A 118,347-nucleotide genomic window follows, 5' to 3' on the forward strand; every position below is an offset into this window, starting at 1 on the left:
GACAGACTAACACAACTACCCATCTTGATCTTATTATGTTCATGTACTGGTATATATTTATTTAGTACATTAAAAAATCCCACCTTTCCTCCAAGGAACTGAGAGCAGTGTACATTGCCTCCCCTACATTTTACCCTTACAATAATCTGGTGAGGTAAGTTAGGTTGAGAGAGACTGCTGGCTCCATGTCTCTTTTTCATAAAATACACAGGGTGTCGCTGGAAACTAATCTCAGCTATACATTTAATATCTATTTATTTTATTTGTTTATATTCTGCCCTCCCCACATCAGCAGGCTCAGGGTGGATCACAACCAAGTTTAAAAACATATTTCATCATATATACAATTTAAAATCATAAAACATCCCAATACATAGATTAAAATACATGTAAACATATTCACACACACATATATGTGTGTGTATGTATGTATGTAAACACAGCTGCACATAATCCAGACGACCCCGTTTAGCCAACTCCAGAGTATTTTTCCAGGGATGTATGAGAGATGGAGGTGTCACTAGTAGGGAGGGCATATACTGTGCTCCCCTGGCTAGAGGGCACTGCCCGGCATCAACCGTATGCCTGGCGGAACAGCTCTGTCTTACAGGCCCAGCAAAATGCTAATAAATCTCGCCGGGCCCTGGTCTCATTGGCCAGAGTGTTCCACCAGGCTGGGGCCAGGACTGAAAAAGCCCTGGCCCTGGTCAATGCCAGGCGGGCCTCCCTAGGGCCAGGAATCTTTAATAGATGCTTATCGCTAGAGCAAAGAGTCCTCTGGGGTTCATATGGGGAGAGTCGGTCTCGCAGATACGCCGGTCCCAGTCCATATAGGGCTTTATAGGTTAGTACCAAAACCTTGAACCTGATTCGGTACTCCACCGGCAACCAGTGCAGCTGACGCAATACCGGCATTATATGCGCACGCATCGGCTTTCCGGTGATGACCCATGCTGCTGCATTCTGTACCAGTTGTAACCGCTGGATCAGGTTCAGGGGAAGCCCAGCATAGAGTGCGTTACAGTTGTCCAGCCTAGAGGTGACCATTGCTTGGACCCCTGTAGTCAAGTCGCGGGACGAGAGATAAGGGGCAAGCTGCCTGGTCTGTTGAAGATAACAGAAAGAAGACCTGGCAGTTGCAGTGACCTGATCCTCCATTGTCAAGGAGGAATCCAGGATCACCCCCAGGCTCCTAACTCTCGGAGCTACTTTAAGCGCCGTCCCATCGAGTGTAGGAAGCCAGGGTCCCGAGGCTACATTTTCACGGCTCAAGTGCAGGATCTCCATCTTCACAGGGTTCAGTTTCAGCTGACTTTGCCTCAACCATCCAGCCACAGCTTCAAAAGCATGCTACAGGACAACCGGAGCTGATCCAGGCCGTCCATCCAACAACAGATACAGCTGGGTGTCATCAGGATATTGGTGACACCCAGGCCCGAAGCTTCACACCAACTGGGTGAGGGGGCACATATAGATATTAAATAATAATGGGGAGAGCATTGCTCTCTGCAGCACACTGCATACCAGTGGCCTACGGGATGATAACTTCCCCAATGCCACCCTCTGTCCCCGATTTTGGAGAATGGAGACTAGCCACTGTAACGCTGTTCCCTGAATTCCCACATTGGCGAGGCGGTGGGTCAAGAGGTCATAATTGACCATATCGAACGCTGCTGAGAGATCTAATAAAATCAACAGCGCCGATCCGCCTCAATCCAGATGTCTGTGGAGATCATCTGTGAGGGCGACTAGCAATGTCTCCACCCCATGTCCTGGGCGAAAGCCGGACAAGAAGGGATCTAGGGCCGAGGTCGCCTTCAGAAAATTCTGCAATTGTTTCTCTGCCGCCCGCTCAATCACCTTACCCAGAAACGGGAGGTTCAAGACCGGGCAGTAACTGAGCGGGTTAGCAGGGTCTAGTGATGGTTTCTTCAGAAGGGGCCGCACCACAGCCTCCTTTAATGCTCTTGGAAAAACTCCAGAGCTCAAAGACAAGTTTACAATCGCCTCCAAGGAACCCCGTAATCCGTCGACACTGGCTTTTACCAGCCATGACGGACACAGGTCCAGGAGGCATGTGGTAGGCCTCACCACCTGCAGAATCCTGTTCTCCTCCTCCTCAGAAAGAAGGCTGAAATGATCAAATATCTGCCCCGAAGACAGCCAAGGGGCCTCTAGTGCACGTACTGTATCAATTGTGGCTGGTAGGTCGTGGCAGAGAGACAGGATTTTATCAGCAAAAAAACTCACAAAAGCCTCACAGCTTATTTCTGAATTCAAATTTTCCCGGTCTCCACCTGAATGGGAGACCAATGAACGTACCACATTTAAACAATTTGCTAGCTGATGCAATGGAAGCTGCATAATATTCCTTCACAGCTTTCACTGCCATCTCATAGGATTTCATAAGCAATCTATAAGATGTTCTTGTTCTTTGCTTTGTTCTACAGAACAAAGCAAACTACACCAGGATTTCACCTAATGTCCTGAAGAAGCTTCTTTCCATATATGTGTGTGTGTGTGTGTGTGTGTGTGTGTGTATCATGTTGTTTATAGTCTGCCTTTCTTACTAAGACTTGAGGTAGATTACACAGCGGGAGATATAGTTACTGTGTTTTATACGGCTATATTCATGTTACTAGTATGTATTTAGTACATTTTTTAAAAGTATGTGTGTGTATAGAGAAAGAGAGAAAGAAACATACATTCTGAAGAAGAGTTCTGGAGAATTCAAAAGCTCACACAATGTTATGTATAATTAGCTAATAAAAAGTATGTGTATTGTGTCCTGGTTTTGGCTCAGTCACCCAGATTTGAACTTAAGGCTCTCAGATAGGGATGCCTGTATTAGTGGAGAGTGCCCTCAAGTCACAGCTGACTTATGGCGACCCCTGATGGGGTTGGGAAGAGACTTAACAGAGATAGTGTCCCACTGCCTGCCTCTGCAACCCTGGTCTCCAATGGAGGTCTCTCATCCAATTACTAACCAAGGCCGACCCTGCTTAACTTCTGAGATCTGACCAGATTAGGCTCCTCTGGGCTATCCAGGTTAGGGTGGGGTTATCATTATTGTAAACAGAAGGCCAGTGGTGGCACTTTAGGAGACTAAACATTTATTCCAAAATGAGCTCCCTTCTTCAGTTAATGATGCAGAGGAGTTAGCCGTGTTAGTCTGTGGTAGCAAAATCAAAAAGAGTCCAGTAGCACCTTTAAGACTAACCAATTTTATTGTAGCATAAGCTTTCGAGAATCAAGTTCTCTTCGTCAGATGCATGATAGAGACATTTTTGACCAGTCTCTGTATCATGCATCTGACGAAGAGAACTTGAATCTCGAAAGCTTATACTACAATAAAATTGGTTAGTCTTAAAGGTGCTACTGGACTCTTTTTGATTTTTCTTATTCAGTTAACTTCACTGAACTCTTCACAACTAGAATAAACGTCGTTCTTCTCTGAGGCGCCACTGGACGGGCTCTCTGTTTCGTTCCGACCGGAGTCCATTCCAGCGCTCTAGCCACTTCACCGTATTTTCTCCTACAGCTTTATTGCACTTGTTATATAGTTTTATTATATTTGAGTGTTTATTTTAAAAAAATGTACTCTTGTCATCTCGGGCTTGTTCTGCTCGCGTTGTGTCTATATCATTAAAAAAAATAGGTATAATCCTTAATTTCGGCGCACGGCTTCGTGACGCCTCAGTTTCAATTTCGCGCCCTCCCCGCCAACCCGCCTCATTTCGCTCCTTCAGCCCCCCGCCGCTCAGCAGCCCTGGCGCATGCGCAGAGCTCCTCTCCTTCGCCCCCTCCCTCGCGCGCGCTCCCTCTCGCGCTCCTCCGCCCCCTCCCCCACCGCCCGCCCCTTCGCCTGTCAGGATGAGGCGGCCCAGGGCCGGCGGAGGCGTCGGCTGAGGCTCCGGCTCCGCGTTCCCCGCTCCGGCGTCTGACGTAGCGGACCCGGCCTCGGCGTGACGGGGACCAGCCGGCTCGGCCATGGCCCAGTCCGGGGCTGCCGCCGCGGCACCCGAATCTGCAGACGGTGAGGAGGGAGGAGGACGAGGCCTCGCGGCGCGGGGGTGGGAGGGGACGCGGATGGGGAGGGAGAGTCGGCCCGAGAGGAGGGGACTCCCTCTGCGCTCCCCAGCCCCGCCCTCCTCGTCTCTTCCGAGCCCCCCCCCCCCCGCCCACTGCAATGGTCTCTTCTCCTCCCCACCCATCCCCGCAGTTTCAACCCCAGGACCACACAGCAGTGGGCCCCCACTCCAGTGCTTTGCACCCCTCCCTTTCCCCAGCTTGCTTCCCCCCCTCCAAGCAGCCCCCTCCTTATATTTACCTGTTTAAAATGTTTATTCTGCTTTCTCTTCATGTAAACACATGGGGTGGGGCTTTCCCTATCACAGACTCCCCCCCCCCAATATGTCTAATATTTTACTTTCCTCGGTTCATGGCTCCCCCCTCTTTTTTAAAGCCCTATCTGAAGAAGGGACCTCTGATTCTCGAAAGCTTGCACCCTGAAGATCCTCTAAGGCTCCGCTGGACTCTAATCCTCCTGTTCGACTGCAGACCAACACGGCTACCCACCTAAAACTCCTCAAGTAGCTTCACTCCCTTCCCTCTGGCACATTCTAGTATCTATTTGGATCAATGAATTCTCTTCTTTCTTTTCAGTGCCCCCCCCTTAAAATCATACTCTTCCCTACTTTTGCCTTCCTCTTTCACCCCATTCTGTTTCTCCCACTTTCCTCCCTTAATATTTTATTTACCTCATTTATAACCTGCCCTCCTCACTGAGACTCAAGGTGGATTACAACATTTCTTCCCAGCTTTTACCTCTGTCTCTTTCAACCGCTCTTGTAGCTTCTCCTCCCCTCTACAGAACTCCAGTTTTTAGTCTCCCCCCCTACTGTTTTTCTTCTTTCCATTCCTGTAGCTTCCCCTTTCTTTAAGCAGATTGATCCCTCCATGTAAGGACCTTTCCCTGCCTCGACAGCCTCCTCCATCTTAACATTGCACTCTTCTTTGCTTTTGCCCCCTTGCTTTCAACTCCCTTCTAGCTGCTCTTTCTTCTTCTATCATAGTCGTTTCCCCAGCAACCCTTGGAATTAGGTTTTTCCCTGATTGCTTTCAGCCTCCCACCTCAATAACTTTACTCCCTCCATTCACACTTCCCTTCCTGTTTCCAGGTCCTACTTACAATCTTTCCCATCGTTCTCCACAGTCTTAGCCCTCAACTCAGTATACTTTTTCTTAGTTTATCTGTGTCACTCTCGTTCAAACCCTGCCCTCTCTTGTAGTCCCCCCCCCCCGCCATTCCACAGTGCTCACTATAGGCATTGTATCTGATCCAGGTATTTCTCCCTTCACCACCGCAATCCCCCCCCATTACTTTTTTCCCATTCTTAATCTACTTTACTAACTGCTTTCAAAGTGAGAGAGGTCCATCTCTTCTCTTAGTTCCTCTCCTGCAGTGGCCACTCCCCCCTTAGAGCTAAAACACAGGAGATAAATTACACAAGGACGCTCAAGTGAAGGGAGACCCAGTGTTAGCTGGGAAGCCAAGTTCTAAAAGACAGATTGAAAGGCTTTGTCAATTTCCCCTCTCTCCACCAAGGTTGCTCCTCAGAGGGTTTGTTTATTTCATCTTTGCCTCCCAGAAGGGGAGGTGAAACTGACAGAGCCTCAAGGGAGGTGAAGATGAAATAAACCCTCTGAAGAGCAATTTCAGTGTCTCTGGAGAGGGGAAATTGACAAAGCCTTCCAATCTGTCTTTTAGAACTTGGCTTCCCAGTTAACATTGCGTCTCCCTTCACTAGAGTGTCCTTGTGTAATTCGTCTGGTGTGGTTTAGCTCTTATAGGTGAAGGGATCTCTTCTGATAGCCAATCATATTGTACAGTTTTCACTCTGCTCCTTCTCTATTAATCCTACTTCAGTACTATTTTCTTCCTTACTTAAGAACCCCTCCGATCCATGTAGTCTCTTGTAGGCCTTTCTTACCCTAGTAGGTTCTCCTCTTTAATAATCTGCTCTCTGCACTCCCAAATTCTTCCCTGTTCATGAGGCCCCCTTCCAATACATTTATTTCCTGTTTTCCCTGATCCATTTTGTTTCTTATTTATACCTTTCTCCAGTGCATTGCCCTTTCCATTGCCCTTTCCAATTGTTTCTCCCAGCCACCTGGTTCCACTTCTCCTTTTCATTCTTGATAGACAGCCCAGCCCACTATTCTATTCTATTCTATTCTATTCTATTCTATTCTATTCTATTCTATTCTATTCTATTCTATTCTTCACACACACCATATCTGGTTATTATTCCCAATCACAAAAGTTTTTTCTTTTACATGGCCCCCAATCTTATCTCAATAGCCTAACTTTCAATAGCACCCCAATAGCAAAATTCCCTATCTCAGTAATTTCCTCCCTTTTGCATCTCTTTCAGAACAAACTTGGTGGTTCTGCCCTTTCCCTTCCCCAATATAATCTTTCTGAATAGTTCTCCTTAGACTTCCCCAAATCTTCACTCTGTCCCATACTCTGTGCCCACAAAATCCTTCCCAGTATCGTCATGGAACAGGTTTTATTTGCCTGCAGGTGCATAGCACCTTATGGATTTGCAACGTATTGCTTATGGTTTATTTCTTTCCTTGGCTCAAAAGGACCCCTCAAAAAGGCATGTACCCTTTCCTCTTTGCAACCATACACTTGTGTACAGCCCAATGGGATGATAGAATAATCTCCCAATGAACCACTGGGAGCCTCTGAGGGATGGGAGATGTTGTGTTGCTTGGTCTCTTTAGTGATATTTCAGGCTCCCTCTCTGAATTTTAGCTTTCTTTCAAAAAAGCAAAAATAATCAAATTGTTAGTCCTTTTTGCTTACAAAGGTATAAATGAAAATCTGCAGGTAGTATTCTATCTATTTCACTAGAAATCAGTATGCTCCTGCCTTCCAGTTTCCTGGCCAGTGCATGCAAAGTCAAGCAGGTATTTGTTTTTAAATTTTATAAAACTAGATAATTTCAAACATTCTGGTACCTATATTTAGATTCCAGCTATTCTGTGTTGATTATTCCTGCTCCCACCCCCAGTGTACCCTCACTACAACATTTCTAGCTGTGGAACCCCCTTACTGCACTGACTATCTTCCAGCCTTTGTCCTTTTGCTTTACAGCCTGGTGGAAAAGGACTTCCTCCTACCCATGAGAAGTTTCTGACAAACTTTCATCCTTCTGTCCCTGCTCTCCCTTGTTTTAAATGGAAATAACAATGAGCCACTTGAAAAGACTATGTGAGGAAGGACAAGAGAGGCTATACAGAGCATGCTCTGTATAGCGTCCCCAAACTGGATCGTTGTTGTGGTATATTTGGTATGCCCTTGCGACACTCATGGATCGGAATAATCTTTTCACTGTAGCAGCTGAACTAGATTTTTTTTCTTTTAAAAGCAAATCAGTGTTTCCTGCATTATTAAAATATGCCCCTTAATCCTGTAAGACCATCAGCTCACTTTCCTTGTAGTATTCCACAAGGCATAACACTCCTCCCATATGAGATTGGTGACTGTCTCCTAGAGCTCCGTGAAATGTGCAGTAATCCCTCTGATCCTTGAGATTCTAAAGCAACATGCATAGAGACCTCAAAATGATGCAAAAGGCCCTGTTATCACTGTGGAGCAGAGACATACCCTTACAGGTCCAAGTGCCTGAGGAAACAGATCATGTTTTTATATTTTTATTATGCATGCCTGATTATCTTCAAGCTCCCGTTGGCTTAAATAAAATATCAATAGTACCTTTGAATATCATTAGATCTGGGATGGATATTCATGTTACCATGTTGCAACATAAGCAACAAAGAGTCCTGTGGTATTTTGAAGACTATCAAACTCAGTGTAGTCTTAAGTTTTCATTAGCCAAAGCCTTCCTGTTTCATCAGATGCATGAAATTGTCACTTAAGTAGACAGATACATGTATTCTAAGCCTATTTACACCAGTAGACTTAGAGGGGTGTAACTCTGCTTAAGATTGCACTGCTAAACCGTTAAAGCCAACATTAAATCTTTGCTTCAAAATGTATCCATCTTTCACCCCACGTCCATATAATCCTGTTGCTTTAGCTCTGAATCTGTGGCTATGTAGAATGGAGCACCTGTACTGAACAGACTAGTAGTCTGTCTCATCCAGCATCCTGTTTCACATTGACCAGCCAGCTGCCTCTGGAAGGTCTACAAGCAGGGCATGGTGAACAGTGCTTCCACCTGTTGTTGATTCTCCCCTCCAGCAGTGGTATTCACGAGGATTACCGCCTCTGGAGATTTAGGCATTTTGGTTAATAGTCCTTGATGGACCAATCCTGTGTGAATTTGTTTGGGTCCCTTTCAAAGCCAAGTAAGTTGATGGCCACCGCTACATCCTGTGGCAATGAATTCTGGATGCCAGTTGCTATCCGAGTTTACTTTTGTCTGTGCTGAATCGACTGCATTAATTTCATTTGGTGTCTCCACATCCAAACATTATGAGCGATGGAGAAAAAGTACACCCTTTCTGCTTCTTTCATCCCATGCATAATTGTATAAATGGCTATCCTGCCTCCCACCATCTTTTCTCTAAACTAAAAAAGCATCAGATTTCTTAGCCTGTCTTCATAGGGAAAGTGTTCTGAACCCTTTGATCATTCTGCACCTTTTCCAGTGCTGCAACATCCTTTTTGACATACAGTGACCATAGATCTATGCAGTGTCATTATAATACTGGCTTTTTGTTTGCAGCATCCATAGCATAGAATTTGTCTTTTTCACCACTGCCATGCACTGAGTGGATTTTTCAATTATCTGTCCACCACGATCCCCAGATTTCTCATCCATCACTAGTTCAGACCCTTTCAGTTTATATTTAGTTAATATCCTTTTCCCATTTGTACATCATTTTATAAATGCGCATACCCATTATTCAAGCAGAATGAGCATCCTCAGTTACTTTCTTCTATGGTTTCCAAACACTGTAGTTTTAAATATCCTTGCGTTCTCTGCAGCTGCACTTTATCCCTTATTTTTTAAAGTTATGGTTGACTTGTGTGTCTCTGGAGAAATCACTGGAGCCATCCTGTAAACAGAACCTACTTGGAGTTAAAAAGAGGGCTATTTCCCTGCAAAGAGTGAGACTTTAATGCTCAGGCCTACATGTGAGTAGAAAGGAAGACAGCCAGCCAGTGTATGGATTCATGTAACTGCCATGTGGTAGTGGGACGTTCATTTTGTCAAATGAAAGGACAGTTATTTAAGCTGGGTGTGACCATTGAATTGGAATGTGCTAATTCAGTGAGATTAATGTCAGTGGGGATTTGTGTGTAGGAGATGTTTGGTATTTTTGTAAATCACATTTTTGTTGTTGTCACAGGCCCTAACAAAACCACAGATGAATGTTATGTTTAATTTATGTTTTTTTTTTAAAAAAAACAACCTTGTATCCTACTTTATCACCCATATTGGGCTTTTGAAGTGGCTTACAATAAACAGCACAAAACCATTCCAAACATGCAATGCAGTTAAATTCGTGCATGCTGTGCGAAACAGTAATATTCAGGAGAACCTTGTTATAATGGAATCAGAACTGTATTAAGATGGAATAGTCCAGAAGAACATCTTCATATGGGAATGGGTCTGTATCCACTGCAGTGGTTATTGTTGATTATCTATTATTGTAGGTATCATCTGGTTATTACTCAATTCTTACACTTTGTAATCCCACATTCTGCGTTGTTCACACATTACCTTTGCCTTAGGCAGTTTGCTGTTCTTGTTTGCATTGTCTTTTAATTTTGCATCCTTGTTGCATTCTTCATTGCAAGCCTTGTGCTATAAGGTTACGTTTTTTCTTTTTCTTTACTCTGTAGTTCGTCTCGAGTCTTAGTGAGAAAGTTGGCTATAAATAAGACAAATAAATACATAAAAATAGAAATAGGGTCAAAGCTCCGTGAAACAGCTCTGAAAAAAGCTGGGGGTGAATTTACCAGATAGATTTGTTCCCCCCCCCCTCAAAGGTAGGGAGTTATACTCTAGGTATACCTTCTCCAGTGAAATAACAGAGCAGAATCTCATCTGCAGATCATAGGACATGATAGTGAAACATATACAGTAAAGCATTTTTTAAGATATATCTTCGACTGAGGCTGTTCATTTAAAGGTCAATACCAGCCCTTTCAGTTAAGTACAGAAACAGCAGCAACCGTTGCATCTCCGTACAATAGATGTTATATGCTGCTCCTGGCTAAAACTGGTCATGAATCTAGCTGTCACAAAGTGGATATTCTTCAAAAGCAGTTCTACGGAACAGTGCTTTGCAGTAATCTGAACTAGGAGTTACCATGGCACATAGTACAGGGGCCAGGACTCTAGAACGGAGTGCATGAGGCTCACAATACAAAGCTGGAAATAGGCACCTCTTACCACTGTTGCCCCCCAAGAATCAAGTAGCAACATAGGGTCAAAAGCTTAGAGTTATGTTACTGGTGATACCAATCATGCCATAGTATACGGATTGAACAGATTCTTAAGGAATCTGCTGAGGAGAGAGGGCTAGATGGCACTCCAGCCAGGGGATGCCCAGACCTTGCTGTTATCTCATTTAGATGTACTAGTTCAAGATATAGTATGTCTTTGAAGAATGCAGAAACTGCTGTCTTGATCTAGGAATATTTACTTGGCTAGTGAACATACTGATTGTGCTAATTTGAGAGGCCTAATGTCAGAGGAATTTACTCAAGTGGTTGAATGTGTGTGCATTAGGAATGATCCTATGGAAAGAAGTACTTTTTGTCCAGTACATTTAATTACAATGCAGCCATGATGTTAATAGTCTTATCATATATGCGAATTAATACTGTAACGTGAATATTTAAAATTTCTCACCTGAACCTAATTAGGCATGTTGAACTGAAAGCCTTTATTGCTCAGATTCAAAACCAAGCAGAAATAGCTGAATTTGGAACCAAATTAGAAAATAAAATGATTTGACCGTTTGGTTTTCAGGGGTATCTGCTAAGAGGTTCGGACTGTTTACACAAAAGCAGTCTTTTATGCAGATAATCATTGTGAGCTTTACTCATACAGTCCTGCTTCGTATTCTTTAAGCTTCAGAAGTTTGGCAGGTGCTCATGTGAGATGAAGATGATGCCAAGGCTATGGAATTCCCTCCTATCAGGCATGTTTGGCTCTATCCCTCTTAGATGTGCATTGTAAAGCATGGGACAGCTGAAATGGGATTGTAAATCAACCTTCTTGCATGGCTATCAATTGATTCAGGAGCACTTTATTTCTGTTCAGCAGGAGAACAGCTGAAAGAAGGTACTTTAAATAGCATTTGTGAATTAGGCCATAATATTTAGGAAACTGGGCCGTTTCCACACTGCTTACCTTGTTCCGGAAAACAGCGAAATCTTGCGAGAAGACGCTGTTATCGCGTCTTCTCGCGCGATAACAGCATCTTCTCGTGCGATTTCGCGTGATAACAGCGTCTTCTCATGCGATTTCGTGGGAGATTTCGCTGTTTTCCGGAACAAGGTAAGCCGTGTGGAAACGGCCCTAGTTAAGATCATTCGCTTTTCTTATGGGCTTTTCATTTGGTTTAAATCTTTCCTTACCTTGTTAAACTGAATTTTAAGTTGAGTTTTATTGAGAGATGGGCTGTGGCTCAGCAGTAAAGCATGAATTTTGCATCCAGAAGTTTTCAGGTTCAGTCACCATCGTCTCCAGTTAAAAGTAGGTGATGTAGAAAAACCTTTACCTGGAGACTGTGAAGAGCTTCTGCCAGAGTTAACAGTATTGGCCTTGACAGACTAAAGGTGTCACTTCCTGTGCTTGTGTGTTATTTATGTTGTTTCTATTTATTTACATTAGTTATAGTCTACCTTTCTCACTGGGACTCAAGAGCAGATCTTGCATAGTAAATCAAGACAGTCAACAGCATGGGACATTCAGTAAATAATGCAATAGGACTGTAGAAAACTGGAACCAGCCAGAAATCTGAAAACAGAACTGAAACAAAGGAGAAGTGTTCACACAACACGTTAAATGGTACAAAAATATGTAGTAGGATCCTACTTACAACAACAGGCAGTATGAACTATATACAGCAGTGTAGACCACAGACCTGAACCCTTTACTGAAGTAACTTTGTGATTGTGAACCATTTTGATATAGTACAACCCTGTTACTTGCACAGGCTGAGATTCAAAGTGCAGGGTATAAAACAGTGAACCAATGGACAATGCAGTAGGACTAGTATTTACAGAATTAGAGAATAATGGGAACAACAAACTGTCTAAAGTAAAATATAAATATTACAAAAGGTGGATTATAAAGTATAAGGTAGCAATAAATGCGGGTGATACCTGCCATATTACAGTGGATTACAATCCTGTTCCATTATAAAGGTGGCTCCTGAGTGGTTACATTCTACAATAGTTCTGATCTCTATTTAAAAATGTCATCTTGAACATTACTCTTTTGCATATTCTGGGGAATAGCGTACCATTGAATTTGGATTTTGTTCTGCTTAACTTGGAGAAAAGCTGGAGAAGACCTGGGAGGTGTTCAAATGTGATATGATGCTGTGGGAAGCAAGGGGGAAAACCTCAGTTCTCTTCATTATAGAACCTTGGACAAATAAGCCATGTGGAAAAGGTCCACAACACAATAATAATTTTGATCAGTTATTGAATCGTGGTGGTGCTAAATGCAGTTTTCAGTATAAAGGGAAGAGCAAAGCTGTTTTTGTGTCTCCTGGCTTCCTGTATTCTTTTTAACCCTTGGAGGAATGTAGGGGGTTCAGTGCTGCATAAAGATCTTTCCTAGAGGCCTCAGGTTATAATGTTTGATAATTCTGCTTCACCAGTGTTCAGTGGAGAGAATGAACATCTTTTTCTTATTTTTGAAGTATAGTTAAAGGTGTATTATCCATTACCACCAGTGTTTGTTTCAGAATCCTTTACTGTTACTTCCCACAATATCAAATAGATGGTGGCAGCTTGGCAATGCTCCTTATTTTTATTGGAGGGGGGCATCCAAGATGTTTGTTCTCTTTGAGATGTTAATACTATGTGTAATATATGTTCATCTGTGTCAGCCGATCTCCAATAGGATCCTCCACATAATTCTAATTTTGTCATGCTTTTCATTCAACTGACCTTTTGGATATGTGTACCAATGAAGCACTTAAAAAAATTATATCATGTTCAAATATTATTTTTATTTCAGGCTTCTCTCCCCCGCACCCCCATTGCACCTTACTGGGCAATGTAGAAGCAGTGAATTTAAAGATTGCTTTGTTTACTTCTGCTCTTCATTCTAATAATAATAATAATAATAATAATAATAAATATGCTTCTCAGATTCTGATACTCACCTTCAAGCTGCTGTCGAGCTCCTTGGATGACTTTGGACTTCTATATAGGAAGGGCAGACTAAAACTTGAGAGGTAGATTTGTGAGAAGGAGTTTTCTCACCAAATTTAGGACAGTATGTTCACTGAGCAAAGAGAAGCGTAAACATTTATCTAGCATATGCTACTACAACTGTGTCATTCTCAGCACAGAGGAAGTTTCTTGTATTTTTCACATTTCCCACAAAAATAAAACCCCTAATTTGGCAGAAAAAAACAATTCAATTAGAAATTACCAGTCCACCTTTGTGTGTCTTCCAGGAAAGAGAGACACAAATGTTAAAAGTTGTCCAGCTCTGTAATACTTGAAATGAACTGTATAAAGGAAATACACAGCAAATATATAGAAACATACAGCAAAACTTCACTTTAAAATTGCTTTCATGGTTCAAGCACTTTTAAATATTTAAAAGAGAATAGCAGTGTTTTCCCTTGCCTGCTCAAAGACCTGTTCACCTACTTGTTTTCCATATTTTGCTTATTTGGGGCTATCTTCCTGATGTGGTACACAACATCATGTTACCATAAGTATCTTGTTGCCTTTACGAAAACATTTATACATGTCTTAGTAACAGAAAAGTGCTAATTTCTGCATGTTATGGCCATGTCAGTGCCATTCTTCCTTCCCGTAGTCCCTTGCAGCTGCGAACTATCCCCTCTCAGGCATTATGCAGAGAAAGTTTATGCTACTATATAGTTGGTTAGTCTTAAAGGTGCTACTGGACTCTTTTCTGTTTTGCAACTACAGGCTAACACAGCTAAGTCCTCTGGATCTCTGCCATTAGAGAGCTTTTTCAGACTTGATATATTGCTGAAGCATTAAGCTATATATGTCAGTTACTGATTTTAAGCTATAGTGATACATCAGTGGCCTCAGAGTTTTGTCTTCTGTCCCTTTACTTTGATTTATGTGTCTGTGGAAAAGTTTGGCCTTGGTTTTGCCTTAAGGGCATATCTGCACTGCAAATCAACTTACTTCTTCTTGGTATGTGTTGGGTCATTGCAATTGGTTGGATACCAAAGAAGCACAAATTTATTAGTTTGTGAATTGGGTTTCATTATGAGAATGTAGTAGGGCAGTGATGCAAAAGGAAAAACTGTGTTGTCGCCTTCTCTCCTACCGGCCATCTTTTCTGATATGTGCTTCACCTGTTGTTATGTAGTATACATGTAAGTAGTATACATGCAGAGAACGTAGAGGGGGAACAGTGAAAGGCAACCACTTTAAGCACTATATTGTATTTTCACAGTCTGTAGATTTTAAGCCTTGAGGTGAAAAAAGTAACGTGAGCTCTTGTACCATCCACCTTAGCAACACAGTGGAGATTAAATGTAGGCTTGTGTTCTTTATTTTCATATCCCCTCTCTCTCCTGGCCAGAAGGAAAAAGCTGCCAAGTATTTATAACCTGTACCTGGTTCCAGAATGTGCACTTTTTCTCTGTTTCTCCATGTCTAGCCTTCAATTCTCCACTTCCAAGACAAAATAAGATTGGCCATTTGACCTGTAAAAAGAGATTTGGTCAACTGATCAAATATTGTCAAACAGTAGGTAAAGGTAAAGGTAGTCCCCTGTGCAAGCTCTGAGTCATTATTGACCCATGGGGGGACATCGCATCACAACGTTTTCTTGGCAGACTTCTGTTACGGGGTAGTTTGCCATTGCCTTCCCCAGTCATCTACACTTTACCCCCAGGAAACTGGGTACTCATTTTACTGACCTCGGAAGGATGGAAGGCTGAGTCAACCTTGAGCTGGCTATCTGAACCCAGCTTCTGCCAGGATTGAACTCAAGTCGTGAGCAGAGCTTGGGCTGCAGTACTGCAGCTTACCACTCTGCGCCACAGGGGTCAAGGTTTTTTCAAAAGCTAAAATAATTAAAACAACAAAAACTGCACTTTGTCAACTGATTACAAATTACAAAACCAAAGTAGTTACCTGTTAATTTTAAATAATTAATTAAATATTACTTATTGTTAAGTAAGCTTTCTATATATGTCAAATATTCACCAGACACTTCTCTTTTGCTTTTGTCTTGGGATACCAGGTGCAGCCTATGCTTATAAATGTTTTTAATAAAAGGGAATTAAAATAAATTAAGTAGCAAGCTAGTCCTTCTTCTGGACTGGAGGAGCTTGGAGTTCTAGCAAGCAACCAGCAGGAAGAACTTTGTTCCACTGTTAGGGCCACCCCCCCCCCTCCAGACTCCTATACACCTACCCACCAGTATCCCTAATTCTGAGGTAATACAGCTGCCATAATCAGCAGAGCCCCCTACTGGCCGGGCAGACCTTGGTTCTCAACCTTAGTGCAATTTTCAACAGAGGAACTGTGGCAACTCCTGGTTTGCCCAGACTTGCTTCAGCAGGGAGTGCTGTGGCACTGAGATCTAGCATGGCTTCATATGACTGCCTGGAAATTGAGAGGAAAAGGTTTATAGACCCTAAGCTATTCAAGGGCAGTGGCTGATACTATGCTAGCATTTAGGAAACCTTCCACAGCAAGAATATATAATTCTTCCTGGAAAGCATATGTGAGATGGTACAGAAGGAAGCACTTGGATCGACTCAATCCAAACCTAACCCAAATCCTGACCTTCCTCCATGATAGTGTTGATCAAAACTGAAAGCAGCCACACTGCAGTGACATGGGGCAGCATTGGCAACAATCTTCCCTCATATCGACAGATTTACAGTATTTAGACACCCCCACGTAATCTGATTTTTCAAGGAAGTATCTCCACTTGGTGCCTTGGTCTCCTAGTCGAGTACCCTCCACTTGGTCCCTTGGTCTCCTAGTTGGAGACCAAGTTTTCTGGTGTTTGAACTTTTACGATGGGTACCCTTCAGATGGTTAAGTATGAAGGTTCTCTTTCTGATGTCTGTCACCTTGGCCAGAAGGATGTTGGAGCTTGGTGCATTATTGGCTGAAAAGACTATGCATCTTCCACAAACACAAGGTGGTCCTAAGAGCATATCTTCACACCAAAGGTAAATACACATTTTCTTTGTTCACAGAAGATAAGGTTTCCCTTCCTGTATGTTTGAGGGAGGAAAAAGTGACACACGCTGGACCTGTGAAGAGCCCTGAGGATCTACATCTGGCGCTTAACACATTTTCAGAAATGGATTTCCTCTTCATCTTAGTCAGTCTACTTCATAAAGGGCTGAAGATGTCTAGAGCTTCAAGAAGCTAAAACCTCAGGCAGTGCATTATTCAAGTATCCCAAGCTAGTAAAATCCAGATACCTGCAGAGATTACTGTACACTGTATCCCAATGCAGCAGTGGGTGTTCAGGCTTCAGTTGAAGTGATTGGCAAGGCAGCCATGTGGTTCTCTCTCTCTACCTTCATTAAGCATTCCAAATTGAATTCCCTTGACGCAGCAGATGCAGCCTTTGGCAAGAGGACTCTGCAAAATGTGGTTCGTGTGGAGTAATATCTCTGCTAGCCTGACAGGGGGTACAACTAATTTTTAAAGTCCCATGACAAGATGCTCTTCTCCTCAGAGTAAGAATGGAACATTGGCACTTACCACGAGGGTTCCTTCTGCTGTGAGGAAGGGAGGGCATCTTGACCCACTCCTGTCATTAACGGAAGGAATAATTCAGTTTTTCTTTTCCTCTTCTTGATAACTTACTGTTTCCAGTACAAGGTTTTCTAATGTTTTACAAGTTGAGCATTACTCAAGATGTTGCTTCAGGAGTTACCAGACCGAAGCAACAGGTGACTCCCACCCAGCAGACAGAAAGTTTGAATTTTGGTTCTTCTCCTTGATATATAATCAACCATGACAATACTGCTTCTCTCATACACTTTATATCACAGTGATTGCTGGAGCTGAATCTGAATTCAAGAAAAAATGAAAATGTCTCATTTTGAACAAGCAAGTAATGGGCAGGGATCACATCTCTGATGGTTGGTTCACCAGATTGCCACCTAAGCATCTTTTTATAGTACAGGATATGAAATAGGGAAGCTTCGTCTCCCCCCCCCTCCCCATGCATTTTATTCTTCTCATGTGTAGGCAAACAGTGTAACTTATTCATTTGTAACACATCTTTCATCCCAAAGTGGTTTACATCATTTTCCTGTCCTCCGTTTCATCCTCAAACAACCTTGTGAAGTAGATTAGACTGAGTTTGTATGACTGTCCCAAGGTGACCCAGCAAGCTTTCATGGCCAAGTAGGGATTTGAACCGGGGTCTCCTAGATTTCTAGTTCAGTGTTCTAACCACTATACCATACTGGCTCTCAATTACTACTAAGTAGTTGCATGGCAGATGTGGTGTAACATAGACATGATGCCTCCTTTCCAGTGTAGTGTAGAGGATGATCTATGTGGAAAAACAACTTGCCTGAGCCATTCTGGAAGTTGTTAAAGAAAGTGCTACAAGTTTGGAAAGCTGCTTTTGATGTGGCATCAGGGAACACTATTCAAGTCTGTCTTCTGTAAACACCAGAGTATGCTATTGGGCTTGCTACATCGGGCTGATAGAGTGGATGTACATTGAACAAACCAGTATTTTGGATTTGGATGTTGCAAAACATAGCTAAGAGAAAGCACACAGTAGGTTGGGCTTGGACCGTGTGTGATTGCCCTAACTTACAAGACTGTTACATAATGCCACTTGGAGCTCTTTGAAAGACACATAGGGTATGTTTAGTGCTGCTGTAGTCAGTCAATCTTTATTACGGTCATAGACCACACAATAATAGCATACAAGTATGTTTAGTGATAATACAATAAACTTTAAATTCAAATACACATCCTTTACATGTCAGCTTGGAAAGTTAACAGCTTGATATTAGGAGCCCAGCTATATAATGATGTTGAAGCATTGAGGGATTTCCTGTCTTTTATCTGTTGGTGATTTTGCAGCTGATAGATGTATTTTTTTAGGAATGCCAAAAATGATATTTTCGGCTTCTTCATTCCTTTACAAGGAGAAGCATTATCTCTGTTTACCCATGCCATTTTGTGCTCACTCTGTGAGTGTGATACTAGAAACAAAGACTGTTAAACTATGTTCATGTTCCTAGAACTTTAAGTTTTATGGGGCGTACTGTCATTTTAAAAAAATCCATAGCCTCTTACACATTTATACCATGCTTTTGTATATCAATAAACAGTGTGAGTTGGGCTTGCAGTGAGCAGCCCTGTTTACCCTATTCCTTGGCAAATTAATTCCTTAGTTTGAGTTGCAATAAGACAATTCCTTCTGGGCAAGCTTCTTGGAAACCAATAAAATTTGCTGAAGAACACAAGTGCTGTGGGTGGATGGGAGGTGGAGCTGCTCATATTTCACTGGAAACCTTATTCTCACTCAGTGCTCAAGACTTATACAAAAGCTGCATGTTCAGAGTTGAGACTCTTCTGAGCCAGCGAAACAAATCCTATGCAGTGAGTTGCTCAAATTAAGTACATTTGTGTAGTATAATTTTGTTTTGAAGGTTCATGGGTCCATTCCCCCCCACCCCCGGCACACACACACATAATCACAGGGACTGAAACAAAGAAGCAAGGATTGGGATTGGAAATGGGTTAATTGTAGAGGAGGTTGAGGAATGTTAGCTATTGAAAAGGGGCAGGGGAGGGTGTTGAAGACCTGGTCTCTTTTACTGACCTTCTATTGCACAATTACCATTACATTTCCAAGTAGTTGTTAGTTAAGTGCCAAAGTCTTTGTTTTTTGCAGGATGCAGACTTTTGTGTCAAATAGCAATTTTTCTGATGGTCCAAAAAACCCCATTCATACTGCAAGTATACAGAGCCTTAGCATCCAGTAGTTTAAAGAAAATCTTGTAAAGATTTCAGAACAATTCAATGTACATGCACGTTGAAGTCAATGGTTTCTTTGCACTGAATGATTTATACTTGTGAATAATCCTGCCATCTATGCTACCAGTGTTTTAATACTTCAGTGCTACAAAGAAAGGATTAATATTTCTGTTAAATTATTCCAGAAAGTGTTTCATATGAAATTTATTTGCAAAGAATTTCTGGGTTTGGAATATTAATTGATCCGGCTAAGCAAGTGTCAAGTGCTGCTTTTGAAGAAGAGGAACATAAGCAAATTGTTGGCCCCAGATGAAACATTTTCCCCAAACTTATTTTATTCATTCTCACCCTCTTATTTCATTGACAAGTAAAAATAATGCTCATAAAAGCCCCTGTCCTCGTTATTCTATTTGTTGTAGTATAGATTTCAGGTAATTACAATAATAGTTGTTTGGAGACTAGTCCTTTTAAGGAAAGCTAGTATCCTGAACATGTATTCTCCTTCTGTATAACTTGTAAATAAACTTTGCAAGGCAGTATGTTCTTTGCTTTTGTTTCTAATTAGTCTGTCTAATGACCTGGAACAGCACAATGCAGTTTGTACTGGCATGCATGAACCTAGGCCATTCTTGTACTTAAAAGTGCATTCTCTGCCTTGATGGTAGGATGGTTGAGTAGAACACAGTTTGAGTCTTCTTGATCAGTGGGTCCCATGGTATTTACTTGTAAATTCCCATCCTTAAAACTCTTTTACAATCCAAGGTAGGAACAAAGGTGGTCCACACTATTGAAATGGAAAGAAATTATCCACTAGTGTATTGATATGTTTGTAACTTTCTGCATTGTGGTTTATGATCATTTGTAACCTATAGCCTTTGGGTGAATCCTGTCATTTTACTGCCCTGTCTATATTCCCTATCAAGTCCTTGAAAATACCTAGACAGCTACATCTAGGTCTTGTGAGATAATTATAGTTTTTGCTCGCATAGAGCACAGAAGTCATGGAGTGGCTTTGAATCACCTGACTTTTCCAGAAATTCCCTTTGAATAATCTTTGAATAGACTATAGGCCAAAAAATAACGAATTGAAATTAAAATTAAACCCTGACAAGACCGAGGTGATGCTTGTTGGGAAGTCAGATATTCTGAAAGACATTGTACTCCCCACTTTCCATGGAGTTTGTTTGACCCTCGCTGATTTGGTTAAGAGCCTAGGGGTTATACTGGATCCAGCGCTACTACTAGAAAAACAAGTTAAGGCAGCTGCAAAAAATGCTTTCTACAATCTCACTCTAGCCTGGAAGATGGCTTCTTATCTTGACACAGCCGACCTGGCCCCCCGGATTCATGCTATGGTAACATTAAAACTTGACTATTGTGATGCACTATATATTGGTCTTCCATCTAAGTTAACTAGGAGGCTCTAATTGGTGCAAAATGCTGCAACTCAGCTGTTAGCAGGAGCAAGCAGGAGCATGAACATCACTCCCATCCTGCAGTCACTCCATTGGCTACCTATCAGCTACTGTGCTCAGTTCAAGATACTGGTTATTATTACATACAAAGCTCTTCATGTCCTTGGCCCGACATACCTACGGGACCGCCTCCCTCCCTATATTCCTCCATGGCAGCTTCGCTCGTCCGAACAGGGTCTCTTGCAGGTGCCAGCCTGCACATGGGCAAAATCAACTGCAGCCCGTACATGGGCCTTCTCTGTGGTGGCCCCTACCCTATGGAACAGCCTGCCTGAGGAGGTCAGGAGAGCTCCCACTCTCTTGGCTTTCCACAAACAATGCAAAACTGAATTATTCAAAAAGGCTTTTTTACTCAGATAGGAGGGCGGTATTGTAGGGAGGGGGTCTCGGATGTTTTGCCAATGAGTTGGGAACCATGGGCTCTACCATTATGTTGCTTTACATATCTGTTGCTTTGAATATGTATTCGTATGTACTGCTTGTGCTTCATGTTGTCTAATGTCAATCCTAGAATGGATTATGTTCTGTTTCAGCAATCCTTCAACCCTGTATTGGATCCTTGCTAATGCTATGTCTCTGTAAACTTGTATTCATCTGCCCTATGACATCGTTTATAGAAATGTCCTTGACACTGTATGGAAATGCCTACCCTTGTCCTCGCTACTGATTGTACTGATCTCACACTATGTAATCCACCTTGAGTCTCAGCGAGAAAGGTGGACTACAAATAAATAAATAAATAAATAAATAAATAAATAAATAAATAAATAAATAAATAAATAAATAAATAAATAAATAAATAAGCAAGTTTTCGGAAGTCTGTATGAGAAGGGAATAAGTTCTGGGGACTGGGGTAGGTAGGTTATCCTTGTTGATCTGTTGCAACAAAAATAAACAGGAGCCTTTGGCATGGTGAAGGTTAATAGATTTACTGTGGCAAGCTTGTGGGTAATTATACAACTGCCAAGCATGCTGCAACAAACCTATTAGTGTTTGAGTCTTTCAGTTGCCACAGGAAACCTTTTTGTATGAGTATGTGCATATGAACCAAGATATACATTACATTTACATTATGACCCACTTTTTGGCAATCTTTGATCTTCCTGCTGTCTTCCATTCCCTTATTTCATATCTTCCCATTCCATTATGTCCTATAAGATTGGAATTTGCTAGGTGAAGGCAAATTAATATTTCTTTTTAACACATTGCAAAATGAAGGTGGAATACAGCACAACTCCTGGCACAGCAACATGCTAGGACTGAACTGAAATAATATACTATGCAATCAATAAAGCCATACAGGATGAAAAAGATAATGGCCTTCTAATAATAAGTGGTAGCTTTTGATTATTAAATTGAAAATTAACTTATATTCCAGTTTCTCATGGTTGCAACTTGAAGATACTTTATGTACACTGACTTATGGCAACCTCTGGCGGGGTTTTCATGGCAAGAGACATTCAGAGGTGGTTTGCTATTGCCTGCCTCTGTATGGCAACCCTGCACATTCTTGGTGTCTCGTATCCAAGGTCCAGCTCTCCTTATCTTCCAAGATCTGATGAGATCTGGCTAGCCTGGGCCAATCAGGTCAGGGTGATATTTGTCTCATGGGCGCACTTTTTTATGTTTTGGTGACATAGAAATGAATTCATTTCTATTTGAAAGACAGGTGATTTAGCTAGTTGTCATTCCTAATTCGATTACCAGTATACCATTAGGAGTGGGCAGGTTTTGAGATAAAGAGGATATAGTGGGTGACATCCACTCTACTTCTTTGGTTCCCTGGAAAATGATAGTAATGCTCTGCAGGGTTGTTTGATGATTCATTGTGCTTAATCTGCTGTGTTCAATGAATAATTCATAGCGTCCTGATCTTGTGGTTTTGCTTAAGGAGAAGGAAATATACTATCTCAAGCTTTAAAAGAGGTGGTCTGGGCTCTGAAAATAACAAGTAGCTGAGTCGCTCTGCAGCTGTATGGTTGTTCCCCTCCCCAGCCTGCTGCTATTGAGGTGTCATTAAGTTTGGGGGACAGTAGTTTTCTCAAGCCAGACTATAAATCTTACTACTGTGTTTATTAATGTTGGGGAAGGAGGAGAACAAATAATTGATGGCTCAGCATGTGGATGTAAGATTGTTAACTGCTTTTAATAAGCCATAAGTTTTACTATGTGTTGTATCTTGCTTGCTGGTCTATGACCATAGTAATAAAATTTGATTTGATTTGATTTGATTTAATAAGGCTACATTTAGTGAAAGTTGCAAGAGCAATGCATTGTTTATAGGTGCTAAGAACTATCAGTGCTCATGTATCATATTAACATAGGATACTGCTCTGGGCTGCAGGGCAAGGTGCCCTGTTTGGTTGGGAGCTGCATCCGGAGAACAAGGCTCTTAATTGTGGTAGCAGTAGCATTGCTCAGCATGTTTCTTGTGGTAGGGGCATAGAAGCTTAAAAATTATTCTGAGATTGTGACTTCTGACAGGTGCATACCTTAAATTAGCTTTCATACAGTCACTGATCTCAAGGTGATTGTGCCCCCTGTTCTCTCCTGCCCTTAACAAAATGCAAAGAGTAACACTAATTTCCAAAATAACACTAATCTTACTGTGTACAAATGTATGCTGCGTGATCAACTCTTTCCTGAACACCTTTGTTCATGCAACCTACAGACCATGCAAAGTCATACCCTGCTGTAGTCCCATTCGTATTTATCTGGTATAAATGGTTTGTGCTACAGAAATAACCTTTGCAAGCATGGATGCAACCTTTTGTGATCCTAATTGTTATTGCCTTCTTTATATTTCATTATCTTCCTTCTCTTTGCCCTTTCTTAGCATCCCTGTAAACTGGTCAGCCATTGTTTCATGACATAAAGACCTATGTGAGCTTTTGTTTTACAAAAACTGCTGGAAGCCATGCTGGTCCATCAAAAAGAAAAATGCAAAAAAAAAAATACCCAGCAGTGTAATATTTTGTATTATGACATTTTTCTTTATGATTTAGAATCTTGTGAGTTCTAAGATTCCAGGACATCAAAGCTATTTGTAAAAGCATGTTTCTAATTAATGGTGGATATATTATTTACCTGCCTTAATCCAAAGTAGAATCCCATGGCAGATTACAGATCTAGTAAAAACAATGGGCACAATTCATCTCTCCTTGAATTTTATTGATTCCAATGGGAGAATTACAGGTTTAGAGAAAAACTTGAAATGCTCTGGGTTGTTGTTTTTACTTCAAGTTAGAATTAGAAATGTAAATTTTCCAGAAATTTGAAGCCATGGGGAAAAAATTGGGGGGGATCTCTGAGGAAAAACTGAAACATATGCTTTCTTTCCTTATCAAATTTAAAATTTCATTTAGTACTGTTAAAGCAGTCAAATGAATAATTTATGTTAGTATATACAGCTGTACTATTTGGCATATTTATTGAATTTAGAAGTTTACATGCCCCCATTTTCTAAGTTTTTGCCCCAAATTTTGGGAGAAATTTCTCTAGTTAGAACCTAAATAGGGGGTAGCTATGGTTCTGCAGTGGAGGAAAAAGCTTGAGCTCATTGCTAGACTTTCCTAGTCATTGAAAGAATTTAGGTTTGCATAGAATTTTTTTTTTAAGCAACAAACTGTCTTTTATTTGTATCTAGGTCATCGTAGTAATTGTTCACATCCTGGATCCACAGATAGGCTTTCAGGACATAGAAATGGTGAAGCCAGCTTGTCAGTTTGATAAGACTTATGCTTTTATGCTTATTTCTACTAGATTTCTGTACAAGTTTTTCTGCTAAAAATGGGAAGAAACACCCAGTCCTTTGGCCATGGGACACTTTGGCCATCTGTCCCACAGAAGGTGTTGAGCAGTGAACCCACAGGGTACGTTGATCCCAGCAATGTGAATGCCAACTCTTTAATCGATACACATTGAACTGATGTTGATTTCAGATGCATGAAATGAGCATGCAGTGCAAGTAAGTGAAGCCAGTGTAGAGAGAATTTTAAATGGAAGCCTGAATTCAGATAAGTAGTTTATTGGCTTCGTGGGTCCATGAACTGCTTTACATGTTAAGTTGGAAATGAAAACTTGGTGGGAGAAGTCCGTCAAGGGTTGACTAGCCATGGTGACTAAAGGGAAAACTCCATAAATAGATGCAACAAGCCTTTGAATGCCATTACTAGGAGGCCAGCATGAGGAGAAGGCCTTGACTTCTGTGTCGTCTTTATTTGGTCTGCCGGGACAACTGGTTGGCTGCTAAGTGAAATAGTATACTGGGCTAGGTGGTCTACTGGTCTTATCCAGCAGGCTCTGTTTGTGCACTTATGTTCTTAAATGGCTGTTTGAAACATCCTCTACTTATGGTACAAGGTGGCCTCGATGTCCTTGTCCTGTAAAATCTCTCCTCTTCATACCTGTCTTACCTACCTATCTTTCTGCTCTTTTGCTTTGCTGCTTGTTTCGATTTTGGATTTACTGGACAGTTGGCCGTGCGACAACCTGTGCAGTTTGCCTCCCTCCCAAAAAATTTAGTCTAGGAATGAGAATTGGAGATCACACTCACAGAATCAGTTTTAATGACTTATCTCTGACATCAGCTAGATCTGTGAAGTTTCCAAACTTCTCTGAAGGGCTTTCAGATGGATTTGCTGATTCTCTGAATTGCCTGGTTCATGAGACGCATCTGACCACTCTGAGTTCCTACTACATCTAAAAGAACATCAGTCAGAGAATAAGCTATAAAACTTCAGTTTACAGCAGTAGTTTTCAGACAGTGTTCCAGGAAGGTTTTGGTTTCCTTAACTTTTGGCCGAGAAACTTTCTGGAAATACAGGTTATGTACAATTAATAATCTTCCCCTGTAATGCTCAGCCACAGGGGAATGTGTTGGGTGCATTATTGAGTACACTTTCACTTTACACAGGTTGACAGTGGCGTCAAATGTCCTTGGTCAGTGCCTCGTGAACATGTCCCCAAATCTTTGCATGGGATTCTGTGGCAAACATGCATGGGTTCCCTTAGTGTATGTTGATAGAAAGGGCTGAAAATTTGAAAATTGCCAATTAACGGCCTTAATTGTGGTGACAGCCAGTTGGATGTATGCATGCTTTTGTTGGGTGCTTGGAGAAAGAATGATGCCCCCAATGCAGTTGTGGATTTGTGCCTCTGTGTGACAGAAGGAAATGTGTGTTCTCATGGATGACACTACCTGTGAATGTATTTTTAAAAAGTCCCTCTTCTCAGTCATAGGCTTTTCCCACTGGCTTGCTATAATGTCTTTTCCCCATCTTGATATTTGATTGTGCACTTTCATTTTTCTAGAATTGCATAAGAATGTGTGCCTCTGTTGTGAGAAGGGGTGTGTGACAGTTAAGCAAATTCATCATTTGGACCACTTCATTTGCTGTAGTGTAATGTTCCAGGCAATCGCGGGGCTGGGGGGTGGGGGAGGGGATGGATGAGTATTTTGATGCAGGAGCCAAGGAATGGAGACAATGTAAAGTAAGCAAACTATAAGCAATGCACACTTAAAATGACGAAATATTATCCAGTTAACTCAGACTTAATTTTGAGTATCCTTCTTTCTGTCCGGGTTAAATTAGATGGAGCAAAATTGATTCAGCTCTAAACTGACTGCACATACAGAGATTTAATATGGTTTCATTGCAAATCCCTACTTAATCTAGATTCCTTTTCTTGTGTATACAAGCCCTGAAGATATTTTTTCCTCTATTACCTGTTGGGAACCTGAAGGCTTAAGTTACTATATGGCTTAAAAGTCCAAAACTTTAAAAAAAAATTTGGAAAGGGCCCAGACTGTTATGAAATTTCAGCTGTAGTAACAAAGGAGGACTGATTATAGATGTATTCCTTAAATCAGCGGTGGGCAATTGTTTTGGCTCGGGGGCCACTTTGTGGGAGCGGAGGTTAGCGGAAGGCTGCACCTTTTAAAATGATTGCATTCATTAGTTAACTTTGCATTTCAGAAAAGGTATAAATTGTATCATAAAAATCAATAAATATAAATTAAATAAAATAGTGGTAGTTTTATTCAATTTATTTATTGTGCTAATTTCATTATGGTGTGATGACATCACTACTGGGAGTGAAATCATCGCACAGGCTGCAGAAGTGATTCCATGCTTGGCCCAAATTGGCCTGACATGAAGCATGGGAGCACACAGGAGCACTCCTGCGGCTTGCATGATGATGTCGCTCCTGGGAGTGACATCATTGTGCTGTGCCGGGAGCGTACCCAGGAGGCCTGTTCCTCTGCCTTCTCCCCCTACTGGTCAGGTGAATGGGGGTGGTGGTGGAGACTGGGAGCAGGATATCCCCCTCCACCAATGGGGGACTGGCAACCCTAGAGGGTGGACCCTCAGGAACAGCCTATTGGAGATATGCAGAAGGGGATTTGTGGGAAATCAGCACCACTGATTAATTTGAATATGAGGGCTGGCACTTTTTTAAAAACAAAAAGCACTGCTTTTTCATATCCTCATCCCAAGCTGTTCACAGCCTTAAAGGCAATGTTCAACATTTTGAATTGGGCCCAGAAATAAAAAGAAATGAAATTAAATGAAACTAAGCTACCATAGCTACTGTGCGAGCACAAAGCTGTTGGGCAGCTTCTTGAACAGATGGCAGCTAGGTGAAAAGATCAGAGGCTTGGTTCATGCGCGATAGTGGCTGCAAGGGCATGTTTCCCTGCTAAACATGTTTGCAGCCTTCCTGATTTTGTTCTGCTTTTTGGATTCTGTTCTTGGTTTTGAAGAGTGAGGCTGTGATTATCTGTGACTGTTGTTAGTCTACTGTTGTGATTTTTTTTTTGGCTGTGATTTTTACCTATTGTTTTGGAACTGTTTTGCTGCTCATTTATTTGAGTATTCTTGTTTGGCTGTATATTTTTAATTTTGTGAATTGAAATTATTAGCAGGGCCTCCATATTTTCAGTAAATAAGTGACTGCCATTGATTTTTAAGCCATTAGCAGGGACTATTCTCCCCTCTTCCCCAGCATATACAGACACTATTGAGAAGCATAAACTTTCATTTCTCTGAAGGTTGAGCTTCTTAATCACACTAATTGTGCACAGCTGTGAATGTTTCATGTAGATTATTTTTGTCCTGTTTATTCACAGTCATTTGCTATCAATTTACCTTATCTGTGCTAGTGATATCTAGTTTTCTATTTCTAGTCTTCTTCCATTACTAATCTCTCATCTTGTATTGCTGCTTTCTTTCAACAGCCTGTTGTTCAGTTATATTTTCAAAGATAGCATTTCTTATCTTTCCTTTGCATTTCCACCCAGTTTCTCTACTTCTGTTATCTGTGGCAGATCTTGGTGATGTTTTGCTACTTTGCTATTTTTTCCAGATTCCACCGGTAACTCACAGTGCAATCCTATAAGGACTTATACCCTTCTAAATCCATAAAGATGTGTCTGTTATGATTGCACTATAGGTCCCGTTTTAAATATCGTTAAGATTATTTTTGTCCACATTCTTGCTTCATTCTTTTTCTCATTTCTGTCCCCTCTCCTGCCCCCTGCCAGCCCAGTTCTTTGTGATTGGTGCTCTTGTCTATCCATCCATTCCCTCTCCCCTCCTTTCCATCCCTCCCCTCTTCCATCTCCCCCTCCTCTTTTTTCTTTATATTTATTATTTTTTTCTAAATCCAGCCTTGGATTGATGCAGCAATGCTTTCCAAGCATGCAGGAGGTGCAGGATCCCCTATTGCTTTAATTTCTTTCATTTGTCCATGTTTGTAGGGGTTGGAATATTGTATAGGGGGAAGAGCAGGGCCCAAATCAGCCAATCAGATAAACAGAGAGGCGACAGAGAGAGAGAAATTCTGGGACTAGCGGCCCCTCCAGCATTCCAGCGATGCATTGATTTAGCATGTGCAAAAAGAAAAAAAATCTAAAAGGCGGGCACTGTGACGCCACCAATGATGCCATTAGTGATGACAGCACCAGCGCTCTTCAATCCCAATTAATTTGAGAACAAAGTGTAATAAATAAACCAACACCACACCACCATTACAAGGAAGAGGCGCGGAAGAAATGTGGCCAAGCCGATTGCATTGGTTTCAGCTTGAGTTCTTGAAAAACGAGAATTGTCTGGTGTGCAGAAGGTGTCGCTATTCTGGAAGCTTGTTGCATGATTTCGGGTCAGTCACATACACAGCCTAACCTACCTCACAGGGTGATGGCTGTGATGAATGAAATGGAAGAGACCGGAATGATATAAGTTGCTTTGGTTCCCCACTGGGAAGAAACATGGTGTGTAATGAAGCAGAGAGAAATATATAAATGTATTCTGCTGCTTCTTGGCTGTTTGTTAAACCTTGTCATTTTCCTTATGTTTTTGTTTTCTCTTTCATTGTGTCTTCTTTATGGAGCTAATTGCTAGCTGGTTTTTGATTAATTGCGTCTCTTCCCCTGTTTCAACTATGTCTTAAGATAAGTTTGGACCACTGGTTAATGGACTGGTCAAATATCATTCAGCAGTCAACTGACAACCTGTTATTTGACTGTGGACAGATATTCCCTGAAGCCAGGAATGCTACTATGTTGGTAGCAGCATCCATTTGTGATGTCCTTTTCTGCAGAAACCTGCAGTTAGGGGCTTGCACCCCCCCACAGCCCTCCGGCAATCCTTGGGAGAGAATAGCAACACCCCAAAAGCTCCTCTGCCTGGTCATCTTTTAGAACTGCAGGCATCTCCAATCAAGAAGAATTGGCCTCCTGCCTTCATTGCTCAGTGGCTTTAAAAAAATTATTTTTGTGTAGTTGCTCTTAATTTTTTTTTTTAAAACTTGTAGAATGTATTCTGGTGTTTTGAGTTATTTAAGACAAGTGCTATTGACCTGAATTGCTCACATTTATAGAATCCTTACCTAACATTAAACAGGAATCTAGTGGTACCATAGACTAACATTTTTTTGTTCTAGCATAAACTTTTATGGACTAGAGCCCACTTTGTGAAACTCATGTCTAAAGGCCTGCTTAGGGATTAATTAAGCAGACGTTTATATATAACAATAACAACAACAACATTCAATTTATATACCGCCCTTCGGGACAACTTAACACCCACTCAGAGCAGTTTACAAAGTATGTCATTATTATCCCCACAACAAAACACCCTGTGAGGTGGGTAGGGCTGAGAGAGCTCCTAGAAGCTGTGACTGACCCAAGGTCACCCAGCTGGCTTCAAGTAGAGGGGTGAGGAATCAAACCCGGCTCTCCAGATTAGAGTCCCGCGCTCTTAACCACTACACCAAACTGGCTCTCATTATGACATTATGAGGATTTTTTAAAAAGAAGTCGCTTGGTTAAAAGAACTACGAAATGCAGATGAGATGTAATTATGTACCTTTTTAAACATGAGTTGTTACCTAACGTCGTAAAGTTAAAATTTGTTACAACTTTTTAAAAAGTTAATTTTATTGCTTTATAATAACAGTTTTTGTTTTTGTAATCAGCCAAGAGTAAAGTATTTTTCATTGTTCTAATGAAATTGCTTCTATTATTGGCAATAGTAGTTTTAGTATTTTGGTCTTTGTTTGTTAATGCAGGATCAGACTTAAGGCTATGGCCAAAAAGCGGTACCAGGAAAGGAAATATTTTATCAGTTGATATATTTTTTTTACCATTCAGAGTAAATTTGGTTTCAGGACTTGTTTAATATATCCTGTGACTTTACCAGCTTCTAGAGATTAGCCTTGTAGTAGAAAAACAGCAATGTAGGTAAATAGAGGGCAAGCTGGAAGGGAGGAAAATATATTTTCAAAGAGAGCATTGAAAAACTTGGTAGAAATTATTCGGAGAGCAAATGTAAGCGTTTTTTTAAAGTGAACATAAATTGTGTTTTCAGGTAGTGCTGGAGAACCTCAGTTACTGTAGAAGATCTGAGGGTACTTCCTTGTCTTCTACCTTTGAGCCAGACTAGACGTTACAGTGGCTACAGTTTGTTTCAGAACAGAATATAACTGTTTAAAAATTGCCACAAGGAGGTGGCATGATGTGATTTCCCCCCCCCCCCACATGTCTTTTTAAGTTGTGAGAGGCTGTTTTACCACTTGAAAAGGTATTAAGGGAGGGGGACAAGATCACATCATGCTGCTGTGCTTTGCAGCAATTTTTAAACAGCTAAATTCTACTCTAAAATGGCATCAACGGCTTAGAGCCGTGGCTTCAGTTGTATCTAGTTTGGCCCTCTGTCATGCCACTTTAGCTTCTGTTTAATTTTAATTGAGGACTGGAATCTCTTGTAAATCATTCAGTGTGGAAAAACAACTGGGGTAATGGCATGAAGTAAATATTTTTAAATGTATCATGATAATCTAATAGGTTAAAATATTGCCCCAAACATATTGAGGTCAGTGTTATGCGTCTTTCATTCTATGTTAAGTTGTTAATAAGTATCACCATTACTTAGAGGCAGTCAGTCATGCATCTTCACACATTCTTCCTTGGTAACACAGGCGTAGCTTTGTGGGTATGAGCTTTATCTGATTGGACTGTGCCCCTCTCCGAGGGCCAAAGTAGACATGATGTGATTAGGGTGAGGGTTATCTCCTCTGTGTTAAAATTAGCAGCCCCACCCACACAATTGTTACGAAGATCAGAAAACTGGTGTCAAGGAAGGAAATATAAACCATCTCCAGTTGTGCTGGGGAGGGGTTGCCAGATGCAGATGTTGTCATGCATGCATGCCTCATTTGTAGCTTCTCCCTGGCTGTTCCCATAGCTGTTTTGCTCCTACTTGGCTTCTTGACTGCGGCTGTTTTGGGGAGCATCCACATGATGTCATCCTCTATTCATCCTGCTTCTGTGTTTTCACTTGCTTTGTTGCGATTTTTTCGAAATTCAACATGGTACAATCTTCTCAAAAGGAGCGAAGTCAAAGCAGCTGTGGATGTCGTGTGCATTTTTTTGCGTGTCTGCTCACATCGGTGCCATTTTCCTTGCCTTAGACCCTATGGCTGCCCCCCTCCTACCAATAAACTGGAAGACTCTTAAAAATTGGGAGCTGCTAGATTTGCTATACTAATGTAACATTAGATCTTTGCAACAATGTACTGATTCCCAACTTTCATTTTTTTAAAAGTAAATCACTAGACCTTTTTGTTGTGGAGTTATAAGGGGGAAAATACAGACTGCATGTTTTTCCTTGTAGTACTGCAACAATAAGGCCAACAGAGAGACTGATTTCTTTTTAAAAGTGAAAACTGGAAGTAATACCTTGTTGCAGTAGATTCCTACAAAATTAAAGCAATCTAGAAATTCCCATTTTTAACAATGTCCTCTGATAGAGGGAGGAGGAAATGGTGGCTGTTGCAAGGAAGTGCAGAGAAAACTGCTATGTGGATGCTTTGTTGACTCCTATTCACAGCAGCAATGTGTGACACAGTGAATAGCCTTTGTGTGGAAGCAGGCCATTTAAAAAAAATTTATTTGTGCAAAACAGGGAAAAAATAAGCAAGCAGAAGGGAAAGAAAACCATGCTGATTACAAAAGCACTATTAGCAAATCTATAGACTTGAGAGCACTCTCTACCACCACCACACAGGTATCTATAAAATATTTCCAAATATCCAAAAATCAGTTCATATGCAGTTGCCTTGTATATGCGATACGTTCAAATGTTGTTAGTTTATAAGATCTTCAATCTAGTGATTTATAGGAAAAGAGTTTTTGCCTTTCCAATGTTGAAGTATAAGTCTTTTAGCAACTGTAAGGGCACAGAGGGTCCATTTCCATTGACCATCAGTTAGATTCCAAGAGACAGACAAGTAATTTAACAGGACATTAACATCCTCAAAAATAAATGTTTTCTAACACAAAATTAATATGATTAATAATCCTCCCAGAAGGGCTGAATGACTAAACATGTCCAAAGCATATGCTTAAGAGATGCATCTTGTGAATTACACAGTTAGACACTGTGCTTAAACCTTTAGGGAAAAGATGCTGTGGTGTCCAATATACCCTAAATATAGTTTTTTTGCTAAGTCCCAACTTAAAATCCATAGTAGCAACAAGTATATGGCTTAAAGCCTTATCCCATTGCTTTAGCAAAATTGGATGCTCCAGATCGTTATTCCACTCATCTGTAATGTTCTGAATATATTTATTAACCAACCTCAAATATTTATATACACATTTTGTAGGTTTCACTTTCTGTATTGACTCGAAAAGAATCTCCAAAAGTAGGAGAGAGCCTGAAGCACTCAAAGCTGCCGGACCATATGTGGACTCCAGCAAATGTTGTAATTGTAAATATTGCCATTCAGTAGAAGTTAGCAAGTCTTATTTAGCCTTCAGTTAGAAAAAATACAGGAACTCATCACTATTACCTATCAGTTGATCTAAAGTAAAAATTCCTTATCTGTCCAAGCCTTCCATAAGAAAGATTTCTTCCCGATTTTAAAATCTGGATTTGACCATAATGTTAGTTTAGCATGTGAGAACAGGTCAAATTGATATTGTCATGATACTGTCATGATATTATGAGCTGTACTTCTGTAGCTGCAGAGATTGTTGGAGGAACAAAATCCGTTTTAAATTAAGTAGAGCCTAATGCATTCCACTTAAAAAGTGGTTCCAAAAAAGAGGCCTCCAAGAGAGCCCAAGATGGACACTCCCCTTGAGGGGAGCAATCCCAATAATTCGTACATGCTAACAAATATGCCTGATAATAAGCTCTGAGGTCTGGAAAACCAAATCCCCCTTCATTAACTGCAAGTTGCATCCTCTTTGAAGAAATCTGAGGCAGTGATGAACCCCACATAAATTTCTGAAACAAAGTGTGAATTTTATGACTGTATCTACAAGGTATATGGAAATAGATTGCAGACAAAACATATATAATTCAAGGTACAATATTCATTTTGAGTGTATTTACTTTACCCCATAATGACCAGTTTAGGGTTGCCCATCTATTCATATCCAAGGATATATCTGAGATTAGTTCATTAAAATTCAATGAAATCAGGTTCTTAATATTCCTTGGGATCACTATTCCAAGATAAGTAGTAGCATCTGGGCACCATCGAAAATGTCCCTCAGTAATTACACTCTGTGATATATTGTCTCCTGGTGACGTTAATTCTGATTTTGCCCACTTAATTGAATAATCAGACAGATCACCAAAATGATTAATCAAACTCATTAATTCAGGAATGGAAAACTGAGGTTCTGAAATAAATAATAAAAGATCATTTACAGCGTTGAAGCAGAGGAGTTAGCCGTGTTAGTCTGTAGTAGCAAAATCAAAAAGAGTCCAGTAGCACCTTTAAGACTAACCAATTTTATTGTAGCATAAGCTTTCGAGAATCAAGTTCTCTTCATCAGATGCCTGATTGAAGCAGGCCATGTGAATTTCGTATCTTTAATCCTGTGTTTGTCATCTTTAGCTATCTTCCTTAACCAATTGAATCTTTCAACTGATCAAGGTGATGAAGAGTTAGCTCAGATACTTAAAAACATTACTCGGCCTCTCAGGCTCCTGTTTCAAGAATATGTCAGCCTCTGTTTTTGCATGTGTAATAACTTACAATGTGAACAACACCCATGTAGTTCAGAGTGTATTAGAAGAGTGTTGGGGGCATTGCAAGAAGGCTTTACATAGTGTCAGAATAGCAACTTGAATTGAGAAAATAAGCAGATTTCAGCCCAAAACTCATTAGAAGCAGATGCATGCAAAGACTGTTTCATGTGGTATAGAGACCTGTATCAACAGGCTAGGCAGGCGGAAGGCTAGAATTTATTTCTGATACTTTCCCTAGATATGTTGTCTAGGCAAGGGATCAGATCATCAAGCATCTGAAGGCTGAGTGTTAAGAAAGTAAAATGGCAAAGAGTCCAGTAGCACCTTTAAGACTAACCAACTTTACTGTAGCATAAGCTTTCGAGAACCACAGTTCTCTTCATCAGATACAACAACTGTGGTTCTCGAAAGCTTATGCTACAGTAAAGTTGGTTAGTCTTAAAGGTGCTACTGGACTCTTTGCCATTTTGCTACTACAGACTACCATGGCTAACTGCTCTGGACTTAAGAAAGCAAGTCACTCTCTTCTGCCCCTATCTCTGCTGAGTCAAATCTTGTACTGATCACCTTTTATTTTGATCTATTTACTCCTAATCTGAGGATGTAAATGAACAACCTAAGTTTCAGTCCCTGGTTCACTTAACATTTGGAAAGTATTTTTCTTAACTTGTATGAGCTTATCTGGGCAAAGGTGACAATTCTCACGTCTGCAGTAATATCTGAAATGGCTCATCAGTTGATTTTTTTTGCAATATTTTAGTACCAATATTTTGAAAATACATAAGTATACTGATGAATCCATATTTCCTGACTCTGAGAAGCCTCAAAACCCTATTTTTATATAGGGGTGCTATGTTTGTAAAGATAACAAGTTCATCAGTAACCTAAGTACATCATTGACATTGCAAATGCTTTCTTGGCATTATCAGCTTTGAACCAAAGAACTCTTTTGTTTTGTAAACATAATTATTCATCTAGCATTTTGTCTAAATGTGTGATGATGAGATCCTTTTAAAATGTTGCTGCGTTGATCTGAACTCTTGGTTCCTTGCTGTGTTCTGGATGCATTCAGGAAAAGCTTCTGTGCTATCAATTTATAAATAAACCCAGTACTCAAAAATAATCTTATTGATAATCAGCTGTGATTTAGTCCTGGAACAGTCGCTGTGTACTTTGTGGAGCTTGAAACTTTAGCATAGTAGCTATCATTGACATCTGGTCTGTCAAACAGTTTTAAGGTAAAAAGCTAGTATGTAATTGACAGTGTATTTGGCTCTGGTTTTATAAATGAGAAAAGATTCTGTCTTACCAGGAGGGATTCTTTCCAATATTACAAAGATCTTCATTGGTAGAAATTGAATGATCTGCTTGTCCCTTTCATTTAATTAATTAATTACAAATTGTATATCTTGTACTCCTAACTAAAACTCTCCAAGTAGATTGCAATATTATAAAGATATTATTTGATTTATTTATTTATTGAATTTAAAATCTTCTCCCTACAAGCAGGCTCAGAGCAGATCAAAAAGATTAAGTTACATAAAAAGAACACTGGTAAGCATAAGAATAAATCACAGTTTGTTAAAACATCCTAAGTGAAACGCACATATTGCACAGTCCCATCTCCAGTCATCCAGGTATCCAATTAAGAGTATCCAATTAAACCAATTTCATAATTAAAATGCAAACCTGCAACATATAATTCCAGCAGCAGAAGAACCAAATTAACATCACAAAAAGTGATAATCTTTCTTTAGTTTGTGCCAGATGGATCATTAAAATAAATGGTGGTTGAGATTTTAAAGGGATGGTCTTTCTTCATGCTGGATTCTTGAAGTGGGTAGGACAGGCTGGGATGAAGGAAGAGCTTTTAGGATAAAAATGTTAACATTTTAAAATTAAAATTGGGGCAGTTACAGTTTTGTATGAGAAAAACAGATCTTTAAAAACATCTCTTTTGGTGTTATGACAGGTTTTTTGTAACCCCCAAATTATTCGGTACTGAAGACTTCTTTCACTTGATTCTTAATCTGTTCACATGAATAGATCTTTCTGGTACTGATTTGCCTGCCTGAACTAAATGCAGCATTCTGAGGCTAATTTCTTTGCCTGTTCATGGCCAGAAGGTTGCTACTGCTGTAGACCTCCCTCTATTCCCTCTCCCTTTGCTTGTTACTCCCTCTTTTTAAAAAATGCTTCCCCTTGGCAAGGGAAGTGTCAGGATTTCAGTGTAGGCTAACAATGATTGTGGGGAGACCAGATGCATCTTAATCAAGTCAGATCTGCTTCTCAGAGGCTACACAGTCAGCCACTGGGAGCAAAGGCCCCTCAACCCATAGATCTTCTGCTTCAGAGATAAGGGAAGAAAATAATTTTCACATGCCATTGCTCCCTCTTTTCTCTTTCTTTCTCTTTTTCTGTTTCAGATTCCAAATGAATAATCAACACTTCTGGAATAAGGGGGTGGATAGCTGGGATGTTCAGCCAAGAGTAAGGCTTGGGGTGGGGAGTGGGATCTTGGAATGTCAGTAAGTCTGTTTCAGAGTATCCATGTGAACTGTTACGACAACTTTTTCAGAAATTGTGATGTTGCTTTAAACGTTTGTAAACATTTCAGAACTTTTAAAACCGAGGCCCTCTGAATCACAGGAATTAACAGAATTGCTATGGCTGTGTGGTTATGAATTTGCTGCTGCACTGCACTCTCAAGACCAGTGTTTACGGAGTGTCTTGCTCTGTGTCTTGTTCCAGTCTCCTGTTTCAGTCAGGTGGTGTTCCATCACAGCCCGAGGCCTGTGTCAAGCTTTGTTTACTATATGCATGGCCACTGTCATTAAATATGGAAGATTGTGTTACAGAGTATGGAATGGGAGCACAGCTGCACAAACGCAATTCCGGAAAACCTTACGCAGAAAAAAAATGCATAAGTAATTATAATTCTTGCTTAGATTTCAGATCATTCCAGGGTTTAGGGCCAGCCCCTTGTTGTTTTCATATGTATGCTGGAGATTCAGTTGGTAATACAATTACTTAGTCTTCTGAGCGTTTTAGTTTGTTTTTCTGTTTATTTTGGGGTTGACCCCTGTGTTCCCTAGTCCTTGGATCAACCCTGACACTGTTGGGATAGCTTTGAGCAAGCCAGCCTTTCTCTTAACCCATTAAGATCTTGGGTACTAATGGGACCTGCCTGCTGATCAGAGGAGAAAGCTTTGTGCATGAACAGAATGGAAATTTAGAGGCAGTTGCTTGCAACGTAATCTAGTGTGTGGTACAATATGACCTAGATGCTGTTGCACTGTAAAATCTAATCTGTTTACCTCTCTCAGCCCCCGTTCCCTATTAAGGTGACTTACCCTTAGAAGACTGTTGTGAGGATAAGCCACGTTAAAGATTGTACAGCACTCTGCACCTTTGAAGTCAAATTGGCCATTGTAGCAAAGTGGTTTCCTGGCATTTTATTTATTTCCATTTCCTGCCAATGAAATCTTTGTTCCTGAATTGCATGTGGGACATAATGTTCTGTTTTATTTCTTCTACCTGGCAACCAGTCCCCAAGGTCTTCTAAATCATTATCTTAGATGTTTGCTTCACCAGTAGTGCAAAAAAGGTGTGTGTTTGTGTGTGAATGGAAATGACACTGAATGACTTCTAGAGCAAGTTTTGAAGGAAAGCAATTTTGCAGTGTTAATGAAGTGCTCTATGTACAAGACTTAAGGTATTGATGTAGGGCATTATGGGTCTGCAACTTTCTGTAAGATGGCAGCTCATTTCCTGAGATTTATTATTTATTTAAAACATTTCTGTGTCCCCTTTCCACCCAAATAAAGCATCCCCAAGGTGATAAAGTGTCAAAACAAAACAAAAATTCACCATTAAAATAGCATTTAATGTAAAGTGTATGTAAAATAAATGAAAACGCAATAAACACTTCTGGACAGTCTTCAAGGGTAGCCCCGCATAGAGCACATTGCAGTAATTTGGCTGTTAGTGCATGCATCACTATGGCAAGACCTTTCCTGCCCAAGAAGGGCCACAGCTGGCCCACCTGTTGAAGCTTGGTGAAAGGCATGCCTGGCCACTGTTGCCACCTGTTTATCCAACAGGTGACCCTGTTGGATATTTCCTATACTGAAGCAAGAATCTTAGGGGAACGGAGGAGCCGTCATATGGAGTAGATTGTTTACCCCCCCTCCCCCCTTCTCCAGATCACAGATTGGGAGACAGAAATGCTGTGTCCTGTGTAAACCTGCTCCAGGACAATGTACAAAAATGCAGATTTGTGGGAGCACTCCATGAAAGTTGTAACTCTGAATATTTTGCCCATATTATATCACTTGGGTCACATACTACTCTGTTCTAGTGAGGGACTGGGTGGTGGTTGATTCTAAACCACTTAGAGTCCCAGAGGGCAATATTGTGTGAGTATGAATACTTGTAACAGCAGCACTTCTGGTACATCACAGGCTGAAACCTCCTTTTGATTTTTGTACATTTCAGCAGCTGATTCTCGTAGGTTACTTAAAAGCTCTTAAAACTTTAGAGAGGCAATACAATTTACTCTCTTGTGCAGATTTTCATAGACTGTTGTATCTATCACAAATAATGGTGATGTTTTGGGGGGGAAACATCCAGCTTCATTGCGTAGCCTACAAAGTCTCACAGATGGGCAGGACAGAAATTGGGAACCTCACATGACAAAAGTGGCTTTAAAATATTATGAGGGTTTGTGCTGTGAAAGGAACAATTTTGGTAGAAGCTTGGGTGGAGGGGTTTCAACCAAGGATTTGTGGTGAAGGTTTGCCAGACTGGGCTGATAATAATTAACACTTCAAAAATATTTTATGCTATGCTATGAAAACAGTTCTAATGCATAAGTGTATTGATTCAGATCCTGCAGTAAAGGGGCTGTTACTGAAAAGTAGTGGCTGCCTGTCTGCTCTCAGGGATGGGAACAAAATGCTTTTGTGGAAAGGAATAGAAAATGGACTTTTGTCCCTTAATGAAATTACTGCATAAGAAGCAGAGGCTGCTGTTTTAAGACAATAGGGCATCCTTTGAATCTTGGATTATCCAAATCCCACAATCTTCAACAATCATTATATACAACCTTGGAATTTCCAAGTTGGTTAAATTTTGAGATTTACTTATTTGTCTCTGTCATTTGGGTTTTAAAATCTGACTTGAACTTTCATGATGCGTCCTGGTGAAATACACCTCAGGATGTTGAAAACAAGAATGCCTTTCAGATAAGAAAGTACGAAGGAGGTGATTACAGATTCTAGCTTTTATGCCATGTACTCTTGTGGTGTCATGTGGTATGGCTTATGAATGTGGTCATTTAACAGTGAAGTACTTAACCATAAGCTGGAATTGGCTCTTTGGGCTTTATATCCTTCAGCTCTTCTGTAATCCCTTCATTTACTTCAGTTGCCCATTTGTGTATAAAATCAAGGCAAAACATGTCAGGAGACCGAAGCAAGTTAAAGCCTCCAGTTAGTTACAGGCTTCTGTTCCTGACTTCATATTTATTTATTTTATTTACTAAATGTATACCCTGCCATTCTCCCCATTGGTTACCTAAAGAGGCTTACATCATTCTCCTCTCCTCCATTTTATCCCTAAAACAATCCTGTGAAATAAGTTGGGCTGAATGTGTGACTGACTCACGGTAACCCATCAAACTTCCATGGTGAACTGGGAGACTCGAAACTGATTCTCCTAGGTCCTAGTTCAGAATTCTAACCATTACACCACACTGGCTCTCATATGTGGTAACATGATTGTTATTCTGAATAGGCAATGCAAGATAAATTCAGAATTGATTGCAAATACATAACTGTTTTTCCGCTACTGGTCCCTAGGAGCTTCTTTCTAGCTTTTCTTCCTGTTTCAGCTATATCTTGGGAGTTTCAACAGCTATTGATCTACACAGGCAGCAGAAGTTTGTGGGAAAGATGTGGTGACGCTCTGAGATGTAGAATGGCCTGTACCACTGCAATGTAGATTGTAGGTGGAGGAAATAACATTCTCTCTGTGTGTGTATAAAACAAAACAGTAACACCCTTTATAAAGGTGGGCAATGAGTAAGGTAAAGGTAAGCACCGAGTCATTGCTGATCGACGTGGGGGACGTCACATCATGACGTTTTCTTGGCAGACTTTTGTTACGGGGTGGTTTGCCATTGCCTTCCCCAGTCTACACTTTACCCCCAGGAAACTGGGTACTCATTTTACCGACCTCAGAAGGCTGAGTCAATCTTGAGCTGGCTACTTGAACCCGGCTTCCACCAGGATCGAACTCAGGTCGTGAGCAGAACATGGACTGTAGTACTGCAGCTTACCTCTCTGTGCCACAGGACTCCTTGCGGTATAGCAAAGAAAATCCTAGCATGCTAGCAGGGTGGATAAAAATCAATGTTTTTTTAAAAAAAATAAAAAAAACCAGATTTTTTTATTTAAATTGGATTTTTAAAATTTAAATCAGATTTTTTAAATAAAATGCTTTTTGAGGAAAATATATTATCATTCAAAGGTTATTCCATCATGAGATAAGGATTAGTTTTTAATTATGTAGCATAAGGCTGCATATGTTTAAATTTTTTGGTAAATAAGTCCCTTTAATCCATTCACAATGTCATGCTCTTCCAGAGGTTTCTGTAAGATTACTGAGCAGTTTCTCTGGCTACAAGATATTATCACAGATGCTTGGTTTTGCAGTTCTCAAGACTGTGAATTTGTGTCTGCAGAGCTCACATGCCTCTTCTTCACAGCAAAAATGTTATAAAATGAACAGAGTTGAGAAAAACCTTAATCCCATTGTTCTACAAACCTACAACCCCTTAAGTGCTAAGTTTCAAAAAGTTCAATGAATAGAAAAAGATTGTTTGGAGTGGAATAGATCTGCACAAGAAGAAACTAAGTGTGAGGAGGGAGGGGCAAGCATTAAAAATGGAAGTGAAACTGGAGATAATTCACCTCACAATAATTTCATAATTATCTATAATGTGCTTCTAATAGTATTAAAAATAAATATTTTTATATAACTGTAAAACTAATATGAACAGTTGTTGTTCTAAAAATGAAATCTTCATCTAGTTGTATATTAAGGTTATACCAGCAAGAATGAGTATTTATGTAGAAAACTATGATTTAAATCTAGACTTACTAACTAGTGATTTAAATCAAATCCACCCTGCATTCTAGTGTTTTTAACTTGCAGAGGGAGTTTTTTTGTAGAAGAGCACTGAGTGAGAAATGATACGCTTCCTCTACTGTCTGAAGAGGTATAGTGTCCCATCTTTCTGCTTCATGTGAAGACAAAGCCTGGCTGAGATGTTGGGGTGGGGATGGGGTTAAATGGAAGGCCGAGAGAGTTGATCAGGTACGAAGCTGCTGGTGCTTTTGTAGAAAAGATGGAGCACTCTGACCTTCCCCTCTGCTTAAGGAATAAGGTTCAGGATATCTCACCAACCTGTCAGATTACTCAAGATCTGTGAGTATGTGGAGAACAAATCACACAAGACTTGCATGACTTTTGCAGTTTGGGAGATGAGAAAATGTAAATCGCTTTGAGTGCACTTGTGAGAAGAAGCGGCATATAAAGTATAACTAATAAGTGACTTGTATAATTTAATAATTTGTTCAGACTCCTTTTCTTGCGAATAAAGGCAGGTAGGACTTATGTAGGACTTATTCAGGAGATGGTACCTCCTGATCTATTCATGGATACTTTATGTGGCAGGAGTATGTAACTGTGTTTCCCCTGAAAGAAAAGTAGTCTTCGAGGAAGTTGTAGGGAGTCACCAAGAATTGTCCTCCTCTCAGTTAGTTGTCATCTCTGCATTAGATAGAGGCAATGTAGGAAGAGGTAGCTATACTCCAGAAGCCCAGTGAGTAGACCTGGTTAAGTGTACTCCTCTTGAAAGAGCTGTGCTTCTAAGTTTGCACCTTTCTTCCTTAATATTTAAATAGTTCAGAAGCTAAAGTGCATTTGTAAAGTAGAAGTAACCTCACAGAGTCTAGCACAATCCAGACTGGTGGTCAGAATAGAAATGGGATGCTGCTGTAGATGCCCAAAAGGAAGGCAACAATGCATGTAAGATAATCCCCCTAAAAAAAGTAATACCCAAGTGTTTTAAAATTACTTTACATAAATGAAACTTACATGTGAACTTAAGACCACCCTTTTTGTTTTCTTGACAGGAAGAGTGGAAAACCCCTCACATCTTTTGGTAGTTTGTTGTGGTGTGTATATGGGGTAGTGTTTACTGTCCAGTATAGCACAGTGTATGATGAAGAGGACTGGTGGGATGCTAACATTTTTTTTTGTTCTTTACAAAAGGAATGTGTATTTTTAGTCCACAAAGTTCAAGCCAGAGGTCATAGGTCTTATGATTTTTTTCAGCCATTTGCTGTATGTGGCAATAGGATGAAGTGAGTAAGGAGGTTTGTGATCAGGGACTGAGGTTTGGGGGGAAAGCTGGATTTTAGCTCAGCTGGCTAAATGTGACTTTCCTGGATCAAATGAGGGAATCTTGGGTCCAGTCCCGGATCAAGACCTCCCAGATAAATCTGGGTTAATCTGGGTAAATTCAGGAATTGCAGCTTCAGCCTCTTGTCTGGCTGTTTCCTCTGGCATGCCCTGTGTTTTTTCCAAGAGGGGAGGGGAAGGAGGGAGCAGGAGGGAGGCAGAGGCAGGAGGGAGGGGGAAGTGAGGCAGGGAGAGAGGAGTGAGTGGCCAATCCATGCAAGAGCTCTTCTTGTCTGCCTGGCTTCTGTGCAATTGGGCTGAGTTGCAATAGTGTCCTTTGCTTCAGTTTGGTTTTTAATGTGGAATTCTCTGGTTTGATGTTGGTCCCCTTACTTCACTTTGGTTTGCTTCAGTTTGGTTGTGGTGGGATTGATGGTGATTCTCTGGTGTGATGTGTTGGTCCCTTTGCTTCACTTTGGTTCTGGGGGGGATTCCATTCCCTTGCTTCAGTTTGGTTCTGTTGGGCTTTCTCTGGGTTGAGCTTGCATTTGAGAGAGTGCCTTTGGCCAGTGGTAACCTTTGCCTCAGTCTGTTTTTTTCTGTTGGAGCCAGCTTTGACTTTTTTCCCACCATAGGAAACAATTGAGAATGGCTCTGAGAGGCTCTCCCAAACTCAACTGCTCAGTGGGCACTTGAGGGCACTTGAGTTTGGGAGAGGCATCAGTTTGGTTCTTTTGAGCTTTCTGTGTGTTGAGCATGCATTGGAAGTGTGTCTTGGCCAGTGGCAGCCTTGCTGCAGTGTGTTCTGTCCTGAGAGCCTCCTTGGAAATGTTTCTCCCATAGGAAACAATGGAGAGTGGTTGGGAGGATCTTCTTCAGGGGCCCATAGAATTGGACCGCGGGGTCCAATCTTCCTGAAACTTTGGGGGGGGGTATTTAGAAGACAGTCAGGAGTATGTTTCCTGCAAATACGATGTTTACTTAAAAAATTCCCTCACCTGCTCTCTGAATAGTCCCCAGATAATTTTCACTATAGGAAATAAAGGAAGGCTAAATCCAGATTCTCTGATCTGTCTTAACCAGAATACTGGATTTTTTTGTGATCCCTAAAACCCAGATCCAGATTTCCCAGATTTAGGAGGGGGGAGTTGAGCAGTGAGCCTGCTACTGTACGTGAAAACAGCAGCCCTCTCATAATGTCCCTTCCTGATGCTGCAATCCTGTGCAGAGTTACTGAAGTCTAAGCCCGTGGACTTCAGTGGACAAAGACGCGAGTACTTCTGCATAGGGTTTGTGCTGTTAGGCACACTGTTTGTGCATTTACTTCTGCGTAAGAGGTCCTAAATGTGACAGCACACACATGGGGGGAAAGGGAAGTATAAACCAGGCTGTAGTAAATTCCTGTTTCCATGATTCTGTTACAAACCAACCTACACATGTTCTTCTTCAGAGGCCCTCCTCTGTGTGCCTCTGCTACAGATGCAGAATTTCTACATTGTCGCTTGTTGCTTAGATCAAACCACCTCACACCTTTCCTGATGCCTTTTAATATTGGGCAGAAGTAAAACTCTGCAGGAGGGCATTTGAGCTCCTTAGTTAAAAGTTCTTGCTGCTGATCTTTGTCTTTCTGTTTGCTGCTTTTTGATTGGTGAGTGACTTCTTACTTTGCTGTAGCTTAATGACTTTTATTTTGTTAGGATTGTGTTTGAACTCTTGTTTTGTCAGCAAATTTAAGAGTTTACATAAACCAAAAGGAGGCGTTATAAATATTTTAAATAAATGTGCTGCTGCAGTTATGCAAGTAGTATCCAGCTAGCTTCCCCCATTAAGATTTTTCGACATAAGATAATAAATATAACAAACTCCCTGTAACCCTATTCATCCTCTTCCCAAACATAGCACATCAACAAGAACAAAGTAAGAGCTGCCTACGCTCAAGCAGCTGAAGGATGGATTGCCTCCTTCAAGGGATTGAGGAGGAGAAAATGATGGGGGGGGGAGATAAATAGGGTAATGGGAGATGAGAGGTAGTAATATGGATCCAGGTGAGCATCCAACTATCCTACTGTTCAGTCTGGTCCGTATTTTGCTTCCCCACACATTCGCAGGTGTGAGCATGGCCTGTGTGGGCTTGGTGCTCTTGAAGGAGGAAATCCACCCTTTACACTAGTCAGAGTGCTTCCAAGTAAAGCGTGTTTGCAGTGTCTGGCTTACTGATTTGGCATACCCTTAGATTCATGAGACCAACAGAGATCATACAAGGCTACGTGCCGATCACTTTCAGTCCAAGTGTCAGTCAGGGAAACTGAAGGATTGAAGTGGGTGGTCCAATCCGCAAGAACAATTGAGGCTCGATAATCCTGTACCAAATTTGGTACCTCTTTTCTTGTGATACTCATATTGCTGAGAGTGAAGCTGCCGTCTGGACAAGCTCTTGTGTTTCCTGTAGCTCTCAAAGAGCAAGAACTACTACCTTAATTGCATTTCTAAAGATACGCCACTTTTTTGACTGTCAGTGTCATGCTGCTTTTTTATCTTGCTTGCTCATTTTAGCACTCCTTCAACGAGTAGCAGAATTGGAAAAAGATAATGCTGAATTTCTACGCACAAAGCAGCAGCTTGAGCAAGAATTTAATCAAAAGAGGGCAAAATTTAAAGAGCTGTACCTGGCAAAGGAAGGTAAGCTTTAGGTTATATGGAATGATGTAAATGGAGTGTAATAGACCATGTTAATTTGATGAGAGGAAAATTTTTACCAAAAAATTGTTTCTTGCATTTTGTGTCATGAACACCTTTCAAACCTCAGGGTTCAAAATGAGTTGCTACTTGAATGTGCAATAACTTAGACCACAGTAACTTAACATGGGAGATAGTGTTCAACACTTGCGGTGTGCGTATGGGTAACAAAACTGAACACCTGCTGATGATTCTGACTTATCTAGTTACACATGCAGCTATTTTTAGCTTGGCCTTGTAATGCATGAGTTTGCAGAACACCTCAGAAAAGCAGCAATTGATGCCTGGAAACAGTGCTGTTATCTCGAAGTCTATGAGTTGGGGGTCCCATTGTGTTTGGATCTAAAACGTCATGACTGGCTGGGGAATGCTGTGATGTTTTTTGCTAACTGCATTACAGCCCTTGGGAACCCATATGAAGTACGCTTTGCTTGCAACGGAAAACTTGCTTCTAAAAGGTGTGAGACCAGACTCAGACATTGATGGCTTAATCTAAAATGCAGTCAAGTTGTATGACACATCAAGAGAGATGAAAGAATGTGCAGGCTCTGAACTGCAGCAGTGAGGAAGGCCTAGACATTAAAGTCCTGAATGGATTAGAGAGTGTTCTGCTTAAATACCTTAGATTCCTGAAGTGCTCTCTGTAATTCTCGAACCTGTCTGAATCACTACATTAATGGAGGGAATTGTTCTGATGATGACTGAAATGGATACTTTTCTCTTTTATAAAATTATTTTGTGCTTTCCCTTCTCTCAGTGTTCAGATGCTCAAGGAAGCCTTCACCATGTCACTTTCCTTAGATTAGGGCACAGTTAACTGTGCGGCAGCAGTGTGAAAGTTCTGTTTTAGAGCTAAAAGAAATTATTCTAGAAACTGAAGCATAGCTGAGGCACAAAGTGAACTTTATTACCTCTTGTGTGGTAGAAGCATAAGTGGAAGTACCTATGATTTTGTTGGTTAAGTAAAGCAGTAAATTCAGTGCAGCGATCACACTCATTGTGAGTCTCCATTGAATTGACATTGGGAGTCTACAGTACAGGCTGCCTAGAGTTCTTTTTATCGTGTTAGTCTGTAGTTACAAAATAGTAAAGAGTCCAGTAGCACCTTTAAGATTAAGCAACTTTATTGTAGCATAAGCTTTCGAGAACCACAGCTCTCTTTGTCAGATGCATCTGACGAAGAGAGCTGTGGTTTTCGAAAGCTTATGCTACAATAAAGCTGGTTAGGCTTAAAAGTGCTACTGGACTCTTTACTAGAGTTCTTTTTGAATGCATTTGACAATAGCCTGCCATACAATTAAATGGAAACACCTTGTATTTTGTTTTATTTTATTTCAGAGGATTTGAAAAAGCAAAATGCAATTTTACAGGCAGCCCAGGATGACCTGGGGCAACTGCGGACGCAGCTCATGGAAGCCCAGGCTGAAATGGAGAACATTAAAGCCGTTGCTACGGTGTCTGAAAACACAAAGCAGGAAGCTATTGATGAGGTGAAGAAGCAATGGCAGGAAGAGGTGGCTTCATTGCAGGCTATAATGAAAGGTAGGGCTGTGAAGGAAGTGGGCTAACTGCTGGAAAAAAATCGTTCTACGTTCAGTGATACCATGGTTGGTTAATATGTGGTTAGCTGCTCCTAAACCACATGCTTCATACGGCTTTTATAAGGTGGTAGGTGAATGTGGATACACTGCGTTAAGTCGGAGGGTTCGGCTTGCAAGGCACTTGAGGTGATTCTTCAGCAGATCTTTCTCTCTTTTTTCAATACCGAACTGCGTTTTACTTCAAGATTTTATTTTACCTCAGCAGTGTCCCAACACTAGTGTCAGAAGGAAGGGAATTTGGAGAAGGGGCCCAATCAGCATTTATCACCACTTTGGCACTGAGGAGCTTTCCAGAGTATTATGTAATTCTTGAGTGCTCTTTCCAGGTCAGCATTTGTATCTCTGCCTCTTAAGTGGTGAAGTGTGCCTGCAGACTTTGTGGCTTGGTTTTGAAAACTTGCTTTTCAAGTGAAGGCCGTTTGCACTTCCTTTCGTGCTAGAAGCACGATAAAGGAATTGGGGCCCACCTGCACATTTGTTTGTGATCTTTGGGACAAAGTTGTTGTGATCTCTGTTCATTCTCTCTTGGAACGGATTGTGAGAGGGGGACTGAGTTAAGCAAGAGATAGGCAAGTGATGTGAAATATGTGTACGTGGTCAAAGAAAGAAACATCCATATGAGAAATGAAGAAAGAAGCATATCTTCTGATGAAACAGTTATACAGGGGATAGCAACTTGCTGTTTTGTGAGTAGAAATATTAGATTATTACTGGCCTGTGGGAAAAGCTGATCTGTAAATGTTGTACTGTGGGCTTCCTTTTGCTTGTCACTGTGCTTAGGCATCTCTCTCAGAATTTAGTCTGGGATAGATTAAGTTGTTGTCATTTCCATGACTTTCACTATCATATGTGCCATAAGGATGGATGATTAACAATGCAGTCCTAAGCAGAGTTACTCCAGTCTAAGCCCATTTATTTCAATGGGCTTAGACTGGAGTAACTCTGTTTAGGATTGCACTGTTGGAACTTGCAGCTTGGTGGATCAAACAAAAAGGCACGCCCATTCCTATTATCTGGACAGTGTCGTTCCTTTAAAAAGTGATGAATTTGGCAGGTACTATTTTAGAGATACTCCCCCTTTACTATCGCATTCTCTTTAAAAGATGGTGTCTGCTGTGACATGGATGTACAATCAAAACAGTGAAAGTTAATGAGATGTAGTGGCCAAATGCTGGACTGAACCTGGAAGAGCCCGGTTCAAATGTTCACTTGCCATGAAACTCACCAGGATGACCTTGGGCCAGTCACGTTCTCTGAGCTAACCTACCTCACTGAATTGTTGGGAGGATAAAATGGAGGAGGGGAAAGAAGCATACATGCAGCCTTGAGCCCCTTGGAAGATAAGTAGGGTAAAAGTAAAATAAATACAATATGAAAGAAAAGTGCTCCTCCTCCCATTCATGTGCTACATCTGTTCGGATGAATCAGTTACAACTGATTCTGTTAATCCACTAAGATTTCTTTAATCACATGGTGGCCTTAGTTACACAAGTAACAGATTTGTAGAAATCTTGTACTTAAGCATTTGGAAAAATCAGAGTACAGTATACATAAAACATTCTTCAGAGGCAAAGATCATTAGTTTTTTACCTATGCCCACCAGTAGTGGCCATTATGTACGTATGTTGGAATGCAGCTGTTTTAAACTAAAACTTTGCTATGATGATTCGTTATTTGCATAGTATATTTCAGTCTATAAAATACGTTGCAGTTCTTAGTGCCCTGATCTGCTGTACTGCCTGAAGCCAACAGAATAGTGCTTTGAACTTCCCATAGTCTAACTGGAAAACCTTGATTATGTACTACTTATTCCACATATTCCACTGATTCTTGGATTCTTCACCTATGTATGGTTAAGGGCCAAACAAGACAAAATGCAAAAAGAACTTGTGACACAAGTGGCTGTATTTGTTTTTTCCCTCTTGGAGGGATAATTGGAACTTCAAAGGGGTGTTTTAGATTGCAGAAGGGACATGAGAGGGGAAAAGTTTTTAAATGCTGTCTCCTAGTGACCCGTCTCCAATCTTCCAAACAGCCATTTGGGACTACTAATACATTTTTTAAAAACAAAAAAACTGGAAATTCCTAATCCTGAATCTTTTGCATCTCCTCTGATTTGATACCTGGTAGCTTTTTAATGAGCTTGTCACATACAGAAATAATGAGAAATTAAAGACGTGATTGGCAACTTACTATTGTTATAATTAAACAGAAACTGTCCATGACTATGAACGCCAGTTTCATCACAGGCTGGAGAAAGAACGATCTCAGTGGAACCAATACCGTGAAAATGTGGAAAGAGAAATAGCAGAGCTAAGGAGAAGGCTTTCAGAAGGCCAGGAAGAGGAAAATCTCGAAAATGAAATGAAGAAGGTAGGCCAGAAACACATTCTCAGTTTTTAAAAAAACTTGTAAAACTGCAATGTTTATTTGTTTGTTTAACCTCAGATCCCATAAAAAGACACGCGGGCATTGAGAAAGCAGCAGAAATTAAAAGTAGAATTTTCAAATACTGAACTGAAAAATGAAATGAAAAAAAGTTGAGAGGACCTAAAGAAGCAAGCCAACTTAAAATCTAATCTCCCAGTCATGGAAAACATGTTCTTTGAAATGTGTATTAAGGAAGCAGTCAAACTGAGTTTACCCAGGAGCAGGATTTTGATATAGGGTCTTTGCCTGCCTGTATCCTCCTTCTGGGCTTTACTACAGGGCAGATATAAAGTGCAATTGAGTTACTCAGTTCTGCCTAATGAGAGTTTTAAAATGGCATAAGCAGGTAACTGCCCTTTCTTCAGCTACTTCCCACACTGAGATTTCCCCCCCTCTGCCTTGGCTTCCAAACTAGACTGCTTTCTTTTTTCTTTTGCAAGCTTTCACGTGACAACATGCTGCAATCAGCCCCTTTCCGGGTTTTCCCTGACCATAATATTCTTCTTTCTAAATCTTTTTTGGAAAGAATGCATCAAGGTGTGTTACCATGCCATCTAGAAGAAATGATGCATGCTTTTCGATGCTGCAAGGGTCCTACCTACATTCTTATGGTCAGCCTTCATTGGTGACATTTTCCCACTATTTTTTTCCTATGTCAAATTACAAAATACTGCTCTTCAAAGAGGGCACCTTTTCTAACTGATCCAGTGGAGTTAGCCGTGTTAGTCTGTAGTAGCAAAATCAAAAAGAGTCCAGTAGCACCTTTAAGACTAACCTACTTTACTGTAGCATAAGCTTCCAAGAATCACAGTTCTCTTCGTCAGATACAATGGTTCTTAGAGGACTTTCACATTGCCTGATTTTGTTAAGTGGAGATGCCACTGACCTGGGGACCTTCTGATGAAGAGAACTGTGATTCTTGGAAGCTTATGCTACAGTAAAGTTGGTTAGTCTTAAAGGTGCTACTGGACTCTTTTCGGTTTTTCTAACTGAGGGGGCTTAGCCACATTCTTTGTTAAGCCTCTTCTCCCCCTCCCTCCCGCCATTAGATTCTGCCCTAAACTAAAAGTAGGTTATCCATTCTCGTTGCTCCTTTATCTCATTGCTTTGTCTTTCTTGTGTGACATCATTATTCCCTCTCTTCTTTTGCCAACATATCCTGCCTGAGCTCTTTTAATGGGAAGAGCCAGGGATTGAACCTGAGATCTTCTGACTGCGGCACCCATGCTCTAGCACTGCACAGCCCCTTCTCCCTTCACACACACACACAGAGCAATGCATAAATCATTTCTGATCTGTAAATGCTTGCTTGTACAATAGGCTGCTAGGCATGAGAGCCATGCATATATGGCGTCTGTGTTCAGAGGTCATTTACCTTTTCTGACAACACGAGCAAGACACACTTCTTGAGAAATTTTGCTAGGAGTCTAGCTGAGTCATTGGTCTGGCCCAAAATGGCAGTTTTCCTGAATCTTTAGTGCCTTGTACAATGACACTAGCTGGAAACAAAGCCTCCTTATTTCACACAGGGGATGTGTAAGAGATGGTTACCCATCAACAAGAAATGATATCTGTCTAGATCAGAGGCAGCTCTCCCAGAAGGTGATATGAGGAGCCTCTCAGGTGGCTCATTTGGGTGCTCAGATTGGCAGTGGCTCTCCAAGGTCTCAGGCAGAGGTCTTTCACATCACCCTATTTCCTGATCCTTTTAACTGGAGATGACAGGAATTGAACCTGGGACCTTCTGCATACAAAGCAGATGCTCTTCCACTGAGCCACAGCTCCTCTCCAATATGAAGCTTTCTTATACTGAATGAGACATAGCTCCATCAAGGTCAGTCTTGTCTACTCAGACTGGCAGCAGTTCTCAGAGGACTTTCACATTGACTGATTTTGTTAAGTGGAGATGCCAGCAGTTGACCTGGGGACCTTCTACCTGCAAAGCAGAGGCTCTTCCACTGAGCCACAGCCCCTCATTTGTCAGATATCAGGCTAAGTGAGTTTTCACTCATGACAGCTTATACCCTGGAAAAATGTGTTGCTCTTGAAAGTGCTACTGGATGTAATCAGCTGAGAGATTCTCCTGCAAAAGCCCCATCAAAAGGACTGAGGGCTTTGCAAAAGTATGGTGCCTCCTGTTTATATCATTAGGTCTTATGCCAGAGAACTTGCTGCTAGGTAATATCCATGTTAATTAGTGGAAGGTCATAGATTTTCTGGCTAACCTGACGATGTGGATTTCCTTTGCTCATTGTGATTGGTATGCATACACATCCCTGTCAGTGCAACTTGAGTATGAGTGCTTTATGGTTTATAGAACTATTTTGTTGTGGTGTACATTTAAAAATGTATGTAAGCTGCTGATGCAAATGCTATAGTTCCTTAGCAATTGCAATATATTTTTAGCCCTGGGGCGCAGGTGCCTTGTAAAATACTTTCTTTTGAAATCTGTTACACTTAAGCCGTCATTCTAATTTTACCCAAAGTACAGCTGTAGTCAAATATGTTTAGTTTTAGTTTTGTTTTTTTGATGCAATGAGAGGCTTGTTGTTTAGGCTTCTCTCTAGATTAAAAATGATGGTATCGATTTAAGGCATTTAGGGAGCTGGAAGCAGTTTCCCAGAATACATCATCTGCTTAAAAGGCCATAAAAACTTGACTTCAAAAACTTTGTCTTTCTGTTTTTTGAAACAGTGCAGTTCAGGCTACTTGTTTGCGTTTGTGTTCTTGGCGCATCACAAATATTGATAGATGTTGGCAAATTCAAGTTGGTTGTAAAAAGTAACTAGCAAGAGATGTTATAAAGATGTTTACATGCTCTTGAATTTATCAGCTTGCTGAATGGGAACATCTCTTGTTTTCATTACATAAGTAGATGGAGTGTGGATGCCTCTCTTTCCGTTAGCTCAAGTGTGTGTGGGGGGAAACAAGTTCAATATGGACGCCCCAAAGTCCCCCCTCATTAGAGATGACAGCAATTCTCTCCCTTCCCCCAACTGCTGTTGAAGAAATGGCAAAGTGTTACTGAGCCCCTGCACTATGATCTAAACTGGAGTCCTCTACAAGCTGCTTTTTAATCTTAAAAAATACATAAGGAGATCGTCAAATCAAATCAAACGAGTTTATTGTCTATAGCCATAGGCCGTCACAATATAAGGAGATTGTCTACAAATCTCTGTCTTGTCTTGTTGTTCCCTCAATGGGGTGCTTTAGCATTAAAGCATTAGAAAGCTGGTTCCCTCCCCAACTCTGAAGTAAGTACAAGAAAGAGGGGGGAAGGTACGAAGGCTGTTGGGAAGTTCCCGCAAATCCCTTTCTTTAGGATACTAGAAGTCTGCTTTACCCTTCTCCCCTCTGTTTTCATTGTTTTCTTTAACTGATATCCTACTGTCCTCTAAATTCATGTACAATGAGCTTGCTTAGTTGTCCTTTAGCAGTCTTGTAGGTTTTTCAAACTTGACAACATGGTTTTTCTGAGGGGAGTCTCAATGCATATCTATATATCTATTTTATTTGTGGATGGTGGCCCCAGTTTGCTGTGTTGTTGATAGGTGTTCAACTAGTGTATACTGTTAAGTGGTGGTGGTTGATTAGTTTTGCCATCTTAGTGATTTCATGCTGAAAAGAGTTTTCCAAAGCTCATAGAGCACACTTGTGCTGTGGACTGCATCTTTATGTAGCTTCTTAACATTAATTCCGTAATCTCTAACTGGTTTGAGGCTGGTTTTCTGTTGCATTTCAGAACAAGATACCACTAAATCTCAGTAAAGTGTAAAGCTCAGTATAGTAAAGCTCATTTAATGTTGTTAACTTCAGGCTCAAGAAGATGCTGAGAAGCTTCGTTCAGTAGTGATGCCTATGGAGAAGGAAATTGCAACATTAAAGGAGAAACTGACACAGGCAGAAGAAAAGATAAAGGAGCTGGAGGCTTCAAAGGTAGGTGATGCAGAATTCTGTTTCATAGAAAGGATATGTATCATAATGTATCAGGGCCATTCATCTTGTTCCTGGGAATCAGTTGATCATGCATAGAGAATTTGGATTTGTTGTATGACACTCTGTCTTGAGTATCCGTCTCATTATGCCTGTGAAGCATGAATTCCATCAAAAATGTTCCTGCCAGACTTAAGAGTAAGAAAATGTATTGGAGAAACAAGTAGTATCATTTGTGTGGGGCAGATTTTCAAGCAGACTGGTGAATTTCCTTCTTTTTTTAAAGCAACAAAAGGAAGTTTTACAAATCTGACAGCTGCATTATCCTTCAGGAAGGGAGAGGCTGGTACTTTCCAGAGGTACTTTCTTTTACCTTTGATAGTCAACTGGGTGCTCTTAAATTGTAGCAATAATTTATCAAACTGATTGGGATATGAATGATAATTCCTTCCATAGAGACCCTCAGGCCAAGCCCTGAAAATCACTTATTGGTAATATTGACTCTAAAGTCTATTGTGGCCTGTTTTGACCATCTCATTATCAAACCTTCAGAGACCTGGGGACCCCTGGATTCCTTCAATATTTATCACGGATTCTTCAATGAGAAGGGTGAGCATTCCTTGGAAGACAGCTCTCTCTCCCTGTAGCATCCAGCTGCAGAAGAGTTGCTATTTCAGTTTATACAGGGCAACACTAACCAGTTCAGTACCCTAAGTGTGTGTATCCTAGAACACTTTCCTCATTCCCAGAGTCCTCTGCAATGAACCTGGAGTTATGTATATGATGTGCAGGGTTTTCCTTGGCTGATAAATTCATTACAGAAAAGGGTTCTATGAAGGACAGAAAACATTTTTTTTAAAGATCATATTATTGTCCATGTTTTGGCTGTCTGTAGTATTCTCAGAACTATTTGGGGTGTATTTGTGTTTAAGAGCTACAAGCTTTAGTTGGCCACCAGCTTGATTTTCTGCAGATATTAACTGAAATGAGGGTCCGAAGCCTCTGTCGCAGAAAGACCACTCATCAGAACAAAAAATAGGTCAGCTTGGATGCAGTTCACTAATATATGTGATATTTAATTGTTTTTGAGGGATATGGCATACAAACTTGTTTTTATTTCTTGTTTTTGCGAAATGCTAATTTTATGTAAAATGTAACTGACATTTTTGAAAACTGAAAAACTTCTTTAAAAACCTACCAAGTGGATAGTTGTGCAACTGGCATGGGGGTGGGGGAGACATTGGAGGCACAGAAAAACAATTTTGGATACAAACTTGTTTTTATTTCTTGTTTTTGCGAAATGCTAATTTTATGTAAAATGTAACTGACATTTTTGAAAACTGAAAAACTTCTTTAAAAACCTACCAAGTGGATAGTTGTGCAACTGGCATGGGGGTGGGGGAGACATTGGAGGCACAGAAAAACAATTTTGGATATTCCTGGCCCTTCCGGCACCCCTATTAAGCAGCAGCAGTGCTGTGGTATAGCCGTGTATTTATGATGTGCCCTTGGAAGAGAGCTCACAGACGGGGTGCCTCGTACCAAATAGATGCTTGTTCTGATCTCAGACTCCATTGCTACAGAGGCTGACAACAAAAACTGGCTACCAGACACAAGCCTGAGGGGTTATTTTTTTTGCCTACTGGCAAAACTCAGCCTATTAGATCCAGAGTGTAAAGCAAAACCTCCACCAAATTTCCTTGTACTAGCAAATATATTTTGGCTTACTAGCAATTTCAATCCATCCAAGCCAAGACTTTCTCAATGAGGCAAATCCAGTTGATCACTTTTGGGCAGTCAGACTTTTCTTTGCCTCTTGTCTTTGGCATGCAGCTTCATGCCAGGAGCTGGTAATTAGACTTTAGCTTATTGAAACCACATTAGCTACTTCAGTAGTTAAAGTGTTAAAACAATGGGGGGGGGAACTGTTACCTGCATTGGGGTCTTTCTTTTTTTTTAACTGCTTCTTGTTAATCACTAATGTGTAGCATCACTTTGGCCTTTGCATCTAAAAACAACTTATCTGTCTTCTAACCGTGGTATTGGGTAGGATCTTACTGTTTTCATAACGTCTCTCACTGATGGAACTGATGTCATTCCTCCTGTCTAATCTTCAAGTTGGCCCAGCTGCATAATTTTTTTTTCCGTGTTTCAGCTTTTATGGTTTGCCGTTTGACTTGTCAGTGGAGGCTTGTGGACAGTTCTTGTCTAGCAAGTAGATCTGGGCAGATAATGCAAAAGCTGCTTGCTTATCTCTGTGTATTTCTAAAGGCTTTAAGTTGCCACAGAATGCTGTGGTGGAAAGAATACCATAGTGACACTGAGTGTATGACGTAGCTGGGCAAAGCTACATAGAATTTCCTTCTGTTGAAAATCCAGCAAGCCCACCTAAGAATTTGTATGAATCATATCCTTAGCAGCTGCATGTTTTTAAGAGGCAGCAGCATGCATACTTTGTTTTCTGCAAGCTTTCTTGCTCCATCAGTCTGTCTTGCACCCTTATTCTAAAGAAGCTGCTAATTTTCAGAATCCACCTCAGAATTCCACTACCTATAGTGGGAAAAGCTGCTGATGCCATGTGTATTGTAGAAAACAGAGCCCTTGAAAATCACTTTGTGCCAATTATTATAGCTTCCCAGACCATTACAAGATGACAAGCAGCCTTGCTATATCAGATGAAGGGTCCACCGAATCTAGCATCTTACTTCTCACAGTGGCTAGCCAGATGCCGCTGGAACACCTGCAAAAGACCTAGCGTGATGTAGTGGTTAGTGTGTCTGGCTAGGTTCTGGGAGATCCAGTTTTCAGCCACTCCACCATGGAAGTTTTCTGGATAACCAGTCACACACTTTTAGCCTAATTTACCTCACAGGAATGTTGGGAGGGTAAAATGGAAGGAAAGGAGAACCGTGTAAACTGCTTTGTGTCCCCACTGGGGAGAAAGGTGAGTATAAATGAAGGAAATAAGTTGGGCATAGAAGCCAAGACCTGCCCGCCCGCCCCCCACCCCCATTGGTATTGAAAGATATTCTGACAGTGAATGTGGTCCATTTAGTCATCACGGCTAATAGCCATTGATGGATCTGTTCTCCATGGATTTCTTATATAAAAGGTTATCTTCCTTGAATTCCTTATGAAAGCCATCTATGCTATTGGCCCTCATGATGTTCTATGGCAGTAAGTACCATGGATTAATTTTATGTTATATGAAAAGTACTTGCCTTTGTCTGTCCTGAATCTGCTGCCCATCAACTTCATCGGTTACTCCCAAGTTCTAGTGTTATGGGAGAGGGAGGGAAAATTTCTTTTCTTCAACCCCACCCCCATCCATGTATAATTTTATAAACATGTCTTTTTCTTATTAGATTTTTTTCTAGAAGGCAGCATCAAGATATCTGTGGTCTCATTCTTTTTCTGAAGACTTTCAGAAACCACATGGCTTGTTTTCCCAGTATGAAAACAGTAGGATGTTTTTGCACATCAGTAAGCAAGACGATGGTAGTAGGGGAAGCAATTATTAGATCTGTTTGGGGAAAGCCTACAGAAAACACGAATAGTTTTATATAAAGTTTGAAAACTCCTGCGTCTTACATGATGACAGTCATTTCACATTTATATCACGCAGTGATATATAATACATTTCCTCATCATAATACATTTTCTCAGCAAAACAAAAGAATATTGTCCCCTGTTGCCGATAGGGTGTGGGAAGAGGATTTAAGGTAGCTTGAATGAGGATTTGAACCTGGGTCTCCCAGATCTTCTGTTAACAATTTCCCCTTTATTCTGCACAAGCGTACTGCACAAGCATAAGCCCTCTAAATCAGATGAGAGTACAGCCTTATGTAAGCTGGCTTCTAGTACTATATTCCCTCCTTAAACAGTCATAATTCTGTCGAAGGCTTTCACGGCCGGAGAACGATGGTTGTTGGGGGTTTTCCGGGCTGTATTGCCGTGGTGACCACGGCAATACAGCCCGGAAAACCCCCAACAACCAGTCATAATTCTGCTGTCACTGAAGTCATTTACCAGTGTTTTACTTTAACAGGCAAAGCACAAACTGTACAGCCTGCATTTATTTATTTATTTTTGTGTACATACAAAAATTGGCCATGGGTGTAGCTCTTGAACTGCTGCTAGTATTCTACAGCTCTGTCTCTGTAGTGTTGTAAATGGCAAAAGGGAAGAATCTCCAGATCCCCTTTAACGTGCTTTGGCTCCTGGATGTCAGCATTGATAGAGTTGGCAAGCACATTCACTTCTATGGGTTATTAGTTTTCAGCATTTGAAGATATATTATGTTGGCTTCAGTGTTAATACAGTTCTAATGGCTTGTTAACCTTTATACAAAACAACTAATGATAGGCTTTTAGCACTGAAGCTGTTGAGCTTTTGATGGCAAACATTAACGGCTTGGAAGTTATCATCTTGGGTGTGTTCATTGCTGTCAAGTCTGCCTGGAAATGTTTGTGTGCTGCACCATCGCGCCATGATTGCAGTGATTTGTGAATGAAGAGCTTTGGCTAAGATCTGTGACCAGAGTTCATCATGCTTAGAAGCGTGCTTGTGTTTGTTAAGCAGATGTGAACCTCCACCTCTGTGTGCAAGCCATCAACCTTAAAACCAAACCATCTGCATGAATTACAGTCTTTCTCTCTGTGTATGTGTTTCAGGTTAAAGAACTGAATCATTACTTGGAAGCTGAGAAATCCTGTAGGACTGATCTAGAAATGTATGTGGCTGTTTTGAACACTCAAAAGTCTGTTCTGCAGGAAGATGCAGAAAAACTGCGAAAGGAACTTCATGAAGGTATGGATTTTTCTCAGTTCTAGAAACATAAGCAGCAATAACAACACAACAATGTAGGCAGCCACATTCTTGGACTGTGTTTTATGATCCTGGTGTTTCCCAAAATGCTTCCCTCTCCTTTCTACATGATGATATCCAATATCACAAAAAGCGTTACCTGGAAACTGTCTAGAAATTTGCAGTTTCTTCCCTTGCATTTTAGAACCTCCGAATTTACATATTTATATCTCTTCTGTTACCTATTTAGAGGATTATTCATTTAGGTTACTGTAAAGACCCAAAAACTTAGGAAGGTATTCAGTGTGGAGACTTTGTGTTTTGATGGCCAAATTGATTATCTGTATTAGGTTTATTGTGTTAGACCACATTTAGTATTATGTTATTAACATTGTGCTTTGTTGAAATGTGATTGAAATGTTTTGGTTGATCCATACACTGAACTGCAGTGAATTTAGTATTAATGAACCCAATGTCAAAAGCAAAATTAATAGTGCTATACTTTTACTGTGGTGTCAGTTCTTAAGCAGTAATGACTGACCCAGCCTAACTGGAATATTACTACTTTGCAGTGAATAGATCTTAAGAGCTACTGTTGACTTCTTTCCTAATGGATGGCCTTATAAAATTACATCTGTAGCAGTTCCCTATTTCTTGACTTAATAGCATTGTTCCCATGTAATGCTCCCCATGAGAAAAGTGAAGGACCATTCCATATGCATGGCCATGGCCCTCTCTATATTGTGTTCATGTTGTTTCTTTTCTAAGGATTTTTCATGCAACCCCCAAAAGCTTGGACAATGACTGTAAAGCAGTTGCACTGTGAATTGGAGGTACCCTTGTCTAGAAGATAATATGGGCCTTCCTATCCATCTATAGACCACAGGATCTTTCCATCCCCATCCCCATCCCATTCCTGTCCTGCCTCCCTGTCCCTACTTCTCCTTTCCCTGTCCCTATCACCTTTCCTCCATTCAAATTGGTTCTTAAAATCCACAGATTTTCTGAAATCCTTAATCCTTATTCCCTACTGGAAGGCTTAAATATGTGCTGTTGAACTTAACCATTTTTGCCCTGTTCCTTTTCTTCTTCATTTGCTGTCTTCCCTCTCAGCCAGAATGTAAATGGTAATCTATTTGGAGCAAAGCTCCGTCTTTATATTGATGCCACTGCATAAAGCCCAATAAGCAGGTGAAGAATTGAATTCTTGCAAGAATATATGACGTGTAACATGACTTCCATATTTCTGCACATGTGTTCATGGGGATTATCTCCATATAAACTGCCTGTCTCTAGATATGTGGAAACAGATTCTGAGGAGCAGAGAATCTGTGTGGGCAATGGCAAACAAAAAATGCACTTAGTGTCTGGAAATAGTGTTGCATGTGGAAGAGGGGAGGAAGTAAAGTGAAATGTAACCAACCATTAAAGCTCCAGTACATTAGGATTCTGTTTTGCTCCCTGTTCAGTCTGTCATCTGCTAGAACAAGAAAGGCAGCAGCACAACCAACTGAAACACACATGGCAAAAAGCCAATGACCAGTTCTTAGAGTCTCAACGCTTGCTGATGAGGGACATGCAGCGAATGGAAATCGTGCTGACTTCAGAACAGCTTCGCCAAGTGGAAGAACTAAAGAAGAAAGATCAGGTTAGTGACTGCCGTAGGTGGGGTGGGTTCATTTAGCCAAGCTTTGTTGACTTTTATTGGAGTGCAATTGGTTGTTAAGTAAAGATGGGCACAAAACGGAACACGAACCAAAAAGAACCACGAACCAGCAGTTTGTGGAAGCTCGTTTCCATGAACTTCCGAACTGGTCTGCTGGTTCATTTGGTTCGTTTTAAATGCCCCTTTCCATGTTTAAATGGCCATTTCCCAGCTGCTTGGAGCAGCGGAGAAATGCTCATTTAAAGAGCGGGTAAGGCTTGGCTGGCCAGCTAGGAAAGCGGCACGGAAAGGGCATTTAAACCCCATGAACTATGAACCACAAACCAGTTCGCAAACTTGCACCAGTTCGTGGAAGTTTGTGGTAACAATTAACTTAGACATTCATATTTGTGAAATGTATGGTTCAGATAACATTAACAACTGCTGTAAGCAATGTCACTGGCTAACAGTCTTTCAAGATATATTTTAGAAAATGTGTTCACGTATATCATTCCGCTTACACCATGGTGAATATATTTTGCAAAACAATTGCTCCTTGCTTGTGTCTGTCGTATATCTATCAAATGGCTCTGGTCCTTGAATTGAGCTATGTCATTCCTTCTGCATTTATATGTTCTTGTTTAAATTTTAAAATGACTGACCATCTGCCTAGACCAATAGCGGCCATTGATCAGCTGACCATGACCTGAATTAGTGATGGATTGACAAGCACCTCTGCTTTTTTTGCATACATGCAAGGCACATGTATCCATGCTGGGCAAGGAGGAAGACCTGATCTGGTTGTATGATGTAGAAGGGCCCATAGGAAGTAGCAGCTGTGCATGCAGAAGTTTAAATGGCCAACTTGCCAACATGTTCCCTTAGGCCTACAGTCTCCACCCACACCAAGATAGATGGCAGTAGCTCAGCTTCTGGGTCTTCCTATTTCACATCCCTGTTGTGTGGGCAATTGAGATGAGATTTGAAAAGGACTTTGCATACAATGAGGGGGGTGGGAGAACAATGTTTCCTCAGTCCCAAAGGAGAGAGGTCCCGTTTTTACACCCCACACAGCATTCATCTATAATTTGCCCCACTTTAAAACCTCCCAAATGACTTGCTCATCTCAAAAGTGCAACCCTCCCCCCAATTTGCCTATCCATTTTAAGTTTAATTTGTAAATTACAACAAAAAAATGAAAATTCTTATTTACGACTCATTTCTAGGAAGATGAAGAGCAGCGAAGACTTCATAAAAGGAAGGAAGACAAACAGAAAGGCACCGATGATGAATCAAAAGCTGTGTGTTCCATAGCCCACGATGAATCTTTCCCACAGTTCCCTGGTGAAGAGGTACAACCAAGTGTTCATAGCACATTTCCCACATTGGAGGTGCACATTACTGATGATCGTTGAATTATTTGATTTCAATAGGTATTTTCTGCTAACAAAATAATCAGAGTCTGGTTTAGTTACATGGGTTTATTCATACAATAAACTACAATATATTGAGGAACAAAATGCCACCTGATCCCAGATTCTTCCTGGGAGCTTGACGGCTATTGAACTATGTTGGACATGTTGCATTTAATCCCCCTACCCATTGCTGTACCAAAACCGAGACCAAAGCCATGTTGTGCCAGGTATTAAAAACGTATATCTTGAGGGGCATCCTTTTCTCTAATGGAAATAGTGTCAAGGAACGCCTTTCATTCAGTGCCATCCTGAGGACCCTTTGCTGAGAGTAAGCTCCCTGGAAAAGACCCACTTAGGATTGCTCTGAGGTGGTGCCGTATTGTCATGTTGTGAATTTCTGTGTCATCAGTTGTTGTGGATGAGGGCAGACAAAGGCACAGTGCGACAAAAGATAACACGTAACCTGAGTTTGAAGTTTAGAATATCACTTAAAATAGTTTGCTGGTGTTCATGGTGATTCTTTCTTAATGTTTGGCTTTTATAAATTTAAGAGGAAAAGGAGGTGTGTCAGAAGCTTAAATAAGACCTTTTCTACATGGGTCATTTGCCCTGAGTTTGATGCCGTTGGGAAGTAGGTTTTTTCCCCTGTGTCTTCACCACACTGTGATACATTTGTGCACCTGCCAATCTTTCCCAAGTCTCCTTTGCTGGCGAAGTTTTAAGAAAGATCTCAGTAAAGCCTGAATATTTCCCCCTGTTCCTGAGGTATCTATCTTTCCTTTTTTAAAATCAGAATTCGAATATCATTATAATATTATAATACAATATGTGTATCAGATTCTCTGAATTTCCTAACTTTTTTAAAAAAAACATCTGTAGCCCCTTTAGTTGTAGAGATATGCCTTTCCTCATCTCTCTGGAACAAAAAGATCTAGAGAGGCTTTCCTTTTTTTAAAAAAAAAATGAAAGCTGAGAATTCAGGGAACTTAATACACAGATTATTACAACATTATAATGCTATTCGGTTGCTGAATATTTTTTAAAAATTGAAAAAGGCCTGGTGGTTTGGGGGGAGGGGAATGGCCGCTGCCAGAACTAGAGCAGGGAGAACTGCCTTGTGGAAGCCCCATTGCTGCTCTGTTGTATTGGCAGCTGCAGCAGCAGTAGGGAAACCGTACAAGCCTCTCCCTGTGTGGAAAACACCTATGTTTTATATGAGCAGGCGATCTGGGATGGTTTCACAAGAGATTCTGGCAAGAGATGTCTGTCCCCTTAGAAACAGACTAACAATTGCTGGTTGACAACTAAATATTCATAGTACTGTTCCAAGTCAGCCTATAATGGGAGACAGATGTTTCAGTTCTTTCACAGTGAATTCCTAATGAGCCTTTATATCACCCTGTTATCAGCAAAGCATGAGGCATCTGCTATCCAGCAGCGTTCTAAAGCCTCAGTATTATAAAAATTAAAATCTCACTTTTGATCTGGTAGTATACATACTAGGGATTAGGATTAAAGACAAATTTGAATTGTAAAGATAGTGAACTTCAGTAAGTGCCGCCTAAAGGAATAAGTTGCTGCATGTGAACAAGAGAGAGCTGGTTTCCTGAACTGTGAAGGAATGCCTACACAGTTTGACTTCATTTTCTAGCTCATCTGATTCTGCAAAAGCTGCTTGATTTTTAAATCCATGCTGGTGCTCACCTCTTAAAAAGGACCGCACTTCTAGCACTTCTTCCCAAACAAGGCGCCAGAGAACCTCTTGGGCTGATGGTCCCAAACTATTGAGGGTTTTTTATTGTACTTGTTCCAGGATTTCTTTAAAGGGGGGGGCTTGTTTTTAAACACTTGGTTAACTGTGAAGCCAATTACTTGAAGAAGTCATGACTTTATATTTGGTATTCCTATGTCAGTTTTCTGTAAAACGGAGGTCTTAGGCTTCTACTAACAAGTTTTTTTTAAAAAACCCTCTTTTGCAAACTAATTATAGAATTGAACATACATTAAAGAGTATAGCTATAGCTCAAGAGTCAAAGTATATTAGGTATCCTCAAGAATGTGTGCCCTGACCTGGATAGCCCCAGTGAACCTGATCTTGTCAGATCACAGAAGCTAAGCAGGGTTGGCCTTGGTTAGTAATAGAATGGAAGACCTCCAGTGACGACCAGAGTTGCAAAGACAGGCAATGGCAAACCACCTCTTGCCATGAAAACCCACTTGGGGGGGGGGTCACCATAAGTCAGTTATGACTTGAGGGCATTGTCCACCACCACCAAGGTGTGTAGACATTTGCTACAGGAGGCACATCCATACCCGTGATATATCCTTAGGAAATTATTATGTTCCCTAAACAGAGCAAGGGGGCTAATTTGTTTTATTTTAGAAAATTTGTCACACCTTTCTGCCATTTTACAGACATCTCACATAAAGGGACTGGCAAGATAAAATAGGAATAGATGAAATTTAAAACAAGAAAACAGACGATCACATAAAAGCGGCAAGTCGAACAGCAGCTAAAAGCAAGACTAGTTCCTAAAAGAATGACAGCAACTAATACAAAGCCAAAAAGAGGGGGTTAGAACAGGCAAAGCCCAAGGAATAGCCAAAGAGTCACAATACAAACCCCTGGGTCAAAATCAACAAATCAAAGTTATATTCAATAGTACATTCATTCATGAAAATTGTTTACAAGCATATACATTTTCATACATATCATAAATTTGAATACATCTGTACCACCATTCAACTAAATTTCAGACCATGTGAAATCTGGACAAAGAATTCATACGGTCTGAAATTTAGTTGAATGGTGGTACAGATGTATTCAAATTTATGATATGTATGAAAATGTATATGCTTGTAAACAATTTTCATGAATGAATGTACTATTGAATATAACTTTGATTTGTTGATTTTGACTCAGCAACTAATACAAGGCAACAAATAATATGGCTGAAAATGTAGCTCTAAAATTAGCAAATATTAATCCCAAAAGGGCGAGGGGGAGATGAAAAATTAAATTGGGTTAAATGATAAAACCAACAAATGCTTTTTGGAAATAAGGTTTTTAGGTACTTTTTGGAAAACTAAAAGGGGGCAAAGCAGGGTTGGCAGAGTCCTCTTACCTTTGTATCTCTCCCAATAAGTTCAATTTATTCGTGTTGGTTGAGGCTGCCAGCCAGAGGTCAAGAAGCCTGCTTTTCGTGGGGTTTTTTTTTTCCTCTTTGACCTTAAACACAGAAATGGTTCCACGTCATCTTCCCCCTCCTTTCCCCTTCAGTCTCTCTCATAAGGTGTAGTAAAAATGAGCATCGCTAACCAATGCAATTGGACCTTGTTTCTTCATTCTTGATGCTTAAATGGCTTTTTCTTCTTCTCCACATTGAAAGTCTGGCTAATTGAGGAATCAGTAGGGGTTGGCTTGAAACTTAAATGTCACACAACAAGATAACCACCATTTAATGTGTTCAAATTAGTAACAGTGTGGGGAGACGTGGTGGAAAAATAACTTTGGCTTGAATGCTGCCATTGTTCCAACTTGTGTTCTTGCTACGGCTGGTTTTTGTCTGTCTGGGAAAAAAACTGTATCTCTAACTCTCTAAACTGTATCTCAAGCCACGCTTGGCGCTGCACAGATTCCTTTTTTTCTCCTCTTTATTATAAAAGGCTGGTTTGCCTGAACGCGTCTCTGTGTGTTCAGTGTTGTCTTATCTCCTCAGTGCTTTTGCCTGTGTTGATTCATTTGCATACAACAGAAAACATTTTCTTTGGATGGAAAACGTTGTCCTTATTTTGACTTGAGTTAGCCATACACAGTCTTTGCACAGGGGCATTTTAACAGGATTTATTTGTTACGGGTTCTTTAAGGAGTTCCTGTTACTAATTGGCTCCCACCCCTCTAATTGCCCTCTCCATGTTTTAGCGATGTTTTAACAAGCCACACAAAAGACTTGTGCCTTTAGAGTCAGAGCTTAAGCCTGAAGAAGATTTCCTGGTGCTTTAGTCAACGTGTGCGCAGGATCCCTGCTTCCTACAAAAGTGAAAGTGAGCTAGAGATCTGGTTCTGGAAAGATGAGGACAAGCAATTCAAAGTAGCTTAAATCAGCATTCCTTTCTAGTGTGGAAACCTAATTCATGTGATCTGGGTAGGAGTCCCAAAGTATATTCCTTCCTCTCCTCCCCTGATTTTCAGAATGGCTGCCTTAAAAAAAATAATACTTAATGCTAATAGGGAAGGATGAGTTGCAGATTAAGCTGAGAGAGAGAGACTTGCTCAAGGTCTCCCAGTGAGCTTTTATGGCAGAGTAGGAATTTGAACCCAAGCCTTCCCGTTCTTAGCCTAACACTCTAACTGCTTGGTTGTCACACCTCCCGAGTTCCCATTTCTTGTTGTGAGGAAGCTTTTTTTTGCCAGTTACATATGATTTTAGGATGTTCACTGGGTGGCTCGGGTGTGAGTGTTAGAAGTGAAAAGGCTGGAGCACTGTGTAGCCCTCTGGTTACTGAACAACAATACTAAAATGCCTGGAAGCATGAACGAGGCAAGCAATTGAACTGTCAAGGGAGGGGGGAGCTTTCTAGGTATTGAGTGTCTGGACAGAAGCCCACTGATGGGAAAAGCCGTGGATTTCCATCTCCAGAAGGAGAAAAGAGGAAGTTTATCACCAGAGTAAATGCTTTAGTAGCAGCTCTGAAAGACCTTTGCCCGAAACTTCCTTTTACTAGTGAGAGCATGTCCTGTGTTCTTCACTTACAAGACGGCTTACAAGACGGCTTTTATAGCTGTTGATGGAGCGGGTGAACCTTGGCTTGTTTCCATATCCAGAGCAACTTTGTATGCCTACAACTTTATACATGGCCTAAGAGTGTTTTCCTTTTTGTCTTTTTAAATTGAAGGAGCATGTAAATAGCGCCCATGGCTCAGTTCACTCGCTTGACACAGATGTGCTGCTGTCTTCGGGAGAATCTCTCAAGTCGGACAATGACATGTTTAAAGAAGGATTGCGGAGGGCACAGTCAACGGACAGCTTGGGGGTGTCTGGGTCTTTACAGTCCAAAACTCTAGGCTACAACAACAAAGCGAAATCTGCTGGGAACCTTGATGAATCTGACTTTGGACCTCTTGTTGGAGCGGACTCCATATCTGAGAACTTTGATACGGCTTCCCTTGGTTCTCTGCAAATGCCAAGCGGGTTTATGTTAACCAAAGACCAGGAAAAAGCAATCAAAGCGATGACGCCAGAGCAGGAAGAGACGGCATCCCTTCTCTCCAGCATTACGCAGAGCGTTGAAAGTGCTTACTTCTCTCCTAGTGGTTTCCGCTTAGTTAGTGAAACAGAGTGGAATCTCCTTCAGAAGGAGGTAAGCTTTGTGTCTCTTGCCTTCATCCCACTTGAGGATTGCCGCTGTGGAGGAAGATGCCATAGGAATTGCCAGAGGGGACATGTTTGTGCCACTTTAAATGCTCGGTGCTTTCTCATTTCCGTTTTTTTCTTCTGCATCTCTTCAGAGCAGGAAGCTTCAAACTGTTCCTTGTCGTCTGTTCTCTCATTTATTTACCAAACAAACAAGCCTTTTCTAGTTTCCAAACTACCACATTCAAATCTGAGTGGATCTACATTATAAAACATACAGGGACAAAGAACATGATTCCACAAACCGAGATTGCTGACATTAATCCTTCACTGTCACAGAAAGTCCACCCACATGCTCAAACAGGCATTTTGCCCTACCCAGAGCTAAAGGCCAAGGCCAAACCAGATGAGGTACTGGGAGTTCTGTGAACGGAGCTGCCAGCATAATTTAAAACATGGTTATGAGCAGGGCTTTTTTTCTGGGAAAAGAGGTGGTGGAACTCAAGACCCTACAATGACATCACTTTGGGTCAGCTGGAACAAGGGGGGAGTTTTTAAAAAGTTTAAATTCCCCTCGGCGAAAATGGTCACATGGCCGGTGGCCCTGCCCCCTGATCTCCAGACAGAGGGGAGTTTAGATTGTCCTCCGCGCCACATGGCGCGGAGGGCAATCTAAACTCCCCTCTGTCTGGAGATCAGGGGACGGGGCCACTGGCCATGTGACCATTTTTAAGAGGTGCCAGAACTCCGTTCCACTGCGTTCCCGCTGAAAAAAAGCCCTGGTTATGAGGCATGTGGGGACTCTTTTTAGATCAGGATCCTGCCAAGATGTCTCTTAAACTAATTTACCGCATGAGGTTGTTGTGAAGGTTAAATGAAAGGAGAGAACCCTGTGGTGGAAGGGTGGGATACAGTTGATAGATGAATCGGTATCCATTTTAAATAGTTATCCCCTACCCCAACACACACACATTTTTCCCATCCTGAGACACCCCCATTGGAGACAAACATGTAGGTACTTCGATCATTACCTTTGTATTTGGCTAATGGGGCAAATAATTGCTCCCAGGAAATGTTCCCGATTGAGAAAAACAGTGTGGAGTAGGGCTTTAACCCCCCACCCCTGTCCCCCAGTCCATATTTGAATCTCTGTGCTCATCATAATTGAATTTTTTAAAAAAATCACTGGAGCTCCCAGTCTCATCTGATTTGACTGTCCCTACAGCCACTGCCACATTACTTTATAGAGTTTTGCCGTTTCCTTGGCAAGTAATGGCTTTTATGTTCTCTAGGTGCAAAATGCAGGCAACAAGCTGGGCAGGCGCTGTGATATGTGCTCCAATTACGAGAAGCAGTTGCAAGGAATCCAGATTCAGGAGGCTGAGATGAGGGATCAGGTGAGTACCAGCCGGTTATCTTTTTGCAGAGTTCCATTAATTTAAAGTTGATATTTAAGTACGTATAGGTCAGCCATAAATACTAGACTGTTGACTAGATAGTGATTGGTAAGTGAAGCTGACCAGCCTCCGAACTAATTTTTTTTTTTTTAAAGGTGAAGTGATTTCCTGGAGAGGAAAACAGAAATGAAACCACTTTCATGAAATCACTTTCATTTAGAAAGGGTTATGTTGTCTATTGTAGTTCTTGAGTATGTAAGGGAAGAAAGTAACCCAGACTTCTATGTAATATATACTACATCGTGAACTAGGCAGCTGAAGGCTCAGGCATTTCCTATCTGACTCCAGTAATCCCAAGCCCCTCTCCCTCTTCTGCTTTTATACATCTCAGATACAGACACCGTCTACTTCCACGTGCAGCTCTTGTTCTGACCTGTGCAGTGGTTTTAGAGTGGGCTTCACGCATTTCTTTGCTGTAAATTACCCAGGTTCTGGGCTTCTCCCAACATTGCTGCATGGATTCCCAAACTTACTTTGGTATGAGCTTTCCTGAGAGCTTGTACTCAAGGCAGGTTTGGAGAGAGTGTGAGATGGGAAGGCGAGGATTTCTATACCTCCTAGTCCATTTCCTCTCAGGCCCACCAATCCTCCTGTCACCAGTGGGCTTTCTGCCCCTCCTTCCTTGCCTTTGCTGTAATTGATATACCAGTCCCTATAGTATCCTTACACTATAGCACTATTCCTTACTGATTTTTTTTTGACTGGGCACAACTAACTCGAATGAGAACGTAACCTCTGCCCCCCTTTGATGGCATACCTGGGGGGGGCAGTGAGAATAGTCTTGCACTGGAGTAAATACTGCACATGTTGCTGTACAACGGGATAAAGAACAGAGATTTCTTTATGTCACGTGTTCTAATGAAGTTGTCTGTTCCTTCTCTTCAGTGCACCAGGGCCATCAGAGTGTTTGCTATTTTGACAATGACCTGCTTTTTTCTCGTTTGGTCTGATACACCCTGGTGTGGGGGTGAGACTTCTTTACAGGATAAATGCTGCTGCTGCTGTCAGAATACTTGCAGTGAAGCCTCTGCACTGAACCCTTTAGATTTGCCTCATCATGATACACAAAGTGAACCATGGCTCAACCAGTAGCCTTGGCCCGTATTTTGATTGCTTTATGATCTCACCCTTTAAATATTTGCTCAGAGGATAGCTGATGACCAGACTAGATAAGATTGGTATGTGTGGGGGATAACTAAGTATACTCATACGTATGTCTACCCATTTATGTTAAAACATGGAATGGAGCCTTTAAAAATAGTGAAATCAAAAAGAGTCCAGTAGCACCTTTAAGACTAACTAATTTTATTGTAGCATAAGCTTTCGAGAATCACAGTTCTCTTCGTCAGATGCATGGAGGGCAAAAAGAGAAACTGGTCAGATATAGAGGAGGAGAGGGGGGCTGGGGTAGATGCAAACGTCTCCTTCTGATATGCAGATGCAAACAGCTCCTTCTGATGTGGAGATCAGTTTGCTTCTGTAAAGGTTCAGAGGACTTAGCCATGTTAGTCTGTAGTAGCAAAATCAAAATCTGCTCCAGTGCTCTTGATCGAGACTCCCACTTAAGAGATTTACAACAAGCATTTTGGGGGCTACAGTACCCACCAAATGAAGTGAGGAAACAAATCAACAGGGCCAGACTAGTACCCAGAAACAGCCTGCTCCAGGACAAACCTAAAGGAACACAACAGAACACCACTGGTTGTCACCTATAGTTCCCAGCTCAAACCCATCCAACGTATCATCAGTGAGCTACAACCCATCCTGGAAAATGATACCTCTCTCTCAGAAGCCCTGGGTGGAAGACCTTTCCTTGCCTACAGACAGCCACCCAACCTTAAACAACTTCTCACTTACAATCATGAATCGGCTAGCAGAGTCACCAGTACAGGTACCAGGCCCTGCAACAGACCCAGATGTCAGCTCTGCCCTTATATCTACCCAGGGAATACAATTACAGGACCCAATGGCATCAACTACACTGTCTCTGGCTCTTACAGCTGCTCATCCTCCAATCTGATATATGCCCTCATGTGCCAACAATGTCCTTCTGCTCTGTACAATCTGATATTCCTGTATGTTCCCCGGAGATCGCTCCGATCAGCGAATAAATATTTACTTGTGGTCCCCGGCCCTAAGGAAGCCCGCCTCGCTTCAACCAGGGCCAGGGCTTTTTCAGTCCTGGCCCCAGCCTGGTGGAACGCTCTGTCAATGGAAACCCGGGCCCAGCGGGACATATTATCGTTCTGCCGGGCCTGTAAGACAGAGCTGTTCCGCCAGGCGTTTGGTGATTGAAGGGGGCGGTGCCATGTCGGCCTCCCACCTTTGGGGTGGGGAAGGTTCTCCCCACCACTGCACCTTGTTCATTTGTTTTATTATTTGTATATTGATTTTAGTTTTTGTTTTTATCAATTTTAACTGTTCACCGCCCAGAGCCCCTGGGATGGGCGGTATATAAATTGAATAAATAAATAAATAAATAAATAAATAAATAAATAAATATATGCCCTCATGTGCCAACAATGTCCTTCTGCTCTGTACAATCTGATATATGCCCTCATGTGCCAACAATGTCCTTCTGCTCTGTACATTGGACAAACCAGCCAACCTCTACGCAAAAGAGTAAATGGACACAAATCTGTCATTAGAAATGGCAACGTCCAGAAACCAGTGGGAGAACACTTCAGTCTACCAGGACATTCCATCAAAGACTTAAAGGTCGCTGTAGTTCAACAGAAACCTTTCAAAAACAAAATCCAACGGGAGGCTGCTGAATTGGAATTCATATGTAAATTTGACTCTGTCAAGCTGGGACTGAATAGGGACTATGAATGGTTATCTCATTATCACAGGTAACTGATTTCCTTTACAGAGGCAGGGTCAGGGGGAGTCCAGTGGCACCTGGCGTGGGCTTTCGAGGACCACGGTTCTCTTTGTCAGATGTATCTGGCGGGGAGGACTGTGGTTATCGAAGGCTTGTGCTGCAGTGGAATTGGATAGTCTAGGTGCTGTTGCTGAACTCTTTTTGATTTTGCTACTACAGACTAACACGGCTAAGTCCTCTGAACCTTTACAGAAGCAAACTGATCTCCACATCAGAAGGAGCTGTTTGCATCTGCATATCAGAAGGAGATGTTTGCATCTACCCCGCCCCCTCTCTCCTCCTCTATATCTGACCAGTTTCTCTTTTTGCCCTCCATGTATCTAACGAAGAGAACTGTGATTCTCCAAAGCTTATGCTACAATAAAATTGGTTAGTCTTAAAGGTGCTACTGGACTCTTTTTGATTTTGCTACTACAGACTAACACGGCTAACTCCTCTGGATTTAAACAGTGGATTTCGAAGGAAAGAGAACTTAAATCCTGCCCTCTTGCCGCTTTGATGTTTTTATCATTGTTCCAGTATTGGATCCAGGCTGGTAGAAAACTTCTTTAAGTGACAGGAGGGGGCAGTGGCAGGGTTAAACTCCACTTTTGTTCAGAAATATATCCCCCACCACCCACTTTGTGAACAAAGGGAAACATTTATCGAAACAATGTGGCCCTCTTCTGTCCCTCATAAGTGCCCAGTTTGGTCCTCATGTTGGTTTCAGAAGTTGATAGCTTAGGGTCCTGAACTGGCAATCCCTTCGCCACGCAAGGGAGGGGGCATTATTGGCTGTCCCCAGTTGCATCATCTTGTTCGCTTTGTCATATAATTCACAGGTCACTTGTGGCTGCAGGGGCTCTGCCCTCCACCCACCTCTGCACATCAGTGATAGCAACTCCACTATTGTTTGCAGGAGAGGTGAGTCAAGAGCTCCTGATTTTGTCAGGGCTCTTTCCCTCTCTATCAACTCACTTTAGCCTCCAGTTTTAATCTCTTGAAACATGTAAGCAAGTTGGAGGCTGAAAGGAGTTTGGGGGCTGTTGCTTCTAGGTCCTCAAGCAGGCACAAGAATAGCCATCACATTTATTCCAGAATCTTAAATAGTTTTAAACTGTGTTTAAATTGTTCTTCTAAAATTTATAGTACGAGCAAAGATGCTAAGAACTTAATGGACAGGTATAACAATCTAATTTGGCAAATTGAGATGTTTAATTTTGCAATGTGTACAGTAGTGGCATTAACATAAGAAAAGGTATGTATGTACTGTGCTGTAGTTTTAAAGATGCCGTGTTTTAAATTCCTAATAACAAGATACAGGACTCTACAGTTAACTGGCAACATAGCAGGTTGTCACTTGACAATGTAAACTGAGATTCCCCCCCCCCTTAAATTCTTTTGGAATCTTTGGCTGAACTTCTGTAATCCAGTTTCATTGGGGGGGGCATTTTCTGTCTTCAATACTTATGGCTTACTGTCCCCCCAAATCATATGTCATTTTGGGAGGATGGCAAACCCTCAAATTCTGGATTGTCATTTTTTTTTCTGGCATATGTAAGCTACACAAGATGATTTTTGAATTAAATACTGAGTTTGGCCTTAGGGATGTGCAGGTTGATTTGGAATTTGGATTAAAATGCTGAATTTTGACTGATTCAGTAAAATTTGAGTATTCTGGATCAAAAAGAGGTATTCTGAATTTTTACCAAATTTTCAGTAAAAATTCAGTAAAATTTGGCTATTGTTTTCTATGGGAAAACCACTCTGGAGGCGATCTGGTAGGCAGGGGTGGGGGGGCGTCATTTTTCAAGCAAACCTCACAGATTTGGAGGGGACCCACTCCTGACTGTCCTCTAAAGGCCTCCCAAGTTTCAGGAAGGTTGGACGCTGGAGGCCAATTCTACAGGCCCCTGAACAAGATGCCCCCAGCCACTCCATTGTTTCCTATGGGGGGGAAATCAAAGCTGACTCCTATTGCAGAAACATACTGGGGCAAGGCTGACATGGCCAGGCCACACTCCCAAATGCAAACTAAGCTCATCCTAGAGAAATCACAACAGAACCAAACTGGAGCAAGGAAATGGAATCCCTCCAGAACCAAAGTGAAACGGGACCAACATCATACCAGAGAATCACACCCATTCCACCCAAACCAAACTGAAGTAAGCAACTTAGCCCAACAGAACCAGTGTCATTCACAGCAGTTAGGCACTGGGTTCAACCAGTGGGGAAACACCACAGAACAACCAAGCAGCACCCAGCCACAAGCTCAAGGCATTCTCTTGCTTCAGTTTGCTTCTGTTGGGCTAAGTTGCAACAGTGTCCCTTGGAGAGTGAGTGGGGGCATGTTATTTGGGGGGCAATCTACATGAAACTTGGGGGAGGGTGTTAGAAGACAGTCAGGAGTAGATTCCCTCTAAATGTGGTGAGGTATGCTTGAAAAATGACCCCTCCAGTCCATCGGATAGCCTCCAGAGTGATTTTCCCACAGAAAACAATGGCCAAATGTTTTGGAAATAGCCAAACTGAATTAGACAATCAATTCTGAATTCAGGGAATTCCAATTTTTTTCTTAGATTCAGAAAAAAAACCTCGATTTACTAAATTTTATTTTTGGTGCAAACCTCTGTTTGGCTTTATCACAACACCGCTTAATATGGAAAATCTGAATTAAATCATGTTCATCTTCCAGTGTAAGATTGATTCCTCATGTATGTTTTATTGTACCTTAATCTTCCTTAGTGCGGTGCTATTTTAAGGAGCATCCATGTGACATTGTCCTATTTTTGTCCTGCTTCCATGTTTTCCCCTGTTTTGATACAATCTTTCCCAAGAGAGCTAGTTTGGTGTAGTGGTCTAATCTGGAGAACCGGGTTTGATTCCCCACTCCTCCACTTGAAGCCAGCTGGGTGACTCTGGGTCAGTCACAGTTTCTAGGAACTCTCTCCTAGAATAATAACACACTTTGTACACCACTCTGAGTGCCCTGAAGGGCAGTGTATAAATTGAACGTTATTATTATATTATTATTAAACCTGGTTTGGTACAATCTTTAGAGGAAGATTGCAGTAACATTTTCCTTGCCACAATCTCTTACGGCTGCCACCCCCCCCCCCCATCCCATGCCATCAGTAATTGACATATCACAAGAACTTTAAAAAAACTATCATGATATGTCAATTACTGGGTTTTTTTTAAGTCCCTGGTGGCCTGTGTGTAGGGGAGTGAGTGGAATGGTGGCCATGGGAGACTGGGGCAAAGAAAATGTGGGCAAAACTACTGTGTCAGCTCTCCATTGGCTCTATGAATGCCTCTGCAGTTGCAGCAGCAATGGAAGTAACATGGGGAAACAGCTTTGGGAATGGTTTAAAAGACTTTTCAGTCTACCAGTAGCATACTAGCTCAGGGATGGAATGTGTTTTCCATGTTCATAAAATTTCCAGTCAAATGATCTTGAGTTTAAAGGGCTTCCTCACAACAGGCTAAGGAGAGCCAGAGTTCAAAACTGCATAATAAAGCTAATGTTAAGATGGCGGTGGGGGGGGGTACTGATATTGAGGACTTTCCCCCCATACCTCAAATAACTGAGGAGTCTGTATTTCATCCAACTTGGAGCACAAAGAACCAGATGTTGATGGTGTTGGGAAAGGTGGTCTTTTCTAGAGGTTATGGGCATCAGCCAAACTTCTCTTAAAACCTCGCAAGTGTAATCTAATCATTAATTTATGGTGTTCTTATATGCTGAACTCGATGTTCCGGATGCTTTCATAGATTTTGAGCTAAGGGGAAGTATCATTCCCTCACCTTTTTTTTTAGCAGAAAGGACATTTATGTTGCATTCTCATCCTAACCACTTAGGTGAAGAAGCTTCAGATGATGCTGAGGCAGGCCAATGATCAGCTAGAAAAAACAATGCGGGAGAAACAGGAGCTAGAGGACTGCATGAAGCAAAGCACCGAGGAATCGGAATGTCAGGTACAGAAAATCCGTGCAGAAGGAAAATCTTGTTTGACAGTAATAGTCAGACACAAGAATATTGTTGGCATGACCCTTGGTTTTGTTTGCTGTAGAATCCCTGGCAGAATCCTAGAGTTCTGTGAAATAAAGCTGGAAAACCAGTACAGTAAAATCTCATAGAAAGCACAGGTTCCCGGGTAGAATGAAAGATTTTGCCTTCTGTGGCCTGTCAGTGGTCCTCCACGGCAACTGGGTAGCCATTGTGTGAAACAAGCTGTTGGCCTAGTTGGACCACTGGGCTGATCCAGCAGAGCTCTTCTTCTGTCATGTTCTAATGGGTGAATATGGCTGACTTCAATAGGTGCTGAAGCGCTTTAGTTTAAGCCTCAACTGCAGTTAACATTAGCATTCATTGTCAGTGTCTGGTTCCTACAGAAAACAGATCCCCATTTCTAAGCAGGCACATGAGACAATAAAATAAAAACAGTTTGATGTAAATAAACATAGGGCTGCTTTCTCTCAAATCAGAGGTTATGATTTAATAAGAGGAATTTGACTTGGAAATTCATTTGCATTCGTGGATGGTGCTAATTGTTTTTTTTCCCCTTTGATAGATTTCTTCACTTATTATAAGAGCTCAGGAGTCCGAGACTTTACTTGGTGAATTACAGCAGGCATTTTCTCAGGCTAAGAGAGATGTCCAGGACCAAATGGTAAAGCCTTTGGTTAAATCCAGTTGACTTTTATTGTTCGTGTAAGGTGGGGCTGATAGGGTATGCTGCTGGTTGTTTTAATTACCTACTTTGTAAGACACTGCAGAAGCTGTTTGCTAAGAGTGTTTTGTGAGTATACATTTTAGAACAAATAATTAACCCCCCTCATTCCTAAATGCTATTTGAAATTAGTTTCTAATTGTTCTTAATCTCACTCATGGAGGGAGCCTTCACAAAGGGGACAGGACATGGGACAGATCAAGATGGGGAGCCGTGTTTGTCTGTAGCAGTAGAAAAGAGCAAGAGTCCAGTAGCATCTGTAAAATTAACAAAATTTGTGGTAGGATATGAGCTTTCATGAGTTACAGCTCTCTTCTTTAGCACATGGGAGAATGGCTTTGTCCATGTTGGCCCTGTCTTCCTTTCATACAGCAAATGCTTGATTATTTGCAGATTTTAAAAATGTTGAGAATGAAATATGTCCAGATCAGAGGCAGTACATTCAGAACTGTAATTTTTTTACCTTTGTTTCTTCCACAAAGGCGGTCCTGATGCAGTCAAGGGAGCGTGTCTCCGAGGAGTTGGTGAGACTCCAGAAAGACAATGAAAGCCTTCAAGGAAAACATTGCCTGCATCTCTCTTTGCAACAGGCTGAAGACTTCATTCTTCCAGAATCTGGAGAGGTGGGGTTTTCTGAGCTAAATAATTCTGTGCGATTGTGTGTGTTATGTGCCGTCAAGTCGCCTCTGACCTATGGCGACCCTATGAATGAAAGACTTCCAAAATGTCCTGTTATTAACAAATTTGCTCAGATTCTGAAAACTGGAGGATGTGGCTTCTTTTATTGAGTCAAGCCATCTCATTTTGGGTCTTCCTCTTTTCCTACTGCCACTTTTCCCAGTATTACTGACTTTTCCAGAGAATCTTGTCTTCTCATGATGTGACCAAAGTACAATAGCCTCAGTTTTGTGTGATTAACTCAAAGGCATTCTTGTCAGAAATGCTCAGTTCAGTACAGACACCACACATGTTGTTGGTCTTGATAAAAATGTGCGTGCTTGTTTCAAGTGCCTGTGTGTGCGTGCGCGCACACGAGCATATGTGTGCCCCAGAATACTAATTATCTCAGATGTTGAGAGGCAGATTGCCCAGAAGTGCAATCCCAGTCCAATCTCTCTTCTCATTTGCTCCTTGTTTGGCGCATGTTTAAAATAATTCACCTGTACTGGACTAATCTATGCATACCTTATCAGAGCTTCTACGCTGTCCAATATAGAGATTTATATCCCCAAATCTGGACAGACTCACAGAGCTTCAGATGAGATGAGGTCTGAAAACAGATATCTCTCTTTAGAGAACCTGCTTCTCAGTACAAATAATGTGTGAGCTCTTCTTGATTTAACTCTGTCCCATCATGGTACACAAAGACTTCCTTTAGAGTTTAAATTTGTATTGTTTATTGAAATAAACCCTAGTCTTTTTAATTAAGCAAGACACTAAAATATAAAGGCATATGAAAATGAATCCAATAATTGACGAACATATATACATGCAATAAAAAGTAAATCTCTTAGCATTTCTCAATGAAACTTGTTTTAAATCAAATCATCCTTAGTCTACTATGAAATGCAATGGAATTACATAAATACACAGAGACATATTTCTCACCTAAATTTTCTTTATCAAAACCCTAATTTCTTATTTTAATGACATCTTTTTATACTAAATGACATATGCTACCTATAAAGACATCTCTAATATCTTTTAGATGTGCCAACAATATATTTGTCTTAGATTCTTCAGATTTTTAATCATGTGATCTCTTGCCAAAGCCAACTATGATGCTATTGTACACTTGCATATATAAATCTTTTAAAGATGTTAAAAGTTAAATAAGCAAATTACACTTGTTACTTCTTAACAAAAATCATTAATCTACTTGTTTCCAACTACTTTTAATTGGTTGTCAAAGATAAAGAGCATCTGTATTTTTTCACAACTTGCTAACAAACTACATAAAATACCATGCAGAGTTCACTAGAATACATGTGTATAACTAGAGTATATGTGATTAAAATCGTATCTCTACAACACACCCAGATGTGTTTAGCTCCTTTCAATCAGCTTATCATTCTCTGAATCAAGGTTGTGACAGGATGTACTTCTCCCTCCCATTCAGCACAGGCTTATTTATATGTGAAGAAAAGTCTCTTCTGCTGATGGCTGTGATAATGGACTCACGTCTACTGAAACTGGAAACAAAGTTTAGAAGATGCATGTGTTTAGAAGATGTGTGTAAATTCTATGATATATAATAATAATAATAATAACAACAACAGCAACAACAACATTCGATTTATATACCCCCCTTCAGTATAACAGCGCCCACTCAGAGCAGTTTACAAAGTGTGTTATTGTTATCCTCACAACCAGGGCTTCTTTTCAGCCCAAACACTGTGGAACGGCATTCTGGCACCTCTTGAAAATAATCACATGTCCGATGACCCCACCCCTTTCCTCCCCGATCAATGCAAGTGTTGCTGTTTTCAAAGCCTGCAGTTTTTTCCACTAACAGGAGGGGGATTCCCCTCCCATCAGCTAAAAAAATGCTGTTTTAAAATGCCAGCAGCTTTTTCAGCAGAGAGGAGAGGGAGGGAGAGGAGGGACCTTTCTTCCTCCTCCCCTCAGCTGAAAAAAGTAGGGGCATTTGAAAGCAGTAATACTTTCCTTCAAGAAAAGTGTTACTACTTTCAAAGCTGGCAGGTTTTTTTCACGGACAAGAGGGGGATTCCCCTTCCATCAGCTGAAAAAAGCCGTTTTAAAATGCCAGCAGCTTTTTCAACGGAGGGGAGAGGGAGGAAAGTAAAATGGGGCAAGAAAAATGTTGCTGCTATCAAATGCCCCTACTTTTTTCAGCTGACAGGAGGGGAACTTTCCTCTCATCAGCTGAAAAGCATCTTGCTTTTGAAAGCAACACTTTTGTTGCTGTTTGCAAATGGCAAGAAAAATGCTGCTTTGAGGTTTGGTGTGCTCCATAAAGATTCCCGAATCATGAAGGAGCATACTGAAGCATTTAAATACCCAAATCATTTAAATACCCAAATCCCAAAGGAGCTTGCCACTTGCGGCTTGAGAGTTCCACCACCTCTTTTCCCAGAAAAAAAGCCCTGCTCACAACAATCACCCTGTGAGGTGGGTTGGGGCTGAGAGAGCTACGAGAGAGCTGTGACTGACCCAAAGTCACCCAGCTGGCTTCAAGCAGAGGAGTGGGAAATCAAACCTAGCTCTCCAGATTAGAGTCCCGCCACTCTTTAACCACTGCACCAAACTGGCTTTGAATACCACTACACCAAACTAAATCAGAATAATTTTTATTGCCATCGAAATTAAGCAAATAAAACACATTAAATTCTGTGATACATATATATTTGATTTTAGTTGTTATATTTAAGCTCTATTTAAGGTCCTTAGTTTATATTTTCCCATTTGCTAATGGAGACAGGAGACACCTTGCTAAGAAGGTGGGGATAGAAAAATGCCTAATTTCAGATTTCTGCTTTAGGTGTGCCTTCCTGGAGGCTAATCATTTAGTAACCTTATGGTTCTCCCTCTCCCCTAGTAGTTCCACACAACTAGGAAGTTATAGATATTTGTGAGAGTCTGTTGTTCATGATCTTCCTTGAGAGGTGTAAATACCAGGATAAGCCATATTATAGCAGTGGCTCTAAATAATTATCTTAGTTGCTATTTGCGTGTGGTTGAAAATGGAGACCTGTTGAAAAATTGTTCTTAAGTCACTAGCAGCATTCAGGCTTCATTCAGAATGCATATGCCGCTTTTCAGATTGTCCGAGGTGGGGCACAAAATCATTTGCAGTAAGTCAGTGCCTGTTACAAAATAGAAAGTTATAAGCATGCCAAATCAGATAAAGAGCCAAAAATGGTTCCCAGCTTGTTACCAGTAAACCAGCCAGCAGCTTACAGAAATAGGAACCTGTTTCAGCCTTTAGGAAATGATATCCCCCGAGGGCTCTTGCAGAACATCTCAAGCCAGTGGTTGCAAAGTACTGAAGCAGGCACAGAACAGGCACCCCCATCTTGCTGTTGCATATCCCAGACTGGAGGAAGGGATCAGGGCAGCCTGCCCTCAGCCCTTTGCCCGGTCCCAAGCTAACTCTGAATGTTTTGATGAACTTTTAATGCTTTAAGCCCTTTCATGAAAAGGGGCCTTTCCCCATTCTCCCAGCCATTTTAATCGTGGCTTGAGACCCTGCCTCCTACAGTTTTATCTGTGCTGTGCTACCCTTCTCTTTTGAAACATCTACTGCAGTTTTAATGCTGATTGATGCTCAGGGGGGCCGTGGCTCCATGGCAGAGCATCTGTTTTGCATGCAAAATGTCCCAGTCCCAGACTCGGTCCCTGGCAACACCTCCAGTTTAAAAGGACCAGACGGTGGGTGATCCTGGAGAGTGTCTGCCAGTCTGAGTAGACGACACAGACCGTGGTGGACGGATGGTCTGATTCAGTATAAGGCAGCCTCTTGTCCTACTTAATGCTTCACGTCGTTGCATTTCTGAACTGTTATAGAGATCCTTGCTGCTTTTAAAGGCCTCTGAGCTATTAATTACTTTTATATTTTAGTGTATGTATTGCATTTTATCATGAAACCCCCTTAGCTGGACCCTTCAGAGAGTATGTTTTTAAATATCTAAAATGAAATAACTATATAGATAACAGGAATCTGTGATCAGCTCCCCTGATGTGCAGTTTAGTCCTAGTCCGAGGACGAGAACACTTGATAAGGATTGAGGCTGTGGTTCTGGTGAAGGAGGTGTGTGTGTTTCCCCTCATGCCATTTCCCCCCATCCAAATTGCCCCAGATGCTTTACGCTCTGGTACGAGAAAAACAACAGATAGTAGTATGTATTATGCCTCTCTCTCCTTCCCCCGGTCTCTAAAACAGCTGGAGGGGGCCATTTCTGATTTGGAAAATTGATGCAAGACGTAAAATCCTCTTTCTTCATTGCCACGAGCCTGATTCACACTGGACTTTGTGTTTCTCTTTCCCATTCCCCCCACATCTTCACATAGCACTGTATTCTTCAGATCTAGGCCACAGTGTTCATTTAAGTGGTTTGGTGATGTTTTCCCCTCCACTAAGGGTGTAAATGCAATGCATACTATTTTAAACTGGCAGGAGAAGGGAAAGAAATACTAATCTCTGTTTTAGCAGGGCCAACACAAGTGTATTTTGTAATGTATGGGATCTTGAACTGGGTCTGTCTATGCAGGAAGATTCAGTTATGACTGTGGGGTGAATCATAGGTTTTGCATACAGATGATCTGAGGTTCAATCCATTGCACCTCTGGTTCAATGGTCTCAAGTTGCTCTTTGCCTGAGATTCTGAAAAGGTGTCACCAGTCTTAGTACATGTTGTTGAGATGGATAGGCCAGTAGTGTGACTTGAAGTTAGGTGGGAGCATGCGGCTTATTTTAAATGTTGTTGTCAATCTTGCTTTCAGGAGCTCCGTGAACTGGTCCTCAAGTACCGTGAAGATATCATTAGCGTTAGGACTGCAGCAGATCACCTTGAAGAAAAACTAAAGGCAGAAATTTTATTCCTGAAAGAACAGATTCAAGCTGAGCAGTGTTTTAAAGAGAACATAGAAGAGACATTGCAGCTAGAAATAGAGAACTGCAAAGAGGAAATAGGTGAGAAGGGGCAAGTCTGGGGCCTGGAGGGGGGGACCAGTTTATACAGCGCTTGTCAAGAAACTTGCCTTGTGCTGGAAGTCAACTGATAACATACACATTCTGTTGCTTGCAGTCACCATCGCCTCTTTTTTCAGTCCACTGCAGCTTACCTTTGCTCACCTTTCTGCCAAGGCTTCGCATATCTTGGCTCCTCAGCCCCCTGGGATCTCTCCCCAGTTTTCAGCCTACTCCACAAAGCTGCTTTTGTTACCAGGGCTTGTGTGAGGTTTTAATTCCAGCCAAACTTTCCTCTTCCCTTATAAAAGCTTGAAAACTTTTTTTTTAATGGAATGTTGTCAGCATTCCACAAAATCCTGTTGGCTTAGCCGGTTGGTGTCCGAGGCATCACTGCCATAAGTGCAACTTAGTGTCAATTTTTGTACAGGCCTAATCACATTTTAAAATAAAATGTGTGGATCCTAATATTTTCACAGCACAAGAGATTGTATTTTAGTAAGGGGAGGGGAGGAGCCAGTTTGTTCCCTGGCTCACATTTTCTCATATGCTGCACACATCTCTCTTCTAGTTGGCACAAAAAAAAAATGTTGCTGATATGCTGTGGAAATTTTGGGGGACGGGGATTACTTTTTGTATAACCTGTGAAGCAGCCCCAGTTTGCAGAATTCCACATTTATGACTTAAGAGCTCATCCCGTGAACTGGATATTGAGTCTGAACTGTGAAAATCCTGTGTTCGAGTGCCATTTCCGCCAGGAGACTTGCTTGGGCAGGCTGTTAGCTCTCAGCCCCTGATTTCCCATTTTGAAAATGAGGAATATTTTAGTGTTGTGCTAAGCAGAGCTCTTCCTTTCTAAGCCCATTGACTTCAGTGATGTCAGCTGTTAGGGGTTTCTGTTTCTCATGAACACTAGAGATCTTGAGAAGGACATGTGTTTGAATAAATATGCTTAGCAGTCTTCACATAATTCCATCAAAGGTAACCATCCTCTGTACAGTTAATGCTAACAGCAAAGTGGTTTTAAAATCCAAAGGTGATACCTATAATAGGATAGATGTCTTCCTCCTCTCTCTTGCAGCTGCTGCTTCCAGTCTAAAAGCAGAACTGGAGAGGATAAAAGTGGAAAAGGAACAGGTAAGCATTTGATTTGGAGGCAGTAAGGGTTGATTCACATGTCGTGGGGAAGGCAAGAGTCTGTGTCCACCAGGAACTTGGTTGAACTCAGGAACGGCATATCATGTAGCCAGGCCCTCAGCCACTTAGCATTTCACAGTGAAAGGGACAAGAGGAAAACTTTAGGAGGTTTAAAGGAAAACTCCTGGTTGCTCCAGCTTCTAGTGGCCCCTCTGGCAAAGAAGGGCTGTCCAAGTTTAGAACAACGGCAGCCTACGACAGGATTTCCTCAGCAGGCTCAGTGTGTGTGTGTGTTTTTACTTAGTGGAGGGCTCTTTCATAAGCACAATTCTGTATATGACTATTGCATAGAGGGGTAAGAGGATTGGTGATTCTTGGGAACAGGGCCTGTTCCTCCCTCTGCATATGTCTGCTGTACAGTAAAGCATATTTGTATTTATTTATTCAGAACATTTTATCCCATATCTGTGTTCCTGAGGAACAGTAAAGGTGGCTTGCATCAAGAGTGAACAATTCCAATTGATCCCATCAATGTAAACCCTGTGAAACAATATACAGTAGTCAACACAGCAGTACCCATGACAGGTGTGGAGGGTCAGAAAATCTAAATGTGTGACAGAAATGCAGTAAAATGGCCAAATAATCCCAAAAGCCTTTCTAAACTATAATGTTTTGATTTGCAACGGAAGGCTGGGAGAGATGATGATGCTAACAGTATTTCTGGGGAGGGAGTGGGGTGGTAACTCAGAAGCCTCTCCCATGGATCCTTGCCAGCCGGGGAGCGGCCCATGCACACTCTTGCAGTAGAGGCCTACTAACAGACTTCAGGTCCCGGGTGGGGATGGGTCTTTCATGGGCCCGAACCGCTGAATGTTTTAAAGGCTTAATTGGACCTGGAAGCAAGTTAGAAGCCAATGCAGCCAATAAAGCACAGGATTTTCACAGCAATGAGTTCCTGTTAGATTCTGACCACTGTGTTTTGTATCATTTGTTCAGACAGTCCTTCAAGGCAGCTCCACCCAGAGTGTATTGCATTAGTTTTAAGTTGGATGTTACTAGGGCGTGTATGGTGGTGACCTCTGCTGCTGAAGGCAAGGTTTTTATTTTTCAGAAAGCCTTTCCTTCTGAGTTTTTAAGAAAGCAAAAGAATGGTGGAGTATACAGGGTTAATTGTGCAGGTTAGAACCCCATTCAACAACTTCCTTCTCCTGGATTTCACAGCTGGAGTCCGCTTTGCAGGAAAAGACGCAACAACTGGAAAGCTTGCAAGAAAGGAGAAGTCATCTTGAAGAGCAGCTGAAGAAGGAAATCGCTGCAAAGGTAGCCATTAACAAAGCTCAGTTATTCAAGATGGTGATGTCAAAGCGGTGCACACTGAAGCAAAAAAATCCTAACTTTACATATGCCTTGATGAGGTCTGAGCCGGTTCTGCTTATCTGGGAAAGAGATCATCAGGTTATAATTCAATGAAAAAGTCAACTCATTGTGCTGCAGTAGTAAAAAAAAAAGGGGGGGGGCTCATGTTGGACTTAAAGGTATTTGAAAATAAAACAGCCACTGCCACAATACTTTTATTTTTAAAAATCTATGGTGAGGCTGCACTTGGAATAGTTTGTAGAGTTCTGGTGATTCAAAGAATTTTGTACAGATCAAAAAAGACAACCAGAATGATCAAGGGGTTGGAGCATCTTCCCTATGAGGAAAGGCTAAAGTGTTTGGGACTTTTTAATTAAGAGAGAGAGTGTGCAAGAGAGAACAAACTCTGGCCATGCTATACTTTTATCATCTACCCAATCTTATTCTAGTGCTCTTTGGGAACTTGGTGAACTGTGGCTTCCTGTGCCTCTGTTTGTATCTGCTAGCAGTTACTGCCTCATACCCCAGAGTTTGCTGGTGACTGTCTTTTTATTTATTTACCTTATTTGTGGTCCTCCTTTCTCACTGAGAGGCAGTGTGAATTACACAGTGTAATTCAGTACCATCCACAGCTGGGACATTAAGAGAACAATACAATATGGTATAGGCTAGAGAAATTTGAAAACAAGTAGAAATCTGATACAGAGCTGAAACCATTTTGAAACAAACATAAGTAATTTGACATAACATATTAAACAATATGGAAGCAACCCAGTAGGCACAGACAGCAATAGACAGCACACAGTAATATAGTCTACAGTCCTTATCTCCCTTATCACAGCATCTCTTTGAACCATTTCCTTACAGTACAGCCTATTACCTGTGTAAGAAAGCCCTCCTGAATAATTTGGTTTTGCAGTTTGTGGAAAGCAAGAGTGGGAGCTTTTCTGATACCTTCAGGCAGGCCATTCCATAAGGTGAGGGCCTCTACCAAGAATGTGCACCTGCAGAAGGCCCTGCTCAGTTGAGTGAAACTGCGGTGATGATGAACAGGAAGAGAGGCAGTCTCGTAGATATGAGGGACCAGTGCTAAGAAGGACTTCTTATGTGATAGCCAGCACCTTGAATTGAGCCCAGGAACTGATGGGCAACCAATGAAGTGACTGCAGAATGGGAGTAATATGCATGTTCTACCTAGCTGCAGATAGTAAACAGGCTGCAGCATTCTGCACCACCTGGAGACTCCAAGTTGACTTTGAGGGGAGATCTATTTAGAGAACAATACAGCAGTCTAATCTTTATTTTACTGTGGCATAGATCGAGGTGGCCAGACTGGCCGTGTCAAGGAAGGGGCCCATCTTCTGGGCTAGACTGAGTTCGTAGAAAACGTTTTTTGCAGGTGCATTAATCTGCTCTTCTAGCAGCAGCGCTGGTCTTGGCCATGTCTTTACTGTATCAAAGCTTGTGCTTTATCAAGCCACCTCCAAGTATTACTGAATCCAAAAATGTTAGCACTTACTTTCTTTGGATAGAAAGTTCTCATTTTATTTCAGTTTTCAACTTAGGATTTTCCTTCTGTTTGTAAACTAAACATTGCTTTGTCCAGTTTCTCTGTGAATGCAAAGTATAGTAAATAGGAAAAAAGAATAAAGTTCTACTAATTTGAATGTGTGCGCTAAGGGGGGGGGCATGGTGGAAGTTTATTCAATTATGAACCCCGCTATAACAGGGTAACCTCAATAAAATTGATTCCCCATAGCATTTAATCATTTATGAAATCTGCTCCACAAGATCTGGTGACGGCTGCTCTCTCAGATAATTTTGAAAGCATGCAAGATAAAATTCGGGAAGTTATCCCCTTGATAGCCATGGTATTTAAATGGAACCTCCATATTCAGAGACAGTATACCTCTGAATACCAGCTGCTATGAGGTTCAGATAAGGGGGAAGTTACTGATTTCATGCCCACTTATGATGTTTCAGGAAGCATTTGTCTATCCACGACTAGTAACAATATATGGGTCTAGATGAACTCTTAGTTTTCTGTTCTAGGCTTTGTTGCCAATATGGCCACAGTATGTAGAGAGATCAGAGAAATAGGGTTGTGGAACTGGAGAAATGGCTGAAGTGAGTTTAATTAGGCCTAGTTGAAGGCAAAGTTTATGGCATGAACTAGCAGTCAAACTGCGGTGTATACATGTGTGAGAGAATTATTTATTTGTGGTTGGTTACTAACATTCCAATATGCTTTGGCTATCAAAACATATTGCAGTGCAGTCAGAAACCCCATTTGATGCTTGATCTTGTCTCCATCTAGGCAAACCTGGAGCAGCTGATGTTTGAAGATAAGAACAAAGCTCAGCGACTGCAGACAGAGCTGGATGTAAGCGAACAAGTACAGAGAGACTTTGTAAAGCTTTCTCAAACCCTTCAGGTAAGTAACTCGTCAGTGGACTTACCAAGACAAGCTTCAGCAGAGTGGTCCACGCTATTGTCTAAAACAGCGCACCTAACCCTTGTAGATGGCGGTGGATGTCCCAATTTAGATTCTGTAGAATCACAGGATTGCTTTTACCAAGGATCAACTTTTTCTCTGCTGTTAACACCTGCCCTTGGTGGCTGCAAGGCTAAGGTGAAAGCAGCCGGTTTTTTTGCAAACAAAGCAGACACCAGAGTGAAATTAAAAAGGGAAGCTGCCACCACACATTATGGAGTTTTTGGTTCCAAGCAAGTTTGAGAATATTTGGCTATGGTCTAATAGTTTGTGACGATAAGTTGACCAGCGTGTCCGCTCTAAGCCGAACCACTGCTTTGTGCTTGACTTTCTTTTCCCTACTTGTAGTACTCTGCTGGCTACCATCTGGCACACTCCTCTCCCCCCTTCTTTCAACCTGTGACCAGGCAGCAGTCCCCCTGGTCTGCCACGTCTTCATGACTGACGTGATCAGTTGGTTCTGCAGTCAGGTCAGAGGCCGACTCTGATGTACCCAGGTGATCTTTCTAAGAGTGAAGGGAAAGGAGGGTTGGGAGAAGTGGCAGGTTCTTGCGGTAGCATTTAAATGATGAGTTTAAAATATCCTATTTGAAGCTTCAGTTGAGATGTAAGATGGCCTTCAAGTAGTAAAGAGAACTGGTGCAGTGTTGAGTTACCCTGATCTGGATGCTTTTAGTGCTTGAGAAACTTGGAGTCAATTCAAAGCTTATATTGAAAAATAACACTTTTAGGTTAATGAGGTCCATTTGTTCTATGTTTCTGATCTGGCACTCATGTCAGTGGAGACGGGTTCTTCTCTTGGGTGATTTGTAGCAGTCCCTTGGAGCATTCTTTTTGCCCTGGGTGTGGGTTGCCATGTTACTGACTATGGTTCTCTACCAGCTGGAAAGCCCCTGGGGTCAGTGTGTGTATTGTGGCTTGCGTTCAGATTCTGGGGAAGACCCAGGGTCCAGATCACTGCTCTGCTTGCCGAATGGCTTTGAGCCAGTTGAGTGCCCCTGCTGCACTGAGCTCCTTCAAGGAAAGGCAGAATAAAAAACTGAGCTGCTAAAAGCCACACTCGATCCTCAGAAAAAGATGCCCTCTACTCTCCCCTCCAACCAAACCTAAACATAACAAAACAAGCAGAACTTGCCCAGCTCCATGGGTCTTCAGGAATTTCTCCCCATAGTACCCTCCCCTCCATAGCCTTGGATAAAAATTGGATCGATAGAAGCGTAAATATCTGCATACAAAGTACTTTTAAATAAATGTGCTGATTACCAAAAGGCTCTTTTGCAGTTGTTGGAGGAAGTGTGAATTAATCTGAAATTTAATAAAAGAAAGTTGTCCTTTGCTCTCAGAAATGAAGACCTTGAAAAAAATGTTTTATTAAATGTTAAGTCTTAGTCCCACTGATTTAAAATTTTCATCCATTCATTAAACTTCTCCCACATACTAAGCTATAGCTTTATTTGATGGATTTTGCAAGCTTTGCAGCCCAACCAAAAATAGTCTGTTTCTCTGAAGAGCATAGTCCATTCCTAGTGCCTGAGAATGTAGTTCTGAAAGTTGGGCACACACAGGCTTGCGCTGATTCTTCTCTCTCATTGCTTGTTTTCATTTAGGTCCAGTTGGAACGGATCCGGCAAGCAGATTCCCTGGAGAGAATCCGAGCAATCCTCAACGACACAAAACTGACAGACATTAATCAGCTTCCTGAAACATGACACCCTCAAGAGCAGGGCTCTAAGGCTGCATTTTTTGGGTTTTTTTTTAAAAAAGCCTCATCTTTATAGCAAAACATTAATTATTATTTAACTCTAACTGAAAGAGTGGAAGATGACACAGGGGAGCAGTGGCCCAGGATTTGCTTCTGGAAGGGAGAAGGTTTAGCTTGTGGGCAAGAAATTATCAGAAAGAGATGTGCGGGACACTCTGGTGGAGTGTCGGCCTTCAGCAAGGTCAGACTTTTCTAAGTAATCACGTATCCTTCCCCTTTCCACAACCTAACATTTCTCTTTCTCTCCGCTTCCCTTCTCTCCCCACCCCCCAATACTGTGATGGAAGTAGCTACCAGAGACCATGTTTCCCTTCGACCCCTTAAAATATTTTGGGTGAAGCTGTTGCAAAGTCTCCTATCCATCCCACCCCACCTCCCACCAATGACTGGTCACACAGTATTTAGCTAGATGGCAAACAGGGCAGAATGCGATATAGTATGCTGTATGAATATTTTATATTAAAATACGATTTGCAGGGTGCTGGATACAGGTTGGGTTCTCTAGTTCAGTTCTTTTGTCCCTGGTACATTGTTGCTTGGAGTTCAGTTGCCATTGAAAACAGAACGGAGGAGAAGGGTGCAAACTGTTGAGAGAACTTAAGTCATAAAGAGAAACCATTGGCAGATCAGGGGAATTGTGTTCCTAAGAAGCCTTGCTGTATAAAACAGCAAATGCACACTTTCAAAAGAAAAAATCACAGATCCATTTTTGACAAGTGGCACCTTCCTTTCAGAGCTAGCAGCCGGCAACTCTTGTCCTAGCTGAGCTAAGCACTCTGGCCTTTTGCCCGCAATGCATTCTTCTTTCTAGTCATGCGTAGGGTTGAATTGTTTCTGTTTACCTCAGTCCATGGATTGCACATTCTTGAGCCTGAAATCCCATGTCCCAGTGAAAGCTAGTGACTTTGTAGGAAGTTTTTTTTAAAAAAAAGAGACTTGTGTACAAGAAAAGGGTGGGTGGCCTCAGTCTATGACCAGTGCCTGTTGCATTGCTATCCTTCTCTAGCTGAACAGCAGCTGCATGTTTGCCACTGGTGGGCTTTTTTACAGAGAGGGAGCGATGGCTGTCAAAACGCTTCTCTACATTTTCTCTCTCTCTCTCTTTTCCTGCCACCCTGAAGCCCAGACATGTAACTGATTTTCTAAAGACTGGGATGATTGGAGGGTATAGAGCCTCCCTTGTTAATCATGTTGAGGATCTTTAGACCTCTGCCCAAGCAACTGTTGAGCTGAATTCTTCTTTGTATGTCTTAATATAAACAGGAGAACCATCTTTGTACACTCATGTTTTGTAAGGGACTCTGATCCAGCTGCATCTTCTTGGGCCAGACATATTGAGCTTTTCTACAGGGGACCCCTTTTTGGTGAGAGATTCTCTCCTGCATACCACTTAGTATAACTGCAATCAGTCACTACAGAATTAAGAAACAGGTTGCTGCAATCCACCCTCCTTTTATAGCCTCTAATGGAAGGGGAAGGAATATGGCAGTAACTATAAAACAAACATAACAAGGTCAGGAAATCTATAGTTTTAAAAGACATTTGCAGAGCTCAATCACATTAGGATTGGAGAGCTATTAACTTACTCTAGCCTATTACTTCAACAATTTTCTTTTGAACCCTCAATTACTAGGTATTTTTTTCCTCAGTTGCTGAATATGTCAGGCCAGCTTTTGACCTCACATTATCTTCCTTTTGATGCTTCAGTACTGTTGAATTTAAGGATGAGCGGGCTGGGTATAGCAATTCCTATGTCCCTGTCTTATGGTGAAGTACCAGATTTGTTTAACCAGTAGTGGCTAAAAACTTAAGTTGCTTGAGTCTGATTTATTAGGGAACTGGCCATACAGAATAGCACGAGGACAGACCACAGCTTATGAATACAAGAATGATTGCTATGGCGTTGGGGACTCGAGTTACTGCTAAATTCTTGTCCGTTCTAACCTGAAGCCCCAGGATTCTCCAAGCACTGCTAAGGGACTAAGAGGGGAAATAGAACTGCAGAGCTAGACTGAAAGGCTTTGGTTCTACATTTTATTAACAGAACTTGACAGTGTAATAAATTCAGGAGCCTAGAATTATAAGTTGATTATAGACATGTGGGCTAAAGAACATTACAGCTATGCAAAAAGGGGATATTCTATTTCATCTATGGCATCATGAAAGCCTCAGAGTGAAACATGGGCTTGTTTAAATATGTGGACTTGAGTCACACTTCCATAAATGTGCTTTTAAAAGTGGGGGGGGGGGGGGGTTAGATGATGCCCCTCTCACCTTAGAAGATCTCAGCTCCTACTGATGTAAAGAACTGGTTTAAATTTGTTCTATCTGGCTTTACTGCTCCAGCACTGACTGTAACTACCGCAGCTAGGGTAAAACCACAGCACCCCTTCCAGAACAAGAATCGGGGACCTGTGTGCAGAATGAAGGGTAGGGGGAAGCCTGCAAGTTTTAACTCTGTTCTGTATATTTGTACAGTCTTAATATGTGCAAAAAAAAATCTTACAGCATGTCTGTGACCTTGTTATTGCTAACGGTTAACTGTAACCCCTCCTTTACTTCAGTGGCATAAAATCTTGGTCTGCCTACGTCTCCTTTTGAGAGAAGGAAATTCACCTTTTAATTATGGTCCCTTTAGGGTTTGTTTGGGTCTTCCCCCCTGAAAAAAATAGTAAAAATCAGTCAGTCTGTTACATTCCAAACTAAAGTGTTTGGAATCACTACTGCATTCCAATGAACCAAGCCACTGGTGTCCTGTGAAACTGTGGATGTAGAATTCTCCTGTCTACTGAATTCAAAAATGTATCCATTTGTTAACTGTACTGGAGGTGTATCCTTAAGAAAGTGTTCCAAATTAAAGGAGTGGAGGGAAAGCTAATGAGTATGCAGTTCCTCTCCTTTATGTTGTCTGCATTTTTATATTGGTTAAGAGGTTTCAGATCTTGCGTGCTTGATCACCTGTGCTGTATTAACACTGCAACCCTAGACCTCCATTTCATCTTCTACCTGCATGTATTTGGGGGAGGGGGAGGGAGGAGGAGATGACACTCAACAACGCTCAAGATTTTTTCCCTCAAGTCATCAAGAGGCTATGGTACTTTGGTCACATCATGAGAAGACAAGATTCTCTGGAAAAGTCAATAATGCTAGGAAAAGTGGAAGACCTAAAACAAGATGGCTTGACTCAATAAAAGAAGCCACACCCTCCAGTTTGCAGGATCTGAGCAAGTCTGTTAATGATAGGATGTTTTGGAGGTCTTTCATTCATATAGTCACCACCACTTGATGGCACAACACACACACACACTCACACACATCAAGAAAAGGGCAGCAACATTTTCTGCCCTTTATTCTCACTGGAGTCTGATTGGAGAGTAAAACACCTCATCTAAACGGTCCAAAGTGCTTATCAAAAATGGTTTATTCAACATGCGATTTTTCAAAAACCTCTCTCAAAGCGTGAGGCAGTAAGATCACTTATAAATAAGAAAAGAGGGGAGCTTTTTTGCTTTAGTATCCTTCAGCAACATACTAAAAGTTCACATGGTTTCGGATGTCATTGATCTGTTTTACCATCTCCCGTATGTGTTCTCCCCTGCAAAAGAGAAGAAGTGTTGAGCAAATAAGGCAAGAAAATCTTTTTGCAAGTTTTGGAAAAGAGATGACTGCATTTGCCTCCCAACCTAGATGCAGATGGATACAGATCCCGTCCCCCACCCCTGCAACACAAGCTTACTGGAGACTTGTATTGCTGTTGGAAGTGGAGGGGGGAGCACCCCAATTTTTCCTGCTGCTTTCACCCTCTGCTCAGCCCTGCATACACAGCAGCATCACTCAAAGTTGTAGTGTCAGCCTTTTCTGTTTAGAAACAGGCAGCAAGCATTTGCAGCCCACAACGTTTCACAGCTCTGGAAGAAATCTGGCTCTGGCTCAACTTACTCTTCTTTCAAAACTGCTTGGATGCATTTCCTCTGGTAGGCACTGAGGCTGATGCTGGGCTTCTGGGGGCTGGTCCCCTTCTTCATTTTTCTCTGCTGATAATCCTTTTTCATCTTAACCTAGAAAGCAAGCAAGCAGGCTCAAGCCCCGGATCTACTAAGGAGTAGAACACAAGTTCAAGGCCACATTTTCTCCGCCTGTAGCTTCTCAGGGCCCTCTTTATCAATGCTGTTCACGCTCACCTGCTTGATAGCATTTCCCAAGTGGCGCAGCTGCTCCTGGATTGTCTGCAGTTCTTTCTTCATATCCTTCTCACTGTCAGACAGGACAGGTAGCTGGGAGTGGATGCTACGCAGCACTTTCTTCATCCTGCAGCCGTAAAGAGAGAGGTGTGCATGACAGTGCTATTAAGCCAGTATGTGCCAGCTGTGTAGCCGAGAGGTCCCCAACCTTTTGAGCCTGTGGGCCCATTTGGAATTCTGACACAGTGCAGTGGGCACAGCAATAAAATGGGTCCACAAGAGGGCTGCCACAACTTATCTTCAATCACACAGCGAAGATTCTTGAGCTGTGGAAGCAGCATCTGCCAAAACAGTATTTTAAAAAATCTGCACAGCCAATTAAATCAGAAGTCTTGCTGGGCAAAAGCTTCACCTGGTCCTACCCACTTTCTAAAAACACTTGGCAGGCATAACTGTGCCCACAGGTACCACGTTGGGGACCCCTGGCGTAGCCCAACATTTAAAAACAACCTTTGTATCACTTGTAGACAAACAAAAAAACAGCCTCTTCACATCCATTATTTTCAGACCCTTGGAATTTAAACATTAAAAATGATCCATTAGCTTTAACAGTGCTTTAAGTAAGGGCAAAGCATGTGCATTTATTCCAGCTCTATGAATTACTTGGTTCAGGTTGGGGAGGGGGGGTGTCACACTAGCAGGACGGGCTCTTGTGCAAAACAAGAACATCCCTCTTTCCTACTTTGCCAAACTGACGATTGGTCACGCCCCACTACCTTGCCATAAGCAGCAAAATATATTTAAATAGAAAATGCATCATGTTGCCCTTAAGATTGCGGGATATTTCCTAACGGAAGGGCACCTTTACTCAGCACTAGTCAATAGCCTTCCAAGCAGAATGAGAACGATAAATTTCACACTTGTTGGGTGAACAAAACTTGTCTTCCTTCTTTTGCCCTTGGGAGCTGGCAACATCACTGCATGGCAGGTGGTGTAAGTTTGCCCACGTCAACAACATCATTTGGGTGCACTTCTGCCATTCCAAACACCAGCTGAAAGACTTAATCAATCAACAACCCTGTATGAAGCTTAAATTGCAGGTTTAAAATCTGGCCGACGCCAAGTTCTGCTCTCCAGCCTGAACTCCCTTCTTCATTAGCGCAAGAGGGTGGCGCGCAACTTAATTACTACCCTTCAGAACAAAGCAAACCCTCTGCAGTCTTACCAGCATTAGCCAGACACGGAAACTTTTGAGATCCAGGCCCATACATTTACTCGCCTTTACCTGGTCACAATGTCATCTTGCTTCTCTTTGGCTTCTTCATACTTGTCTGCCAAGCGTTCAGCCATTTCCCTCAAACTCTTCCTTTCAGGGAAAAGGGGGAAGTGTTTTCAGTAACTTTGAAACTACTATCTTATACAGTATCAAGGAAGGGGGAGAGACTGGAGAGCAAGTTGTACCCATATAACTCAGGTGTGTGATTCATATGTGCCCTTGTAAAAGAAGCCCATCTGGGAATCTAATTAAGTAACGGAAGAATGTGTGTTTATTCCAGCTGCTTGAATTACTCTCCTGGGACCCTCTTTGGAGCACAAGAAGCTGCCTTATAGCAGCTCAACTCATCTACGCCAGCCTGGTCTATACTGACTAGCAGCAACTGCTATCTCCAGGCTCTTTCAGAGGAAATTCCCCAGGCATCTATCTGACCCAGATCCTTTTAACTGGACTTGCCAGAGACTGATCCTGTTTGAATGCAAAGCCTTTGCTCTTTCCTTGGGCTATATCCCCTCCCTTGGGACCACTGCACTGCCCATGCAGTACAAATTCATTCCACGGTTTTGCTTGGGGTCTGGCTCACCTTTCTTCTCGGCAGTAGCCAATATCTTCCAGCTGTTTATTTTTCTGCTCACACAACAGTCTGACTCTGAGGACAAAAGAAAAGGCTGATTAGACTGAGACACACTGCAGCATCTTCTTTCCTCTCCCACTAGCGATTGTTGTTATGACTAATAAAATTTCAAGGAAAACAAGATTAACTAACAAGGCTCCAGTCCATAGGAAGGAGGCCTAAGCAAAACAACCCCCAAATCATATAGCAACAAACAACAAAATTTATGCTACAAACTGATTTGGGAGAGGCTGCAGCAGGAACCCTGAGCCAGCTAGGGAGGCTACATACTTGCATGCTCTTCCTTGGATTTAATCCTATAACCTAATAATCAGCCTCTTCTAAAACACAGGTTATTCTCAAAGCCAGAACTTTTTAACTGGCAATTCTCAGCTCTTGTATTACAGATCCTAAAGTTATAGTCTCAGTAGTGAACAGGAGACGCAAAGGCAAGATCAACTGCATTTAAAAGCAAATATCTGCATTTTGGTGGGTTTTTTTTTTTTACCTCCTTTCGATTTCCTGTAGGGCGAGATTTTGTTTCAGAATATATTCTTCCCTAAACACTTGCGTGGCTCTGCTAAGAAGTTGGAGGCATTCTTCGGGGGGAGGAGAGGACTCTTTATCTGCAGCCCTTAAAAACAAACATAACAAGATCTTGGTATACACATGTGCTCTGATAAGGGCTAATTCACAAGCCACATGATGTTTTCCCCCTCTCTATCAGGATTCAAGGACTGTTGTGGAGTCACAAATTGCAACTTATGCACGTGGCTGGTCATTCAAACTACTGAGTTGCCATTTGCGCTAATGCTCACAAGACGGCTCTGCAATGAACACATTCAGTGATGAGGCCTAACCTGGTGTTTAACACCCCCTTCCCCCGGAAGATGATGCAAGTGGTGCATCAGCAAAAGCAGGCCTCAGTGGGGATACAGCAGCGGGGAAAGCTAGTCAAAAACGGGCTCCCTTCCTTCTACCAGAGCAGTCTTCCCAGAGGAAAAGGAAAGGGTTTGGAGAGGGTCTGTGGGCACAACTGGGAGACCAAGTCGCTGTATCAAGAGGGAATGGTCTGCAGTTGAATAACATCAAAGAAAGGAGAACCCACTCCAAGAAGACCATGTAAGATAATTTACATCAACCAATGTACAGTCCTAGAATCTTTCTCAATGATTAAATTGCAATTAAATTGAAATAATGCAAAAGAGGACGCACTGAATTTGAAAGGAAACAAGGATAGTGTAAGTAGTTCTGCTATGATATGTACAAAGTGCCCGTGATCCGTGTGACCACTGATGTTGTAATGAGCATTTAAAATAGTTCATCAGTAGTGGTTTTATGTACTGAATTTATATGTACATATATGTAATTGATTGCAAGCACTGATATGCTTCGATATGAGGAACTGCATGTTGGTGCAAACTTTCTGGTTAGAATTGTATATCCTTCAGGCACACTGTAAAGGCTGGTGAAGAAGCAAGGTGCTGCGAAACGGGAAAACACCAAGGCCGGCAAACCCGTTGCCATCTTCCCGCCGGGAGCTCACCCCCTCAGGGGTAGCTCGCTGGTTGGGAAACCACACCAAAGGGGTGTTGCGGTAATGAAGATCGTGTGCCCACCACAAAAATAGAATGGAATACAATGTAATTTCTAGTGCTGCAATTTAATCGTTGAGAAAGATTCTAGGACTGTACATTGGTTGATATAAATTATCTTACATGGACAACTGGGAGACCCCCTTTTGGCAAGAGCCTGTTTCAGTTCCTGGCAGCTCCAATTAAAGGATCTTGGGTGCAGGGAAAGTTCTTCCTCTACCTGAAGCCCTGGAAAGCCATTGCCAGCTCCGAGCAGACAATACTGGGCTAGAGGAACAACGGCCTGAGGGTGTTAAGGCAGCTCCTCATGCAAGTGCCCCATGGGATGGACAGTTCCCTGTGCATGCAACTCCCCGGGCCAAAGTAATAAAGAGTGCTCAGTAAAAGGAGCTGTCTCAGCCATCTGAAGGCCTGTATATGAGAGAAGAACCAGAAATAAGCGTCCCCACCCCACCCGCTTTACATTTATTCCCCTTAGAAAGAAATTCTGTACTTCAGCAGCAGTGGGTTAGCAGAGCTACGAGACAAGATCTTTCGGATGTGTCTCTCAAAGGAATCCTGCGATTCAGCCAGGATGCGGAGAGGCGAGGCTGCCACTTGAGAGTCTTCCATGGTACACAGAAGTGGAGGGGATGCTGGGTGGACCGCAGAGCTGCGGGAAGAAACAGCAGCCGTCAGTCATTATTCTCCAAGGACTCATCAGATCCTTTAGATCCCTTTCCCACACTAGGTAAGCAGGACGACTGCCACAGGCAACAAGCTTTGCTGAGATCTTCATGAAGAACAGTTGTGAACAGCCAGACAGGGGAGGTCATGGGAAAGTTAACAAAAGCCACACAACAGCTGCTTAGAAGGAATAGATTAATAGGGTAGGGTATATGTTATATCAAAAGCCCAGAGAAGCTGCAGTAATTCAAGATCAGTGGAGTCAGAGACAATCCCTATCCAAGGATCCTGACAAAACTCAAGATTCCATAGCAGCTATTTGGAGAAGAATAGGCATGTTCCCGAGTGATTTTTAAAAACTTTGAATTTAGTTCTCAAAAAAGACAACCCAAGAGGTTTATTACCTTTATTTTATATCTGTAATAAGAGAAAATGGTCACTAGTATCTAAACCAGAAGGGGAACCCTTTCACGTGCCAGGGCAAAGCATGTCATCTGTGGCTGGTGATGGATTTTGGATGCTGCTAAGCAGAGTCGCACAGATCTGACCCATGTAATGGCCATGGTCTCATGCTATTGCCATTCACTTCAATGGTGCTGCTGACACAGATAAACTTAACTAACAGGAGGAGAATTTGGGTTTTACTGCTTCAGGAACCACAATGTCTTGTATCAACCCTCCGCTTGAAGCCAACTGGGTGACCCTGGGTCAGTCACAGCTCTCTCAGAGCTCTCTCAGCCCCACCCACCTCACAGGATGATTGTAATGAAGATGATAATAACAACACACTTTGTAAACTGCTCAAGTGTGGCATTAAGTTGTCCTGAAGGGCAGTATCTAAATCAAATGTTGTTGTTATTGTTGTTATTTTTTAAAAGGCCAAGTACTGAAGAGTTAAGAGTGAACAGGATGTCTCTGAATTTCAGCAAGGCTAAGAGGCAGAGCTGGTCATCTGGATTCTGGACCCGGTCTTGCACACAGCAGCACCTCCCACTCGCTGGCAAAGGACAAGCACAGGTCTAAGCTAAGCGAAAGAAGCACAATACATACAGTAGGGGCTTGGTGATGCATTCGTAAGTACTGGTGAGGCAGACCATGGTGGGACCCAGAATGTCCGAGACTATCCAGAACCCTCGAATTGAGGCAGGTTGCCTGGAGGTACAAGATGGAGCATATATTAAACTCACCAAGAAAGCTTCAGTAGCCCCCCATCCCCCCAAATGCAAGTAACTGAGCCTAACTTTGTCAGAAACATCAAGTAACTGAGCCTAACCTTGTCAGAAACATCATGCTTCTCTATTTGGCAGCACAATTTATGCAAGAGACCTGATACATCTAACCACAGCCAACTATAGAGCTTAAAAACAGATGTGTTGACTATCTTTGGTATTGTGTCAATGGAGAACATAAAAACACGATGACCAGCCCGCAGCTTCAACAAGGAGGGGATGCTCACTAAGGTGAAAAATGTACAAAGGTTTTCCTGTAATTAAGAGGGCTATTCTTATTTGTCTAAAGCACAGGATACACTGCATTAGAACAACCCACAGAAAAATAGAAGATCTGAAATTTTATCCCCTAACACACTGATAGTTAAAATATCCTTAAAATGAAAAACCAAAATTAAACCCCTACTTTACAGCACATTCTACAACAGGTCCTTCTACATTCCTTTCCATGTCCCCTCAACAGGAATAGTGTTTCCCCCCAAACAAACTCATCCAAACCAAGCAAAAGAAGAAATACTCTCTGCCCCTAGTGCTTAAAACTGGTCCCCAAAGGAGGGAAAGATCCACACTCGGAAGCCCCATCCCCAGCAACAACTGGCTCCCTTTCAAGTCTCAAGCACTCTTAATTCAGTTCACAAACTGGACTGTCTGCAGCGGGTCTTCAGCTGGCCTCTCCAGGCATCAGCTCCTCCAAGAGGGTAAAAGATCAAAGTTCCAGCCAGCTCTTACCTGCATGACAAAGGCATAGTACAAAGGATGTGCTCTACAAAGCATTTTTGTTCCGCTCCGAGTTCTTGCAAACTATCTTTGTCTTCCTCATCTAGAAAGCAGGCAAAGCTTGTTCAGACATGCAAGGCAGGCAAAATTATCTGGAGTCGCACCTGTCACCCCTAAATGACTGAGAGCCACACACATTCCTGCTGCTTGAAGCAAGCCCAGCCCCTCATGCATACAGGCCAAACATCGCTCAGCTGAACAGAAGCTGACAGTGGGAAGAGTGTCACTTCGCAAAGGTTTTAACTGTCAACCAGTTTCCTATAGACAGTAGGACAATTTAAAGTAAACGCTAGTCTTTCCCAACCCTTTGGCACTTCAGAGAACACCTGCATCACCTACATTAAATCACAGGTGGAAGGAAATCTTGGCAGCAGCTAAATCATTCTGAGTGTCACTGATAATTCAGACCTGCCAAACTAGGCACAGCCCTGCATTCCCAGGACCTTTTTCTGCTGCATAGAAGCGAAAAATTCAGCAGGGGCAACTTATCCCACTATGGGACAGCAATGGGGGCAAGTGAGAGTGATAAAAAGGCACATGCCAAGCTTCCCTCTCCTATCCAATTCTTAAAGGGCCACATCCTAAACTGGAGTTATGCACACACATCCAAGGCAGTTTTGAAGGGACCAAAGGCCATCAGTTAACAGGTTGAGAGTATCATATCCTTTTAAAGTCTTGCAGCACGTAATTCCTCCCCCCCCCCTCTGTTTTGTGATGTAACCTGCTTGGATTTGGGGAGTGGGGCTTACAGCATGTGTATAAAAGGCTAGCTTATCTCAAAGGAAGAGGAACTTGGGCAGGAACACTGAGAAGCTGTTGGGCATTTCAGTTCCAGAAACAGGGCTTTTCGGCTGCATTCAGACATGACGATAAAACTGATGGTGTGTTTAAACTACAGTTTCTGCAACAAGCTTTGGTAAGCCTACCAGCTGTTAAGTAACAAACCCCAGTTTGTGCACTGTCTACTTCCAGCAGGAAGAAATCCTCTCTCTTTGTGGGCAGGTGGCTACAAGGGGTGGTACTATTTAAAAGATGGCTTGTGAACTCAAATATCACAAGCCACAATTAATAATGAAGAAAGCAACGTAACTAGAAATTATAGTTAAGAAACAAACTAGACACCTTCATTTAAAATTCCAGTTCATATAGTTTGTGCACCCATCTGCATTCACATGTCACTAGAAACCACAGTTTGATCAAACAACAGTATTTATAAACCAGGGTTCATCATGCTGTCTGCACATGCACTTTGCATTACAAGCCCTAACTGTTCAATAACATGAGCTGGAACTCTAACATTGGATATATATTTTTGTACAGGTCTTTTTTTGTGTGCCTGCTGGTTTTGATTTCCAGTATGTTATCAAGATTCCCTGCAATTGTAAAAAAAAAAATAACTTTAACACACAGAGAGAAGGAAGATTTTACCTGAACCAAGGAACTTATGCAGTTTGTGGATCCAGGTGAGTCCGATGCTGTGCACGCCAGCATCATGTGTGCAGTGATAGCGAGATGGGCACTTGGGATCTAAGAGCATACAGAGACCACATGTGAGTGGAGGTACAAGGCAGAGGAAGGTTTCATTCAGAAGCCACTTCAGGCTGAATTTGCTCAAATGTGGCTTGTTGGACACTTCAGCATGTCTTACTGCTGCCCTATCACACAGAACATGATGAATGGATTCTGGTTTAAAACTAACTGGTTAAACTAACTTTGATTAAGCAAGTTCATAGCTTAACCAGACTTAGTCCAACCCCCGTCCTTTGAAGAGAGGGCTTTCAACCAATCTCAGCTTGTGGAGGGAAAACTAACACCACTCAGCATACAAAATGCTTTGTGAGTGAAAGAGGCAGTTTCACACTACCAGTTTGGGGTTTCCCTTTCAGCTCAAACAAGAGGCAAGCATTCTTTAACCAACTCAGAACAGAAGAGCTGCGGACAAACCAGCCTCTCTGAATCAGTCTTTAACAGGCTCCTGGGCCACACAAGCAGCCATTCCTTCCTGCTCAAGGGAAGGGCATTCTGTGACAGGTGACTCTTCCATCTATTGCTACTTAGGGGGCTTCCACTGTGGAAGTTCCCACTTCTGTTTCTGTCCTGCCTCCCCTGAGCAAACAGGGTGCGCACAGCTGTAAGTATTCCAAAGGGGGAAAAGAGAGATTCCTCTCTCTAACTGGAGTGGTTTTGTTCTGCAGAGAGGAGGGAGCTGTTCACTTATTTACAAATTTAGAAGACCTTTCTTCCAGCACACCAAGGAGGCATCTTCTTGGGGATATGGGTGCAAACCAGCTCAAAGCCAAGAAGATTCACGCCACAAGTGGCTATGGAGAAAGGCTCTACTGGGCCTTCTTTACCGGAGTACATACTGGGATGTATGCAAGAAGACGCCAGACAGCCCAGCCCAGGTTTTCTCAACTCCAAGGCAACTTTAACAGGACAGCGAGTGAACAGAATGCAGTGGGTGGATGTGGCTTTTACAGCAAAGGAATGGCAGCAGAGGCCATGACGTGCACTCCTTACCTCTGTGCAATTTGATTGGGCAAGAGAAGTCCGATTCCAGAGGCTCCTCCCCCTCTTTTGGGGCCAGTTTCAGCGCAAGCTCCAATTCAACGCATTCAAAGACGTAGAGCGATGGGATGAGATCTGTTTTGGAATCCCAGGATTTGACAGACTGTGGAAGGTACCTGAACGTTAACCCCCATCTAGATTCACACTTCTTTGCAGCAGCATAAGAGTTAACATCTTTTAGAAAGCACCATTCATGTAATTCACATGATTTCTAAATACTCTAATTTTTCTTTTGGTAAAAAGTTGGCTTCTTTAGCAAACAGAGGGAAAAACAACATCTAATCAGTCCCAGATGAGAAAAATCTGACACCTTTGACATTTCACTGTATTTTTTTAATGCATCACCAAGAATTTCATTAATTCTGGACATCTGTGTATAAAATGAAGAACAGCGCTTTGAGTCGCAACCAACTCATGGTGACACACACACACACACCGGCTGAAGTTTCAGAGGTGGTTTGTCATTGCCTTCCTCTTCATAACCACCCTGGACTTCCTTGATGGTCTCCCATTCAAGTACTAATCATAGCCAACCCTGCTTCCAAGCTATGACAAGATCAGGCTAGTTGAGGCTATCTGGACTGCTACGCCACATAAAGTATTTTTTGAAAAAACAATAAGGATGCAAGCCAAACATTTTATGTCCAAGCAGCCCCTCATCTGGGTCAATGGCCACTCTTGAATGCTCAGAGTTGGATGTTGGCTCTTCCGGTTTCCAGTGATGGCAAATGCTGGCGCTAGAAAAAGGAAGAGATGGGATTCCATCTTGGAGCCCTCAAAAGCTGGCAGAGACTTAGATGGGCCCTCTCTTCCACTCTGCTGTTATTAATGGCCCTCGGCCTGTTTAACTGTTTGGTTAGGAACATCATCAGCCAATGCTGCAATTGGATGACAAATCTGGACACATTGCCAAGCGGCTTCAGGAATGGATGAAGAGCTCTTGCAGGCTGGATGTGGTCTCTGGGCCATGATTTGCCCACCTCTAACACAGAAGGCCATTACATCTGTGAAGGCTCACGTCTCGCCTTCTAAACCAGGAATGCAAAGCAGCCTCCAACTGTGGTTTGGTAGAAGACAAGTGGAAACCCAAGCATAGCGATTTGGATGTAATGGCAAACTACACTGATCACCTGTAGTATATAAATGGAAGAGAGAGGGGAGATGGATATGGCTGGACGATGATTTGGAGTTGCGTGTAAAGTTTACGTTGCTTCTGGAGAACACTGAATGAAGCAGAATCACTTCATTTACTTACATGTTTATTCCAATTATAATTAAGCCACTTCAGACTTAAGTGGGAGATAAACAAAACTAAAATATGAATCTGAAAGAGAAAGTGTGCCTAACAGCAGTGCACTTTGTGCTACATACATGCTTATGCACATGTATAAGGTTTCCAGTAAAAAGGACCATATGTTCAACACTGAAGGACCCAACAAGGACCAAGGCCTGAATAGATACACACAGAGAACCCCCCCCCTAAGAAAACCTGCAAGAAATCATAGCCGTACCATCTGTTCATCGTCATCTTCCCCCTCCAGCACCACACAATGATAAAGCATTCCAGATTCAGTGGCAATCACCAAGATGTTGGGAATGCATGGGAGGCAGAGGACTGCACAGGCATCGTAACCATAGTTGTCTTCAGCTGCTGGGTGCATTGGCAGCGGGCCCAACAGCTTGCCCAGGTTTCCAGTGCTGAAATAATCAATGACAACATTGATTATTGATAGGCAGGTGTTTCATTAGAAACAAGCAACTAGACATACGCGGCATAAAAAACTATCTATAAAACAGAACATTAAAAAGCTGGTAAGATAAAACCCCTAATTAAAAACTTGGCACCTAAAAGGCAGCAAAGTAGGCATCAGGCAAGCCTCAAGGGGGAGGGAGTTCCAAAGGCAAGGTGCAACCACAGAAAATGCCCTGTGTCTGTAGTCACCATCCATCTCATCTCTGAAGGTGGAGGGCACAGAGAGAGCTTGAGAGGCAGGTCTTAACAGGCAGGCTAGATAGTTTTTTCTCAAACTGATGGCCTTGCAAGTTCCAGGCACCTCCAGCATCTAGTCAACACTCTCTCCCACTTCTCCAAAAAAAAAATAAAGCAGCAGCTGCCAGAAATGCAAAAATAAGGTTTCCACCTTCACCTGTTCACAAGACTGATGTAGGTCAGGAAGGTCTCCCCATTTTCATATAAGATGTAGAGTGGATATGCCAGCACTTCTTCTGCTTTCCCTCGCTGCCCAGTTATGTTCTTGGGAACAGCTGCCAGGGGCCCGAAGTCAAATGCCACTGCAGTCTCACCTATCAATGCCGTATAGGCTCTCCTGAGAGATGGGAAAGGCTAAACATTAGGCTTCTGAAGGCCCTCCGTTGTGTGCACAGTCGCCATGTTGAGGAAGGGGCCCTCTGGGGTATGCTTGCCACAGCAAAGAGAAAAGCATCCACTCCTTACCCCTTATTGAGCCTCAGAGTTTCCTCATCAGCAGCATTTGAAAGCGTGATCACTTTCACAGCTGTCTGGGGTGAATTCAAGCTGTAAATCCTAAAAGCCAAAAAAAAAAAAAAGGATTTTTAAAAACTGCATCCTGTTACATCTCATAGTGATAGGAGATTCTCCCACAAGAATATGATAATTCACAGGGGGAGGGCACCTACTACTAGACTACATGTTTCTGTGAACTTGGAGAAATCCCCAAGTTTGCAAAACAACATAAAACACTTTAACATTTTTAAAATTAATTCTTGCAAAGAAAATTAAGACAGAAAGAAAAAACAACAAATGAAACAATGTTGGTGAATCTATACAGAAGTTTCTATAAAAGGTCTCCAAATATCTAAAAATAAATCCATACGCAGTTGCCATCTATATGCAATACTTTCAAATGTTGGTAAATGTATAAGGTCCTCAATCCAATGAGTTATGGGAAGTGGGCTTATGTCTTTCCAGTGCTGTAATTATTCTTTTAGCGACTGTAAGGACACAGAGGGTCCATTATCATTGACTATCAGTCAGGTTCCATGCAATAGACAAATAATTTAAAAGTATATAAACATCCCCAAAAAATAATGAGTATTTTAATACAAAATTAATGTGAATAATGACTTCCTCTAAAAAGGAAGTTATTTGAACTGGACATGTCCAAAGCATATGTTTAAGAAATATTTCTTGTAAGTTACAACACCAACAATTGGACGCAGTACTTAGTCTTTTACTAAAAAGGCCTTGTAGTGTCCAATATACCCTAAACATAATTTTCTGCTGAATAAGTTGCAGCTTTAGATCCACAGAAGCAACAGGCAAAAGGCTTAAAACCATGTCCCACTGTTTCAGCACAACTGGATGATCTAGCTTGCTATTCCATTCATCTCTGAGACTCTGCATATCATATTTATTAACCAACATCAAGTATTTAAAACAAACACTGTAGGTTTCATTTTCCGGGTTGATTCAATAAGAGTTTCCAAAAATGGAGAAGATTCTAAAGCACTCAAGGCTGCAGAGTCATATTTGAACACCTTGTAAATACTGTCATTCAGCAAAAGTAGACAAATCATATCTAGACCTCAGCTGAGAAAATTACAAGAATTCATCACCATAATCTATCAATTGATCTAAATTAAAAATCCCCTTATCTGACCAAGCCTTCCATACAAAAGATTCCCCCTCAATTTTTAAATCTGGATTGGCCCATGCTGTCAGTTTTGCAAGTGAGAAAGGGTCAAATTGATATTGTCGTGATATTATGCGCCATACTTCTCTAGCTGCAGAGATTGCAATAGGAACAAAATCCATTTTAATGTAAGTAGATCCTAATGCAGTCCATTTAAAAAGTGGCTCTAAGCACAAAGCCTCCAAGAGAGCACAAGATGGATAATCCAACTGAGAGGAGCAATAGCAATAATTTGTACAAGTTAACAAATATGTCTGATGAATCTAAGATCACGAAAACCAAATTCTTGTTCGTTAATTGAAAGCTGCATCTTCTTTAAAAAAATCTGAGGCAGTGATGAACCCCACATAGATTTCTGAAATAAAGTATAAATTTTAGGAATATATCTACAAGCTATATGGAAAGGGACTGCATGCAATACATATGTGGTTCAAAGTACAATATTCATTTTGAGTGTATTTACTTTACCCCATAATGTTTCCTATCTGTCCGAATCCAAGGATCTATCAGCAATCATTTTATCATGCAGTGAACATCGGCTGGCATAAACTTCCAATGTGTGTATTTTGGTACCTCTTGCCTGAGCGCAATAAACTTTCAGCCACAGAAACTGGGCCAACATATCTACATCTCCTATTACCAGGTCTCATTCTCTAGACAAGTGATCCTACTGCTTGGCTGTACTATCAAAGAAATTCTTAAAAGGAGCCATACTAACTCGTTCAACTTCAGAGCCAGATAGGTAGGTACCTTATTGTGTTGTCGGATGTTAGGAGCACTATATGGGGTTCTAGCACCTCGCTTGGGTACCAGGCAGCATGCTTCAGTGTCAGGGACGTCGAGCTGGTGAAGAATCTTTCAGCCATAGGAATGGTGCTGAAAGAGAGATTTCATGAATAAAAATTCTGCTGGCAAAATGGAGCTGCAAATATTCCAACAAGCCCCTGTATCTGTGCTATTCTCAACAGCTTGATGCTCAGGCGATAACTCTGTGCTGGATCTAATGATCCAGCTGCTGTTAAAAGCACAAGAGCAGGCCATAACTTGAGTTTCTTCTGAGCAGCCAGCAACTCCGTCAGCAAACAGACTAAACCCATTATTAACACTCAGATAAAAACAGCCACACCATGGTGGCCAATGCTGCCAAGAATAGGGTGTGCTGTCATCTCCTACTTTTCTCACAATGAGAAGAAGAAACGTTATCTACTGGCAACTTTTCTCCCACTACCCAACAGCATGTCAAACATTATCTGTGCATTTGACAAAAAAATTATGCTAATTTTGAACCAAAGAACCGCATATCTTTCTTCCCAAAGGCATCAGTTGTGCCATAAGATTGTGACACAGTTTCACACAGAAGTGATCTTTTTAACTGGAGAAATCAGGGACCAAACACGGGGCCAATTGCCCACAAACTGCACTGCTTGGTAAATAGCAGCAGAGCAGGCTACATGAAGCCTCTCTGTGACACTGGATCTGTAAGGCTGCTTCAATTATCCCTTGACATCCCAATCACTGAGTAATGAACACTACCTTTTGCTTCCGGAATGAAATTGATTATGGGATAAACACTATTTTTCTTTTCACTGAGCTACAGCAGCTCAGGCATCCTTTGGAAGAGGTACGAAAACTCCCACCCCCTTGTGGAGTGTGCACAAACGAAACAGAGTCTCCTCATATACAGGGTCTACAACTACGAGAGATGGCCAGCACAGGACAGCAAAATGCCAGAGAGAACATGCCACACATTCAAAATGGTTTCCTTACAAGGCCCCAAAGGAAAAGGAAACACCAAGCAGCCCTGGTTTTAAAGCTGTCAATAAACGTGAGGTAACCTGTGTTACCTACCTACAATTAATTGTTGCCCTTCCACCTTCAAATTCAGAGTTTTTTCCCCAGCGTTTTGGTAACTCCAGAATTGCTAACCCTTTTGTTCCTATAAGAGCCACATGCTGTTGTGTAGGGCTCAGTGAGGTTTGGTAGACCTCAAAAAAGGGCGGATTTATGCAGAGCAGAGTCTGGAAAGGAAAATGTTGAACTGGTTAACCATGAAACATTTCAGCTTTAATACAGAAACAAAAATGATATGCTGTGCTCTGACACACACATGCAAATAACTGGTAGCGGAATGTCTGAATTGCCTTTACTTGACAGCACATGAAGCTACCCTGTGAGAGCTGTTTCTGTTATCTCTTGATGCTCTTGTCAGAGTAATGAAGGGCACTCACCTTTCCATAACTGAAAGCAAGTTGCTAGGGGACTAACTGCTACTTTATTTTCAATAAGGGGTGGGGGGGAGAAACCTGTCCTCCGCGTGCTTTAAAAAAAAGGTCATTTAGCAGGATGTCTTCAGTTGCAACGTAAAGATTATCATCAAATGATTATATATCAAACTGCTATAAAAAAAGAAGCATGTAAGTAATTAGTTGGAAAAGTAACCCTACAGGGAAAGCCAACTGAATGGGTAATGTGAACAAAACCAGTATGAAGTACCAAACTGAGTGTCTTAATCAGCACTTCCTGTTTGTTAACAGAATAGCAGACGCAACCCTGCATGCTCACTATCCCTCCTGCCTCTACAAACAAACAAAAACAACTAAATAGTATTCTCCCATTTTTCTGAAATGGATGCAGAACATAAACGCAAATTTAAAACGTCAAAAATAGGGTAGGGAGTCTACTCGTGAAGTGGGAAATCCTGTGCCTGGACTGTACCACTTCAGATTTAAATGTCCTGCACACAGAAAACTAGCTCATCAGGGTTGAGGCTAGAACCTAACTCTTGAATACTAGCTGAAGAAGCAGATGGTGTGAGGGCCTTTCCACCCAACTGTTAAGTTAACTGGCAAGCGAGGTTTAAACATTTCAATTCCCCCACCATGTGTTTCTTCTAGCCTCCATGTAGAAGCCCTAAAGAGATCCTCAGACTTTATTTTTTAAAAAGCTAGGAAATCTAGTTACCATGCCATACAGTGGTTAAGTGCCATACAGTGGCCTAGTGGGAAGGCTGCGAATCAACTCTCTGCTGGTTCAAATCCCACTACTGCCATGAGCTTAGTAGGTGGCCTCGGGTCAGCCACTCCTCTCAGCCCCATCTTCCCTGCTGTATTGTGGGGATAATAGTTACACTAACTTGTTCACCGCTCTGGGTGAGGCACTAATCTGTCTAGAAGAGCATTATATAAGTGCAGTTATTATTATTCCCTGAAATTAGAAAACAAGCACACTAAGAGGTTCAAGCTTGGGCTTCTTCCTGCCATGCTAACTGCAGAATGTTAGGAAGAGGGTTCAAATCCAGATTCTTCCTTGCCTTACTAGTCTTCAAGTGCAATCCTTAGCAGAGTTATTCCACTCTAAGCCCATTGATTTCAATGGGCTTAGACTAGAGTAACTCTGCTTAGGATTGCACTGTTAGTCTGCATGGTGCTAGCTTTTTTTTAAAAAAAAAATACCTGTCAACATACATGTATTATGTTTTCCACATCCTTCCAACAAGAAATGCAAGGCAGCATGCACGGTTCTCCAGTTCTCAATTTTACTCTCACAACCACCCTCTGATGTAGACTACATCTGAGTTAAAGTGACTAACCCAAGATTGCCCAGATAGGTTTGGGTAAGTAGCCGTGTTGATCCGCAGCAGAACAGCTTTTGAGAGTCAAAGCTCCCTTCTTCAGATTGCCCAAACAGCTTCATGGTAGGATTGGGGTTTGAACCTGGCAGGGCAATCTTAAACAGAGTTTGCCCCTTCTAAGTACATTGACATCAGTGGCCTTTCAACTCTATTTAGGGTTGTACTGTTGGTCTCTCCAGTCTTAGTTCCCGCACACCAAACTGTCTCTTCAAACCAAGAATTATTGTTTTGTATGGACAAATCAGCATGTCCAGGAAGAGGAAGCTGGGTGAGAACGATTACCCTGACATGCTAGTTTTTTGCATGGATTTCACAATGGAGGGAAAAGCTTTCCATCGTATGAGCACACAATATGGTACACAGGTTGGGTGCTTCAGTGAGCATTAGGCAAGGCAGCCCTGATAATAGGTGTGCTTTGAGGTCACAAGGTTGCCAACTCCAGGTTGAGAAATTCCTGGAGACTTGGGGGCAGAACCTGGGGAGGGACCACAGCAGGGTATCATTCCATAAAGCTCACCCTCCAAAACAGCCATTTTCTCCAGGGGAACTGATCTCTGTCACCTGGAGATCAGTTGTAATTCCAGGAGATCTCCAGCCACCTCCTGGAGGTTGGAACGAAAGGAATAAACCACCATGATAACTATAATAGATAATAACAATGTAACTTATAATAACAATATAGCATAGTTGTAATTAGAAAGTTACATAATTCTCCCCATTGTACCCATTCATTACATATAAATATTCTTAAGTTTTTTTAACTATTTCCAAAACAGGAGTACAAGTGGGGAAATGTTCACTGGAAAAGTAAGAGCATGTTTTGGAGCCCTTCCAGCCTTCATTTGGGCGAGTGTTTTTTTCCACTTGTACTCATGTTTTGGAAATAGTTATAAAGTATTGTATTATGAATGTATTTAGAAATATTCATATGTAATGAATGGGTATAATCGGAAGCATCATGTAACTTTCTAATTATAACCTTGCTATATTGTTATTGTAAGTTACATTGTTGTTATGATCTATTGGCCAGTTATTACGGTGGTTTATTCCTTTCGTTTTCTCTTCTTACCATGACTCTCTCATATATGTGTGTATATATAATATGTATATGTGTGTATATAGATCCCCCTGGAGGTTGGCAACCGCACCTGGTACCGGCCCAGCCCGTCGTGCTCGCTGCCGTCCCCGAGGCTCCTCAGGCTGAGGGCGTAGAAGGCGCTCCGCTCGCCGTCCCAGAGGAAGAGCTCCCCGCCCAAGCCGAACATCAAGTCCCGCGGAAGCGCCGGCTGAGCCCCCTGGTCCCCCGGCTTCAGCTCGACCTTGGCGGCCTGCTCCTTCAGGCGACACAGCACGGCGTGGCCGGGAAGCTCCTTCTGCCAGTGCTCGCCCAAGCCGGGCGCCGCGACCATCGCTGCCGCCATCGCCACACTTCACACTGAGGAGAAGCGCCGGTCGGTTAAAAGAAGCGGTTAAAAGAATCAGGCCCCGCGCCGCCTCAGACCGCGGGACTACAACTCCCAGGGAACACCGCGCGAGCGGACCCTCCGGCCATACAATTGCCACCCACTCTGGTCAAGGAGGGAAAATGGGCAGACGGACTACAATTCCCATAACGCACTGGAAGAGCGCCTCGACTTCGTTCCCGACCGAAGCGACAAGGGCGATTTTCCCCATCATGCATCGGGTGCCGGAGTGCTTTTGCATGACTACATTTCCCAGTGTGCTTTGGGGCAAGGAAAAGTGGTGGGAAAGGGGCTGCGCGGCAGCGGTGCGGAGCCCGCGGTTATGGCTGGCTCGATGGAGTCGTTGGTCCAGCAGCGGCGGTGTCTCTATAAGAGCTGCCGCGCCCCGCCTTGGAAGGAGACCTACCGGCAGGTAAGCCAAGGAGGAGACGGCAGGGCCCCACCCCTCTGGAACGCTGAGGGCGCCAACATTCGGGGGTGGGGGGATATATTGTAACCAGGCTGTAATTCCGAACGCTTGGAGCTGGGCATCTCTACTTGGGAGTAAGCAAGCTCGGCGGTGCAAACCGTCTTTATAGGGTGGGAGCCCCTTGGCTGCTCTCGTAAGCACGTTTACCAAGAAGGAATGATCACTGGAAAAGTCAGTAATGCTAGGAAAAGTGGAAGACGGTAGGGAAAGAGGAAGATCCAAAATGAGATGGCTTGACCTTAAAAGGAAGCCACGGCTTCCAGCTTGCAAGATCTGAGCAAGGCTGTCAATTATAGGACCTTTTGGAGGTAGCGTTGCCAGCCTCCAGGTGTTGGCTGGAGATCTCCCGGAATTACAACCGATCTCCAGCCCACAGAGATCAGTTCCCCTGGAGAAAATGAGTGATTTGGAGGATGGATTCTATGGTAGTATAGCTTACTAAGGCCCCTCACCAAACCCCACCCTCCCGGTGCTCCATCCTCAAATTTCCCAGAGTTTCTCATCCTGGAGTTGGCAACCCTGTAAAAAAGAACACCTATCAGGGCTACCTTGCCTAATGTTCACTGAAGCATCCAACCTGTGTACCATATGGTGTGGTGGCGGAAAGCTTCTCCCTCTGTTGCGAAATCCCTGCATGCAGAAAACTAGCATGTCAGGGTAATCGTTCTCACTTAGCTACCTCTTCCTGGGCGTGCTGGTTTGTCCATACAAAACAATAATTCTTGGTTTGAGGAAACAGTTTGGTTTCCCTTCCTCTTTCACATGCCTGCTCTGAAATAACTAAAAATATTTGCCTGTCAGACAGACTCCCTAGTTGCAGAGAATCAGCAGTGCAAATGATTTCAAGAGCAACTGACTGGTGTTTTTTTCTTGTGTTCATTTTTCTGCAGCGATGTGTGGAGCGCTTAAAGAACAGCCGGGCCAGGCTCTTAGACCGATACCGCCACATGGGAGAGAATGCTGCTGCCAGCGGAGGAACGAGGAGTTCACTTCTGGTACAGGAGGTGATGGAAGTCGAATGGCAGGCCTTGCAGTCAGAGGATGTGAAGCTGCTGTCCCTCCGGAAGAAAGACTCTTTCCTCCACGTTAGTTATATTCATAGTTTTACTTCTTCCTAGCATCCACGTGCTGCTTTCCCATATATGTTCAAGGCAGCAGCACAATATATTTTTTTTAAGTCATCCTATGAAGACCATCAGGGAAAGCAGATTAAAAAACTAAACAGCCAGACAGTGTGGTGAGATTCCGCTGATTTCTTTGGCTGTTGTTGATCCCATTTTCCTGTTAAAATCCCCATCCTCTATTGATTGACAGAACAATATATACCACTGGTAAAACCAAGTAGTTAAAGACAATAGTTAGAAATCAAGAAGCAATAACTGATTTGTCAGAATGGCCAATTAAGGTAAAACTTAGTTTAACATATTTTTAGTAAGGCATTTAAAAGAATGAGCCCAAAGAAGTTGTCAGGGGACCCTCGATCAAAAGGCCACTGTGGATAAGCTTTCTCTGTGATATCCTAGTACTGACGTTCTTGCAAGCAGAAGGTTTGTTTCTTTTCCCGAATGATTGGCACCTTTTAATTTGCTAATACTAACGTGAAATCGATTGTGTGGGTTTGGAGAGGGAAGGGTTAAAAACAAAGACCTCATTATTATCAGCTCCTGGTGTCCTTGAGTGCTGAGCTACTTTGGAAGGAGTTCTACAGGAACAATAAATAAAAGGAAGCTGGTCCTTCTAGCTGAACTTTGGCCTGCACTGATTGGCAGCAGCTGTCCTAAATCTAACGCAGTGGCCTGTTCACACACTTGTGATCTGAGATTCTTTTGGTGGAAATGGCAGGTGTTGAGCTGTAGCCCTCTCTGTGGCTCTCCTCATATGCAAAGACAGAACACTGTGCTGTTTTGTTCTAGGTTCTGCAAGATTCTGATGAATTGGCAGTGTTGGAGGAAATCCAGAAAGAGCTGATTTTGCAAGGTACTCTTTTTTCACGGCTAAAGTTAGGGATCAGTGTACATTGCCATTCTGAGAGACTGCTGCGTAGAGATGTGCACGAAACGGAAAAAAACCCGAACCACGTGGTTCGTGGTTCATCACATTTCACGAACCACGAACTTTCATGAACCTGCCCCTGGTTTGCAAACCGGTTTGTTTGGTTTGTGAAAAGCATCACATCCAGGTCAGAAAATCATCACTTCCTGGTCAGCAGAAGGTCTGCAGGAAGTCCATCTCCTGTTGCTTAGGAAACTGATTGATTGGCACCAGGCTGCCTGCAGTGACGAACCAAAAAACAAACCAAATGAATTAGCCTAAAAGTTCGTTGCGGTTCATCAGAAATGGGATCTGACGAACCATGGTTCGCGAACCACGAACCGGCCTGGTTCGTGCTTGATTTTGGTTCGTATTTCAGTTCGTGCCCATCTCTACGCTGAAGGGCTCCTGATAGCATGATGGCGCTTTTCTCCCTTGCAGAGCAGCTGGCCATAGAGGAATATGAACAAAGCCTGCGCTTTGACGAGGAGTGCCTCAACGCGATGCTTGATGGCTTAGATGCTGACCGCAAGGTGATCTGCCCAGTTTGTCGAAGGTGAGCAGCTCTTTATTTCTCCACTTGAGGAATCGAAGGTAATCCCTTTTTGTAGCTGGGCCTGCCTTCTGAATGTGGGAACCTGGTTGGAGACTCCAAAGCTCCTTGGCTGCGATGGTCTGGTATTGTTCCAGGTGGCTTCGGATTGGGAAGGCCTGAAGCATAGTAGGGTGGAGTATTTGCATACAGAAGGCCCCGGGTTTAGTCTTTGGCATCTCCAGTTCAAAAAGGAATCTTAGGAAACAGTTATTAAGGAAGACTCTTTCTGCTGGAGAGGCACTGCCAGGCATAGGAGAGCCATCCTGTGTGTATGTGAGAGGTCCTTGACGGGTCTTGGGAGCCACATGCTCTGTGCTGAGCCATTGACAGTGCAGATGGGATCCTGGGAGAGATGTTTATCCACACATTTGTTTGGGTTCATCCTGCTAGCTGGTCTTTTGCTGCCAGTTCCCCACACTTTATTTCCCATTTCCCCCCCCCCCAGTGGGGACTCAAAGCAACTTACAACAACGTTCTTCCCTGCACCATTTTATCATCAGAATAACCCTGTGAGGTAGGTGAGGCTGAGAGAGAATGAGTGGCTGGCCCAAGATCACCCAACAAGTTTCTGTGGCAGAGGGAGGAGTCTAGTCCAGGCCTCCCAGATCCTACCCCAACACTAACTATTATGCCCCACTGGTAACCAGGTATCTATATTCCTTCTATATCCCCTCCCCCAACTGCAGTAACCAAAATAAGAACCCTTTACCTGTATAAAGCAAGTAAATGTGATCCTGTTCGCTCCCCCCCCCCTGCCCGCTCCTGCTCATGGGAAGGGAGCTTTCAAGGCAGCCAAGCCATGTCTCCAGACCACTAGAAATCCTACTGAGCCGCATTCAGGTTTCTGAGATTTCAGTAGACATGGCCTACAGGCATCCAATCTTCTCTTTGCAGTCATACGGACTAGAGACATGCTGAGATTCTTGGGATGTTGGATTCTGAACTTCTGTCTGAATTGTGTGCTCTTTCTCCATTTGGCAGGAAACATGTGGTATGAAGTGCCAAAAGCCCATAGCGTGGGCCACATCAGACAGCAAGCATGATTTTTGAATTTCTCATATAGAAAAAGAAAAAATCCCTATAAGCAGAAAACTAATGCAGCAGGTAGAACTTGACCAAAACTTGTCTATTGGGCTAGTTCCCTACATGTGAGAGGTGTTTAAAAATGGTTCTCTCTCTCTCACACACACACACACACATACTCTTACACTCACACGAGTCTAATTGATATGGCCCATTCTAGCAGCTCATTATTCAGCATTTGGATCAATGGATCTGCCATCCTAAGGCAGTATAAAGTTTTATGAACCTGCTTTTCAAATCAGCAGATTCTCAAAATGAGAAGAAAGGCAGGTGTGTGTAATCTGTGATCTGTTTCTGCTAGCACAAAAACTATTCCATTCGTGAGAAGTTCTTTTTAAGGTGAAATAGGCTGCTGTGCAAAGAAGACGCCTTTGTATCTGAAGAGCCATTTCTGCTTGCAAAAGGCATCACGCTAGCACTAGAATGTTAGTTTACATTTTTAATACTAACTTAATTACACAAGTTAAGGGGTGGCATTCCAAAATGAGAAATGATAGGCGTTCGTTATGACTGCTCAAGAATCACGCCATGTCCAATGTTACTGTGTGTTAATGCTGCTTAGTTGGAGATGACCTCTGCTGCTGTTTCGTTGGATAAACATATATTCCAAGACTGGCACACTTTTTAAGCCACCATGTTGTAGCCACCATGTACACCATGCCAGCTTGGTGTAGTGGCTAAGAGTGCGGGATTCTAATCTGGAGAACCAGGTTTGATTCCCCACTCCTCCGCTTGAAGCCAGCTGGGTGACCTTGGGTCACTCACAGCTCTTTCAGAGCTCTCTCAACCCCACCCACCTCCGAAGATGATTGTTATGAGGATAATAACATACTTTGTAAACTGCTCTGAGTGGGAGTTAAGTTGTCCTGAAGGGTGGTATATAAATCAAATGTTATTATCATCATCATCATCAATCTCAATTGAACTGCCAGCCTCCGGTTTACAACTCAGTCTTACAGAATGCTAGGCATGGATATAGAACTTTTTAATTCTGGAAGCCAAGATGGTTCCAGGGTTCTTGCAGAGGCTTTGCCTCTGGTTTCTGATCATTTCCCTCCTTGCTGATGTTTTTGCGATGGGAATTGGGATGAGATCTGCTCTCACAATCCTCTTCTGTTCCCAGGAATAACCTTGCCGTGATGAGTCACGTGATCACTTGCACCTGTGGACTGTGTGTCGGCACGCAGGTAAACGAATGGCTTAAAAGGCACTGGAATTGTTACTTTATCGTGCGACAACCACTAGCCCTTCCAAAACAAACGCTGGCAAAGTTTTTGGATGAAGTGAAGCCCAATGGAGTCGTTCTCTTCTCCATCCCTTTCTGATCTTTACGCCGACTTGGACAGGAAAGGGTCATGGGCAGTTCTGTTGTGCAGAAGAGAGCCTTGGCCATGCAATTCTTTCTGCCAACCTGCTGTGAGCCCCTCTGGCTGTACTGAATCTACTGGCCATCAGCATAATTGGGTGCCCCTGAGATGAGGCAGAGTTCTTTGTTCCATTTTGTCGACACCATACATCATTTTAGAACCCTCTGCTTCAATCTCCTTTACGGCTCTTTTCTGCTCAGCTTTAAAAAAAAACCCACCTACTCCTTAGCTTTTCCTTGCAGGGTAAGAGCTCCAATCCACTAATCATTTTGGCCGCCCTTTTTTAAGATGTTCCCAGAGCTATATCTTTTTGAGATACGGTGACCAGAATTGTGCATAGCCTTGCAAATGCAGCTGCACTATAGATTTATTCTTCAGCCTGCCTAACCAAGTGCTATACAACACTTTTAGGATTGCCAACTCTGACTTGGGAAATTCCTGGAGATTTGGGGGTGGTGCTTGGGGTAGATGGAGTTTGGGGTGGGAAAGAAGCTCAGTGGGGAAGTGGTGTCACTCTAGGACTTCTGTGTCTCCTGAACTCTCAGATATACCATAGAGTCTGTCCTGTGACATTGTCATTTCCTCCAGGGGAACTGGTCTCCGTAGTTTTCCCACTGATTGCATAGCTGTTCTTCTGCACAGATCCTGGGACCTAGGAATCTTTCCAGGATGGATCTGCAGACAGTGGGGAAGAATTCACGAAAACTCTGTGTGTCTTCTATACACAAGTGATAGATATGTGCAAGTTATCTTTAATTTGGGGAAATTGAAAGTTGAAAGAAGGCATTGTAAGATGGGCATGCATTTGGTTGAAATAATCTGGATTTCTGTAGGTTGTACATTATATGGAGAACAGGGTGGGTAGAGTTGCAAATAAATGTGTGAAATGGGAGTAGGTGTGGGATAGATAACTGGGTAGGCAGCAGTTCAGCTAAACTGCATGCGTTTGATTCTTTTTCAAAGGGAATGACTGAAGACAAGCTTCGGTCACTGCTAGGAGATGAGGTAACAGAGCACAGCCAGTACTGTCAACACAGTCCGGAATTTGCTGTAACTAACGGGATGGATGGAGAAACCAGTCTCCTCATGAGTTGCCAGGTAAGCTTCCATTCGGTGAGCTCTCCAGGGAAGAGATGCTGTTTCAGACTGGATCTTCCACCCGTTGACTCACTATGGGGATATTTTCTTCTCCATTTTCCACCTCTCAATTATTTTAAATTATGTGATCCAAACAGAAGGCAATAATTAAACCTACCAATAGAACAGGATATATACTTAGCTACAAGTCTGGCTGCTATACTTGCACCCCACCCTTCTTCCAAGGAGCTTAGGCAGGCAGACGTGTTTTATGATGGCCTTACAACTTTGCAAGGAATGTTAAGCTGAGTGTGCATCTCTGTGAGACTGGCTAAAAGTCACCCAGTGAGTTTCAGAACTGGGGAGACCTAGTACAGTCTTCTAACAGCATAGGCCTCTCTTCCTTTGCAAGACGGAAATCCATGCGATAGCTTTTATTAGGAAGAAACCACATTGACAAAACGTTGTGTAAGCTTTTGAACATCCCAGAGCTCTTTGTCAAGAGTTATTGTTACAAAATTTTAAAAAGTAGAAAGGTAGAAGGCAGATCTCTCAGACCTTTCAGGCATCTGATGTGAGATGTAAGCAGACCAAGAAGTGGGAGACAAAATGAATAAAGGAAAATAAATTATGTGGGCAGTTGAAAATGGAAGCACAAGGTTACTTTCTCTGGCACCTCGGAGGCTTATTTAGCATTGGCAATAACTAGTTAGGAGGCAGCTATCTACACTGGGCTTGATTCACTCCCCTGCTGCTCCATCTAGAGGGTTTTACTCTTTCCTGGTGCTGGTGGAGGGAGATGCAACAGAACCCAACTTCCAGAGCATGGACACTCTAAAGCTAGAAGGGGAGATGCAGAACTATGCATGCATTCTTCATAGAGCTGCCCCCTACATTAAACAGACTGCATAAAAGGCTTCTATATCAGTCATACTATCTTCTTTCTCTTTTAGAACTAAGGGAAAACATGCCAATTTTCACTTTTTTCTTCTCTTTAGGTTTGTGACTTCTTGGCAGTTATTTTGTAACTTCAGCTCTGCTGTGCTGCCTTCTGGGAAGAATGCTGCTCTGAGAATCACTTTTCTCCTCCCAAGCTTCAAATGTTTGGAAGGCAGCTTGTGTATCTTGTTAATAAATGTAGATGTTTGCAATGGGTGTATTTGTATATAACTGCAGAAAGTGTTCTGTACTGCTTGCAGAAAGTATTCTGTACTGCTACATATAATTTATATTTTTTTAATTTAAAGTGAAATCTGTTGCTTTGTACACTGTCTTGCTAAATAAAAAGCCTCTTAAATGTTTCAGAGGTTATGTATGAATTCAAGTTTTTTGTACACCTTAAAGTGCTCCAAAAGAGCTGAAAAGGGGGGATTGGCCAAAAGAAGGCAAGTGCAAGAATGGTGGCGGAACGGAGTTGTCCTACACAACTCCTAATATTCCCTACCACCATCTTCACATGTCTCCAAACTTGTTCCAGTTTCCACAGATGGCATGGTTGCTGGGGAAAGTTTGGTGTATAGAATTGACAGTTTCATATGTCTTGTAAATACAGGTAGGGTGGCATTCTTTTAGTGCAAACTGCAAAAAAAAATCACCAAAGAACTTTTAAAGCCTGCAGTGACTCCAGAGTACCTGAGGGAATATATCTTTCATAGAAGCCTTTGCCATCGTTAATATCTGCAAATGAGGCCCTGCTTAGAACTCAGAACATCTGTTAGGAAAAGACTTCCCTCAAAGTTGCAGAATTCTATTCTCCTATGGACTCATTCAGTTCTGTTCCTGGCTATCTTCATGTTTTCCACACTGCTTTTAATGTAAGCCTTTTAATGCGGTATTGCTCTTCAGCTGTTGGTCTTACTGAATGGTTTTACAAAATCTGAGAATTGCAGATATCATTTGACCCTGTTTCTGTTTCTAATTAACTCATTCAATGCTACATTTAATAGAAAGCAACTAAGAAATCTAGTAAATAA

The 118,347-nt window shown here is 42.0% G+C and overlaps 3 protein-coding genes and 1 non-coding gene across 5 annotated transcripts; 2 read left to right on the forward strand and 2 right to left on the reverse strand.

Annotated features, from left to right (window-relative positions):
- Positions 1–3,852: 3,852 nt before the first annotated feature.
- On the forward strand, positions 3,853–90,957 carry RABEP1 (rabaptin, RAB GTPase binding effector protein 1). 2 transcript variants are annotated; one of them, XM_055001415.1, is made up of 18 exons: positions 3,853–4,036; positions 45,261–45,386; positions 46,782–46,985; positions 49,257–49,417; positions 53,291–53,410; positions 58,081–58,216; positions 59,683–59,861; positions 61,085–61,249; positions 66,170–66,634; positions 67,920–68,024; positions 74,809–74,925; positions 75,522–75,620; positions 76,163–76,303; positions 81,144–81,333; positions 82,412–82,467; positions 83,689–83,787; positions 86,141–86,257; positions 87,925–90,957. In XM_055001415.1, exons 1-18 carry the CDS (start codon positions 3,991–3,993, stop codon positions 88,024–88,026), a joined length of 2,628 nt encoding a protein of 875 aa, XP_054857390.1. In that variant the 5' UTR covers positions 3,853–3,990; the 3' UTR covers positions 88,027–90,957. The 2 variants fall into 2 exon arrangements, with proteins under 2 accessions (XP_054857390.1, XP_054857391.1); XM_055001416.1 differs by having other exon boundaries at positions 61,085–61,210.
- On the reverse strand, positions 51,188–51,259 carry TRNAT-UGU (transfer RNA threonine (anticodon UGU)). Its single transcript has one exon. It is a non-coding gene; the product is annotated as a tRNA-Thr (tRNA).
- A 525-nt stretch (positions 90,958–91,482) lies between the features above and the next one.
- Positions 91,483–109,776, reverse strand: NUP88 (nucleoporin 88). Its single transcript, XM_055002040.1, has 17 exons — positions 109,438–109,776; positions 106,507–106,676; positions 105,409–105,534; positions 103,440–103,529; positions 103,132–103,311; positions 102,496–102,682; positions 100,937–101,087; positions 99,845–99,943; positions 98,369–98,459; positions 97,461–97,562; positions 96,238–96,396; positions 94,658–94,783; positions 94,120–94,185; positions 93,546–93,626; positions 92,261–92,387; positions 92,019–92,137; positions 91,483–91,674 (listed from the first exon to the last, which is right to left on the reverse strand). The coding sequence occupies exons 1-17, from the start codon at positions 109,708–109,710 to the stop codon at positions 91,611–91,613; spliced, it is 2,211 nt and encodes a 736-aa protein (XP_054858015.1). The 5' UTR covers positions 109,711–109,776; the 3' UTR covers positions 91,483–91,610.
- A 232-nt stretch (positions 109,777–110,008) lies between these two features.
- On the forward strand, positions 110,009–117,675 carry RPAIN (RPA interacting protein). Its single transcript, XM_055001665.1, has 7 exons — positions 110,009–110,164; positions 111,112–111,306; positions 112,135–112,198; positions 112,694–112,808; positions 115,054–115,117; positions 116,261–116,395; positions 117,373–117,675. Exons 1-7 carry the CDS (start codon positions 110,075–110,077, stop codon positions 117,400–117,402), a joined length of 693 nt encoding a protein of 230 aa, XP_054857640.1. The 5' UTR covers positions 110,009–110,074; the 3' UTR covers positions 117,403–117,675.
- The last annotated feature ends 672 nt before the right edge of the window (positions 117,676–118,347 follow it).

Source organism: Eublepharis macularius, chromosome 17 (genome assembly GCF_028583425.1).
Source record: "Eublepharis macularius isolate TG4126 chromosome 17, MPM_Emac_v1.0, whole genome shotgun sequence".
NCBI lineage: Eukaryota > Metazoa > Chordata > Lepidosauria > Squamata > Eublepharidae > Eublepharis > Eublepharis macularius.

What these genes read in the sequence shown, in the direction of transcription:
- RABEP1 (XM_055001415.1), top strand. Translation starts at nt 3,991, where the DNA reads ATGGCCCAGTCCGGGGCTGCCGCCGCGGCACCCGAATCTGCAGACG. An exon ending in GCTGTACCTGGCAAAGGAAG is followed by an intron (nt 45,387 to 46,781) that starts GTAAGCTTTAGG and finishes ATTTTATTTCAG; the next exon opens with AGGATTTGAAAAAGCAAAAT. An exon ending in GGAATCTCCTTCAGAAGGAG is followed by an intron (nt 66,635 to 67,919) that starts GTAAGCTTTGTG and finishes TATGTTCTCTAG; the next exon opens with GTGCAAAATGCAGGCAACAA.
- NUP88 (XM_055002040.1), bottom strand. Translation starts at nt 109,710, where the DNA reads ATGGCGGCAGCGATGGTCGCGGCGCCCGGCTTGGGCGAGCACTGGCAG. An exon ending in ACATCCGACAACACAATAAG is followed by an intron (nt 103,530 to 105,408) that starts GTACCTACCTAT and finishes TTTGGCTTTTAG; the next exon opens with GATTTACAGCTTGAATTCAC. An exon ending in GCTAACCCACTGCTGCTGAA is followed by an intron (nt 94,784 to 96,237) that starts GTACAGAATTTC and finishes TTTGTTTTTAAG; the next exon opens with GGCTGCAGATAAAGAGTCCT.
- RPAIN (XM_055001665.1), top strand. Translation starts at nt 110,075, where the DNA reads ATGGCTGGCTCGATGGAGTCGTTGGTCCAGCAGCGGCGGTGTCTCTAT. An exon ending in AGAAAGACTCTTTCCTCCAC is followed by an intron (nt 111,307 to 112,134) that starts GTTAGTTATATT and finishes GTTTTGTTCTAG; the next exon opens with GTTCTGCAAGATTCTGATGA. An exon ending in GAAAGAGCTGATTTTGCAAG is followed by an intron (nt 112,199 to 112,693) that starts GTACTCTTTTTT and finishes TCTCCCTTGCAG; the next exon opens with AGCAGCTGGCCATAGAGGAA.